Raw genomic sequence first — 144,179 nt, forward strand, 5'->3', positions numbered from 1 at the left:
GACTTTCATGCTACTTTACTGGAATTGTAGTTGGTGTTGGGGTTTAAGATATATTTAGTGGATTTGAATCTCTGGACTGACAATATGATAGCCAGGCCCTTACCCTCAACAAACTTCAGCTCCTACACTCTGATTTATTGGACTTACCCCACTCAGCTAACATCGAGTTGAAGAAGGTCAACCACCACACCATGGAGCCTAGAGTGCCTACAACTGAAAGCAGGAGGAGTGCATCCAGTATCCATGTGGAATCTAAGCCCCCACTTGACAGAGATGTGCAATGGACACAACCAATCCAATGTCCACAGAGAAAATGTGGCATTGGTGTGGGAAGGGTGGCCATGGTTGCTGCTGGGTGTGGGGAATGGGAGGAAGAGATGAGATGGGGAGGCATTTTTGGGACTTGGAGTTGTCCTGGGTGGTGCTTCATGGACAACTACGGGACATTGTAGATCCCCCCAGGGCCCACTGGATGGAACGTGGGAGAGTGTGGGCTATGATGTGGACCATTGACTATGGGGTACAGCGATGCCCAGAGATGTACTTACCAGGTTCAATTGATGTGTCATGATGATGGGAGAGAGTGTAGCTGTGGGGGGAGTGGGCAGTGGGGGCGGTGGGGTTGAATGGGACCTCATATTTTTTGAATGTAATATTTTTTTAAGAAATGAATTTAAAAAAAAAAGAAAGACCTAGTGATCAGTGGTAGTTTCTTGGACCTTACATCCAAAGCACACACAACAAAAGAAATCATAGATAAGTAGGACTTCTTCAACATTAAACACTTTTGCACCTCAAAGAACTTTGTCAAAAGGGTGAAAAGGCAGCTGACTTAACGGGAGCTAATATTTGGAAATCATATGTCTGATAAACATTTAATCTCCAGAATATATAAAGAGAGGTTACAACTCAACAATTAAAAGACAAATGACCCAATTAAAAAATGGGCGAAAGATTTGAATTGACATGTGTCCAAAGAAGAAATACAAATGGCAAAAAAAAAAACCCAGAAAAAACAAAAAAACATGAAATAATGCTCAACATCACTAATAATTAGGAAAATGCAACTCAAAACTACAATAAGGTATCATTTCACACCTATCAGAATGGCCAGTATTAAAAAGACAGAGAACAAATGTCATGGAGAGGATGTGGAGATAGGAACACTTATACATCAGTGGGAATACAGAGTGGTACAGTCACTTTGGAGGACTGCTTGGCAGTTCCTAAAGAAGTTGAATATAGGGAAGCAGACTTGGCCCAATGGATAGGGTGTCCAACTACCACATGGGAGGTCGGCAGTTCAAACCCTGGGCCTCCTTGACCCATGTGGAGGTGGCCCACATGCAGTGCTGATGCGTGCAAGGAGTGCCCTGCCATGCAGGGTGCCCCCCCATGTAGGGGAACCCCATGCACAAGGAGTGTACCCCATGTGCAAGGAGAGTGCCCTGTAAGGAGAGCTGCCCAGTGTGAAAGAAAGTGCAGCCTGCTCAGAAATGGCACCGCACACACATGGAGAACTGACACAGCAAGATGACAACAAAAAGAGACACAGATTCCCATGCCACTGACAACAGAAGCAGACAAAGAAGAACATGCAGCCCAGAGAACAGACAACGGGGGGGTGGGGGGAGAGAGAAACAAATTTAAAAAAAAAAGAAAACATCAAATGGACTATTATTCCATCATAAAAAGAAAAAGAAGTCCTGATTCATGTGACAGCAGAGAGAACTGTGAAGACAGCTTGTTGAGAGAATTAAGCCAGAAACAGGTGGACAAATCTTATATGATCTCACTAATATGAAATAATTAGAATAAGGGAACACAGAATGGGGAATCCTTTATTTTATTCATGATGGTTCTATAAATCCATGACTTGTGAAAATTTCAGGATCAATTACTGAATTCCTAAATAACTTCCACAGTTTTAGGTATCTGTAACAAAGGCACAGCACTTTCTGGTATCAAATATGCCAAGGCTGATACTATAAATACTTCAAAGCTGGTTGTTTTAAGGGTTGGAAACTTATTGCCTCAGGTTTGAAAGGTAGGATTCCAAAATAAAGATCTCAACAGAACACACCTTCTCCCTGACATTGCAATATTCTGCTGCTTGCTGCAGTATGTGGGGTTCCTTATCTGGAATCTATGCCTCTATCACATGGTTCCACCTTTTCTCTATTGTGACTTCTGGCTTCCCTGATTTGGGGCTTCTACTGATTTTCCATGTCTGAGTTTCCTTTACTTGTAAGGACTCCAGTCTTGTGGCTTAAGAGCCAGCCTGATTCCATTTTGCCGCATCTAAAGAGGAATCTTCAAATGAATTGTGATGAATACCTACCTTAACCTTTAAAAAAAAAAGTGCCCCTATGTTCCAACTCACAGGTAGGCCATCAATAGCTTATGTGAGTGCACAAATGAACAATCCTTGGGAATAATGTAATGTGCCAACACCTTTTTAATAAAGATCTCAGGATTTGTAGCTTGCAGAATCAGAGACTGTTTTATCTCTTTCCTGGGTGAAAGGCTTGTTCTGCTGGTGACTGGAGAGTAGCTTTGAAGGACTCTGAGGAAAGACAAAAGGGCAGGTGTAAATTTTTAACTGACCCTTTACAATAAGTTGGAATGCTCTCAACTATGTGTTCGTTTGGTAGTTAGGTGTTGCTGTTAGCAAATAGAATGAGGGTGGCGGGCCCAGGTGGACCACAGGTCCTTCAGTAAACTTGCTTTGTTTAGCCAGTGAGTGGCCTTTTAAAGTAAATTGAACCTGGCACTGGCAAAGTTGAAACAATCTATCATGCAAAATATTGTACAAACAAATGTTATCATCTTATTGCTGGGAGTGTGTCACCTAAGGTCAGGGATGGAAGCCAGTGGTTTTATTCTTGCCTTTTGGTAAGGTACTGTTTTGTTGTAGAGCTTGCCTTTCATCTGGGAGAACTTCTAGGCCCAGCTCCTTAGATACAGCCTGACTCTGCCAGTTGTCTAATCTCTAGAACTTTAAAAGTGAGCTCTTATGCATGGGTGAGAGAAGAGAAGGGACCTGCATGAGGGTATAGCAGCATGTACTTGGCCTTTCAGCTTTGATAAAAATCAGGGGTTTTAGGGGACATCCCACCCCCACCCCCACCCCCAGGAAAACAGCAAGAAATTGGATTCTAAATTTAAACTGGAAAAGAAAACAAGAAGTTGCTATAAAATAGTTCTATGGTGTTATATATTTCAAAATCCCAACAAGAAATATGAATATTTCTAATTCTAATCCTGTGATTTTTGAGAAAACTCATATTTTAAAATTTGAATTTTTAAAAAGATTTTTTGCACATATGACTTGTGGCCTATTACAACCAGTTGATCCTTGTTCAAAATGTGTTCCATAGACCAGAAGCCTCACCAAGTTCTAAGAGATTATAGAAACACCTCACCCCAGACTTTTGAATCATAATAGGAAGTTTCCCCAGGTGATTTGCTGCAACCTGTGCGGGTGAACTGAGAACTTGAGGGGAGGTGACAGGAGCTGAAGAAAGATACATAGAGACAAAAACAAGATTAGAGGGGACCAGGTGCGCCAGGGCTAGCTGATGGCAAAGCCAAGGCCCCGAGCTGGCACCACAAGCTTTATTTAAAGCAGTTAAGGGAAGCGGACTTGACCCAGTGGTTAGGGCATCCTAACCACATGGGAGGTCCGCGGTTCAAACCCTGGGCCTCCTTGACCCATGTGGAGCTGACCCACATGCAGTGGTGATGCATGCAAGGAGTGCCGTGGCACGCAGGGGTGTCCCTGCATAGGGGAGCCCCACATGCAAGGAGTGCACCCTGTAAGGAGAGCTGCCCAGTGTGAAAGAAAGTTCAGCCTGCCCAGGAATTGCACTGCACACACGGAGACCTGACGCAACAAGATGACACAACAAAAAAAAACACAGATTCCCGTGCCGCTGACAACAACAGAAGCAGACAAAGAAGAACAGGCAGCAAATAGACACAGAGAACAGACAACTGGGGTGGGGGAGGAAGGGGAGAGAAATAGAATAAAATAAATAAATCTTTAAAAAATAATAAAGCGGTTAACTAGGTCATTGTTCTCAGAGCAGGGGCTATCAGGCAGGAAGTTCTTTGAGGAGGGTGTTCTTAGTGTTCCTTCTTATCAGAACATCAGTTCCTTTCTGCTTACTTGCAGGTACAGACATGTTTGACCACACCCACCTCTCTGCACACATTGATCCTCCCTCACAAGGTGGCTTGAGCCCCGCACATTACTTCAGGGACCCCTACATGATTCACATGCATATTAAAGTTTGAGAAGTACAGTCCTCTATGTTTTTGTGCTAAAAATCTCACATGGGTGCTATCCATCAGCCCTCAGAAGCATTTAATAACCCACCTCAAGGCTGAGATTTTTGTTTAAAAGTGGTCTGAACCTCTGTTAGAGATTTCTCCCTTACAAGGAGTTTAATAATGAACTGATCACACTGTTTACAATGGTTAACAGTGACTTGAATTCCTGTGACCTAGAATAGCCCCCATCCAGGGCCTTCCAGTTCAGATACAGTTCATTTACCCACCAGAATAGACAAAGGAGCCACATGACACCACAACCCCTGCCACACTCCTAGAATTCACTACCACATGCAGACCACCCCCCTGGCCATCCCCATTGGCCCTCAGCCTTACCCAAGCCCCACCCCTCCCATTGGCTAAGCATGTTCCTGCCTATAGATGTACTGTATAGATTCATGACCCCCTCTGCCAAATGCGGACTGAAGTCTCTCTCCAGTCCCCTCCATTGGGAGAGCTTCCCAATCAACTTCCTGCCTGCAATCTTGTCAGTCTCCATGTCTCAGTGAGTACCATTTTTTCTCTAACGACCTCCATCAAAGGATTAAAAGGATGAGCTAGCATATAAAAATCGCATCTAGCTTCTTAAATACTTAATTGGTGTGTAATAAATATTAGCTATCCCTATTGCTAATTAATATTCTCTCTAAAGAAATTTGGTGAAAATGTCATCCCCAAATCATGAATGTATATTTAAATCAATGATAATTTGCTTCCTAATGATTTAAAAGTTGAATTGATATTTTAAATGGGATGTTTTCTGACAGTAAAACTAATATGAAATATTATGAAACTAATCAGTGGAATTGCATAAATTATATCTTTAAAAAGTGAAACCCATGCCTATCTCATAGTTGGGAGAATGTTTACCATGCTTATGTCAAACAATAAGAATATTTTTTTTGTGGAAATGAGTTCATTTAAACTTCTTATTTAAATTAGCTTCTCCTATTCATGAGTGAATTCTGTGAGAGCTTATTGGTTTTTTTTGCTCCTATCATCATGTTAGGAAATAGTTCATGTAAGTCCCTTGGTTTGAGAAGTCTAGTTTCTTATTTTTATTTTTATGAGCTTGGTTGAAAGCATAGTTTTATAATTGTAGTGAAGGAGAAGAATACTGTCATATACACTGTGATGTAAGGACACTGTGAGAAGGAGAAGTGCCCTAGGTTGGACAAAACTTTCTGAGCAACAGCAACAACAATAGTAGCCATCATTTAGTGTGTGCTTACTCTACTCTTGTCACTTTGTGGTTGAGGAAATTGAGGCACAGGAGCTGTAAGTCATTCAAGGTCAATGGCTAGTGGGTGTAGGAGCTGGGACTTGGATCCATGCAGTCAGGTTTCAGTTTGCTCCTCAGTGCCTCCTGAATGCATCATTTTGAGTTGATCCTCATAGTGGTACAGGAGACCCTGAGCCCAAGGATATCTCTGTGCTCTCTGGACAGGCAGCCAGGTGCACATATGAGTGAGTTTTCACATGCTGAAGTGACAGGATTACAAGGGCTTCCATTTCTTCATGGGTGTGCTGTGCTCCTCAGTGTGCAGCTACTTAGGCCCATGGAGAAGGAGAGGGCAGGCTTCCTCAAAAGTCCTAGAGGAGCCCACACCAAAGCTTGATGTGTTTCCATCCTTCTCTCCCATTTCTCAGCAAGTTCTGTTCTTTCACCCAATTTCCCAATAAATTCTTTTTACTGGCCTAAAAATAAATGCCAGAAGAATCAGCATTTCAGATTGGAAAGGGCCCTTCAGGGAGCCCTGGTGCTTAACATCCTGTCCTTGCATGCCTTCCTGGACCTTCTGACATTGCATTTGTTCAGGAATTTTTACAACATTAAACCAAGTAATAGGAGATAATTTTAGGATTCAGATGTTAGTTCCACTGATTGTGAAAACTCTTCATCCTGTTGTGTCAGCTTCCTCAATGGGAGAATATAGGTGGTACTGACTGAGCATTTTAGGAATTGTCAGCATAAGTTACTTCCCTCACTAAAGTCTATTCCCACGTGTTGGAACAAGAAGGCTGCTGATGTCTGCCAGGATTCAGCTTCCTGGGTTCCTCTCTTCCTGGGGCTCATTTCTCTCTGGGCTCAGCTGCTCTACTCCTCTGTGTGCTTACTTCCCAGGCTCCAGCTCAAAACTCCAACTTTCTCTTCTGCCATGTCATTTTCTCTGTGAGTCCCTACCCACCAAGAGGGTGGGACTCAATGTTGTACTGACATGGCCCAATCAAAGCCTTAATTATTAAGTAACCTTAAGCCTTAAGTATCAAGTAACAGTAAAACCTCTGAATCAAATCCAATCTAATATGCCCAGAGAAACAGACCAGTTCACAAACATAATCCAATATCAATTTTTTAAATTCATAAACAATATCAAACTGCCATACTACCTAAGATTATAGTGGATAAATGGACACTGTAATTGTTACCTAGACATGCCATTTACAAATGACCTACATTTTATATCCTTTGAAACAGAGTTCACCAACCAATAGAATACTTACTGAGATTGCTCACAAAAAGCAACCACTTTCACAGAGCCCAGTGGAGGATGTGTGTGTGTGGGGGTACAAATGAATCTCTTAGTGTCTGGTCCTTATCAGTTTTTAAGTATAGAATTACAATATGACCCAGCAATCCCTCCAATAGGCATATATGCAACAGTATTGAAAACAGGGACTTAAACCGATATCTTCACACTAATGTGTTCACAATTGCCAGAAGATGCTATCAACCAACTATCCATCAACCAATGTATGGATAAACAAAATGTGACATATACATATACACCCAAATGCAAGGTGTTAATAAGAGGGTGATATACTGGAGAAAAATACACCCTAATATAAAATATGGACTATTGTTAATACTACAATTTTAATACTCTTCTATCAACTGTAACAAAGTACCACACTAATGCAATGTGCTAATAATAGAGGGGGTATAAGGGAAGACTGTATTTGTTACATGATTTTTCTGACAACCTACTTATCTAATTAAAATTTTAAATGAACAAAAAGCCAAAAAATGCATATTTCCAATCATTTTTCACCTAGTTATTTCAGATATTTTCTTGCATTTTATGTTTTTGTTTCATGTTTAGCTCAATGATCCTTTGAGTTAAATTTTGTGCAGAATTTAAGTATATATTGTGTTACTCTGTTATGATTAAATTGGGTAATCTGTGGTTCTTTCTCCATTATTTTGGTCACTCAAGAGTTCATAACACATATACATTTTATTATTACTATCAGTTTTCACTCTAAAACTGCTATATTTTTCATCTACCTCTATTTCAAATTGTGCTCTTTCTCACTTCTCTGTTTGGTGCAAATGACCTTTCAGTGTACTTGCACTGATTACATTAAATTTGTCTCCCTTAGTCAATATCTCATTAACAGAAATTGTATAGGCAGTTCTCTGAAATCAGAGACTATTGACCGAATTGATTTCAAGTACTGTAAATAAAAACAGACATTTTCAGGTCAGAGTTAACTCATTCTGCTTGCAGTGACATATATTTCTTTTGATGTAATGTTCTGACCAGTTCTTTTCTTTATTTGGAAACCTGCTTGTACTTGGCCTGTAACTGTAGTTTGACCTCTGCCAGGCTCTTGGCCCAGACTTTTTGATAATGAAGGATTGGCAGCAATCTGTAGGTCAGAACCACATAAGCTTAGTATCCTGATATTCCTTTATTTTCAATTCCTTTGTTCCTCACTTCCTGGGTTTTGCTCTGTCTTTCTCATTCTCCCAATGACTGCCGTCTTAATCTAGTGTTTCCCAACACTTTTCATATCATGGCACAGATTGGAGTCCTCTGGATTTGTGGTGCATCAACAGCAAAATATACTTTATCTTCAACTGCTCCTTTGAAAGTTCCATCACCATAGTGTTCTAAGGTAGTGGTTCTCAACAATTTTGCCCCCACCCCCCCAGGGGCCATTTGGCCATTTGTGGAGGCACTTTTAGTTGACATAATGCTGGGCTGGTGGGAGGAGATACTACTGGCATCTAGTGGGTAGACAGAGGTCACGGGTGCCAGTAAACACCCTAAAGCACTCGGCACATGCCCCACAACCAGGAATTTTCTAGTCCAGGGTATAAAAAGTGCTGAGAGTGAAAAAGCCTGCTGTATGGGAAACCCAACTCTCCCTAAGGTCCAAGCATCCACCACAAGGATGACTGCTGTTTCTGCATACACCCCTTACCTCTGGCCTAGAGTGGGGGCTTATCCACCTTGCTCTTTTCAGATAATTATTCTTTCCTATTTCCTAAACAGAGGCACAGATCAATGTTTGACTCTCATGTCAACAGATGATATCACCCACTGCCCTCACTTGCTGTTGACTGTAGGCCCCTCATTTTTTATTTCTTTCCCCTTTTACCCCTGCCCCCCCATTGTCTGCTCTCTGTGTCCATTCACTCTGTGTTCTTCTTTGTCTGCTTACATTCTTGTCAGTGGCACCACGAATCTATGTCACTTTTTATTGCATCATCTTGCTGCATCAGCCCTTGGTGTGTGTGTCACCACTCCTGGGCAGGCTGCACCTTTTTTGTCTGGGGCAGCTCTCCTTGAGGGGCACACTCTTTGCACATGGGGCTCCCCTATGTGTGGGACACCCCTGCTTGGCACAGTACTCTTTGCATGCATCAGCACTACACAAGGGCCAGCTCATCACACAGGCCAGGAGGCTCTGAGTTTGAACCCTGGACCTCCCAAGTTGTAGGCAGATGCTCTATCAGTTGAGCTAAATCTGCTTTCCCCCTCATTTCTGAGTTTCCAGTACTGACACTCTGTTACTCTCTCCAATACTCCTCACATCTCAACTGGCCAATACACTGTCCTTTCAATTCTTTACTCTTCTCCTTCTGTGATCTTGTCTCCACACTCTGCAGCCATGCATTGCATGATCCTCTCTCAAATCTTCTCATTATTGGTAGCTGCAGTCTCTCCCCAATACCGATTTCATGCATCCTACTGCAGACCACCACCTCACATGACATATCACCTTAAAGTTTGGAACATGAACTTAAAATGGCTTCATCGACATTTACTTTCCTAGAAGTTCTCCTGCATCTCATAGTAACCAAAAGACAGCTGGAGTTGTCAAACTAATTGCCTGTAAAATAAACTTAAAATGAACAACTGTTAAGGGGGACAAAGACAGTCATTATATACTGATAAAGGGGGCAATTAACAAGAAGGCATAATCAACAAAGAGACATAATCATATATATATACATCTAATGGCAGAGCCCCATAATATATAAAGCAAATACTGACAGACTTGAAGGGATAAATAGACATTTGTACCTTAACAGAATTGGATTCAAGGAATAAATTGCAAATTTAAGAGGGAGCTACTGCTTTTTAAACCATTCATTTCCAATGGTCTTAAGACATTATAGATCATTCTCTTTGAGACTTTCTCATGAAAGAATTCTCTTCAGCCTACAGAATTGAATTATTTCCAAGATACAACATCCTATAGAATCAAAGCCAAGCAATTCTAAATTCATAGTCAACAGTGAAAAATAATTGATTTGGAATATGTTAATAAAAAAGACAAAGGGATATACCCAGCAGAACTGAAAACAAGGACACAAACTGATATATGTACACCAATGTTCATAGCAGCATTGTTCACTATCGCCAAAAGTTGGAATCAACCCAAATGCCCATCAACAGATGAGTGGATCAATAAAATGTGGTATATACACACAATGGAATACTACTCGGCTGTAAGAACAAATACACTACAAACACACGTGATAACATGGATGAATCTTGAGAATCTTATGTTGAGTGAAGCAACCCAGGCATTGAAGGACAAACACTACATGACCTCAATGATATGAAATAAGAAAGCTGGCTCAGAGAGCTAGAGACTGAACGATAGGCTTACAGGAAATCGGGGGGTGGAGGAAGGATGTGAGCCGACGTCTGCAGGGGTGGAATTTATGATGAGCTGGCGGTAAGTATGAACACAAAGAAGAGATAAAATGGGGGCAAGGGGTTGCCTTTGGGGAGGGCTTTGCAGGTTTGAGGGGGGCTGGGGATGGGCGGATGGGTAATATTGCCCAAAAAGTGGGGGGAGGGAGGGGTAGTATATGAACATAGGAGAGTGTCAGGTGTTGGTTGAGGGTAAAATGCTGAGAAAATCATATCAAAATATAATTAAGAGGGTTACTTGTTTAGGATGCTCGGAGGGGATGGTCTGATGCGGGACGGGCTCCTGGGAAATATCTGAATGCTCATTTTGCCAGAGTGGGTGGTACCATTGGGTAGAGACCCAAGTAGTGAGAGTGGGGGTGGACCCACATCCTGGGGAGGACTAATGCCATCAAATAGAGGGAACCGTATCTCTCTCGAGAAAGGGTGGCTCCCAGGGCATTGGGGCAGTTGAGTAAGTTGGGCCCTGAACACTTTTGCAAGTGTCTCTGGACGTGGCTCCTCGGGAAATGGAGGTTGGCTGTCACTGTGGGCCCCAAGGGGATGGGAAAATGGATGTTAAATGTGTGGAAGCAAAGTAAATGTGGGGTAAGAGAGGAGTTTCACAAGAGTGCACAGGGATGGATATAAAACATGTAATATTACACCATAAACATATAGGGAATGACAGACTAATAATGTAAACCATAATGTAAAACATAGGATAACTAAAAATTTAGAAAACTGTATATCCTAAAGTATGGACCACAATGTAAGCACGGATGTCGCCTTGTTTGAAAGCTATTGTCTCAGAGTCTGTACATCACTTTAAGTAAATATGATATGAATAAGTTATAAGAATTTCATGGTGGAAGGGAAAAGGTTCTATGGTGGATGTGTGGGAGTACTGTATATTGTATATATGAATTGCTGTGGTCTAGGGCTCTTGTGAAGAGAAGTTCAATAATTAGGGGAAAAAAAAGAAAAAGAAAAAGATAGGATGTAGAATTTTTCCAAGTCAACACATATTCTGTATCTGACCTTTAAACCCATTGCCTTATCCCATTTTGCTAGTAAGGGATCCTGACATTATATTGGGCTTTAATTTTTGGGAGGTTTTGGATCACAGAGTGGTTCAGCAGTGGCGGTGGAGGAATACTGGTATAGGACACTATTGACAGGTGATATAGGGCTGACAGGGAGCTATACAGGGCATATGTCCAGGATGCATGATAATGTTTGGATATACTCATAGTGGAAACAGTTAAAAACTAAAGCTGGGGGGGTACTGGGTTCCTGGCCAGGGATGCTCTGTCGTGGCCCCTTGGGGAGCAGCGGCAGTCCCCCAGGTGCAGCGTTAAGGACCAGGAAGGAATGAGGGTCCAACAGTGAGAGCATGATACTAATGACTATGCTTGTGAGCCTATATGCCTGAAATAAGAACAAGGCCTAGAGCAGCACTGTGCCTGGGAATTTCCTCCTGACAGCCTTCATGTTACTCAAATGTGGCCAGTCTCGAAGCCAAACTCAGTATATAAATGCAATGCCTTCCCCCCAGCGTGGGACATGACACCCGTGGATGAGCCTCTGTGGCACCGAGGGATCACTACCAAGTACCAACTGATGACGCAACTGGAAAATGACCTTGAATTGAAGGTTCAATGCGGATCAGCAGAATATCCCTGTGTACATATAATAACATGACTTTAAAATGCTGTTTGACCAAATGTAAGGGGGAAATGGAAAGGAGAAATGAGTTTATATGGCTACGAGTCTCTAAAAAAGAGTCTGGAGGCTTTCAGAAGGATTGCCTTTAAGCACAACTGAGCAGAGTCTAAGAGACAGATAAAGTAGATACAACCCCAGGTATTCGTTCCTTTGAGGGCTAAAGAGACCCACGGGTTCTATGGTCATGGCAGATGGGGTTCACTGCCATATCAGATGGCCCTTCTTTGGAGCTGGTGTTTCTGCGCGATGGAGCTGGACTCAGATGGGATCTCTTTTCACAAGACTTGCATGCTACTTTACTGGAATTGTAGTTGGTGTTGGGGTTTAAGATATATTTAGGGGATTTGAATCTCTGGACTGACAATATGATAGCCAGGCCCTGAGCCCCAACAGACTTCAGCTCCTACAATCTGATTTATTGGACTCACCTCACTCAGCTAAGATGGAGTTGAAGAAGGACAACAACCACACCATGGAGTCTAGAGCGCCTATAACTGAAAGCAAGAGGATTGCATCCAGTATCCATGTGGAATCTGAGCCTCCTCTTGACATAGAGGTGAAACGGACACAACCAATCCAAGGTCCACAGAGAAAAGGTGGCAATGGAGTGGGAAAAGTGGACATCGTGGCTGATGTGTATGGGGAATGGCAGGAAGAGATGAGAGGTGGAGGCACCTTTGGGACTTAGAGTTGCCCTGGATGGTGCTTCAGGGGCAATCACCGGACATTGTAAATCCTCCCAGGGCCCACTGGATGGAATGTGGGAGAGTATGGGCCATGATGTGGACCTTTGACCATGGGGTGCAGAGATGCCCAGAGATGTACTTACCAGGTGCAATGGATGTGTCATGATGATGGGAGTGAGGGTTGCTGGGGGGGGGGGGGGGAGTGGTGGAGTGGGGGTGTTAGGGTTGAATGGGACCTCATTTTTTTAATGTAATATTTTTACAAAATCAATTAAAAAAAAAAAAGACAAAGGGACAGTGACCTGTCAGAAAAGCAATCCATCTTTGGAATTAAAAACTGCCAAAAGCAAATGATCTGCCATGAAAAGGAGTTCCTTTCCCCAAAGCATTTACAAAGGAACCTTCAAGCATAATATACTTTGCAACCTAAAAATTATAACAATACAATTGTAGTAGGAAAAAAAACATTTAGGTTCCCAAGCTACTTAAAGCTTATACCATGAAATGGTTAGACTTCATCAATAGGAATTTATTAGCTTACAGTTTTGAGCCAGAGACAATATCGAAATCCAAGTATCTCAAAGTGATGCTTTCCTCCGAAGACCTGCTGCCAGAAATCTTTGGATCCTCTGCCACTTGGCAAGGCCCATCATGCATCTACTGGTCTCTCCCTTCTTTTCTAGGTTTCATGATTTCAGTTTCTTGTTTCCATGGCTTTCTCTCTTTGTCTGAATTTCATTCTCTTATAAAGGACTCCAATAATAGGATTAAGCCTAACCCTGAATGAATGTCTTAATTAAAGCAGTCTCCTCAAAAGATCCTACTTACAGTGGGTTTATCTCCATATCAATGGTGCAGATTAAAGAACATGTTTTTCTGGGGTACATAGTGCTTCAAAACACCACACCCCACCCTTAGGACTCCCAAAGATGTTACTTTCCATATGCAAAATACATCCATTCCATCAAAATATCCCCAAAGCCTTAAGTCATTTCAGTGTCAGCAGTAAGTACAAAGTCTCATCAACATTGGTTATAACTGCTTAATAAATAATTAAATGTGCAAGAATAGCCAGAAATAGCAGCTATGTACACAACAGGGGAAGCATAGAGAGATAAAGAGGTGAAGAATTTGTTAGTTTGTCTTTTGTTTACTATCATTATTGAAAGAATGAAAATGCTCTAATGATGATTGAGGTAATGAATGCACACCTGTGATTATACTAAATACCATTAATTGTACACTGGATGAATTGTTGCTTTATTAATATGTATCCACAAAGTTGCCTTGTTTAAAAAAAATCAGTTATAGGTGTGTTCTGTCCTGGGGCATAATTCTCTGTCTGTGGACCTGTGAAACTGAGAACAAGTTATCTGCTTCCAGTACACAATGGAAGGACAGGCATAGGATATGCATTCCTATTCCCACAGGGAGAAACTGGAAGGAAAACACAGGGTTCATGGGTCCCAAACAATTCTGAGACACAGCAGGGACTCCTTCATCAGATGACAAGTTCTGAGGGTCTTCTATGTGGAATGATGTTTGGCCTCTGGGCCTAATGGAGCAGCAGTCCCACCCTTTCCCATGCTCTCCCCAAACACTGGGGAGGAGGCTACACACTTGAAGCATCATGGTCATGGCCAGACACTGCAATCCCAGAGCACAGGATCAGTGCTGTCAGAATTCTGGCTGATGGCCACACTCTCCCCAAAAGCCATACCTATGGAAACATCTTCCTAAAACTTTGAATATATTCTCTTTAAAATGAGGGACAAGGATGAGAATAAAATATTCACTAACACTTCTAGTCAACATTATATTGGCAGTCTTTAGGTAAAGCAAAAAAGATTAGAAAAAGAATTTAAGGGCATAAGATTTAGAAAGGAAGAAATAAAATTGTTTGTATATTATTTGTCAATTTATGTAGAACCATGAAAAAATCTACAGGAAAAGTATGAGAATACAAGGTACTTGAATGAAAGACTAATGACACAAACAGATGAATCTAACCAAAGGCATGCAATATCAAAGGTAAAAAAAATGTAATACTTTATTAAGGGAAATTAAAAGAGGTCCACAATAAAGAGATACATGATTTCATGATTCAGAAGAATTCAGATCTGTTGCTGGAGAAGCTACACCGAGGCCCTGGTGTCTGAAGGGAATTTTGTTCAAGATCTGCAGCCTCAGGCTGGCCAAGAGATCACTTCCAAAGGAGCACCTAGACCTGGGTCTCCCATTGGACCTTAGGCCTGAGGTAACTGTCTGCTGTCCTCTCCCCAGGTCTCTATTGTCATCTGCTTCTCCTACCCTAAACATCACCCTTCCTGGGGTTCCACCTGGGGCCCTTCTCATTTGTCCCTCTGTGGGGCACCTGGTCACACCCCATGCCTTAAAATTCAGCTGCTCACATTCACATACACTGTATTTACTACCCATCTGTTTTCCACACACAGGCATTCCCCCATCATTTCATTATGGAAAATTTCAAACACAGAAAAATTGAAAAGATCATGGAGAAAACAGCCCTAGATCCACCTCTTAGATTCCTATTTCCTTGTCATGTAACCCATCTACCCCTTGATGTGTGATGCCTTCCAAAGCCAGGGCAGTGGCCAGCACACTGTGCTGAAGGGAATCTGTGACCTGTGACTCCATCCATTACACCCACTTCTGTCACTGTTTCTCTCTCACACTCATACATGGCCACAGTGGCAAATCATGTGTCTCCCACTTTATTTTTCCTTTCTTCTCCATAACACATGGTTGAGATTAAGTAATACCCTTGGGCCCCCAAACATGCTTAATCTCAGTAGTCCAGTCATTCAGAGCATTGCTTGAAGCTTGTCCTTGAGGCCATGAGGCTGCATCTGCCCACCCCTGTATTTACGTGGTGGTAGTCCTCTGCTCACCTGCAGTGAGGAGTAGCTCTGGGGGTGCACAGTGTTGGTGGAGCTCAACATTGAGGTCCAAAGAAAGGGTGAAAACTCCTTGGACTTCTCCCTGGTAGGAGGAGAAAGTGTGCACATATATCTGTAAAGACTCTTGCTTTGGGGAAAGCTGAAAGATAGTCTCTGAAGCCTGCAAATCATGCTACAAAGCATCACTATTGTGTTTTGCCTTTTATCTGCAGAACTTCAGAAACCATCAGTCCTCGGAGTCTGTTTGGGCCCTAGTGAGTTTACTGCACCACATAGAAGACCTACACAAAAGCTTCATGGAGCTGCTCATGTCATGGGATGCAGCAAAAAGATGTCCCCCACACCCTTACCACCCCTACCTCCACCACCCTGCCCCATTGTCCCTTAGGTTGGCTTATTTACGAGTGGGTGCAATGACCTGTTCTGGACCCCATGACATCATTAAGGGAGGAAGACAGAGAAGAGCATACAAGGTAGTTACAGCTTGAGTCTGCAAACATTTTGGAGACAGGGGCCAAGGCAGGAAGTGGGAGAGGGTCTATCTTGAAAGAGGAAGCCAGGAACCCATGGGCCATAACCTACTGAAGGTACTGGGGGACAGTATAAACTAAATGTAAACCACTATTCATGTGGTGCAGCAGTGCTCCAAAATGTATTCACCAAATTCAATGAATGTGCCATGATGATGGAAGAGGTTGTTGGTGTGGGAGGAGTGTGTGTGTGGGAGTTATAGGAAGCTCTTACATTTTTTAATGTAACATTTTCTGTGATCTATGTATCTTTAAAAAAAAGACAATTTAATCTAAAAATTATATTTAAAAAGACATGATTATCCTATTGGGGTTACTTTTAAAATTAATTAATATTTTTTCATCACAAATTTTCTTTTATCAGATGTCAATACCATTTTTTTTTCTTTCTGAGAGAAGTTGTGGGTTTACAGAGCAATCATACATGATATTCAAGATTCCCATATACCATCCAAATATTAACACTGAGCATTGGTGTGGAAAATATATTACAATTGATGAGAGCACATTTTTATAATTGTACTATGAACTATAATCTATGGTTTAAGGTCGGGTTTGTTGTTTAAGTAGTGCAGTTCCCTGGAGTTTTGTAAAAGTTTTATTTATTTTTTTATTATATACAGAACTTTACATTTCTTCTTCTAACCACATTCAGATGGCTATTTCAGGGTTCTTAATTACCTTCACAATGTTGTGCCACCATTACCACCATCCACCACCAAAACAGTTATATCATTTCCAAATAAGAGCCGTGCACATTTTAAGCCATAATTTCCCATTCCCTCTCCACATCTCATCCTCCTGTATGCTATATTCTAGATTCTGACTCTGTAAGTTTGCTTATTCTAGTTTCATATCCATGAAATCATATAACATTTGTCCTTTTCTGCCTGGTTTATTTCATTTAACATGTCTTCAAGCTTCATCCACACTGTCTCATGTTTTAGTTCCCTAGACTGCTCAAAACAAATACCAAAATTGAGTTCACTTAAACAATGGGAACTTATTCACTCATGGTAAGAGTTCTGAAAAATGTCTGAATCACGGCGTCATCAAGGTGATGCTTTCTTCCTGAAGAGTAGCTTCTGGCAATCATTGACTCCTCTACCACATGGCACATGGTGGCATCTGCTTGTCTCTCCCTTCTCTTCCAGTTTTTGTTGATTTCAGCTTTTGGCTTCCATGGCTTTCTCTCTCTCTCTCTCTGTAGTCATTCTGTTTATTAATACCCATCCTGATTGATGTTGGTGACACCCTAAATGAACTAACCTTAACAAAATTCCCTACTTACAGTGGGCTCACACCCACAGGAGTGAATTAGATTAAAGAATGTGCTTTACGGCACAGTCCATCCTCTGGATCTTCTAAAGACATGTTCTCCCCATATGCAAAATACATTTATTCCATCCCAATATCCCACAGACTTTAAATCATTTCAGAAACAATGCTTATTACAAAGTCTCATCAGAATTGGTTATGGGTGTGGTCTGTCCTGTGGCACAGTTCCCCTCCTTCAGTTGACCTGGGAATCCTAATAAAAAAGTTATCTGCTTCCAATGTACAATCAAGAGACAGGCATAGGATAAACATTCCCATTCCCACAAGGAGAAGTTGGAAGGAAAATAGGGATTAGAGTTTCCAAGCAATTATGAAACCCTGAAGGGCATACTCTGAGAGTCCTCTATGGAAAGATGTCTTGTTCTATGGGCCTGATGGAGTGGAGGACAACTCTTCCAAGTGTGTGTGCAGTGAAAATGCTCTCCCCAAATACTGGTGGTGAAGGCACCACCCTCTCCAACATTGAGATGACATCTAGGCTGTCAGCAATCTTGGGACATAGGTTCCAACTTCCTAGAACACTGGGGCGATAGCACTTTTCCTGAACAATGGGCTGGAAGGCCTGCCCTCTCCAATGCTCTGGCAGATGCACATTTTCTGCACACATGGTGTGTCCACACTCTTGGCCTGAATTCTGTTTGGTCCAGAACTCAGCTTCCATGGTTCTGCCCTTGACGTGATTTTAGTCTTCAATGTCTCCCTTTTAATCCAGGCTGGCAGTGGCTCCACTTATACAGATCTTGCAAAAAATCTTGTTGGTCTGCATGTAGTAAACAGGGTTGAATCCATCAAACAAGACTTTTCACAGTGTTTTCCTGAGTAACTACACTGCAAGCCCTGACTTGCCCTGGAATGTCTGTCTAATTGGATTCATGTTCAGTTAAACCCTCATATGGACACTGTTCTCTAGGGACTTGCTTTATGGAAGCCCAGAATTTTCCAAGCCATCAATTTCTGGTTTCTTTATGCTCAGGAATTCAGTTATCAGCTTTTCCCTTTCCTCTTATATTTTACTATAAGCTGCAATGAAGGGCAAACTGCCCTTTCTATAGTTACCTTGGAAAACTCTTCAGCTAAGTATCCCAGCTCAGTACTTCCAAGTTCTGCCTTCCACCAACATCAGAACTTAATTTTGCCAAGTTCTTTGCCATTTTGAACAAAGATCACTTTAACTCCAGTTTCTAAAAACATTTTCAAATTTCCATCCAAGGCCTCAATGGAAGTATATTTAGTGTCAATATTTCTAGGAACAGATACTAGAAAGTAATCTTTAAACTTTTTCTAGCAAGTGATGCACAGTTGTATGAGCCTCTAACCATTACTCAATTCCAATGCCATTTCCACATTTTTAGAGCTTCCAATAGCAGCACTCCACTATCCTGGTACAGAAATCTGTTTTATTTTCCTAGACTGCTTAGAGCAAATATCATGAAATGGGTTTGGCTTAAACAATGGGAATTTATTTGTTCATGGTTATAGTACAGGAATATGTTCAACTCATGTAACCCATCAAGGCTATGATTTCTTCTTTAAGACTACTACAGTGATTCTTGGCTCCTCTGCCCATGGAAAGGCATATGGTGGCTTCTCCAGGTCTCTTCTTTTTCTTCTAGGTTTCATGGCTCCAGCTTCTTCCTACCATGGCTTTTTTTCTCTCCATAATGTGTTCTGTTTAGACAGGACTGCAGAAATAGGAGTAAGTTCCACCCTGATTGATATGGGTCACACCGTAACTGAATGAACCTCATCAAAAGGCCCTACTTACTATGGATATGCATCCATAGGAATGGATCACTTTTAAGAGCTTCTTTTTCTGAGGTATATACAGCTTCAAATCTTCACAATGCATGTATCAAATCTGCATTTCTTTTTATGACTATATAATATTCCATTGTATGAATATACCACATTTTTTTCCATTCACCAGTTGATGGACACTTGGGTTACTTCCAACTTTTTGCAATTTTGCATAATGCTGCTATGAATATCATTGTGCAATTCGATTCTTTTGGATTTATATCTAATAGTTGGACTATGGGGCATGGTAGTTTGAGAATTTTTAAACCCTAGAAAATCATGTCCTTAGAGCTAATTAATTCCCTGTGTGGAAACCAATTGTTGGTGGGATCTTTTGATTAAATTACTCCATTAAGGGCCTTTGATTAGATTGTGTGACCCAGGGTGTGTCTTAATCCTCCTATTGGAGTCCTTTATATATGGAGGAATAAAAAGTCACTGATGGAGAAAAAAACTGCAGAGACAGGGAAAAGACTCCAGAAGCTAAAATCAATGCCCAGCAAAGAGAACAGCCACAGATGGAGTAGTCAGAAGCTGAAAGAAACGTGTGCCTGTTTTATTGACCTTTTCAAAGACCCAAGTTTTAGTTTCACTGATTCTATTGTTTTATTTATTCTATTTCATTAATCTCTGCTCTAAACATTGTTATTTACTTCCTTCTACTTGCTTTGGGTTTAGCTTGATCTTCTTTTTCTCTAGTTCTTCCAGGTTTGAGGTAAGTCTCTAATATAAAATCTTTCCTCATTTTTAATATAAGCATTTACAGCTTCATGCCAATTTTAAATGTAAGCATTTAGAGTTTTTTGGTTAGATTTAGTAAATTTTATTTCAGCATTTTTGTTCTTACACCTTTCAGAGCATTACACAATTACTTTTTTTTCATTTTCTGACCTGCAAACAGATACCTTATGTGGAAATATTTTTTTTAATATTACTAATTAGGTATTTCCAAAATGCAACAACTACACATAAGACAATTCACAAAGTGGAATTTACTAGGACATGTACTAAGAATTTAGAGCAGCCAATCAGTAGAAATCTGACCAAATTTGGCAATCAGGAAAAATCTGACCAAATTTAGCAATCAGCTATTTATATATTAAAAAACAAACCTAATTAATCTTCTAAACAAGAAGCTTGAAACTTTTTGTTAAGTCCACGTTGGAAGATAGGAAGTGATCATTTAAACCTATATCCAGCCTTAACAGTGTTAATCCCAAATACTAGGCTATTTCCAATCTACCACTGAATAACAAGCATCTCAGTTTGTCTGATCCCATGTATCAAACTCTTATGCTATTGTGTGCTAGAAAGGTTAAGTGATCATTAATTAAAAAGCAAAACAAAAACTCATTAAATATCTGTATTATTCTTCCAGCTCATCTGCAATTCCAAGTCTGCAACTTGTGTCACTTAGTGACAAGCTACATTTTCTATTACATATATTTATGTTACCTGTGAGTATGTATGTGTACACACACACACACAAAAATACTATGTACAAACTGGCTATTAAAAGTCTCTGCAATTGGAAAGTATCTACAGGACCTTGTAATAGGAAAGGGCTTTATGAACTTCACACCAAAAGCATGAGCAGCAAAAGAACAAATAGATAAATGGGACTTCCTAAAAATTAAAGCCTTCTGCATCTCAAAGGAGTTTTTCAGGAAAGTGAAAAGAGAGCCTACAAAATGGGAGAAAATACTTGGTAACCATATATTTGATAGGAGACTTATATATTCCATATATAAAGAACTCCTATAGCTTGAAAGTGAAAAGACAAACAGCCCATTTAAAAAATGGGGAAAAGGTTTGAACAGACACTTTTCCAAAGATGATATACAAATGGCTAAAAAACACATGAAAAAATGCTCAAAATCTCTAGGTATTAGGGAAATGCAAATCAAAACAACAAGGAGATACCATCTTACTCCCATAAGACTGGCAGCTATCAAAAAATCAGAAGACTACAATTGTTGGAGAGGATGTGAAGGAATGGGAACATTCATCCACTGCTGGTGGGAATGCAGAGGGATTCAGCCATTCTGGAGGACAGTTTGGCAGTTTCCCAAAAAGCTAGGTATGGATTTGCCATTTGACCCAGACATTCCACTTCTGGGTATATACCCAGAAGTTCTGAAAACAAGAACACAAATTGATACATGCACATCAAGGTTCTTAGCAGCATTGTTCACTATTGCCAAAAGTTGGAATCAACCCAAATGCCCATCAACAGATGAATGGATAAATAAAATGTATTATATACATACAATGGAATACTACTCAGCTATAAGAACAAATAAGTACAAACACATGTGATAACATGGATGAATCTTGAGAAACTTATGTTGAGTGAAGCAACCCAGGCATTGAAGGACAAATACTACATGACCTCTCTGATATGAAATAAGTAAACCAAGCTGTCTCAGAGAGCTAGAGACTGGATGATAAACTTTAAGGTAGTTGGAGGGTAGAGGAAGGTTTTGAGCTGACAGCTACTTGGGTGAAATCCATGATAAGCTGGAGGTAAGTATTTGTACAGGGAAGGGATAAAATGGGGGCATAGGGGTAACTTAGGGTGGTGCTGCATGGGCTTTAGGGGCACTAGGGATGGGAGGATGGGTCAGATTGCCCAAGAAATTGGGCAGAGGGTGAGGGGAACATTTGATCATGGGAGATTGTCAGGTATGTGGTTGAAATTGTGGTGCAGAGAAAACTCTTCAGAGAATGTAATATGGAAGGTTGCCTGTTTTGGATGCTTAAGGGCAGGGGGCATCTGACACAGGGCAAGCTTCTGGGGAGTGTGTGAGTGCTCATTTTGTCATAGTGGATTATATCATTGGGTGGAGACCCATACAATGAGTGGAGGTATACCTACATCCTGGGGAGGACTGATATTCTCAAACAGAGGGAATTGTATCTCTTGAGAGAATTGGTGGCTCCCAATAGGTTAGGACAGTCAAGTAGATCAAGCCCTCAACATTTTTGCAAGTATCTCTGAATATGGTCCCTCAAGTAATGAAGATTGATTGTTGTGGTGGACCCTAAGGGGAGGGGGAAAGAGGTGTTAAATACATGGAATCAGGGTAACTGTGGGAAAATGGAAGTGTTCCACAAGATCATGCCATGATGGATATAGGTCATGTTAAGTTACACTAAAAATGTATAGAAGTCTATAGGCTAAAATGTAAACCATAATGTAAAACATAAGATAACCAAAAATTTAGAAAATTGTATAGTCTAAAATATAAACCATGATGTAAACCCAAATGGAACCATGTTTGAAAACTCTCATTTCAATATCTGTACATTAGCTGCAGCAAATATAATATGAACATGTAAAAAGATCACTGTTGAGGAAGGGACAAAGGGTTTGAGGCTGGATATGTGGGAGTACCATATATTGTACATGTGAATTACTGTGACCTAAAACTTATGTCAAGATAAACTTAATAATCAGGAAATAAAAAAGAGGAGGTAGATACTGAGGAAGAAATTGAAGAAATTGAAGAAATTGCCTTGCTGCTGTACATACAAGGCAACACCTGTAGCAGTGATGAAAGGCAAAATGTCAAAAACAAAGCTTTTTCATTTTTTTCATGCCCAAATTTATTTTTCCTTTATTTAATTTTTCTAAATTTCTGTGTATTCTATATCTAACCTTTAAACCCATCATTATATTCCTTTTTCTTATTAATGGAGCCTGGAAATATATAGAGCTTCCCTTTTGAGGAAGTTTTGGACTACAGAGAGGTTCAACTATGATGGGAGAGGAGCACTCATGTGGGGTGTCATTGGTGGGCTGCACACTGTTGGGAGGGAATTCTTCAGGGCATGTATACAGGGTATATAGAAAGGTTTGGATATTTTCATAGTGGTTTCAGTTGGAAACAACAGATGAGAGAGTGTTGAATTCCTGACCAGGGAAGCTCTATCACACTCCCCAGTGGAACAACAACTATCCCCCAAGTGCAATGGCAAAGACCAATAAAGATGGAAGGTCCAACAATGAGCCCTTCATACTGATGGCTCCAATTATGAGCCTGTGTGCCTGAAATATGAACTAGGACTATAGCTGTGGGGTGCCTAAGAGTTACCTCCTGAGAGCCTCCATGTTGCCCCGATGTGGCCACTCTCTAAGCCAAACTCAGCATGTAGATGCATTGACTTCCCCCCAGCATGGGACATGACTCCCGGGGATGAGGCTCCCTGGCACTGAGGGATTCCTACCAAGCTGATGATGTAACTACCAAAAGATCTTGAACAAAGAGGTCAACTCAGACCGTCAGAATATCTCAGCCCACATGTAATATCAGGTGTTAATAACTGCTTTTTGACTTTGGATAAAAAAGGGGGGAATGGAAAGGACAAGTGAGTTTATATGGCTAAGAGTCTCCAAAAAAGAGTCAGGAGGTCATCAGGGGGTGATGCTTATGCATGCCTCAGCAGGGTACCAGAGACAGCCCAGGTAGATGGCAAACCAGGTGCTGGTTCTCCTGAGTACTGCAGCAACTCACAGTTCTATGGTCAAGGCAGATGGCTCTGGAGTTCAGGGCCATGACTTTGGAGTTTGTGTTCCTGAGTGTGATGGAGTTGGACTCAGATATAACCTTTCTACACATGCCTCTTCTGTTACTTTTACCGGACCTGTGGTTGGCTTTTGGGTTGGTGTATACTCAGGAGACCTGAAACTCTGAACTGTCCATGTGATGGCCAGGCCCTGGGCCTCAGCAGACTTGCAGCTCCTACCCTCTGATTTCTTGGACTTACCCTGGCCAGCTGACAGGGAGGTGAAGAGGGTTACCACACCAGGGAGGAAGTAGTGGAGGCAGAAGGTGCATGTATGCTTCCTGGAGGAAAATCAAAGCTAACAGAAGAACTAGAGTCTGCATGGGTTGATTTCAAATCAATGCTACAACTGATGCACTGGAAGAGTAGGTCTCAATTTGTTTATTTTGTGCCTTTTCTTTGACAATTTTCAGTACATCTTGAGCTTTGTATGATTCAGTTCTTACTCTGAAGCACATTTTTTGTACTTAACTGAGTGTTTGATGTACTTGCTTGAGCAACTTGGCACTACTCTGCCTCTGTCATGAGTAAACCTTAACCATAGAATAATCCATGACTGCCCTTGGAGAGATGAGGGTGGACTTGGACTGACTGGGGGACTTGTCCTGGGCAGGAGCATGTGACATTGGAGATGAGCTGGGCAGTCAAACGTCTACAACTGTTGTGCCAGCTTCCAGGGGTGCTGAAGGTCTCTCCTCCTGAGTTCCATGGAAGGCCTGCCAGGGCCATCAGGCAGCACCCAAGCTCATGTCCAGTTTGGGGACAGGCCTGAGCTGTCAGGTGAGTGGTGTGAGGGCCCAGACTCCTCATGGTTTGGGGTGACTGCTGGCCTCCAGCAAGCTTCACACTCACCTGTGTCCTTCTGGTTAGGCAGGGGCAGTGTGCCATTTGCAGGTTCAGAGCTTCTCCTGGTGGCTAGAGCTCACCCTCAGGTGATGTGGGGTCAGTTTGTTATCAGGGAATGAGAATGATGCAGCTGAGGCTGGCAAAAGATTGGGCTTTGAGGCTCCTATGTAGGCAAGTATTGGCCAGGTGGGGCTGTGGCAGCCAATCTGTGTTTAGAGGTTAATGTGCAGCCAGGGCCGGGAGTCAGGTGGAGAAAGGGCCATCATGTGGTCAGAAGGAGGGAGCTGGTGAACCATGTGTCCTAGTTTCAGGGTGTCCAGGATTCATAATTCTGGTTGTTGGTTAAGACTGAAGAGAGACCAAGCAGTAAAGGACAGTGGATTGAAGCAGTGGCAACGCCCTCTTCCAACCAGTGGATGCTCTTCCCTGCTCAGATGACCTAACTCTGCCAGGGGAAAGAGGTAGGGCCATAGAGCTTCTAGTCTCCTCTCCTTCTGACTCTGCCCTGCTTTCAGCAGAAAGTCAAGGAACTGACCCTCTGTGGTCCCCAGAGGCCACTCAAGGACTGTGGGAACCACTGGCCCTGGTCCTGGAATTTCCTGGAGATGAGAACCTTTCAAAGCCACTGGAGCCCAGATCCTGTCATCTCCATGGCTAATGTGACCAATCAGCAGTTTAGCCCTGGCTCTGCTCTCAGGGCAAAAGCGTGGGGCTTGAGGCTGAGAGCAGAGACAGCTGACCCGGGATGGAAGGAACCCCCATGGCCATAGGTGGGGGCAGCTTCCTTCTGGTAGCAGGAGAGGCAGACTTAGAAGTATAATGTGTTGCTGTCACCTTCATCTCTTTGTAGTATTTTGAGTTTTGAAATGTCATTGGGTTGCTTAAACCAACCCCTTCTGAGTCCCTCCTCTGCCCCAGGTGCTGTTCTAAGCACTGCCCCTGCCACTCTGCTCCTCCTCTCAAGAGTTCACAGCTCCTGGAGCTGTAAGGATGCTGCTGGTGCCCATGTGGCTGGCTGGGGCAGGGCTGGGGCCCAAGCCAGGGCCAAGGCCCATCCTGGCCTGCCCTTGACCCTGAGTGCATCTGTCCCTCCTTGTCCAATAAATGATCTGACATTGAATCTCTCATGGCTCCCAGCTGGTTCACTTCCAGGCCTGGCCCCACCTTGCTGTGTGACCCTGGGCAGGTTCTTCTGACCACTCTGTGCCTGTTTTCCCATCTGTGAAGTGGGGCTAGTGATAGGGCTTTCATGTTGAGTTGCTGCAGAGATTATCTGGGGTTAACCAAAGGCTTGGAGCTCAGTCTGAGAGACACTGAAAGTATGATGAATATTAATTTGTAAATTACTAGTTACTGCTGCCTGGTGTTCCTTCAATGCACCACTATTTGATGTGGGAAGCCATGATCCACTCTGAGGCCCTTGCTCAGCCTTTTCAATTTTCAATCTTGTACCCGTGCTCCATTGCAGCCACTGTAAACACAACTGCTAATGAGTTGCAATTAGGTGTCCCTGGGGCCAGCCCCTCAGGCCCAGCCTCTAGCCCCCTCATCTCACATGTGCAGGACAGGGGAGCCCAGTGTGACTCCTGCATGGGTTCCACGGGTGGTCAGGACTGAGCCCAGATGGGAACCCAGATTCCCAAGGTCACTGGAGTCCCTTCCCAGGCCCCTGCCTGCAGGAGCCTCTGCCCACTGAGGGGTGGTGTTTGCTTGTCCTTCAAGTCTCTTCAGGGCACCGAAATGTTGGTGGAGGGTTCTGGCCTCCATGCTGCCTCCTGGACCCCTGGCTGGCTTGGGCCTGGCCTCTGCCCACTGGCAGCTGGCAGCAACCTGGTGGACCCACATTGGCCACATCAGGATCATGGCTTATGTCCTGGTGTCATCCATGGAAGTGGGCAGCTGGCCCCCACCTACGAGCTGGAATTCATGATGCTTCATCTGGATCCATCTCGATGCCAAAGCAGCTGTGTCCATTATTGCCTTGGACAATCCCAGCCCTACAGGTGGGTCTCTTCTCAACAGGATGATTAGTTCTGTACCAGATGCCATGACTCCCTCACCTCTTTGTTGAGGGGGCAGAAGGATGGAAGGACCAGGATGTATACTTTCCCCCACTGTCATGTGATTAGACCCAGAACCTGTGCCACTGAAACAGACACTCTTCCCGCAGTTATTACCAATAAATTTTAGTTTATTTTGGACAGAAAATATGCACATTGCTAAAGAGTAAGGCAGTGCAGAAAGAACTAAAATGAAAGGAAAGAGCTGCTGCCTCTCTACTTCCCCCTCCAGGTCATCTGGTCTCACCTGTTACCACCTGCCAGGAACCAGCAAATGTGAGGAGGGATTTCACTGGTAAACCACTAACTTTCTTGTTCTTCCAATATTATTTTTGCCAGGTTTGTAAAATTCCCTGCCCGGGTGTTCCTGCTGGCTGCCCAAGCACTGGGACAAATAAGGACCCTTGGACAATGGCTGTTTCCTGGTTGCCAAACAGTGGATTGGCTTTAACAGTGGGAATTTATTTACTCATAGTTTTTTCAAGGAGAATACCAAAATCAAGAGAGTCATGAGAGTGACGCTTTCTCCCAGAAACTGAAGCACCCTGGAGCTGGCAGCCAGGGGCCCTTGGTCCTAGCTCTTCTGTCATATCCCAGGGCACATGGCGGCCTCTGCTGGCTTCTTTCTATTATTCCAGGTTCTGTTGACTTTCACTTTTGGCTGCTCCTTCTGGCTTTCTCTTTCCACATGATCTTCCCTATAAGACCTTCAGTAACAGAATTGACACCCATCCTGCTTTAGTTGGGTCAGGCCTCAGCTGGTGTAATGTGGCGGCTTGCTAGGTCGGTAGAGGTGGGGTCTGGCTGCGGATGAGGGGTTGGTCCAGCTTTGGATGAGGGGTCGGTCCCGCTTGGGATGAGGGGTCGGTCCCACTTGGGACGAGGGGTCGGTCCAGCAGCAGACAAGGGGTCGGTCTCACAGGGGTTGCGCGGTTCAGCTGATGGGGTCGCCCGGCAAAGCCGGCGATGAAGGGGTCGCCCGGAGAAGCAGGCGACGAACTGGGGACAAGGGAGGCCAGGCCCTTGTCGGGGGCTCTCAGGACTGGAGGGCGCATGGCAGAAGAACTACCACGGAGACAAGGTAAACACGCAAGTCCACTTTATTGAGGGAGAGGCAACAGTTTTATAGGGGCTGGGGAAGGCTGATTGGTCGAAGCCACGCCCTGTTCTGATTGGTTGCTGGCGAAAGGTCAGTGGGCGGTACTGGATGGGGGAGGGGTGGTGATTAGGGATTGGCTGTCGCTGTTGCTGGGGGAAGGGGCAGGGTTTAGGGATTGGTGGCTGCTGTTGCTGGGGTGGAGGAGGGCAGACTTGAGTTTCCCACCCATGCCTGGCTGTTGCTGCTGTCGGGGGAAGGGAAAAAGGCAGACTGGAATTTTCCGCCCTGCGCCTGCGCAGGGAGAAAGAAGAAGAAGGGTGCCGCCCCACAGGCATTGTGTGGCGCCATCCGGGAGGAGGGGCGGCCGCGGAAGCATGGCTGCCGAGAAGGGGAGACCCGAGGGCACTCTGCGCCCATGCCGAGCTCCCTTCAGGGGTGGCGATGAGTCTGACCAGCCACCCTATTATGGGGGCAGCGGCTTGGCCTGCCGCGGCTGCTCCCCCGCCAGGCCAGCAAACCACACTTCAGCCCGAGGGGTGACCACAGTGTAACCTCGTCAGTAGACCCATATGATGGATTAGGTTTAAGAACATGCTTTTCTGGTGAATGTATCTCCAAACCACAAAAGCCAGTTACCCCGCTCTTGCCCCACCCTGTCCTGAAGCTCTATCTCCGATGCCCATTGGCCATGACCACCTGCTTCCTGAGTCTACAGAACTGTGGACATCTCCCACCTGCTGCTCACCTCACACCTCACTTCTCAGTTGTGGGTTCATGGCAGTGTGCTTCCCTTTCTCTTGGAAGGAATAGATACAATACATTCTCCTATGCTTGAACCAGAACTGGGAACTAAGCTCAAGAGTCTTCTCTTCCCTGCGATCACCCTGAACCCCCGAAGCCTCTATCTGGCATTTTCTTTACACTAGATAAGTTGCTCCCAGGGTTCCTAAGCAGCATGACCTCCTTATTTTACATTCCCATTTGTAGTTTGAAAGGCTCTGGAGGGTCTCGCACATTCCAGGTGATAGTTTGTTGTTGATGGTGTAGGAAATGGAGAGGAGATAACCAAAGATCCCAGGGCTGGGGGTCATGGCAGGAGGCAGGAGAGACAGAGGAGAGGGCACCGAGGGCTGAGAGTGCCAAGGGGCTCTGCTGGGTAACTTGCCCCATCTCCCAAACCAGTGGCCACCACATCCTGTGGTCACATCAGGTGCCAGCAGGACCAGGTCTCCCAGGAGCAGGGTCTCCCTAATGTGGAGCCAAAGACCCCACTGCTGGGCACTGCCCTGGGAGGGCAGGATGATGGGACAGGAGAGGGAGAGGGTGGGCCCCAAATCACAAGCTCTTGATAAGAGCAACCATTTGTGGGACCAGAAGGACCTTGTGGCTTGCACTCCCCTCACCTGTTCCCATCAGCCTCTCTGAGCCCCATGTCCTGTGGACACTTCCTGTGTGTGCTCTGCACCCACCCTCACCTTCTCTTGCTCCTCAGAGCCCCTAGCTTCATCCCCCCACTCTGACCTGATGACCTTGTTTCTTTCTGTTAAAAACTCCTCCTTTGAATACTGGTGTGGGATGTTATTGACAGGGGACACATGGTTGGCAGGGAGTTCTACAGGGCATATATCCAGGGTACATGAAATGTTTGGATATTTTCATAGTGGTTACAATTAAAAACAACAACTGAGGGAGTGCTGAGTTCCTAGCCAGGGGAGCTCTATCACAGTCCCTAAAGGAACAGCAACAATTCCCCAAGTGAAGAGCAAAGACCAAAAATGAAGGAAGGTCCAACAATGAGCCCTTGATACTAATGATTATGCTTGTGAGCCTGTGCACCTGAAATAAGAACAAGGCCTAGAGCTGCAGGGTGCCTAAGAGTTACCTCCTTAGAGCCTCTGTGTTGCTAAAATGTGGCCAGTCTCAAAGCCAAACTCAGTGTGTAAATATGTTGCCTTCCCCCCAGTGTGGGACATGACTCCCGGGGATCAGCTTTCCTGGTGCCAAGGGATTACTACCAAGTACCAGCTGATGATGTAACTAGAAAATGACTTTGAATAAAAGGGTCAACTCGGACCAGAATATCTCAGTCTACATATAATACCAGGAGTTAAAAATGCTTTTTGACCTTGAATAAAAGTGGGAAATGGAAAGGACAAATGAGTTTATATGGCTATGAGTCTCCAAAAAGAGACAGGAGGTTATCAGAGGGGTACCCTTATGCACACCTGAGCAGAGTCCCAGAGACAGATAAAGTAGATACAACCCCAGGTATTGGTTCTTCTGAGGGCTACAGAGACCCACAGATTCTATGGTCATGGCAGATGGAGTTCCATGACATGTCAGTTGGCCCTACTTTGGAGTTTGTGTTTCTGTGTGATGGAGCTGGACTCAGATCTGATCTATGTCCACAAGCCTTTCCTGTTACTTTTACCAGAACTGTAGTTGGTGCTGGGGTTTAATGTTTACCCAGGGGACCTGAATCTCTGGACTGACCATGTGGTAGCCAGGCCCTGAGCCTCAACAGACTTGCAACTCCTACACGCTGGTTTATTGGACTTACCCTGCTCAGCTAACATGGAGGTGAAGAAGGTCAACCACCACACCAGGGAGCCAAAAGTGCCTACAACTGAAAGCAGGAGAATTGCATCCAGCATCCATGTGGAATCTAAGCCCACTCTTGACATAGATGTGGAATGGACACAACCATTCCAAGGTCCACAGGATGGAGGAATAGAGTATGGATTAGAGTGGACTTACTGATATTCTATTCATGAACTCTTGTGATTAGTAATCGAAGAAAATGTGGCATTGGTGTGGAGAAAGTGGCCATGGTGGCTGCTGGAGGTAGGGAATGGGAGGAAAAGATGTGATGTGGGGGCATTTTCAGGGGTTGGAGTTGTACTGGATGGTGCTGCAGGGATAGTTACTGGACATTGTATGTCCTTCCATGGCCCACTGGGTGGACTGTGGGAGAGTGTGGGCTATGATGTGGACCATTGACCATGAGGTGCAGCGGTGCTCAGAGATGTATTCACCAAATGCAATGAATGTCTTATGATGGAAGAGGTTGTTATGGGGGGAGGAGTGGGGTGAGGGGGGTGGGGGGGATATGGGACCTCATTTTTTTAATGTAACATAAAAAAAAAAAGACCAAAAAAACCCCTCCTCCTTTGGGGGCATATTGACCTACTTAAACTGCAAGTCTAGAGGCTACAGCTGTTATGGTTTGTGTTGACACATGTGTCCACCTATGAAGCCAAGGCTAACATAAGGAACATGTCCGCCCCTGGAGTCCCCACCTGCCAGTTCTCCGCCCTCCTTCCCTGCCCCATATCCAGGGATCACTGCTGTGCTTCCTTTCACAATGGAATCCCCTGCACCTTCTAGAATTGCATGGGAGGGATCTGCACAGCACTGCTCTCTCTCTTCTCTCCCTGCCCCCTTGGTCTGCCTTCATTAACCCAGCATAATTATTTGGAGATCCATCATGGGCTGTGTATCCTTATTGCTAAGTAGGATTCCACAGTGTGGACAGGCCACATATGGTTCATGCTATAACCTGTCCGGCCTCTGGGTTGACTCCAACTTTGGGCCTTTGCAGATAAAGCTGCTGTGACCAAGGGACACATTAGTGGTGGCAGCACATTTGATCTCATTTCTCTCAGGTAAAAACCTTGGGGAGGAGTGCAGGGGTTATGTGGCAGCCGCTGAGTCTGGACATGTGGCTGTACCTGGTTCCTCCCTTCCCTCCCAACAAGCCCCCCGAGTCGGCCCTCAGGGCCTCTTCTCTCCTGTTGCACCCCAAACAGGCTGCTACACAGAACCCCCACCTCCTTCCCACTTCTGTATACAGGACCCCTTCCCCATTAGCCTTGACATCCTATTTAAAACTGCTCTGTGCACCCCAATGTGTCAGCTCCCCCGCTCTGTGGTGTGACACCCAGCAGGTCTGACATCCTGGTTGTCATCATCACCCTCCCTTCAGCACCTCAGGGTGCAGAGCTCTGCTCCTGATCCACACCAGCCATCCTGAGGCTCACTGATGGTAGGAAGCACTCCCTGGGGCTGTTGATTTCTAGGGCTCCCTTTGCAGCTCTCCAGACCTGGTACACGCCTCTGCCTCCTTCCCAGCCCCCTGTCTGCTGTGGGTTGAGGCAGCACCTGCCTCTGGTCAGGGAGCCCTTCATACGGGGCTCCATTTGTGTCCCTTCTCCTGCCTGTGTGCCCTGGGGAGGACGGAGGGAGTCTTTTAACTTTCCTGAGCTGGCAGCAGTAGCTTTTGGGTGAGTTAATTCAGAGAGAGGAGAGTGGAGGAGCTTCCTGTCCTGGGTGGGGTCGGCAGCTCCCTCTGCTACTCCTGCTGCTCACTGGGTGCCTGAAAGGCCATCGCTGTTCCCTCCAGGCTTGGGGCCTCCCTCCCGCTTTGCCCCACCTGGTGAGGCCAGGTCAGCTCCTCCTCTGGCTCATCAGGACTTCGTGCCAGTGCTTCCAGCTCCCCTCAGGCAGAAGCATCCCTGGAGGCCCCCCAGACACCCTTCGGGAGCAGAGGGCAGAGGCGCCTCCTGGGGGGCAGGTTGTGGCTCTCCTCCTGCTCCACAGGGTTTCTTTCTCCTCTAGGGAAGCATCTTCAAGAGCAGATGCTCTTTCTATCCTTGTTATTAAAAATCATTCCCTGCTGAGATTGACAATCCAAGACATGTTTCACTAGCAGAATCTCAAGACACAGGTGGGAACCCTAGGCTAATGCCCAGCTAGACCTCCCCTGCCCCATCTGCTGCTCCAGCTGGCAGGCTGGTGGGAATCCAGGGGCACTGGACTTCATGCTGCTCCCTGTCCCACCCCAGCCCTTTAGGCATGGCATTTTCAGATCTACTGGGTTTGGGACTTGGTCAGGCACCTATCCAGGATCCACATTGGCTTTAGCTCAGTTTAAACAGAATGAAGAAAAGTAGAAAGCAACGAATGTTGATTATTTTGACAGATTTTTTAAAAAAGAGACAATCTTGTGACTTTGAGTCCATTATGGGTTTTCAACCAGGTTTTATCAAGGAGAAAATGTGGGCTCCTTCCCCTGCTCTTTTGTTTTTACTGTATATGGAGGGGAGGAGACCTGTGAAATGTCAGTTGAATGCCCCTCTGGCACATCCTGCCAGCTGTGGACCAGAATGTGTCACTTTATTAAAGAGTGTGTGTAGAATTGCTGGTTTATTCACAGTATTGTCTTTAGGGGGTGTTAGTTTATTTCATTGCTTTTTTTGTGATTTCCTTCATTTCAGGCTTTTTCTCTTCCTTCCCATCATGCCTCCCATCTTTGCCCCCCTCTGTTGAATGCCACTGTGCATGCATTCGCCTGCATGTGCATGAATGCAAAGTGCCACTGTGCACACAAGGCCCTAGATTTGTGCAAACTAAGTTTCTCCCTATGTTTCTGAGAAGCCCTAGGTGTCTTCCTCTGTAGCACAAATACTAATGCTGCCTTTCAACTTCCAAAAGATAGCCCACTCACACCTGTTCAGCAGGCAGGTTCACATCTGTCACCAGGTCTGTCCACAGGTCACCATCTTCTCAGCCATAAGCTGGAGGGAGTGGTAGGGGAGGCTGCAGACCTTTCCTTAGTTCAGGACAGCCCATGTGCCCACCCACAGAGCACCAGGGCACCTGGCCTGCTGGGCCCCCCATCCCAGGAACTTGTGGTGGTCTCAGCAGAAGTGCCCCATGCCAGCAGAGCAGTCCCCAGATGGGGCAGGAGGCCAGCTCTTGTGGTGACTCGCTGCAGGAGGATGGTGAGTGAGGAGCAGTGTGTGTTCTTTAACTGATGGCTGAGGAGATTACCCACCTGTGGCTCTTTAAAAGACACCTCTTGGCTCTAGGAGTTGCCACATTCCATGGCTCAGTGCTGCAGCCATGGCTGTGGTTTGATTCTTGGGTGCCTGGGGTGGGGAGATCATGAAAATCACCCTCTACAGACAGGCATTATCAAGCTGATTTGGTTCCCTCTACAGTCAGCCCTTACCTGGCGGGTGTGGCTGAAGCCAGGGAAGGGGCAGGCATGGGCCATGTCTGAACTGAACCCCAGTTCTGGGAAGCAGCTCCCTCTTCAGCTGCCCCACATCCTCCCTGATCTTATTTTGTAATATATATTCACCAACTAATCCATCCAATAGTGGGACCCGCCTGCAGACATTTCAAACATGCAACTTTTACATGAAAGAAAAATGTCATTGCTTTTAATTGCCTCATCCAAGATCCCAGGTCTTTGGTGTTCACTAGTGTAAGCACTAGCCACACTTGGCTATTAAATTTCAATTAATTATTTTTTTTCTTTGCAAAGAAGAAGCTGTAAATGTTTTGTAGCTGCCAACAACTATTCCCTGTGGAAACCTGGGGTGCCGGCTTGCACAGATCCTGTTGTTTGGGGGCTGCATAGCTCCCTTGCTTTGTGTTATTGGGGACTTCCTCTTTGTGCCCTGCATGCACCCCTCTCCAGTTTGGGGCTCTCTAGGTGCAGTGGCCATGATCTCCCCTTGGGGGTCCCTGTGCCCCTAGGTCCTGGGGACTCCGTGATAGGGAATGCTGTTATATCTTTCAAATTTTTGCAGTTTCTCTCCATCTTATTTTAGGAATTATTTGTATGCAGGTCCATGAGCCCCTTATAGATAAATTTTCATTTTTTAGGATGTTGTGCTTTCATTTATACATTTGTTGAAAAATTGTGAAATTCATTCTACTTTTTTTGAGAAAGTATAAGAACTGCCCTTGTCAAAATAACTAGGAGACACAAGCACAACAGATGATAAGTAAGTTTACTAGGCCAGATACTGAGACATCCATGCTAAACCCATATCAGAAACCAAAGACTAATTAAGTTCCTGTCTCTTGTAAGGGGTCCTTCTCCCTGAACCTGAAATTGGGGAGCAACCAATCATAACTCACCAGCTCCCTTTTTCTTCTGTAGTCTAGTTCCTCTAAGTCAAGGCTAAGCCAAGTAAGGCACTCTGTAAGACTGTATTTTCTTTAAGACTACCTTGTTCTGCCTATATGAGCCTTGCTCTTGGGCTGAATGCTGCCTAATTCATGAATCACTTAATAAAGGTGTGAAATCCAAAATGTTAATTACCTGGGTATTTTTTTGCACAGGTTCAGTGATGAGAACAGAATCTGAATGCCACTGTAAAGGGCTCTGGAGATAAGAAGACAGAAGAAGGTTCCTGCTGAAACCTTTGAGTGAGCTCTCCTCTCCACCATCTCTAAGATTCTTGAGTGAGTCCCTCTTGGATCTGAGCTCCACTCATTTGTGTCTGTTATCTCCAGTCTCACTAGCTTTCAGTCCAAAGGTCAGTGGGTCAATCTTTTTAGTGAGAAAATTTAAGTTTTGACCCTGAGTCTCTAGCCTTATGGTTCAGTCCATTTTCATGTTTGCTATGGCTGGTTTCTTTGACCTGTGCACAAGTTAAGAAGCAAAATGATAAAGATGGATCCTCATTCTCTTAAAATTTTAATTCTCTATCCTATGGCACACTGGCATATTATATATTCAAGTATTATGGAGTTGGAAGCTGTACATATCGAACAAATTGGCAATATCTAACAAAGAAAACCTAGAATTTTAATGTTAATTATGAGAAACCTTCCAAGTAGACAAAATTACTCATCTCGGAGATGTGCTCCCAAATGTGATATCCCAGCCAAACAGTCAAATGGGATGCCTATTTCAATGGATGCTCAGAGTATGTTAGCAATATTTTAAAAGTTTCACTAAATGATTCTTCGAAAAAGGCAAATGAGAAATTAAAAGCTCGTGAGATGTCTATGTTTTCTGTATTTCTGTTTTTTATGTTTGATTAGTAGCTTAAATTGAAAGTATAAACTCTGTAAGTGTGTCTGTATATTTGATGCATGATATTTTCCTACCTCTGAATATTTCCAAATTAACTTATAAAACTCCTGGAAAGAGCTCTATTCAAATTGACTTAGAGATAAGTAAGCATTTACATATAAATTAACACTCCTAATGTTACAGAAATCAAGAAAACCAAATGTCTGATATTTCCAATGGGAAAAAGTGTCATAGAACTAAATCAAAATGTTTTGAAGATAAAGTTAACATAATTCAGATAAACCTTTGGCAAACATTGTTAATTTAGTGTTATTAGTCAAATAATCAAGGGTGTGTCTTTGGTATTATCAATTTAAGTACAATATAAGGGAAGCGGACTTGGCCCAGTGGTTAGGGCATCCACCTACCACATGGGAGGTCCATGGTTTAAACCCCAGGCCTCCTTGACCCGTGTGGAGCTGGCCCATGCACAGTGCTGATGTGCACAGGGAGTGCCATGCCACGCAGGGGTGTCCCTCACATCAGGGAGCCCCATGCACAAGAGTGCACCCCATAAGGAGAGCCACCCAGTGCAAAAGAAAGTGCAGCCTGCCTAGGGAATGGCGCCACACACATGGAGAGCTGACACAGCAAGATGACTCAACAGAGACACAGATTCCCGGTGCTGCTGAAAAGGATAGAAGCAGTCACAGAAGAACATACAGCGAATGGACACAGAGAGCAGACAATGGGGAAGGGGGGGTGGGAGAGAAATAAATAAATTTTAAAAAAATAAGTACATTATAAGCATTTAATTTCATTCTACATGGGTGTGTTCTTCCCAATTTTATGTAATTACTGATCAAATAAACTAGAACTATATCTATTAGAGGTTAAGTTGATTTTATTATTTTTATTATTTTTTTATTTTTTGTATTTTTTAATATTACATTCAAAAAATATGAGGTCCCCATATTCTCCCCACCCCCCTCACCCCACTCCTTCCTCCATAACAACAATCTCCTCCATCATCATGAAACATTCATTGCATTTGGCAAATACATCTCTGAGCACCAGTACACCTCATGGTCAATGGTCCACATCATAGCCCACACTCTCCCACAGTCCACCCAGTGGGGCATGGGAGAACATACAATGTCTGGTAACTGTCCCTGCAGCACCATGCAGGACAACTCCAAGTCCCAAAAACGCCCCCACATCTCATCTCTTCCTCCCACTCCCTACTCCCAGTAGCCACCATGGCCACTTTCTCCACACCAATGCCACATTTTCTTCGATTACTAATCATAAGAGTTCATGAATAGAATATCAGTAAGTCCACTCTAATCCATACTCTATTCCTCCATCCTGTGGACCTTGGAATGGTTGTGTCCATTCCACATCTATATCAAGAGGGGGCTTAGATTCCACATGGATGCTGGATGCAATTCTCCTGCTTTCAGTTGTAGGCACTCTTGGCTCCCTGGTGTGGTGGTTGAACTTCTTCACCTCCATGATTATATTGAAAGAAAAATTATGTTTTCAAGATTGTTACCCTGAAGAGAGTTTCCAAGATCTTTTTGATCATTTAAATACGTCTGCAAGAAATGTTTTGTTAAAGGAAAATAAAGTTTTGTCTTAAAGTTTAAAGTAAAATAACTGGTTGTTGTAGAAAGAAATGGGAATATGTAGGACAGTCATGAATTGATACAGAAAGTTGAAGGTATGCAGAAAATGGATTTTATTTGTCATGGCACAGGGTGGCTAAGATGTGATAGGTTTATAAGATTTTTAAGAGTTTCCCATCAGACAATATCTTCATACAGTGCTTCATACAAAATCACTTCATACAGTGGTTTTCTTTCTGTTCAGTTAAAGTTTTCTTGTATTATTTGTCTGTTCTTAATAAGTTATAAAAGGTTTTCCTTAACTGAGTGTCTTGCTTAGAAGGCAAACTTTCTGTATCACTTGTGCTGTATATTTATCTTATCATCCTTCCTTGTTGTAGAGAATAAGTCTCATTTTTGAAATAATTATGTTTATTTTACAATCATGCTACCTCCTATCTTTAGTTTTACAACCTTTTATTTTGTTTTTTAGGTTTTTATTGAAGATTATCATTCATATGTGAATATCCATAAATAATAAGTGTATAGTATAAGTTGTGAACTTACAAAACAAACATGAATATCATCATACAGGGCTCCTATATATTACCCCAACAGCAGTACCTTGCATTGTTATTAAACAATTGTTACAAACCATGAAAAAGCATTGTAAAAATATTACTACTAAATATAGCCAATATCTTACATTTGGTGTACTCTTCCCCCAACTCACCCAGTTAATGACACCCTGAATTAGTATTATGTACTTATTATAGTTTATGAGAGAACATTTTCATATTTGTTCTGTTAGCCACAGTCCATCTTCTACCACAGGATTCAGTCTCCTGTTTTGTACAATCCACTCAAAGTGTATACTCAGTGGCTCCCACGTTCATCACAGAGTTGTGCTGTCATCACCTCAGTCAATTTTAGAACATTTCCATTACTCGAGAAGGAAAAATCCCATATTCCCTTATACCCCCTATTATTGTCCCTTAGAATTGATATAATATCTTTGCCATTGCTGCAAATATTACAATATTATTGTTAACTCTACTCTCTTATGTGCAGATGGTCCCTTCTTGCATATGGTACTTTTTATAGTACTTTTTGCACAGGGAGCCCATTTGCCATCTTTGGCAGGCCTAGGTGGGCTGCTCTTGTGGTTACTGGCAACCTGCCCTTAGTTCCTGAAAATAAGCATACCTCAAACAAAAGGGCAGGTGAAATTTTCCACGTGTAATCATCCAGGGGGCACTCCATCCTTGTAGCAGTTCCCTCTCTGTTTATATCCTCTCCTTACTCTTGAGGAGGTTTAGCTCCTGGAGCTGCTTCCTACTGAGTGTGGATGTTGTAACAGGTTCCAGTGGAGGAGCAGAATCTTGCCCTAGCTATGTTAAGGTATACTTGACTGTTAGGACACTGACAACAGATCATTCATAGCCCTGGGCTATGATCATTTGCAGTTTAATAGCTTCTAACCTTTTACTCATGAAGTACACCAAGCAGTTAAGAAGGCAGGGACTACATTTTAAGAGCATGATAACAATTATTAGGGGACTTATGGGTAAGAACCATGATAATTTAGGCATAGAGTTTTCGATGGATTCTCATATTGATTACGCAGGAGGACTGGTAATGTAATGAAGCGAAATGACTTGGGTGTTTAGCCCTAGCCGCATTGATGTATTTACCCATATGCAGCAGGAGGTATTGGCTACTGCACACACCCCTCTTTGGTCTGCCAGAAGATGATCTAGGGCCATCTCATTATCCATGACATTTGCTGTGTCTATAGAAACTCAAATTGTTTTGAGAATTGCATCAGTGATATTGACAAGTTCTTCTACTGTGGCTGTTAGGTTGCCTCATGATGGGCAAACCTTTCATAGGGAACTGACAGTCTTATGGTTAGCCCTAGCCCAACTACTTCATATCTAGGGCATGTTTATTTCTGGTATGGCTAGTGGGCTGGTAAATAGAGATACCATGACTCAGATATCCTATTGTATATTGGCTCCTTATCCAAATATTGTTTACACATTCAGGCATGGGGATCAAGCAGTCCTTCTTCTAAGCCTTCAAAAGGCAGTTGAAAATGTATCTTTTTGGTGCACACAGGACTCTCTAATTTATCTTTATAAAACTTGGATTTTTTTAAAAGACTCTGCAGCTGCCTATTGTTTTATTTAGGTCACAGCAGACATTAGATAGGGGACCCAGTTTGTAAGGTAACATGATTCACAAGGCAAGAATTTTTCTAAGCAGCCCACATCCTTTAGTTTTTATATATTAGCTCCCAATTTGGATTTAGATAAGTATAGGATAGGTAAAAAAAGGCTCCAACTTTTGAATTCCCCTTTTAGATATTGACTGTAGCAGTTTGATATTATTTTTTTTTTAATTTTTTATTTTTTATTGACTTTGTAATAATATTACATTAAAAATATATATGTGAGGTCCCATTCAACCCCACCCACCCACCCCCCCTCTCCCCCCCCCCAACAACACTCGTTCCCATCATCATGACACATCCATTGGATTTGGTAAGTACATCTTTGGGCACCTCTGCACCTCATATACATTGGTTCACATCATGGCCCATACTCTCCTCTATTCCATCAAGTAGGCCCTGTGAGGATTTACAATGTCCGGTGATTACCTCTGAAGCACCATCCAGGGCAGCTCCATGTCCCGAAGACGCCTCCACCTCTCATCTCTTCCTGCCTTTCCCCATACCCTTTGTCCATTATGTCCACTTTTCCCAATCCAATGCCACCTCTTCTATGTGGACACTGGATTGGTTGTGTCCATTGCACCTTTATGTCAAGAGGAGGCTCAGATTCCACCTGGATGCTGGATGCAATCCTCCCATTTTCAGTTGTAATCACTCTAGGCTCCATGGTGTGGTGGTTGTCCTTCTTCACCTCCATCTTAGCTGAGTGTGGTAAGTCCAATAAATCAGATTGTAGGTGCTGGAGTCTGTTGAGGCTCAGGATCTGGCTATCACATTGTCAGTCCAGAGATTCAAATCCCCTAAATATATCTTAAACCCCAACATTAACTGTACCTCCAGCACTTTAGCATGAAAGTCTTATGAAGGGAGATCCCATCTGAGTCCAGATTCATCACACATAAACACCATTTCCAAAGAGGGGCCATCTGCCCTGGTAGTTAACCCCATCGGCCATGACCATAACTCCCATGGGTCTCTTTAGCCCTCAAAGGAACCAATATCTGGGGGTTGTATCTGCTTTATCTGTCTCTCTGACTCTGCTCAGTTGTGCATGAGGGCAAACCTTCTGCCAGCCTCCAGACTCTTTTTTAGAAACTCGTAGCCATATAAACTCATTTCTCCTTTCCATTTCCCCCTTACTTTAGGTCAAACAGCATTTTAAAGTCATGGTATTTTATGTAGACATGGATATTCTGCTGATCCGCATTGAACCTTCCGTATAAGGTCATTTTCCAGTTGCATCATCAGTTGGTAGTTGATAGTGGTCCCTCGTTGCCAGGGAGGCTCATCCCTGGGTGTCATGTCCCACGCTGGGGGGAAGGCATTGCATTTACATGCTGAGTTTGGCTTCGAGACTGGCCACATTTGAGTAACATGAAGGCTGACAGAAGGAAATTCCCAGGCACAAAGTTGCTCTAGGCCTTGTTCTTGTTTTGGGTTTATCAGCTCACAAGCATAGTCATTAGCATCAGGGGCTCACTGTTGAACCCTCACTCCCTCCCGGTCCCCGCCACTGTACCTGGGAGACTGTCGCTGCTCCCCTAGGGACCACGACAGAGCACCACTGGCCAGGAACCCAGTACCCCCCCTACTGTGGTTTTTAATTGTTGCCACTATGAGTATATCCAAACATTACCATGCACCCTGGACATATGTTCTGTACAGCTCCCTGTCAGTCATATATCACCTGTCATTGGTATCCCATACCAGTATCCCTCCATTGCCATTGTTGAAACACTCTGTGATCCAGACAGTTTGATATTATTGATGAATTCCAATTCTGGGCATATTAGATGATATTGGATTCATAGGTTTACTTAATTAAGGAATTACATAAACCTCTTGTGCCAGTAGGGCATTGAGTCCCCTCCCACCAAAGAATGATATTTAATCAATTACCTAACTTCATATCTTAAGGGAAGAAGAGAAAATTAAACCTAACAGTAGGAGGAGGAAGGAAATAATAAAGATCAGAAAGGAGACAAGTGAGATAAAGCACAGAAAAACAACTGAGAGGATCAATGAAACCAAAATTTGGTTCTTTAAAAAGATTAATAAAATTGATAAACCTTTATCCAGACAAACAAAGAGAAATGAGAGAAGATGCAAATAACTATTTAAGGAATGAAAGTGGGAACATTAACACTCATCTGGCAGAAATTAAAAGGGTTATAAGAGAATACTATGAACATTCATATGTCAATAAACTAGATAATTGAAAAGACATGAACAAATTCCTAAAACATAAAAATAACCTGCTCTGACTCAAGAAGATATAAAAGATCTCAACAGACCTATAAAAGCAAAGAGATTGACTAATAATCAAAAACATCCCATCAAGGAAAGGTCAAAGTCCAGATGGCTTCAGGGAGAAGTGTACCAAACATTCAAACAAGAATTAACATCAATCCTTCCTAAACTCTTCCAAAAAACTGAAGTGGTAGGAATTCTTCCTAACTCATTCCATAAGGCTACAATTGTTCTGATACCCAAACAAGATAGACACAACAAAAGAAAACAAAGAACAACTTCCATATGAATATAGAAGCAAAAACTCCCAACAAAACACTGGCAAATCAAATCAAACTACATGTATTATAAGGATTATACCCCATGGCCAAGGGTGACATCCCCAGAATGCAGTGGTGGGCCAACCTAAGAAAATCACTCACTATAGTAACACCACATTAAAAGAATGGAGGGAACAATCCATGATCACTTCAATAGCACAGAGAAGGCTTCTGATGAAATCTACCATGATTTCATAATAAAATTGCTCAGAAAAATAGGAATGAAAGGTAACAACCATATAAAGTAAATACAAAAAACTCACAGCTAACATCATAGTCAATGTGAGAAACAATGAAAGCTTGCAATGAAAGAATGAAACTGGAGGTCAGGAACAAAACAAGGATGCCCACTGTTACCACTTCTATTCAAAATTAAACTGGAAGTTCTAGCCAGGTTTATTAGGAAATAAAAGAGAAAGGCATTCAAATCAGAAATAAAAAACTACCACTATTCTCAGATGATACGATCGTTCATATTGAAAATTCCAAAAAATCCACAAGAAATCTACTAGAGGAAATAAATTCAGAAAAGTTGCAGGGTATAAGATAAACACTAAAAAAATCAGTTTTGTTTTTCCATATCAGGAAAGAACACTCTGGTATGGGCATTAAACATCCATTGCAGTAGCTGCAACACCTACTCTGCAGTTCATTGGCATCACCCAGGATAACTAACAAGGAGGTGGGGATTGACAACCACCATACCAAGGAATCAAGAGTCTACAACCGATATAGGGGGCAAGATGGTGGCTGAGTGAACTTGCCTGATAGTATCTCCTGCAGGGAAGCAGCTGGGTGGCATTGGAGCCTCTTCAGGACTAGGCTGTTTCAGGATTTTTGCGGGTCAGGAGGTATCTGGACATCGATTTGGTGGAAAGGTAAGAGAGAAAATACGTCTATAAAATATACACGGAGGTCCCGGCTGCGAGCAGAAAGCTCCCTCCTTGGGTGGGCGGAGCCGTGGCATCGGGTGCTGCCATGGCATGGGGCGCTGCCATGGCATTTTTTTTTTGGAGGCTCTGCAGTACTGGGGAATTCATAAGCCCTGAGTGGCCTATTGGGGGGTTAATAGGACAGGAGTCGATTGCAGACCAATTTGGGGAGACAAATGGGAGTTTTATGGCAAAGCAGGGGGAATTTTTGATTGGGGACACAAACAATAATGCTTCCGCCTAGAGCCACGCCCCCCCCAAGCCCAGCTGCCAAAGTACAGTGGACTTAAAGTGATAGCAATAAAGAGACACCACCAGGGTCTGGTAGGATGGGAGACGTTTGGAAGCTGATTAGGGGAATATTGTGCGAAGCGTGGGATTTTTGGGTTTGGACTCTGTTATAAGTGTTTCTGGCTGGAGCCCCTCCCCCGGCCCTGGCTATTGATCTGAGTCATTAAATTGGCTACAACCTAGAGGCACCCCCCAGGTGGCCGTTCTGGGGGATCACAGGGTGGGAGGGGTCCTGAAGTCAATTGGTGATATATCCACACAACAGACCCCAGTGAGTGAGTGAATTGTGGGGTACAGAACACAGGATAGAGCTTGTGGATGTGGCCTCACCCATAGGGCTGGCACCCAGCTGTGGGGATCCCTGAAGGTTGTGATGCACTGTGGTGCTACCAGGTTTCCTGTTAACCAGACTTGAGGTTGCCAGGTCTGAGTCCCCTAAACCCTGGTGGCCCACACCCCAGAGACTCACACCTCTTGAGTCCTCAATATCTCAGACTTTCCATCCCTGAATCCATCATGCCCTGAGGTCCATCTGAGGTCCTTGAATGTCCTAGCCCTCAACATTTGTGTTTTTTCTTTTTTGTTTTGTTTTAATTTTTATTCTATTTTTATTTTTTATTTTTTAATGTTCTGATTGCTAACATTGCATTATCCCCTAGTCTTTTCTCCCAGCGTATCCCCCAAAGTCTTTTTTTCTCTCTCTCTCTCTTATCCCCCATCTTCTTCTTATTCTATTTTATCTTAACTATACAGTAAGTGCTGCAGGAAACACTTCACATTTGCTGGGTTTCCTCATCCTCCACTGCCTCATTTCTGTGTGAATAGATTTTGGCTATCTACATTTATCCCCTTTCCCCTACATCTTGATATCCACCATCATCTACTATCTCTCCTATATTCCACCTCCCTTTCTTTGATCCACAAAGTGTCTAACTCTTAATTTCTAATACCTTTTTTTTGTTTTCTCTTATCCACTCTTGAAACTATTACCTTTCTTTTCTCTTTCCCTCTCATGAAAACAATAACTTTTTAGTTCATACCATATTCCTCCCATATTCAGCCATCTGCCTCATTATAGGTACTCTACCTACTGCTATACCTCTACACAATTTACATGGATCTAACCTCCATCCTCCCAGATCTCATATTGTTGCTTTGTTAACATATATCACCAATACTACTTTACACTTTTTCCTTGCTTACATAATTGCCTTTCCCTGGTACTAATATTTTCCTTTAAAGTGAACTTAACCAGCAATAAGAAATTAGAATAAGAAGAACAAAGTGACAAAGAGAAGATATAACACTCATGCAAAAACAATAGCTAATTAATCTCCAAGACTAGACAAAGAAGCTAAGGAACTGATTAAACCCGTCAAAAGAAAAAATGATGAACAGACAGCAATAAAAATCTACAAACCAAACCAGTAATCAGGAAAACAGGGCTGAATCCAATCAACAAACTAAAAATCAGGAAGGGGAGCAGAACTTTGCACAAGCAATGAAAGATCTCAGAACGTTTATCACTGACAAATTTGATGAAGTAAAGGAAGAGGTTAAAAACATGAAGACAACACCTGGAGGGGATCTAATAGACATATATAGATCATCCTATACATAGAAAACCCAGAGAGGTCTAATAGACATATATAGATCATTACAACAAAGCTTCTAGAACTCATGAGTTTAGTAAAGTTGCAGGTTATAAGATCAATGCAAAAAAATCAGTAGCATTTCTGTACACCAATAATGAGCAAGATCAGGAGGAAATCAAGAAACAAATACCATTCACAATAGTAAATAAAAAATTCAAATACTTAGGAATAAATTTAACTAAAGAGGTAAAAAACTTATACACTGAGAACTATACAAGACTGTTCAAGGAAATCACTCAAGGAAATCAAAGAAGACCTAAATAAATGGAAGAATATTCCTTGTTCATGGATAGGAAGACTGAATATTATTAAGATGTCTATCCTACCAAAACTGATCTACACATTCAATGCAATCCCAATAAAAATCAACACAGCCTTCTTTAAGGAACCAGAAAAACTAACTATGAAATTTATTTGGAAAGGAAAGAGGCCCTGAAAAGCCAAAGGCATATTGAAAAAGAGAAACGAAATTGGAGGAATCACACTTCCTGACTTCAAAACATACTACAAAGCTACAGTAGTGAAAACAGGATGGTATTGCCATAAGGAGAGACAGACAGACCAATGGAATTGAATTGAAAATTCTGATATAGAACCTCATATATATAGCCATATAATATTTGATAAAGCCACCAAACCCTCTCAACTGGGAGAGAATGGCCTATTCAACAAATGGTGCCTGGAGAACTGGATATCCATAGGTAGAAGAATAAAAGAGGATTACCATCTCGCACCTTATACAAAGATCAACTCAAGATGGCTCAAAGACCTAAATATAACAGCCAAGACCATAGAGACCTTGGAAAGCCATGTAGGGAATCATCTACAGACCTTATAATAGGAAATGGCTTCATGAATATCACACCAAAAGCACGAGCAGCAAAAGAACTAATAGATAAATGGGACTTCATCAAAATTAAAGCCTTCTGCACCTCAAAGGAGTCTGTCAAGAAAGTAAAAAGGGAACACACACAATGGGAGAAAATATTTGGCAACCATATATCTGATAAGAGACTTATATCTTGCATATATAAAGAACTCATATATCTTGAAAATAAAAAGATAAACAACCCATTTAAAAAATGGGAAAAAGATTTAAACAGACACTTCTCCAAAGAAGAAATACAAATGGCTAAAAAGCACATGAAAAAATGCTCCAAATCTCTACCTATCAAGGAAATGCAAATCAAAACTACAATGAGATACCATCTTACTCCCATACAATTGGCAGCTATGAAAAAAACAGAAGAATACAAATGCTGGAGAGGATGTGAAGAAAGAGGAACACTCATCCACTGCTGGTGGGAATGCAGAAGGATCCAACCATTCTGGAGGACAGTTTGGCAGTTTCTCAAAAAACTAACCATAGATTTGCCATATGAGCCAGCAATACCACTGCTGGGTATATACCCAGCAGAACTGAAAACAAGGATACAAACCGATATATGCACACCAATGTTCATAGCAGCATTGTTCACTATCGCCAAAGGTTAGAATCAACCCAAATGCCCATCAGCAGATGAGTGGATCAATAAAATGTGGTATATACACACAATGGAATACTACTCGGCTGTAAGAACAAATACACTACAAACACACGTGATAACATGGACGAATCTTGAGAACCTTAAGTTGAGTGAAGCAACCCAGGCATTGAAGGACAAATACTACATGACCTCAATGATATGAAATAAGCAAGCTGCCTCAGAGATCTAGAGACTGGAAAATAGGCTTACAGGAAATCAGGGGGTGGAGGAAGGATGTGAGCCGACGTCTGCAGGGGTGGAATTTATGATGAGCTGGTGGTAAGTATGAGCACAAAGAAGAGATAAAATGGGGGCAAGGGGTTGACTTTGGGTGGGGCTTTGCAGGTTTGAGGGGGGCTGGGGATGGGCGGATGGGTAATATTGCCCACAAAATTGGGGGGAGGGAGGGGCAACATACGAACATAGGAGAGTGTCAGGTGTTGGTTGAGAGTAAAATGCTGAGAAAATTGTATCAAAATATAATTAGTAGGGTTACCTGTTTACAATGCTCAGAGGGGATGGTCTGATGTGGGACAGACTCCTGGGGAATGTCTGAAGGCTCATTTTGCCAGGGTGGGTTGTACCACTGGGTAGAGACCCAAGAAGTGAGAGTTGGGGTGGACCCACATCCTGGGGAGGACTAATGCCATCAAATAGAGAGAACTGTATCTCTTGAGAGAAAGGGTGGCTCCCAGGGCATTAGGGCAGTTGAGCAAGTCAGGCCCTGAACACTGTTGCAAGTATCTCTGGACGTGGCTCCTTGGGAAATGGAGATTGGCTGGCGCTGTGGGCCCCAAGGGGAGGGGAAAATGGATGTTGAATGGATGGAACCAAGGTAAGTGTGGGGGCAAGAGAGGAGTTTCGCGAGAGTACACGAGGATGAATATAAAACATGTAATATTACACCAAAAACATATAGGGGATGACAGTCTAATAATGTAAACCATAATGTAAAACACAGGATAACTAAAAAATTTAGAAAACTGTATATCCTAAAGTATGGACCACATTGTAAGCACAGATGTCACCTTGTTTGAAAGCTATTGTTTCGGAGTCTGTACATCAGTCTCAGTAAATATGATTTGAGTAAGTTAAAAGATTATCGCTGTGAAAGGGAAAAGGTTTTATGGTGGATGTGTGGGAGTACTGTATATTGTATATATGAATTACTGTGATCTAAGACTCTTGTGAAGAGAAGCTCAATAATTAGGAAAAAAGAAAAGAAAAAGATAGAATGTAGAAATTTTTCCAAATCAATATGTACTCTAGATCTAACCTTTCAACTCATCACTATATTTCATTTTACTAGTAAGGGAACCTGATATTATATTGGGATTCACTTTACAGGAAGTTTTGGATCACAGAGTGGTTCAACAATGGCGGCGGAGGAATACTGGTATGGGATGTTATTGACAGGCTATATATGGTTGACAGGGAGTTATACAGGGCATATGTCCAGGGTGCATGATAACGTTTAGATATACTCATAGTGGAAACAATTAAAAACAACAGCTGGGGGGGGGTTCTGGGTTCCTGGCCAGGGGAGCTCTGTTGTGGTCCCTAGGGGAGCAGCAGCAGTCCCCCAGTTGCAACGGTAAGAACCAGGAAGGAAAGAGGGTCCAACAGTGGGCTCCTGATACTAATGACTATGCTTGTGAGCCTAAACGCCTGCAATAAGAACAAGGCCTAGAGCAACATTGTGCCTGGGAGTTTCCTCCTGACAGCCTTCATGTTACTCAAATGTGGCCACTCTCGAAGCCAAACTCAGCATGTAGATGCAGTGCATTCCCCCCAGCGTGGGACATGACACCCGGGGATGAGCTTCCCTGGCACCGAGGGATCACTACCAAATACCAGCTGAAGATGCAACTAGAAAATGACTTTGAATTAATTGTTCAATGCGGATCAGCAGAATATCCCTGTCTACATATAATAACATGACTTTAAAATGCTGTTTGACCTAATGCAAGGGGGAAATGGAAAGAGAAATGAGTATATGGCTACGAGTCTGTAAAAAAGAGTCTGGAGGTTGTCAGAAGGATTGCCCTTATGCATAACTGAGCAGAGTCTAAGAGACAGATAAAGTAGATACAACCCCAGGTATTAGTTCTTTTGAGGGATAAAGAGACCCACGGGTTCTATGATCATGGCAGATGGGGTTCACTGCCATGTCAGATGGCCCTTCTTTGGAGCTGGTGTTTCTGCATGATGGAACTGGACTCAGATGGGATCTCTTTTCTCAAGACTTTCATGCTACTTTACCGGAATTGTAGTTGGTGTTGGGGTTTAAGATATATTTAGGGGATTTGAATCTCTGGACTGACAATATGATAGCCAGGCCCTGAACCTCAACAGACTTCAGCTCCTACACTCTGATTTATTGGACTCACCCCACTCAGCTAACATGGAGTTGAAGAAGGTCAACCACCACACCATGGAGCCTAGAGTGCCTACAACTGAAAGCAGGAGGAGTGCATCCAGTATCCATGTGGAATCTAAGCCCCCACTTGACAGAGATGTGCAATGGACACAACCAATCCAATGTCCACAGAGAAAATGTGGCATTGGTGTGGGAAGGGTGGCCATGGTGGCTGCTGGGTGCAGGGAATGGGAGGAAGAGATGAGATGGGGAGGCGTTTTCAGGACTTGGAGTTATCCTGGGTGGTGCTTCACAGACAACTACAGGACATTGTAGATCCCCCCAGGGCCCACTGGATGGAACGTAGAAGAGTGTGGGCTATGATGTGGACCATTGACTATGGGGTGCAGCGATGCCCAGAGATGTACTTACCAGGTGCAATGGATGTGTCATGATGACGGGAGAGAGTGTTGCTGTGGGGGAGTGAGGGGTGGGGGCAGTGGTGTTGAATGGGACCTCATATTTTTTGAATGTAATATTTTTTAAAAAGTGAATTAAATTTAAAAAAAAGTCTACAACCACAAGCAAGAGAGTCCCATCCATCAGCCATATGGGACTGAAGCCTCTTCTCAATTAGAAGTGGAGTAGGTATCTCCATCCAAGAATCCTCAGGATTGGGGAATAAAACATGAACGAGAGTGGACTTACTAATATTCTGCTATGAACTTACTGGTATTCCAGCAATGGAAGAAATTATATAATTGATGTGGAGACTGTGGCTGCTGGAGGTGCTGAGGGCAGTTCTAGGCCTTGTTCTTATTTCAGGTGCAGAGGCTCACAAGTATAGTCATTAGTATCAAGGGCTCATTGTTGGACCTTCATTCTTTCTTGGTCTTTGCCATGGCACTTGGGGGGATTGTTGCTGTATTGTTCAGAGATGTATTCACCAAGTGCAATGAATGTCTCATGATGATGGAGGAGGTTGTTAAGGGGGGAGAAGTGGGGTGAGGGGGATGGGGGTATATGGGGACCTCATTTTTTAAATATGAATGTAACATTAAAAAAATTTAAAAAGAACCAAAGAATGAAAAAAATGCAATACCTACCAAAATCTCTGCAACCTTTTTTTAGGAATGGAAATACGTGATCCTCAAATTCATATGGAATAGCAAGGCACCAACTAGCCAAAACAATCTTTCAGAAGTCTCTATATAATAAGAACACACAATCAAGATATCATCCCACATTATATAACATAACATAAAAAGAACTAGAAAAATCTTATCTATTCTCCAGGGGAAAAAAACAAGCAACCAATACAGTCCCAAATGAACCAGAGAAGAAATTATGCATCAAAGCAGTCTCTGCTCAATGAGAGAGGTAAATCCTCTTGGAATGAAAGAAAAGATAGTTCTCAACAAAGAAACATAAACAACAACAAAAATGTAAAAGGAAACTTTAGATCTATATATAAAATATCCAAAATTCAAGGACAGCTAACAAGATGGTGGCAGAGTAAGGAGCTCCTAGAGTCAGCTCCTGCTACAGGGCAGTTAGTAATCACATGGCTGTGGGAAACAAAGGCATGCTGTTTCCATAGTAGCAAGTTACTTTCTGACCACTGGGTCATGCTGTCCCTAGAGATATACATGCAGGTGTCTAATCTCTCAGGAAAACACAACATTCCAGCAGAACCCAGACTTGATAGTATGAGTAACCTGGGCAATAAGAATCATGAGTAACATCTTGAGCTTTAGTTACTATCTTATCCACTGTGCACTGTGTTTTCAAGAATGAGGTAATGGGAGTAGTTAGCTAGAATAGTTGCTGGTTCTCATGATTGCTTGGGGTATATAAAGAAGCCCCTGACATTAATAAACTTGTCTGATGAGCTTGGGGCTTCAATGCTCACAGATCTCCTGATCCCAATCTTTGTCTTTCATTCCTGATACCCTTCAGGTCTATGACTCTGACATCTGGCACCTGAAATGGTGCCCAAAGTAGTGACTGCAGCAGAGATTCTTCCATGGCAGTATCGGGAACACAGAAACTGAAAACCTTCCTGAAAGGTTGAGGTGTCCATCAAGAGGTGACTCGAGTCTGACAATACAGTGGTAAGAATCTTAATTAATTTTGTTTTCTGCTAACATCAGGGTATGGGTAATCAACCAGGACATCTGGAAAAATATTCACAGGTACTAAAAAAAAAAAACTCTTTTAAATACTGTCAGAGTCTCAGTAAAAACTGATTTACTTGAACTTTTAGATCAAAAACACTGTTACTGGTTTCAGCTGCAAGGGAAAAATCTTTTGAATCTGAAATAGTGGAAACAGGTAATGAAGGCACTATGAAGAGTATATCAAAGAGGGGAATCCATCCTTTATCTGTGTGGCCTTTGTGCCAGCAAATTGCTGCCACCTTAGATCATTTACAATCAGACACTTCACCCTATATTAATAAGATAATTGTTCCCAACTCCATTCCTCAAACACCTTTAATGCCCTGTTTATTGCACAGATCTCAATGAGGGGATCCAGAGGCCATGCAATTATTATCAGCTTTTCTGGTTATATTACAACCAACTCATCAGATGCTAATAATCCTCAGGGAGGTGTTGAGTTCCATCTTGAACCAATACCTCTTAAACTATTGATAGATTTAAAACAGGTAAAAATACTAAATAAAGTCCTTGTTAGTAAAATCAGGCTTGTAAGAAAACTCTCTATTAAAAGTGTTAACTAAGATAAGGAAACTATTCTGGCAGCAACTCTGCAAACCCCCTGCTGTCTACATGACAATGTAGCTGTGGGCTAGTGGGGGTTAATAAAGTTAAGTCACTGAAAAAAGAAAAGCATGGCAACATTTGTGTTCTGTTTTGTTTCCATGCTAATTCTGATTGGGCCTATTTAACCAAGATAATAAAATTAGTACAAAATTTAAAAAGGAATTTTCAGTTTTAAATCAATAGTTTACTCCTGAACTTCAAGTCTCAGTAGAGTCTTACAGAGTAATAATCCAAAAATGTGTGTTAACAGTCTGTCTAAACTGCTAAATAAGAGCTTAACTACATTTATGCTGCTCAAATTATCTTAACTGATTGCTGATAACTAATAAAAATGTTTCCAAGCACAAGCTTGCATGTTACAGGCAACATGGATTCCAGAAGAAATCTTAAAAAGGGAAATCTAAGATGTGATGTAATGGAGAACTTAAAAACAGCTATACCAAGAAAGTAAGAATTATGGGTTAATTGTAAACTGTATGTTTCTGTTAATGTGTTGTGATTGTTCTGTGTTTGTTCGTTCAATGTCAGTGCATATTTTGATACCTCTGGATGGTAATATAAGTTAAAAAATTTTTAAAAAGTGTTCTATTCAAATGTCCAAAAATTAAATAAGTGCTTATATTACTACTTAAGTTTAAATGTTAACAAGATCTCTATAATGATAAAAATTGTAAGTCTTGATTAACAAAATTACTATGTCTTTTTATAAGAAGTTGTTCTTGCCTAGATTGAAATGAATAGATTATTTTTCCTCACAGGATAAAATGAAGGATGTAAAACTTAAATGAATATTAAAAAAGGTTAAACATTTGTGGAAATGCTGACTGATATTTAATAAGTTTTTCTAAAAAGTGTGTTTTGTCCTAAAGTAGGATGGCTAATTTTCATAAACTCTTGGAAGTTAAATGCATGTGGCAAGTTATAGAAAGTATTGTGCTAACTTTAAGTAAAGAAATGTGTTCTGTGAAGGTAAAATTTGTCTTAAAATAATATAATTATAGTCTACATGATTATAAATAATTATAAGAAATTTAATGAAGCATTGTTTAAAGTGTTTAAATGGCTAATTCCAAAAGGTCATTATTAAACAAACCTGAATTAATAATAATAATAATAAAAGGTAGTTTTTCAACAGGAAAACTTGGCAGTGGCCAGCCTCCCCTGACAACTTGCTTCTAGGAGACTTTCTGATATTGCATGCTACTAAGTATTCAAAGTAAAGAAAAGTTCATTATTTTAACAAGCTTGTTTAGTGTTGATGGTATTATGTTATAAGAAGTTTGCCTGATAACTTCATATGTGGGATATATGGAATGTGTTTTTATTATTAAGGAAACAGGAGATGATATTGTCCTAAGATAAAATGATTGATTATTGGGAAAGAGTAGAGTGTGGAACAAAACCTAGGTGAATACTAAAGTGTAGAAGGTTCATAGAAAAGAAATTTTTATGATTAAAGTTAAATAAAATTTGATGGGTCTATCTATAAAATTTTAAAAGGTTTAGTATCAAGTAGTATACTAATGCAAAGTTAAAATTTTGTTCTTTCTCAAAGTCTCTCAAGTCATTAATCTGTTTTGGTACAAATTTTTATCCTCAATAATCAGTATACAAAGAAAGTCTGTTTTATCAAAATACCTTCTTGTGCTTTAACCTCGTCCTTTCCTTGGTGTTCCAAGAAGGAAAAGTCTTATCTCTTTTAAAAGAACATAACGTTCAAAACTGCTTTCTCAAAATCAAATTCTGAAAAGTAGCCTTTTATTCCAAACTAATTATGAGATTTCTTTTACCTTGAAAGAAAAATTAAAGTAATAGTTAAGTTCATTTAATATGCTATAAGTCGAATAGAAGGTGTTTAATAGTGTTATAAAATTAACAGGTTTTTTCTTTAACCCTCTTAATTAAAGTTGTATGAGTAAAAGGTTCCTATGAATACTTAACAGCATATAAATTTACCAATATTTCAGCATAATATTAAACAGAAGCTATGATTATTCCTTATACAGATGATATACTGTTTGCTCATGCTTCAAATGATAAACTGCAACAATTATTTCAGAATGCTGAACAAATTCTTCCTGAGTATGGTTTGCAAATTGCCCCTGAAAAAAATTCAAAGGAATGCATCATATTGTTATTTGGGTATGAAATTGGCTAATGGACGTATTACATCACAAAAAGGTGCAAATATGCCAGGACAAGTTAAATACTTTAAATGGTTTCCAAAAATTACTAGGAGATATTAATTGGATTCAGCCTACCTTAGGAATTCCTAATTATATGTTAACTCATTTATTTCAAACATTAACAGGAGATTCTGATCTGTCTAGCCCTAGGATCTTGTCTAAAGGGGCTGAAAAAGAATTGGCATTAATAAAAAATCAAATCTCTCAAGGGCAATTAACACAAACCCTAATGAAGCTGTTGATTTAATTATTTTCTCAACCCCTCAATCTCCTACGGCTTTATTTTGGCAAGAAAGTATATTGGAATGTTTTGTTTTTTTTTTTTTTTTACCTAATAATAAACAAAAGAGATTGCAAACATATCTCCAAAAAATTATTTCCATACTAGCAAAAGGCCATGTGAGGTTGTTACAATTAAAGGGGTCTGATCCGGATAGAATTATTTGTGATCCTTCTCAAGAAGAAATTCAACATTTGTATATAACTAATCCTCAATGGCAAATTGCTATTAGTAATTTTCAAAGCATTATTAATAATCATTATCCTACTTCCAAACTGTTAACGTTCTTAAAAAGAAACACTTAGATTTTACAAAAAATTGTGAAAACTGTTCCTATTGTAAATGCACATAAAATATATACTGATGGTAGTAGTAATAGAAAAGCAACATACGTTACCTTTCAAAAAGAACAGGTTTGGCAGACTCCTTATTTGTTTGCTCAACACACAGAGCTTTCAGCTACCATTAAGGTTTTACAAATGTTTCAAGAGCCCTTGAATATTGTCTCTGATTCTGAATATGTGTGTTTAACTGTAGCTCATATTGAAACAGCTCATATTTTTATTACTAATGAATTATCTCAACTTTTTGCTGACCTTCAAGCCCTCACTTGGCAAAGAAGTCAGCCCATATATATTACTCATATCCGGTCTCATTCTTCTCTTCCTAGTCCTCTAGCTACCCAACAATGGACTTGTGCAGTGTTTTTCAAGGCTATGTGCATAGCCCAACCATCTCTCCTGGTATGGTAATAATAATCTGGCTGCATAGAAAAAATCTGTAACTGAAATCCTACTGATGACGTTAACCAGCAATCCTTTTTTTTCAGAAAAGAAAACATCAAAAACAGTATCTTAAAAGCCTAAACTAGGCAAACAATTGGAACAAACTGCAAAGTCCCTGCTGCTCTATCAAATTTTTAAATGTAGTTTGGTTGAGTAAGATAAAACTATACTTTCTGCTGTAATTAATAAAGTACAATGTTTTCTCATGTTAAAAGAATTTGTTATATTGTTAAAATACTAAAAATCTTTCATCCCTCATTTAGCTCAAATATTAAAACCACTGTATGTATTAATTGAGAAAAGTCCTTCACAGAAGTAGGAAAACTTTCAGCAAGCTGCTTTAAATAATAATAAAAGGAAAGTAAATTGTGGACATTAACTCAGCCTATGATTTGGATGTGGCAAGCACCAATATTGGCTTTGGGTGGAGTTTGTGGAAAAGGCAAATCTAAACAAGCACCCCTTGGGTCTTAATCACAATTCTAGAAGGAGGCCAAAAGTACAATATAAAAAAGCAATTGTGTGCAGCATAGGAGGTCCTGCTAAAAGTGAAAGATTTAACCCAATAGTGTCTGGTCACTCTTAAGACTGCCATCCCTATTCAGGGGTGGATTGCAAATACTAAAAGCAAGACAGAAATAATGGACTGTTGTAAATCACCCTCAGTTCTATGAAAAAAATGTCTGGAATATCTGCTAGTGCTAACAGGTGACTGTCTGTCATGTCCCTACCCACACCACTAATATTCCTTTTAAGACTGTTGACACAGATGCCTTTGTGAAGATCCAGGGCCCTACCATTAAAACCTGAGAGAGGGTGGGGTGGCTCCACTGAAAAAACAAACATCAAAGTGTGTTGCAGGATGGAGAGGCAATAGTGATGGGCAGAAGAAGAAAAGGCATCTGGATACCTATGAGAATGATGTGGATTTGGCAGTCGTCTCTTGAAAGTCAATTATTGCTACATATGGTACAAGAATTCTTAAAATGGACTAGATGCTTTATTGGACTGCTTATTATAAGCATTTTGGGACTGATTAAAAGCATTACAGCTGCCGCTACTGCTGTGCTGCCTTTAAATAACAGAGTTGATTTAGATAGAATCACCTGTTTTGCATATTGGAAATCAACTGTAAAATTTAAACTTAGGGGATTGAAATGTGGTTAGAATGAAAACAACTTTTGTATTACTCCTCTTGCCTATAAATCATCTGATTTAGAATGGGGAAAATTGAGACTCATTTATTAGACCATAAAAATAATATCTCTTTGGAAATAATTGATTTACAAAGAAAAATATTAGAAATGTCTCAAAATCAAATTCATGTAGTTAATGATAAGGATATGTTTAATGATTTGATTTCTCATTTCAATAAATTTAATCCAGTAAATTGGTGGAAGTCTCATCATTTTCTATCAGCATTAGGAATAGGACTTTGTGTGTTAATCTTGTTGCTCATTGTTGTTGCTTGCCTGGGATGAGAAGTATGCCGAAGACTGCACCCTGCTGATGCCATGAACAAGCTAATAATTTGGTACTTGCAAAAAATCTGATATAGTTCCCCATGGTCAGAGTGCTTGGCTGGTAGTCAATGATGGGTAAGAATCTCAGAGGAGGGCAACCTAAGACAGGCACGACCATCCTGACTAAAACAAATAGGGGGAAATGTGGGAAACAAAGGCATGCTGTTTCCATAGTAGCAAGTTACTTTCTGACCACTGGGTCATGCTGTCCCTAGAGATATACGTGCAGGTGTCTAATCTTTCAGGGAAACATAACATTCTGGCAGAATCCAGACTTGATAGTATGAGTAACCTGGGCAACAAGATTTATGAGTAACATCTTGAGCTTTAGTTACTATCTTATCCACTGTGCACTGTATTTTCAAGAATGAGGTAATGGGAGTAGTTAGCTAGAATAATTGCAGCTTCTCATGATTGCTTGGGGTATATAAAGAAGCCCCTGATATTAATAAACTTGTCTGATGAGCTTGAGGCTTCAATGCTCTCAGATCCCATGATCCCAATCTCTCTTTGTCTTTCATTCCCGATACCCTTTGGGTCCATGACTCTGACATATGGTACTATCTAAAGCACCTGTTTGGGTGCTCCAGGAAGCCAGAAGAGCATCCTGCAACATCCTCAAAAGAATGGAAGGAAGGAGACTGCCCATCTGCAGAGAAGATTCAGAAGTAGAGCACCCCATGCCCTGGAGGCTGGTGCCCATCTTCCAATGGAGGTACAAGCCACCTCGTGAGCTATTCTGCAGCTGGAATAGGAAGCTCCACTTCCCAAAAATGGGGAAGGAAAAGGTAGTTGGGCGCCAACTTCAGCTACTGATGAGTAAATTGAGAGGGCTACAGTATATAATCCTAGGAATAGCTAAAGTTTGAACCTGACCAAGTCAGAAAGAGGCTGGGACCTGCCATCTGAACTCCATCCTGGGCATAAGGGGAAGCAGGACAGAATAAAAATCCCAGTGCTGGTAGGGACCAGCACTTTTCCATCCAGATCAGATTGCAGCTCTAGCATAGGACCCAGCCTTACCTCCAGCAGGGAGGAAGCTGGGAGACCTGCATTAGACTCTGGGAAATTACCAGCCAAGTTGAGATGCCACAAGTTGAGATGCCACTAAATATCCTACTATGGCAGTACAAGCTGCCCCAAGAGCTATCCTCTGGCTAGAAATGGAAGCTCCATTTTCCAAAACACAGGGGAGGAAGAGAGTTGGCCACTGATTTCAGCTACTGATTAATAAATTCAGCTTGCTAGAGTCTAACCCTAAGAACAGCTAAAGGATGAACCTGTCCAAGTCAAAAAGAGACTGGTGACCACCATTTTAACTCTGCCCCCAGCATGAAGGGAAGCCAGGCTGATGGAAAATCATGACGAACAAAGGGACCAGTTTCTTTAACCCAGATCAGCCTGCAGTCCTATCCTAGGCTTCAGCCCCACCTCTGGCAGGGAGGAACCTGGTGGGCCCTGCACCAGCCTACCCAGGTAACTGCAGGAACTTTTAGCTGACATGGACTGAATAATCAGAAGTCTACCAGGACAACTGCGGTCATCTTGGACCTGCCATGCATAGATTGCTGTCCACGCAGGGATGAAAGGGGTGTAAAGCTTCATCAGTCTCTCTGGGCAGCTACAGTCTAGGCCTGCATGACTTGAATTATTCCACACAGCTGTGATTCTGTCCCTACCCCTAGCAAAGGAAAAAGTTGAGAGAAGCTTCATAGGTCCCTGGGTAATGAGGGCAGCTTAAGCCTCCACAGCTTAGAGCACCAACAACATCCTTGGCTCCTACTGCACAAATAGCAAAGGAGAAAGGGCAGAAAGCCATAAGCTAAAGAGAAAAACTATACCCAGAATAAATACTCTACTACTCCAGATGCCAAGACAACAACAAAAAATTATAATCCACACCAAGGAACAGGAAGATACGGCCTAGTTAAAGGAGCAAGATAACATTCCAAATAACAGAAAGGACTTGACACAACTAATCATAGAAGTTCAAACAAATCTCCTTAATAAATTCAAAGAGATGGCTAAAGAGATTAAGGATAATAAGAAGACATTGGAGGAGCACAAAGAATTTAAAAGCATGTATAGCAAATTAGCAGATCCCAGAATGAAAGTGCAATGAATGAAATTTAAAAACATTGAAATCATATAAAGGAGATTTGAGGAGGCAGCAGAAAGGATTGGCAAGCTGAAAGAAATGGCCTCTGAAAGTGAATACAAAAAACAAAAGAACAAATGAAGAATGGAAAAAAATTGAACAAGGAATCAGGGAACTAAATGACAGCAAAAGATGTACAAACATACATGTCATGGGTGACCCAGAGGAGAAGAGAAGGGAAAAGGGGCAGAAGGAATATTTGAAGAAATAATGGTAGAAAATTTCCCAACCCTATTGAAGAACATAGATATCCATGTCCAAGAAGCACAATGTACTCCCATCCAAAAAAATCCAAATCAACCAAATCTGAGACACATACTAACCAGAATATATGATGCCAAAGAGAATTCTGAAACCAACAAGAGAAAAGCAAAGTATGACATAAGGGATACCCAATAAGATTAAGTGCTGATTTCTCTTCAGAAACCAGGGAGGAAATAAAACAGTGGCCTGATATATTTAAGATACTACAAGAGAAAAACTTCCAGATCTTATATCCAGCAAGACTGTCTTTCAAAACTGAAGGTGAGATTAGAATATTCACAGATAAACAGAAACTGGAGAATTTCTAACCAAGAGACAAGATTTTCAAGACATACTAAAGGTTATGCTAAACGCTGACAAAAAAAGACAGGAGAGAGAGGCCTGGAAGAGAGTCTAGAAATGAAGATTATATCAATAAAAGTAATTAAAAGAGAAAAAGAATAGTGAAAATAAAATATGGCAGATAAAACTTAAAAAGTCAAGAAAAAACTTAACGAATGATGTAAGGCACTTGTATTCATAAAACTGCAATTCAATGTTTAAAAAAAATCAAAAAAGTTCTAAATAACTGGAAGAATATTCCATGCACATGCATTGGAAGACTAAATATCGTTAAGATGTCAAGTCTACTCAAATTGATATACAGATTCAATGCAAGCCTAATGAAAATTCCACCAGAATTTTTTTTAATTGAAAACACAATTATCAAATTTATTTGCAAGGGTAAGGGATCCTGAATAGCCAGAAACATCTTAAAAAGGAAAAGTGAACTCTCACCTCCAGACTTTAAATCATATTTCCTAGCTACAGTGGTTTACAAAAAGCATGGTACTGCCATAAAGACAGACACATAGACCAATGGAATCAATTTGATGGTTCAGAAACAGACCCTAACATGTATGGTCAAGCCATTTTTGACTAGTCTGTCAATCCCACACAGCTCAGGCAGAATAGCCCATTCAACAAATGGTGCTGAAAGAACTTGATATTCATAGCCAAAAGAAAGAAAGAGGACCCCTATCTCACACCTTATCCAAAAATTAACTCAAAATGGGTCAAAAACCTAAAAATAAAAGCAAGAACCATAAAACTTCTAGAAGAAATGGTAGGAAAGCATCTTCAAGACTTGGTGGTACATGGCGGATTCTTAAAGGAGATAAGAGGACTGAGATGGACTACTGATGGTTAATGTACATAAAAGTTTTAATTAGCTTTGTTGTGAAAGTGTGGAAACGTATAGAGTGGATGGTAACACATAGTGAGTAAAAGCTAGTTGACACAACCAATCCAAGGTCCACAGAGAAAAGGTGGCATTGGAGTGGGAAAAGTGGACATGGGTGGCTGATGGGTATGGGGAATGGCAGGAAGAGATGAGAGGTGGAGGCGCCTTTGGGACTTAGAGTTGCCCTGGATGGTGCTTCAGGGGCAATCACCGGACATTGTAAATCCTCCCGGGGCCCACTGGATGGAATGTGGGAGAGTATGGGCCATGATGTGGACCATTGACCATGGGGTGCAGAGATTCCCAGAGATGTACTTACCAGGTGCAATGGATGTGTCATGATGATGGGAGTGAGGGTTGCTGGGGGGGGGGGAGTGGTGGGGTGGGGGTGTTAGGGTTGAATGGGACCTCATATTTTTTTAATGTAATATTTTTACAAAATCAATTAAAAAAATAAAAAAAAATTTATAAAAAAGCTAGTTTATAAATGGGGATGTGGCTGAAAATGGTAGTCTACATATGAAATGCCAACTGACAGAATGCTAAAGAATAATCTAGGAACTGAATAGTATGGTAAACCAAGAAGTAGATGAGAATTGTGTTTGATGGTACAGATACAAGAGTGTCCTTTGTTAGCTAAAGCAAATGTACATCACTACTGTAAGGTGGTGGGAATGTGGAGAAGCATGGGAAAAATACAACTGGAGTGACCTACGGACTCTCGTTAGCAGTAATAATATAATATTGTTGTATCTATGTCAAAGATGTACTGTGTTGATAATGGGGCAGTATGGGAAAATATGTGCCAAATGTACACTATGGTCATGGTATCAGATGATATTATTTTGTCTGTAATAAATGTTCAGATAGAGGGGTGTTGTTTGGGAATTCTGTACATGTGCATGATTATTTTATAAGTTTACAACTTCTGCCATAAAAATATACTTAAAAAATAATAATAGAGTAGGTTGGGGGAAAAATACACCAAATGTAAGATAAGGACAATAAGATTTTGACAACAATCTTTCATAATTTGTAAGAAACATCTCACGAAAATTCAAGGAATTGGTGGAGGGTTGATGTATGGGATGCCTGAATGATGTTACACATGTTTGCTTTCTAACTTCACAATTTTTACCATACTTATTATTTATGAATGATCATATATAAATGACATAAAGAAAATAATAGGGTTGGTTGGGGAAAAATACTTTGGTTAATATTAATATTGTGACAATGCTCTTTAATCATTAGTTAAAAATGTTTAACAATTCAAGGTATTGGTGATAGGGTGAGGTATGAGAGTCCTGTATGATGTTATATATATTTGTTTTGTAAATTCACAACTATTATTATACACTTAATGTTTATATATGCTTATATATGAGTGGTATACTTTAATAAATTTAAAAAAAAATTTAAGCATGGGACACACTGAGTCTATCATGCTCCTTTCTGGGGAACAGGATTGGAAGGAGTCTATATGGGGAGTCAGGCAAGTTGAAATTAGATTTCAATTATAAAACAAGGTCTAAAAATTAGGTATGTTTTTTTAAATCACTATTTTACAGATGAGGAATAGGTACAAAGATCTCAAAGTAATCTTCCTGAAGTGACCCACCAAGTACATGTCAGGATCTAAGTACAGGGAAGTCTGACTTAAGGTAAACCACTGTGGAAATGACTTCACAAGAGTCACAATTCCATCCGAGTTGGGCTTCCCTCAAAGCCCATGGTGAGCCTCAACTACATCCAAGGGCTGCAAATATGATGGTCTGAAACCATCTCCCCAGCCAGGAGTCATCATAGAGATGGTGGTAAGACCCACTGTCTCCCCTCTTTACACTCTATTAAATAAAGTGAGTGCATGGTGACTGTTTAGGTGACCCTGTGCTAGGCACAGGGCAGGGAGAGATGAATGTAAACCTTATGGGAGTGATTTACAATCCAGTGAGCAAGAGATAAAGAATCAGCCAATACGACTTAAAGAAGAGGGGTCAGTGGTAGGATAACAGAGCAGGTAAGAAAGATGCTGCGAGTGGATAAAGTTTAACCTGCTGCCCACATAGAATGTCCCAGGTTTGGTTCCTGGTGCCTCCTAAAAACAAACAAGCAAACAAATGAATAAACCAACTCAAGGGTGCCTAAGTGGCTCAGTGGTGCAGTGCCAGCTTCCCACATACAAGGTCCCAGGTTCAATGCCCAGTCCTGGTAACTCAAAAAAAAAAAAAAAAAAAAGGTTACCTAAGTCAGAGAAGAAGCTGGGGATCAAAGGAGGAGGAGGAAGCAGCCAAGTGGCAAGAGTCTATTTCCACATCAAGGAAATAGCCAGTGACAAGTGGAGAAGGAAGACAGAGCTTGATCACTCAATTACCTCCAAGGGAGTTGGGCATGACAAAAAAAAAACAAACATTAAAAATGTGCAAAGTATTTAAATAGACATTCTATAAAGAAGATACACAAATTGTAAATAAGCATATGAAAAGATGCTCAAGTCCATTAGCCATGAGGGAAAGGCACATCAAAGCATGATGAGCTATCCTTCACACCCATTCAAAAGGTTATTATTTTTAAAATTGCAAAGTAGCAAGTGCTGGTAAGGATGCATATAAATCAGAAACCTTGTACACTGTTGGTGGGAATATAAAATAGTGCATTGGCTGTGGAAAACAGCTTGGCAGTAACTCAAAGTTAAACTAAAATTACCAAATGAACTGGCAATCCCACTCTGCATATATATCCAAAAGAATTGAAAGCAAGGATTCAGACAGGTATTTGTATGTCAATGTTCAGAGCACATAAAGAAAAGGTAGAAGCCAAATAACTACCAGTAGATGATTGGATAAACAAAATGTGGTAAATACATACGATGGAATATTATTCAGCTCTAAGAAAGAATGAAGTCCTGATGAATGCATCAACATGGATGAACTATCAGGACATTATATTTGGTAAAATAAGACAGACACAAAAGGACAAATATTGTATGATCTCACTGATATGAACTAAGGACAAGAACCAAACTCAGAGATTTAGAATCTAGAATATAAATTACCAAGGGATACAATGGGTTAGAGAATGGAAAGCTGAGACTTAAATTGTGCAGAATCTCTATTTAGGTTGATTGTAAATGTTCGGTAATGGATAGTGGTGATGGCAGGAACTTACTGTGAATTATATGTTTGTGCATGTGGTTGAGAGAATTTGTTTAAGGTCATGTACATTACTAGAAGAAAAGCTAGAAGCCTAAAGATGGGATTGTTTAAGTGAACCTGTTATGGATGATGGACTGAGGTTAACAAATATAAGATTGCTCTTTCATGAATTATAACAAATGAATGACACTATTACACATTGTTAATAATAGGAAGGTAGATGGAAAAAATACACCTAATGTAAACTAAGGATTATAGTTGTCAGTAATATCTTATATTCTTTCATCAAGCCTCACAAAGCTGACACACTAATGCAAAGAGTCAACAATAGAGGGATACATGGGAACACTGTATTTTTTACATGAATTTTCTGTAAACATAAAACTTCCCTCATTTTAAAAAAAATGTAGTAATTTAAGAAAGCATTATGGTAAGTGAAAGAAACTAGATGTAAAGCACCACATATTCTATGATTTCATTAATATAAAATGGAAAGATAAATTTATAGAGATGAAATTTATAGGGCTGGGGAATGATAGAGGGATTTGAGAGGTGCCTTCTAAGGAGTATATGGCTTTCCTTCTAGGAGAGATGAAAATGTCCTAAACTTGATTGTGGTGAGGAATGCACAAATCTGTAATTATACTAAAGTACACTTAGGATACATTATATGGTATGTAACTATATCTCAATAAAACTGCTTTTAACACTTGGGGCACACATTGTGGATGTTCTTGTAGTCCAGTATAATACCCTTGCATGTTGCTGTAAGCTGGGAAGGCATGGGGGTTTCAGTAAAGAAAAACAAGGGCCAAGACTTGCCTTAGGTTTTAACAGGATCATTCTGGCTGCTGGTAAGAATGGACCACAATGGCAAGTAGGTCAAAAGGCAGACCAGTTAGGGAGCTACCACAGTAGTCCAGGCAAGTGATATGGTGGGTTAGACAGAGGAGCAGCAGTTAGGGAAACCAGGTGGTCGGGTTCTACACTTATTTGAAGTAGCTGTTGCTGTATTGCTGTGGGGTAAGAAAGTGACACAATCCCAACTCCAAAAGATAGAGGAATGAACAAACAGGAGGAATGCAACTATGGATTAAGTAGACTATTATTATTCTAATAATGGACAACATGTAATATTGATATAAAGACAGTGGACACAAGAGGTTCTGAGGGGAGGGAGAGGGAATAGGTGTTACATGGGGCATTTTTCAAACACTGGAATAATTTTGCATGATACTGCAATAACATACATGACATTATACATTTTCTCAAAACTTATTAAAATGTGCTGTGCAAAGTGAAACAATGCAAACTATATACCATGCTTAACAGCAGTACTTCAATATGTGTTCATCCCATAAAACAAATGGACCACACTAATGAAGGATAATGTTCATGGGGAAAACTGTGTCAGGAGGAGGGAGTAGGGTATATAGGAACCCCTTATATTTTTGGTGGAACATCTATGGCAACTAAAGCTCCTTTAAAAATAATGAAAACAAAATGTTTTTTAAAAATTGTGACATTGAAGCAGAAGTATCAGTGGAGTTGTGATGTTAGGCAAGAGAAAGACTGGGGTATCAGCAAAACTGGTTGATATTTGAAAACATGGAAACAGATTCTGAAGAGAGAATGCATTGAATGAGATCTGTAAAAAATAAAATGATACACCGCTTCATGACCGAATTTTAAAACTACAGATCTGAAAAAAAGAAACTATAAAGCAAACTACAGGCAGGGAATAATATTTGCAAACTTAACTATGACAAAGAAAGAACACATACATAAATTATCTGAAACTGATATCTGGAACAGCTATCTACAATATTGGGAGTGGGTGTGGCTCAAGCAGTTGGGTGCCTGCTTCCCACGAGAGGTTCTGGGTTCAGATCCAAGTACTTGCTAAAATAAACAAAAACAAAAAACAAGCAAACAAAAAAATTTCAGGGGAGCCCATGTGGCTTGGTGGTAGAGCATTGGCTTCCCACTAAGGAGGTCCTGGGTTCAACCCCTGGGCCTAATACCAAAAAAAAAAAAAAAAACCATAAAACACACACACAGATATCTAGAATAAATTAAAAGAATTTTCAAAATTCTCAAAATTCAACCATGAAAAAATGATCCTGGGAAGCAGCTGTGGCTCAATCACTTGGGCTCCTGTTTACTATATGGGAGGCCCTGGGTTCACATCCCAGGGCCTCCTTGTGAAGGCAGGCTCACCCACAGGCTGCAGATTGCCAACCGGCCCCACAGGCACTGCAGAGAGCCGACTCAGCCAGGTGATGCAACAAAGGAGGGAGACAAGCAAAAAAAAAAAAACACAGAAGAGTGTGCAGAGAATGGACACAGCAAGCAAGCTGCAAGGGGGGAGGGGAAATTTAAAAATTAAAAAAAAATCCTTTAGAAAATGGGCATTATATATGAGCAAACATTTCACCATAGTAGATGAATGGATGGGAAATAAGTACAGGAAGAGATGCTGGATATAATTAGCCATTAGAGAAATGCAAACTACGCTATTATGATATGTAACTACACACTATTAAAACAACTAAAACATAAGGTGACAATACCAAATGCTGGTGAGAATGCAGAAAAATGGAATCTCTCATACATTGCATAAGGGAATGTAAAATGGTAAAGTCACTCTGAAAACTAGTTAGCAGTTTCTTATAAAACTAAACATAAACTTATCACACAGCCCAGTAAGTGCACTCCTCCACATTAATGACATATAAATGAAAATATATGCCCAAACTAAAGCCTTAGTTTGTTGTTTGAAAATATCTAATCAAGCTGGTAAATCTCTAACTAGGCTAACCAAACATAAAATAGAGAAGATAAAAATTACCAACACCAGGAATGGAAGAGGGGTCATCACTACTGCTTCCACAGACATTAAAAGGATAATCAAACAAGACTATGAACATCCTTATGTCCAATAATTTGATAACTTAGATGTAATGACTCAAAAGTTCTTAAAAGATGCAAATTATCAAAACTCACACAAGAATATATCAGAATAGCCCTACAGCCATTAAAAATTTGAATCATTAATAACATTCCAAAAAACAAAGGGCCTGGTTCAGATAGTTCAATAGCAAATTCTACCAAACATTTAAGGAAAAATGAAACCAAATCCCACAATCTCTTTCAGAAACAATGCAGAGGGAACACTTCCTAACTCACTAGATGAGGCCAACATCACTCCAATGGCAAAACCAGAAAAAGATATTAAAAGAATGGAAACTACATACCAATATTTCTCATGAACATAAAAACAAAATTTTGTCCCATTGCCTGGAATTGTCCAGCTGACTAGAGGTCTCCTAGAAGGAAAATTCACATAACAGGACAAATGCCTATAATGGTCCCTTCCCAGAATCTTATTATTGTGTATTTTGTAGGAAAAACACTCATTTTAATAAAAATCAAATGTTGAAAAAGCTACACAATGAAAGGTAAGCCTTCCTCTCATCCAGCCCCTGTTCCATCAGTTCTACCGCCGCCCAGACACCCACTTACTAATTTCACACACCTCCTTGCTGGATAAGCCATCCGGACACAAGTATATATGCTTGTGTCTCATTGTACACCCTATGTTTTGCAAGTTTTTTAACTTAAGTTATTCAGTCGTTAAGTCAACCTTTCTTAAAGAAATGCCCAAAAGAAACCTGATAGCCTGACCATGTAACATAAAGTCATATCAGGATACTCTTAGAGGGGGTGACATGATAAGGCAGGACAACGGACATAAACTAGGACTGCCCTAAACAAGAGGGAGCACACAGTCATCCTGGAGCTCATCCATCTGTTTAACAGCTCTGTGAAAACCCAGTTCATGGACTTTCTTTAATTGACAAATCAGTGATCTGGAGTCCCCCAGCTCCACCCAGGCGAATGCACCACCTCCCGCTCCAGCAGCAGGAGGTCCAGTATTAAAAGATGAGACTCAGCACAGGTCTGCACCCTCCCTAGTGCACAGGACTAACACCTCCCACAAATGCCCCCAGGTACAGAGCTCAAGGCAACATAGCACCTGAGGAGCCACAGCCATCACCAAAGGCCAGGCTGAAGGAGCCTGGACACCACCTGCCAAGGCCTGCAGCCTGGAGCTGAGAATCATGGGAGGGAGGGATGGGGCAGCTTCCAGCATTGCCCATGTGCAGGCCCCACCCAGACCTCAGGGCCCACCAAAGGCCTCCAGACTGGGAATGGCCCCGCCCACTTCCTGCTTCAGGCACCCAGGGTTCAGCTAGTGGATCATCTGAACAATTCTTCAACTTTGTACTGTTTTTCTTTAATCTTTAACATTCTCCATTTAATTTTTCAGCCATTTCAGCTTTTCACTTTTTCTATCTACTTAAGCATTATCTTCTCACTCTATTTCTTAGAGATTATACTTCAATTTTGAGCTGTATTTCCATTTTTCTTATTTCTTCTCATTCACTTTGAGTTTTTTTAATTTATGATATCTTATCATGTATTATTTCATTTTCCTATGCCTCTTATCTACTTTTCAGAAAGTATATTTCAGTACATAATATAGATCATGACAAAGAGCTTTCATTCATTTGTTGTGGATTACTCTGCACCTACTCCTTTTCTCCCTATATTACTTTGATACTTGAAAATAACAATGTTTTTTCTCTTGGTTTTCATATGATTAAAAAACTTTATAGACAGAAGTGAGACTGAAAATAGCTTTCTAACAATACAGCTGTTTCTCTTTCTACATGCGTTATAAAATATTTTAAAGTAAAGAAGCTTTCTTCCTGATATTTTCAGATTCTATACTTCCACCACTCTTCCAAAAAGGGTCTTCACTCAGTTCCTTACCTCTACTGCACCTTTTGTTGCCTATTTTCTTTTGCCATCTGACTACTGAATTTTCCTTTTACATGTACTCTTCTCTTGAGAAACATTACCATTTTGCCAAAATTTAGGCATTCTTTATACATCTATAGATTTCCAAAATCAATGATCTATAAAAGTCTATATATATTCAAAAGCAATATGTATATGTTATTTCAATAAGTTATACTATATTTCCTTTCTGAATTATCTTGGTTTTGTATATTTAATGTATTATATTCTCACAATCATTAGATTTTAGTTTCTTATACTTTATGACTGCAGTTATTTTCTATTTAGTTTTAAATCAATCTATTTTTATATATATTTGGTGTTAGCAATCATGATTCATATTCAGCAAATTGTGAACATTTTTTATTGCTTAGATTCATAATCAAATAGGTTCAGCATCACTTATATCTGAACTACAATGTTACCACTATATGGCTTGATACCTATCATCAGTCACACACATGGTCCTCAAGGATTCTGGCTAATACTTGTTCTTACTCCAATTAAAATACTATTTTATAAATAACCTGTAGAAAGAAAAATTCATTTAATAGGGTTTATTGAATTTTTAAAATTTAAGAACACATCAACATATTTCAGGTATAGTTTATCATGATCTTATTATTAAACCTTGAACATATGGACATTAGCGAGAATTAAGTTCTTCAAAACCACAAAAATGTAGGTATCCTATAACTAACTCACATGCCAGGATTTCAGAAATGCACTCACAGGATGCCTATAATCTGGGGACTTTCTGCTGCTCACTACGTGGATGGTCATTTGTGGAAGTCATTCTACTCTGTTCACAGCTGCATTTAAAAAATCCATGGCTAACATTATGCTCAACAGTGAAATACTGAAAATCTTTCCCAACAGTTCATGAACAAGATGAGTTAACTTACTTTCATCACTGATTTTCAACATTGTACTAGAAGTTCTAGCCAGAGCAGTTGGGTAAGAAAAAGAAATAAAGTCATCCATATTGGAATGGAAGAAGGAAAGCTATCCCTATAGATGACATACTCCTTTAAATACATAATTCCAAAGAAGCCACAATACTAATGCAATGATAAAGGCATTAAGCAAACTTGCATAATAAAAGATAAATGCACAAAAGTCAGTATCATTTATATAGCACAGCAAAAAAAAGTACATTCAATTAGCTGCTAACAAATAAAATAGCTAAAATGACTTTAATGAAAGGATAAAACACATGAACACTAGCAAACATAACTGAATGAAACTAAAGAAGATCTAAACATATGGCAAGACATCCATTGTTCAACAATGATAAGACTGTATTGTTCTAATATCAATACTACCCACAGGGAACTACAAATTCAATATAATAGTTATAAAAATCCCAGCAGCCATTTTTCTTTACAGAAATGGAAAAATCGATTCTCCATTTTAAATGGTTTCAATAAGTGTCTTTAATAGAGAAAACAATCACCTTTCTTCCTTCTGAGACTGCGATAAATTAATTTATATAACATGAGGAGGGTTTTCATTGAGATCTGGTTGACTTGGGTAGGAATATGTGGGATTCTCTGAGGGATATTGGGGTTCACAGAAATTTGAGTTGTAATTCTCCCTGTCAATGGAGGGCAATATTTTCCTGTAAATCTCATGGTCACTCAGAGGTAAGGATGCGGAATATCTCTGAGTACAGAGCTGTTTCTCCATTGGTGGATTTTCATTCAGGCTGGGTGCATTTTTGGTTCTTAGAAGGAAGTAGAGGTCTCTGAAAACACAATAATTGACCAAGTCCCCTCCTCTTTATACCCTAAACCAAAGGATCTGCAGTGAGTTAAGCATGAGCAAGTATGAAAATTCATTCAACATCACTAGTGACCAGTAAAATTAATAAGAAAACTAGGTCTCCCTGCTACATCTTCTGGAGTGCACATGATCTGGGAGAGGAAGGACTGAAATAGGAAGGTGCACACTCCAGGCTGCTGAGGAAGTTGTTCAGATCTTTAGTCAGAGAAACACCTGGTGACCACCCCTAGAGAAGTTCTCATATCATTCTACCTTTCAACTCCAGAATTTCTATTTCCACCAAAATTATACTTTCTAGCCCTTTATTGATATTCTCTACTTGGGGAGACATCATTCTCATGTTTTCCTTTCACTCACTGAGCAGATTAAAAATTTGTAGATGCACTAATCTGGAAAATGGTGTCGATGGAAGTGGGTACTGCTCACCTCTTTTGGAAAAAAAATGGCAGAGAGGGAGCAGGGGCCTAACTTGAGTGAGCTGTTTTGGGAATCCAAGGAGCAGGAGGCAGCAGGCATCATTCAGGAGGGAGGTGAACAAAGAGATAAAGAGCTCAAGGGAAAACTGTGAGGTGCTCACCCCTGTGGTTGGAAAAGGTGGTGGGCAAACCCCACCCTCAAGGCAAATAGCCTCCATGGACCCGCTGGCCTTCAAAGGCCAACTGAGGGGGAGGGAACATTCCCTGCAGGAAGGGAGTCTGGTGCAGGGTGGGGAGTGGTTTCCCTTCTGTTGGTTTGGAAACCTCAGCCCCCTTTAAATCTTGGGGAGGACACCAGCCAGCACTGGGGTGGCCATGGGGAGAGGGGAGGGGCAGTCTGCTCAGACAGGCTGTCACATCCAGCCACCCTGGGAGAGAGGAACTTGATCAAGGAGAGGCAGGGACAGGCACCCGACTAGCCCAGGCCCTGAAAGCTGTTAGAAAGTCCAACTCTTAAGGGAAACAGGGCCAGGGAGAGCCAGACAAGCTTCCAAAGGCCTGTTTAGCTCGCAGAGCTGCTGCAGCACAAGAGGGAAGTCCCTGCCTTGCATGTAGGTTCCTGGTTGGAGCCCTGGTACCTCCTGAGTGAAGGGATTCAGAGACAGTAGGCACATTATGAGCACCTCATGATAGGGACATAAGGCTGAGATTCTATTGTTTTTTTAATGGTTTCTTGGATTTTTTTTTCTTTGTCCTTTATTTTACTTGGTAAAACTGGATGCATCACATGCAGAAGGCAGGCTGTAGGTGACTGATGAGCACCAGCAGCCTATGAGGTCTCTGGGGGAAAAGAGGGAAGGCTTCTCTTCCAGGGTGGCTTCTTTGTTACTCTTGTTTTCTTTGTTCTTTTCCCTTTCTTTGTTCCTTTTTTTAAACTTATTTTTCAATGTATTTTATTTCTCTTCCTTTTGTTTTTCTGCCTTCTGAGTTGTTGCTTTTCTTATATTCTATTAGTTTTTGTTTGGTCTTCATTTTCTCTTTTTCTCTTTCCTTTTTAATTCCTTCTACTTTCTTCTGATGTGCCTGCCATTTTAATTCATCCTATTTTTTTTCTATTTTCATTCTTGTTTAATTTTTTCTATTCCAACCCTTTTTATTTTTATTCCTTTGTATTTTTTATGTTTTTTTTCCTTCTGAGAACTTTATTTTTCTCCAACACTTGATTCCACTTCCTTTATTTTTTCTCCAAATTCTACTCAATTTATTCATTTTCTTAAAAAGATATTACATTCAAAAAAGAAATATGAGGTCCCCATTCGTCCCCACCACCCCCACCCCACCACTCCCCCCACAGTAACCCTCTCCCCCATCATCATGTCATATCTATCACGTCTGGTGAGTACATCTCCGAGCATCACTGCACCCCATGTCTCATGTTCCACACCATAGCCCACACTTCCCCACGTTCCATCCAGTGGGCCATGGGAGGACATACAACATCCAGCAATTGTCCCTGGTGCACCACCCAGGACTACTCCAAGTCCCGAGAATGCCTCCACATCTCCTCTCTTCCTCCCATTCCCCACACCCAGCAGCCACCATGGCCACTTTTTCCACATCAATGCCACATTTTCTCAAATATTAACCACAATAGTTCATGAATAGAATATCATTAAGTCCACTCTGATCCCCACTGCACTCCTCCTTCCTGTGGACCCTGGCTTGGCTGAGTCCATTCCTTATCTATGTCAAGAGGGGGCCCAGACTCCACATGGATATTGGATGCAATCCTCCTGCTTTCAGTTGTAGGCACTCTAGGCTCCATGGTGTGGTGGTTGACATTCTTCAACTCCATGATAGCTGAGTGGAGTAAGTCCAATAAATCGAGTGTAGGAGCTGAAGTCTGTTGAGGCTCAGAGCCTGGCTATCATATTGTCAGTCCAGAGATTCAAATTCTCTAGATATATCTTAAGCCCCAGCACCAAATACAATTCCAGTAAAGTAGCATGAAAGGCTTCTGAAAAGAGATCCCATCTGAGTCCAGCTCCATGATGCAGAAACACCAGCACCAAAGAAGGGCCAACTGGCATGGCAGTGAACCCCATCAGTCATGGCTATAGAACCTGTGGGTCTCTTTACCAATAAAAAGGACCAATATCTGGGGTTGTATCTACTTTATCTGTCTCTGAGATTCTGTTCAGGTGTGCATAAGAGCAATCCTTCTGACAACCTCCAGACTCTTTTTTAGAGACTCATAGCCATATGAACTCATTTGTCTTTTCCATTTCCCTCTTACTTTAGGTTAAACAGCATTTTTAACTCCTGTTATTATATGTAGACAGGGATATTCTGCTGGTCCACATTGAACCTTTAGTTTAAGGTCATTTTCTAGTTACATCATCAGCTGGTACTTGGTAGTGATCCCTTGGTGCCAGGGAGGTTCATCCCCAGGTGTCATGTCCCACGCTGGGGGGAAGGCATTGCATTTACTTGCTGAGTTTGGCTTTGAGACTGGCCACATTTGAGTAACTCGGAGGCTGTCAGGATGGAACACTTAGGCACAGTGCTGCTCTAGGCCTTGTTCTTATTTCAGGTGTATAGGCTCACAAGCATAGTCATTAGTATCAGGGGCTCACTGTTGGACACTCATTCCTTCCTGGTCCTTACCATTGCACCTGGGGGGCTGCCGCTGTTCCCCTAGTGACCATGACAGAGCCCCCCAGCCAGTAACCCTGTACTCCCTCCAGCTGTTGTTTTTAATTGTTTCCACTATGAGTATATCCAAACATTTCCATGCACCCTGGACATATGCCCTGTATAACTCCCTGTCAACCATATATCGCCTGTCAATAACATCCCGTACCAGTTTTCCTTCGCTGCCATTGTTGAACCACTCTGTGATCCAAAACTTCCTGAAAAGTGAAGCCCAATATAATGTCAGGTTCCCTTACTAGTAAAATGGAATATAGTGATGAGTTTAAAGGTTAGATATAGAATATAAATTGATTTGGAAAAATTCTACTTCCTATCTTATTCTTTTCTTTTTTCCTAATTATTGAGCTTCTCTTCGCAAGAGCCCTAGATCACAGTAATTCATATATACAATATACAGTACTCCCACACATCCACCATAAACCTTTTCCCTTCCACAGCGATAATCTTTTAACTTATTCATATCATATTTACTGAGACTGATGTACAGACTCCAAAACAATAGCTTTCAAACAAGGTGACATCTGTGCTTACATTGTGGTCCATACTTTAGGATATACAGTTTTTTAAAATTTTTAGTTATCCTATGTTTTACATTATGGTTTACATTATTAGACTGTCATCCCCTATATGTTTTTGGTATAATATTTCAAGTTTTATATACATCCTTATGTACCCTCGTGAAACTCCTCTCTTGCCCCCACATTTACCTTGGTTCCATCCATTCAACATCCATTTTCCCCTCCCCTTGGGACCCACAGTGATACCCAATCTCCATTTCCCAAGGAGCCATGCCAGAGATACTTGCAACAGTGTTCAGGGCCTGACTTGCTCAACTGCCCTAATGCCCTGGAAGCCACCCTTTCTCTCAAGAGATACAGTTCTCTCTATTTGATGGCATTAGTCCTCCCCAGGATGTGGGTCCACCCCCATTCTCACTACTTGGGTCTCTACCTAATGGTACAACCACACTGTCAAAATGAGCCCTCAGACACTCCCCAGGAGCCCGTCCCACATCAGACCGTCCCTTCCGAGCATCCTAAACAGGTAACCCCCCTAATTATATTTTGATACGGTTTTCTCAGCATTTTACTCTCAACCAGTACCTGACATTCTCCTATGTTCGTATGTTGCCCCTCCCTCCCCACAATTTTTTGGAAAATATTACCCATCCGCCCATCCCCAGCCCCCCTCAAACCCACAAAGCCCCACTCAAAGGCAACCCTGTGCCCCCATTTTATCTCTTCTTTGTGGTCATACTTACCACCAGTTCATCATAGATTCCACCCCTGCAGACGTCAGCTCACATCCTTCCTCCATCCCCTGATTTCCTGTAAACCCATCTTCCAGTCTCTAGGTCTCTGAGGCAGCTTGCTTATTTCATATCATTGAGGTCATGCAGTATTTGTCCTTTAAGGCCTGGGTTGCTTCACTCAGCATAAGGTTCTCAAGATTCATCCATGTTATCACATGTGTTTGTAGAGTATCTGTTCTTAAAGCTGAGTAGTATTCCATTATGTGTATATACCACATTTTATTGATCCACTCATCTGTTGATGGGCATTTGGGTTGATTCTAACCTTTGGCGATAGTGAACAATGCTGCTATGAACATTGGTGTGCATATATCGGTTTGTATCCTTGTTTTCAGTTCTGCTGGGTATATACCCAGCAGTGGTATTGCTGGGTCATATGGCAAATCTATGGTTAGTTTTTTGAGAAACCGCCAAACTGTCCTCCAGAATGGTTGGATCCTTCTGCATTCCCACCAGCAGCGGATGAGTATTCCCATTCCTCCACATCCTCTCCAGCATTTGTATTCTTCTGTTTTTTTCATAGCTGCCAATTGTATGGGAGTAAGATGGTATCTCATTGTAGTTTTGATTTGCATTTCCTTGATAGCTAGAGATTTGGAGCATTTTTTCATGTGCTTTTTAGCCATTTGTATTTCTTCTTTGGAGAAGTGTCTGTTTAAATCTTTTTCCCGTTTTTAAAAAGGGTTGTTTACCTTTTTATTTTCAAGGTATAGGAGTTCTTTATATATGCAAGTTATAAGTCTCTTATCGGATATATGGTTGCCAAATATTTTCTCCCATTGTGTAGATTCCCTTTTTACTTTCTTGACAAACTCCTTTGAGGTGCAGAAGGCTTTAATTTTGAGGAAGTCCCATTTATCTGTTTGTTCTTTTGCTGCTCGTGCTTTTGGTGTGAAGCCATTTCCTATTACAAGTTCCTGTAGATGTTTCCCTACACTACTTTCCAAGGTCTTTATGGTCTTGGCTCTTATATTTAGGTCTTTGATCCATCTTGAGTTGATCTTTGTATAAGGTGTGAGATGGTAATCCTCTTTCATTCTTCTACATATGGATATCCAGTTCTCCAGGCACCATTTGTTGAATAGGCCATTCTCTCCCAGTTGAGAGGGTTTGGTGGCTTTATTGAATATTATATGGCTATATATATGAGGTTCTATATCAGAACTTTAAATTCAATTCCATTGGTTTGTGTGTCTCTCCTTATGCCAATACCATGCTGTTTTCACTACTGTAGCTTTGTAGTATGTTTTGAAGTCAGGTAGTGTGATTCCTCCAATTTCGTTTTTCTTTTTCAATATGTCTTTGTCTATTTGGGTCCTCTTTCCTTTCCAAATAAATTCCATAGTTTTTCTAGTTTCTTACAGAAGGCTGTGTTTATTTTTATTGGGATTGCATTGAATGTGTAGATCAGTTTTGGTAGGATACACATCTTAATAATATTTAGTCTTCCTATCCATGAACAGGGAATATTCTTCCATTTATTTAGGTCTTCTTTGATTTCCTTAAACAGTCTTGTATAGTTCTCAGATGTTTTTTACATCTTTAGTTAAATTTATTCTTAAATACTTGATTTTTTAATTTACTATTGTGAATGGTATTTTTTTTCTTGATTTCCTCCTGATCTTGTTCATTATTGGTGTACAGAAATGCTACTGATTTTTGCACATTGATCTTATAACCTGCGACTTTACTGAACTCATTTATGAGTTCTAGAAGCTTTGTTGTAGACCTCTCAGGGTTTTCTATGTATAGGATCATGTCATCTGCAAATAATGAAATTTTGAATTCTTCCTTTCCAATTTGAATGCATTTATATCTGGTTCTTGCCTCAGTGCTCGAGCAAGTACTTCTAAGACAATGTTAAATGCGGTCTCCCCTCGGGCTGAAGTGTGGTTTGCTGGCCTGGTAGGGGAGCGGCCATGGTAGGCCAAGCTGCTGCCCCATAATAGGGTGGCTGGTCGGACTCACCACCACCCCTGAAGGGAGCTTGGCATGGGCGCAGAGTGCCCTCGGGCCTCCCCTTCTCGGCAGCCATGCTTCCGCGGCCGCCCCTCCTCCCGGATAGAACCACACGATGCCTTATGAGGCAACACCCTTCTTCTTCTTTCTCCCTGTGCAGGCGCAGGGTGGAAAATTCCAGTCTGCCCTTTCCCCCCCCCCAACAGCAGCAACAGCCAGGCGTGGGCGGGAAACTCAAGTCTGTCCTCTACCCCAGCAACAGCAGCCACCAATCCCTAAACCCTGCCACTTCCCCCAGCAACAGCAACAGCCAATCCCTAACCACCACCCCTCCCCCATCCAGTACCTCCCACTGACCTTTCTCCGGCAACCAATCAGAACAGGGCATGGCTTCGACCAATCAGCCTTCCCCAGCCCCTATAAAACTGTTGCCTCTCCCTCAATAAAGTTGGACTTGTGTGTTTACCTTGTCTCCGTGGTAGTTCTTCTGCCATGCGCCCTCCAGTCCTGAGAGCCCCCGATAAGGGCCTGGCCTCCCTTGTCCCCAGTTCGTCGCCTGCTTCTCCGGGCGACCGCCTCGTCGCCGGCTTCGCCGGGCGACCCGGTCAGCCGAACCGCGCAACCCCTGTGAGACCGACCCCTCGTCTACTGCTGGACCGACCCCTTGTCCCAAGCGGGACCGACCCCTCGTCCCAAGCGGGACTGACCCCTCATCCCAAGTGGGACCGACCCCTCGTCCACAGCCAGACCCCACCTCTACCAACCGAGCAAGCCGTCGCAGTTAAATAGAAGGGGAGAGAATGGGCATCCTTGTCTTGTTCCTGACTTTAGAGGGAAGGATTTTAGGATTTCTCCACTGTAAACAAGGTTGGCTGTAGGTTTTTCATGTATACTCTTTATCATGTTCAAAATATTTCCTTGTATTCCAATCTTCTGGAGTGTTTTTAACAATAAGTGGTGCTGTATTTTGTCAAATGCTTTTTCTGCATCTATAATCATGTGATTTTTTTCCTTCAATCTGTTTATATGGTGTATTACATTGATTGATTTTCTTATGTTGAACCATCCTTGCATACCTGGAATGAATCCCACTTGGTCATGGTGTATAATGCATTTAATGTGTTGTTGAATATGATTAGTAAGTATTTGTTAAGTATTTTTGCGTCTAGGTTCATTAGAGAAATTGGTCTGTAATTTTCCTTTCTTGTGGTGTCTTTGTTTGGCGTTGCTACTAGGGTAATGTAAGCATCATAGAAGGAGTTAGGCAATGTTCCTTCTGTTTCAATTTTTTGGAATAGTTTCAGCAGGATTGGTGTTAGTTCTTTCCGGAATGTTTTGTAGAATTCACCTGTGAAGCCGCCTGGCCCAGGACTCTTCTTAGTTGGGAGGTTTTTAATGACTGATTCTATCTCTTTACTTGTGATTGGTTTGTTGAGATCATCAATTTCTTCTTTTGTCAATATACGCTGCTTATGTGTTTCTAGGAATTTGTCCATTTCCTCTGAATTGTCATTATTGTTGGAATATAGTTTTTCAAATTATCCTTTTATGATAGTCTTTATTTCTGTGGGGTCAGTGGTGATATCTCCCTTCTCATTTCTTATTTTGTGTATTTGCATCTTCTCTCTTTATTTCTTTGTTAGTCTTGCTAAAGGTTTGTCAATTTTATTGATCGTCTCAAAAAACCAGCACTTGGTCTTGTTTATCTTTTCAAGGGCTTTCTTTTTTTCTATTTCATTTCGTTCTACTCTTATCTTTGTTATTTCCTTCCTTCTTCTTCCTGTTGGATTACTTTGTTGTTTTTTCTAATTCCTCCAAATATGCAGTTAGTTCTTCAATTTTTGCTCTTTCTTCTTTTTTTTAAATTTTTTTATTTTTTATTGACTTTGTAATAATATTACATTAAAAATATATATGTGAGGTCCCATTCAACCCCATCCCCCCCCCCTCCCCCCCCCCAACAACACTCGTTCCCATCATCATGACACATCCATTGGATTTGGTAAGTACATCTTTGGGCACCTCTGCACCTCATATACATTGGTTCACATCATAGCCCATACTCTCCTCCATTCCATCCAGTGGGCCCTGTGAGGATTTACAATGTCCGGTGATTGCCTCTGAAGTACCATCCAGGGCAGCTCCATGTCCCAAAGATGCCTCCACCTCTCATCTCTTCCTGCCTTTCCCCATACCCTTCGTCCACTATGTCCACTTTTCCCATTCCAATGCCACCTCTTCTATGTGGACATTGGATTGGTTGTGTCCATTGCACCTCTATGTCAAGAGGAGGGTCAGATTCCACCTGGATGCTGGATGCAATCCTCCCATTTTCAGTTGTAATCACTCTAGGCTCCATGGTATGGTGGTTGTCCTTCTTCAACTCCATCTTAGCTGAGTGTGGTAAGTCCAATAAATCAGATTGTAGGTGATGGAGTCTGTTGAGGCTCAGGATCTGGCTATCACATTGTCAGTCCAGAGATTCAAATCCCCTAAATATATCTTAAACCCCAACATTAACTGCACCTCCAGCACATTGGCATGAAAGTCTTATGAAGGGAGATCCCATCTGAGTCCAGATTCATCACACATAAACACCATTTCCAAAGAGGGGCCACCTGACCTGGTAGTTAACCCCATCAGCCATGACCATAACTCCCATGGGTCTCTTTAGCCCTCAAAGGAACCAATATCTGGGGGTTGTATCTGCTTTATCTGTCTCTCTGACTCTGCTCAGTTGTGCATGAGGGCAAACCTTCTGTCAGCCTCCAGACTCTTTTATAGAAACTCGTAGCCATATAAACTCATTTCTCCTTTCCATTTCCCCCTTACTTTAGGTCAAACAGCATTTTAAAGTCATGGTATTTTATGTAGACATGGATATTCTGCTGATCCGCATTGAACCTTCCGTATAAGGTCATTTTCCAGTTGCATCATCAGTTGGTAGTTGATAGTGGTCCCTCGTTGCCAGGGAGGCTCATCCCCGGGTGTCATGTCCCATGCTGGGGGGAAGGCATTGCATTTACATGCTGAGTTTGGCTTCGAGACTGGCCACATTTGAGTAACATGAAGGCTGACAGGAGGAAATTCCCAGGCACAAAGTTGCTCTAGGCCTTGTTCTTATTTTGGGTTTATCAGCTCACAAGCATAGTCATTAGCATCAGGGGCTCACTGTTGAACCCTCACTCCCTCCCGGTCCCCGCCACTGTACCTGGGAGACTGTTGCTGCTCCCCTAGGGACCACGACAGAGCACCACTGGCCAGGAACCCAGTACCCCCCCTACTGTGGTTTTTAATTGTTGCCACTATGAGTATATCCAAACATTACCATGCACCCTGGACATATGTTCTGTACAGCTCCCTGTCAGCCATATATCACCTGTCATTGGTACCCCATACCAGTATCCCTCCATTGCCATTGTTGAAACACTCTGTGATCCAGAACTCCCCGAAATTTGAAGCCCAATATAATTTCATGGTCACTTACTAGGGAATGGCATATAGCGATGAGTTTAAAGGATAGATAAAGAGCTTGGATAAAGTTAGATAAAGAACTTAGATAAAGAATGTTGACTTGAAAAAATTCCACATCCTATCTTTTTCTTTCCCCCCCCCCCCCCAATTATTCAGCTTTTCTTCACAGGAGTCCTAGACCACAGCAATGTATATATATAATATACAGCACTCCCACACATCCACCAGAAAACCTTTTCCCTTCCACAGTGATACTCTTACACCCTATTCATATCATATTTACTTAAAGTGGTGTACAGAGTCTGAGAAATTAGCTTTCTAACAAGGTGACATCTGTGCTTACATTGTGGTGCATACTTTAGGATACACAGTTCTTTACATTTTTAGTTATCCTATGTTTTACATTATGGTTTACATTATCAGTCTGTCATCTCCTATATGTTATAGTGTAATATTACATGTTTTATATCCATCCTTGTGTACTCTCAAGAAACTCCTCTCTTACCCCCCATTTACTTTGGTTCCACACATTTAACGTCCATTTTTCCTTCCACCTTGGTGCCCTCAGTGATAGCCAACCACCGTTTCCTGAGGAGCCACTTCCAGAGATAGATGGAATAGTGTTCAGGTCCTAACTTGCTCAACTGCCCCAATGCCCTGGGAGCCACCCTTTCTCTCGAGGGATACAGTTCCCTCTATTTGATGGCATTAGTCCTCCCCAGGATGTGGGTCCACCCCCACTCTCACTACTTGGGTTTCTACCCCATGGTGTCACCCACTCTGGCAGAATGAGCATTTAGACATTCCCCAGGAGCCCGTCCTGCATCAGACCCTCCCCTCCGAGCATTCTAAACAGGTAACCCTCTTTATTATATTTTTAATATGATTTTCTCGGCATTTTACTCTCCACCAACACCTGACCCTCTCCTGGTTCGTATGCTACCCCTCCCTCCCCCCACTTTTGGGCAACGTTACCCATCCGTCCCTCCCCAGCCACCCTCAAACCCGCAAAGCCCCAAGCAAAGGCAACCCCTTGCCCCCCTTTTATCTCTTCTTTGTGTCCATACTTACCACCATCTCGTCTTAAATTCGACCCCTGCAGACATCGGCTCATATCCTTCCTCCACCCTCCGATTTCCTGTAAGCCTATCGTTCAGTCTCTTGCTATCTAGGGCAGCTTGTTTATTTCATATCATTGAGGTCATGTAGTATTTGTCCTTCAATGTCTGGGTTGCTTCACTCAACATAAGGTTCTCAAGATTCATCCATGTTATCACATGTGTTTGTAGTGTGTTTGTTCTTACAGCCGAGTAGTATTCCATTGTGTGTATATACCACATTTTATTGATCCACTCATCTGTTGATGGGCATTTGGGTTGATTCCAACTTTTGGCAATAGTGAACAATGCTGCTATGAACATTGGTGTACATATATCGGTTTGTGTTCTTGTTTTCAGTTCTGCTGGGTATATACCCAGCAGTGGTATTGCTGGGTCATATGGCAAATCTATGGCTAGTTTTTTGAGAAACCACCATACTGTCCTCCAGAATGGTTGGATCCTTCTGTATTCCCACCAGCAGTGGATGAGTGTTCCCCTTCCTTCACATCCTCTCCAGCACTTGTATTCTTCTGTTTTTTTCATAGCTGCCAATCTTATGGGTGTAAGATGGTATCTCATTGTAGTTTTGATTTGCATTTCCCTGATAGCTAGAGATTTGGAACATTTTTTCATGTGCTTTCTTGCCATTTGTATTTCTTCTTCGGAGAAGTGTCTGTTTAAGTCTTTTTCCCATTTTTTAAATGGGTTGTTTATCTTTTTATTTTCAAGATATAGGTGTTCTTTATATATGCAAGTTATATATGCAAGTTTCTTATCAGATATATGGTTGCCAAATATTTTCTCCCACTGTGTGGGCTCCCTTTTTACTTTCTTGACAAACTCCTTTGAGGTGCAGAAGGCTTTAATTTTGAGGAAGTCCCATTTATCTATTAGTTCTTTTGCTGCTCGTGCTTTTGGTGAGATATTCATAAATCCATTTCCTATTACAAGGTCCTGTAGATGTTTCCCTACACTGCTTTCTAAGGTTTTTACGGTCTTGGCTCTTATATTTAGGTCTTTGATCCATCTTGAGTTGATCTTTGTATAAGGTGTGAGATGGTAATCCTCTTTCATTCTTCTACATATGGTTATCCAGTTCTCCAGACACCATTTGTTGAACAGGCCACTCTCTCCCAGTTGAGAGGGTTTGGTGGCTTTATCGAATATTATGTGGTTGTATATGTGAGGTTCTATATCAGAGCTTTCAATTCGATTCCATTGGTCTATGTGTCTCTCCTTATGCCAATACCATGCTGTTTTCACCACCATGGCTTTATAGTATGTTTTGAAGTCAGGTAGTGTGATTCCTCCAATTTCGTTTTTCTTTTTCAGTATGTCTTTGGCTATTCGGGGTCTCTTTCCTTTCCAAATAAATTTCATAGTTAGTTTTTCTAGTTCCTTAAAGAAGGCTGCATTGATTTTTATTGGGATTGCATTGAATGTGTAGATCAGTTTTGGTATGATAGACATCTTAATAATGTTCAGTCATCCTATCCATGAACAAGGAATAGTCTTCCATTTATTTAGGTCTTCTTTGATTTCCTTGAACAATCTTGTATAGTTCTCGGTGTATAAGTTCTTTACCTCTTTAGTTAAATTTATTCCTAAGTATTTGATTTTTTTATTTACTATTGTGAATGGTATTTGTTTCTTGATTTCCTCCTGATCTTGCTCATTATTGGTGTACAGAAATGCTACTGATTTTTGCGCATTGATCTTATAACCTGCGACTTTACTAAACTCATTTATGAGTTCTATAATCTTCGTTGTAGATCTCTCAGGGTTTTCTATGTATAGGATCATGTCATCTGCAAATAATGAAATTTTGACTTCTTCCTTTCCAATTTGAATGCCTTTTATTTCTGGTTCTTGCCTCAGTGCTCGAGCAAGTACTTCTAAGACAATGTTAAATAGGAGCGGAGACAGTGGGCATCCTTGTCTTGTTCCTGAGTTTAGAGGGAAGGAGTCTAGGATTTCTCCATTGTAAACAATATTGTCTTTAGGTTTTTCATATATAATCTTTATCATGTTCAAAAAATTCCCTTGTATTCCAACCTTTTGGAGTGTTTTTATCAAGAAAGGGTGCTGTATTTTGTCAAATGCTTTTTCTGCATCAATAGATATAATCATGTGATTTTTTTCCTTCAATCTGTTTATATGGTGTATTACATTGATTGATTTTCTTATGTTGAACCATCCTTGCATACCTGGGATGAATCCCACTTGGTCGTGGTGTATAATACGTTTAATGTGTTGTTGAATACGATTAGCAAGTATTTTGTTAAGTATTTTTGCGTCTAGGTTCATTAGAGAAATTGGTCTGTAATTTTCCTTTCTTGTGATGTCTTTGTTTGGCTTTGGTACTAGGGTAATGTTGGCATCATAGAAGGAGTTGGGTAACGTTCTTTCTGTTTCGATGTTTTGGAATAGTTTCAGCAGGATTGGTGTCAGTTCTTTCCGGAATGTTTTGTAGAATTCACCTGTGAAGCCATCTGGCCCTGGGCTCTTCTTAGTTGGGAGATTTTTAATAACTGATTCTATCTCTCTGCTTGTGATTGGTTTGTTAAGATCATCAATTTCTTCTTTTGTCAATATGGGCTGTTTATGTGTTTCTAGGAATTTGTCCATTTCCTCTAGATTGTCATTTTTGTTGGAATATAGTTTTTCAAAATATCCTCTTATGATAGTCTTTATTTCTGTGGGGTCAGTGGTGATATCGCCTTTCTCATTTCTTATTTTGTGTATTTGCATCTTCTCTCTTTTTTCTTTGTTAGTGTTGCTAAAGGTTTGTCGATTTTGTTAATCTTCTCAAAAAACCAGCTCTTGGTCTTGTTTATCTGTTCAAGTGCTTTCTTATTTTCTATTTCATTTAGTTCTGCTCTTATCTTTGTTATTTCCTTCCTTCTTCTTCCTGTTGGGTTGCTTTGTTGTTGTTTTTCTAATTCCTTCAAATGTGCAGTTAGTTCTTCAATTTTTGCTCTTTCTTCTTTTTGATATATGAATTTATGGCTATAAACTTCCCTCTCAGTACTGCTTTTGCTGCATCCCATAAATTTTGGTATGTTGTGTTATCATTATCATTTGTTTCAAGGTAGTCATTGATTTCTTTTGAGATTTCCTCTTTGACCCACTGTTTTTCTAAGAGTGTGCTGTTTAATTTCCAAATCGTGGTGTGAAATCTGGGCTTCTGTCCCTTGCAAATCTCCAGCTTGACTCCACTGTGGTCAGAGATAATGTTTTGTATGATTTCAATCTTTCTGAATTCGTTCAGCCTTTCTTTGTGGCCTAGCATATGATCTATCTTGGAGAATGATCCATGTGCGCTTGAGAAAAATGTATATCCTGCTGTGTTTGGGTGTAGCGATCTATATATGTCTATTAGATCGAGCTCCTCTAATATACTATTCAGATGTTTTGTTTCTTTGGTGATTCTCTTTTGAGATGTTCTGTCCAGAGTTGATAGTGGTGTATTAAAATCCCCCACTATAATTGTAGATGTATCTATTCTTTCACTTAGTTTTTCCAGCGTTTGCCTGACGTATTTAAAGGCACCCTTGTTAGGGGCATAGATATTTATGATTGTTCGATCTTCTTGACAGATTTTCCCTTGGACTAAAATGTAGTATCCTTCTTTGTCTCTCACAATTGTTTCACATTTAAAGTCTATTTTGTCTGATATTAATATAGCTACTCCTGCCTTTTTTTGGTTATTGTTAGCTTGTATGATTGTTTTCCAGCCTTTCACTTTCAATCTCCATGCGTCTCTGGGTCTAAGATGTGTCTCTTGTAGACAGCATATGGATGGGTCATATTTCCTTATCCAATGTCCCAGTCTGAATCTTTTGATAGGTGAGTTTAATCCGTTGACATTCAGTGTTATTACTATCAAGGAATTATTTGTGTTAGCCATACTTTGATTGGATTTGTGTTTGTCATATTTTGTTTGTATATTTTTTTTGTCTTTTTTTTTGTTGTTGTTGGTCTTATACTCTCCTCCAACTTTGCCTTTCCTGTTTTTTCCTTTCTTCCTGCAGCACTCCCTTTAGAATTTCTTGAAGGGGAGGTTTCTTGTTGGTATACTCTTTCAGTTTCTGTTGTCTGCGAATATTTTGAACTCTCCATCATATTTGAATGCTAGTTTAGCTGGATAAAGTATTCTTGGTTGGAAATTTCTTTCCTTTAGTACCTTGACTATATCATACCACTGTCTTCTTGCCTCCATGGTTTCAGAAGAGAAATCAGCACTTAATCTAATTGAGCTTCCCTTGTATGTGATGGTTTTCTTTTCTCTTGCTGCTTTTAGGATTTTCTCTTTGTCTTGAGCATTGGATAATTTGACAAGTATATGTCTTGGGGTGGGCCTGTTGGGGTTTATGACTTGTGGAGTGCGCTGTGCTTCTTGGATATGTACATCTGTCTCTTTCAGTATATTTGGGAAGTTTTCAGCCATTATTTCCTGCAACACTCTTTCTGACCCCTTTCCCTTCTCTTCACCTTCTGGAATGCCTATAATAGGTATGTTTGAGCGTTTTGCATTGTCATTCAGGTCCCTAAATCCTAACTGGATTTTTTCTATCTTCTTATTGACCCCTTCTACTATCTGTTTGATTTCTGATGTACTGTCTTCCACATCACGAATTCTCTGCTCTGTCTCTTCTAGTCTGCTGATATTTGCTGCAAGTGTATTTTTGATTTCTTGAACTGTGGTGTTCATTCCCATCATATCTGTTATGTTTTTGCGTATGTCTGCAATTTCCCCTCCAAGTGATGTCTTCATGTTGTTAACCTCTTTCATTACTGCATCAAATTTGTCGGTGATAAATGTTCTGAGATCTTTCATTGCTTGTGCCAAGTTTTGCTCCCCTTCGTGATTATTGGTTTGTTGATTGGATTCAGCCATGTTTTCCTGATTATTGGTTTGGTTTGTAGATTTTTGTTGCTTTCTGGTCATCTCTTTATTTTGACGAATTTAATCAGTTCCTTAGCTTCTTTGTCTGCTCTTGGAGGTTAATTAGTTGTTATTTTTGCATAGGTGTTATATCTTCTCTTTGTCAGATTTTTCTTCTTATTCTAGTTACTTGTTGTTGGTTAAGTTCACTTTAGAGGAAAGTATTAGTGTTGGGGAAAGGCAATTGTGTAAGCAAGGGAAAAGTGTAAAGTTGTATTGGTGATGTATGTTAACAAAGCAAGAATATGAGATCTGGAAGGATGGAGGTTAGATTCATGTAGATTGTATAGAGTTATAGCTGTAGGTAGAGTACCTTTTATGAAGTAGATGACTGAATTTGGGAGGAATATGGTATGAACTACAAAGCTATTGTTTTCATGAGAGAGGGAAAAAGAAAGGAGAGGTAATAGTTTCAAGAGTGGATAATAGACAGAAAACAGAACAAAGGTATTAGAAATTAAGAGTTAGACACTTTGTGGGTCAAAGAACGGGAGGTGGGGGGTGGAATATAGGAGAGACAGTAGATGATAGTGGATATCAAGATGCAGGGGAAGGGGGATAGTGTAGGTAGCCTAAATCAGTTCACACAGAAATGAGGCAGTGGAGGATCGGAAAACCCAGCAAATGTGAGGGGTTCCCTGTAGCACCTATTGTATACCAAGGAGGGAATCCTCTACAGGTAGCTGGGATCTCCGTGTATATTTCACAGACGAATCCTCTCTGTTACCTTCCCTCCAAATTGATGTCCAGACACCTCTGGACCAGCAAAAATCCCGAAACAATCCAGTCCCAAAGAGTCTCCAACGCCGCCCAGCCGATTCCCTGCAGAAGACCCTAACAGGGATGTTCACTCAGCCGCCATCTTGCACCCCTCTGCATGAATTTTTAAGATCACTCCTCTTTCTTCTTTTTTGATGTATGAATTTATGGCTATAAATTTCCCTCTCAGTACTGCTTTTGCTGCATCCCATAAATTTTGGTATGTTGTGTTTTCATTATCATTTGTTTCAAGGTAGTCATTGATTTCTTTTGAGATTTCCTCTTTGACCCACTGTTTTTCTAAGAGTGTGCTGTTTAATTTCCAAATTATGGTGTGAAATCTGGGCCTCTGGCCCTTGCAAATTTCCAGCTTCACTCCACTGTGGTCAGAGATATTATTTTGTATGATTTCCATCTTTTTTAATTCATTGAGCCTTTCTTTGTGGCCTAGCATATGGTCTATCTTGGAGAATGATCCTTGTGCACTTGAGAAAAATGTATATCCTGCTGTGTTTGGGTGTAATGATCTATATATGTCTATTAGATCCAGCTCCTCTAATATACTTTTCAAATATTTTGTTTCATTAGTGATTCTCTTTTGAGATGTTCTGTCCAGTGTTGATAGTGGTGTATTAAAATCCCCCACTATAATTGTAGATGCATCTATTCTTTCACTTAGTTTTTCCAGTGTTTGCCTCATGTATTTAGAGGCGCCCTTGTTAGGAGCATAGATATTTATGATTGTTCAATCTTCTTGACAGATTGTCCCTTTCACTAAAACGTAGTATCCTTCATCTCTCACAATTGTTTCACATTTAAAGTCTATTTTGTCTGATATTAATATAGCTACTCCTGCCTTTTTTTGGTTATTGTTTGCTTGTAAGATTGTTTTCCAACCATTCACTTTCAGCCTCCATGAGTCTCTGGGTCTAAGATGTGTCTCTTGTAGACAGCATATAGATGGGTCATATTTCCTTATCCAATGTCCCAGTCTGAATCTTTTGATAGGTTAGTTTAATCTGTTGACATTAAGTGTTATTACTTTCAAGGAATTATGTTAGCCATATTTTGATTGGACTTGTGTTTGTCATATTTTGTTTGCTTTTTTTCCCCTTCTCTTTTTGTCTTTTTCATTGCTCTTACACTGTCCTCCAACTCTGCCTGTCCTGTTTTTTCCTTTCTTCCTGCAGAACTCCTTCTAGAATTTCTTGAAGAGGTGGTTTCTTGTTGGCATACTCTTTCAGTTTCTGTTTATCTGTGAATATTTTGAACTCTCCATCATTTTTGAATGCCAGTTTAGCTGGATAGAGTATTCTGGGCTGGAAATTTTTTTCTTTTAGTACCTTGACTATATCATACAACTGCCTTCTTGCCTCCACGGTTTCAGATGAGAAATCAGCACTTAATTTTATGGAGCTTCCCTTGTATGTGATGGTTTTCTTTCTCTTGCTGCTTTTAGAATTTTCCCTTTGTCTTGAGTGTTGGATAATTTGACAAGTATATGTCTTGGGGTGGGCCTGTTGCAGTTTATGACAATTGGGGTGCGCTGTGCTTCTTGGATATGTACATCTGTCTCTTTCAGTAGATTTGGGAAGTTTTCAGCCATTATTTCCTGCAACACTCCTTCTGACCCCTTTCCCTTCTCTTCTCCTTCTGGGATGCCTATAATACATATGTTTGAGTGCTTTGTATTGTCATTCAGGTCACTAATTCCTAGCTGGATTTTTAAAATCTTTTTATCAATCAATTCTACTATCTGTTTGATTTCTGATGTACTGTCTTCCACATCACTAATTCTCTGCTCTGCCTCTTCTAGTCTGCTGATATTTGCTGCAAGTGTATTTTTGATTTCTTGAATTATGGTGTTCATTCCCATATCTGTTATCTTTTTGCGTATGTCTGCAATTTCCCCTCCAAATGTTGTCTTCATGTTTTTAACCTCTTCCTTTACTTCTTTAAATTTGTCGGTGATAAATGTTCTGAGATCTTTAATTGCTTGTGCAAAGTTCTGCTCCCCTTCCTCGTTTTTAGTTTGTTCATTGGATTCAGCCATGTTTTCCTGATTACTGGTTTGATCTGTAGATTTTTGTTGCTGTCTGGTCACCATTTTATCTTGACGGGCTTAATCAGTTCCTTAGCGTCTTTGTCTAATCTTAGGGATTAATTAGCTGTTGTCTTTGCATAAGTGTTCTATCTTCTCTTTGTCACTTTGTTCTTCTTGTTCTAATTTCTTATTGCTGGTTGAGTTCACTTTAAAGGAAAGTTTTAGGGCCAGGAAAGGCAATTGTGTAAGAAAGGAAAAAGTGTAAAGTAGTGTTGGTGATAAATGTTAACAGAGCAACAATATGAGATCTGGGAGGATGGATATTAGATTCATTTAAGTTGTGTAGAATTATAGCAGTAGGTAGAGTACCTATAATGAGGTAGTCGACTGAATATGGGAGGAATATGGTATGAATTAAAAGGCTAGTGTTTTCATGAGAGAGGGAAAGAGAAAAGGAAAGAGAAATAGTTTCAAGAGTGGGTAAAAGACAGAAAACAAAACAAAGGTATTAGAAATTAAGAGTTAGACACTTTGGGGAGCAAAGAAAGGGAGGTGTAATATAGGAGAGACAGTAGATGATGGAGGATATCAAGATGTAGGGGAAAGGGGATAGTGCAGGTAGCCAAAATCAATTCACATAGAAATGAGGCAGCGGAGGATGAGGAAACCCAGCAAATGTGAGGTGTTCCCTGCAACACCTATTGTATAATTAAGATAAAATAAAATAAGAAGAAAATGAGGGACAAGGAGAGAGAAAAGAAAAAAAAAGAGAAGAAAGGAAGGAAGAAAAAGGGGGTGGGTAAAGGGAGGGGAACAAGTATGGAGAAGATAAAATGATATAGAACAACAGCAACAACAAAAGAACCCCCCTAAATAACTGAAAAAAAAAGACTTTGGGGATACACTGGGAGAAAAGACTAGGAGATAATGCAATGTTAGCAATCAGGACATTAAAAAAATAAAATAAAAACACAACAAAGCAAAACAAAACAAAAAAGAAAAAATGCAAACGTTGAGGGCTAGGACATTCAAGGACCTCAGATGGACCTCAGGGCGTGATGGATTCAGGGATGGAAAGTCTGAGATATTGAAGACTGAAGAGGTGTGAATCTCTGGGGTGTGGGCCACCAGAGTTTAGGGGACTCAGACCTGGCACCCTCAAATCTGGTTAACAGGGAGCCTGGGAGCACCACAGTGCAACACAGCCTTCAGGGATCCCCACAGCTGTGTGCCAGCCCTATGGGAGAGGTCACTTCTGCAAACTTTAACCTATGTGTCTGAACCCCTCAATTCACTCACTCACTGGGTCTATTCTGTGGCTGTATCACCAATTCAGCTTCAGGACACCTCCCACCCTGTAAGCCCCTGGAATGGCCATGTGGGCGCACCTCTACACTGCAGCCAATTTAATGATGCAGATCAGTAGTGGGGCCCAGGGGTGGGGCTCCAGCTGGAAACGCTGATAACAGAGTCCAAAACTGAAATTCCCACGCTTCAGAAAATATTCCCCTAATCAGCTTCCAGATGTTTCCCACCCTGCAGGCCCTGAAAGTCTCCTGATGATGTCTCTTTATTGTGAAAAATTTTAAGGCTGCTTTAGATCGGCAGCCGGCCTTCGGACGGTGGGGCTCTAGGCAGAAGCGCTATTATTTGTGTCCACAATAAAAAATTCCCTGCTTCACAAAAAAACTCCCGTTTGCCTCCCCAAATCGGTCTGCGAAGGCCTCCTGTCCTATTAACCCCACAACAGCCCGCTCAGGGCTTATGAATTCCCCAGTACTGCAGAGCCTCCAAAAATCGCCACTGCACAGCTGGTGCCATGGCTCCACCCACCCCAGGAGGGAGCATCCCCCACACAGCTCACACCTCTGTGTAATAGAGTCTCAATTATATCTTATTCAAGAGTTTTCTTTGTTACCTTCCCACCAAATCGATGTCCAGACACCTCCTGCCCTGCAAAATCCCAAAACAGCCTAGTCCCAAAGAATTTCCAACACTGCCCAGCCACTTCTTTGCAGGAGAGAATCTCAAGTGTGCTCACTCAGCCACCATCTTGCCCTGCCCCCTTTATGGTTTTTTTTTACTTATATTCCTTAGTTTCCTAGCTCTTATGCAGTTCCTCTTTACCTTTTTTGCATTATTATTACTATTATTCTTCTTATCTCTTTCCTTTCCTATGGGTCTAGCATTTTTTCCCCAAGGGAATAGAGACAACTGGGAGGATATTCTAGAGGACCAAACATCAAAAAAAAAAAAACAAAACCTTTTTTAAAAAGATTTATTTATTTTTATTTCTCTCCCCTCTCCTCTCCCCCATTTGTCTGCTCTCTATGTCCATTCGCTGTGTGTTCTTCTGTGACCTCTTCTATCCTTAGCAGCACCAGGAATCTGTTTCTTTTTTTATTGCATCATCTTGTTGCATCAGCTTTCCATGTGTGCAGCACCATTCTTGGGCAGGCTGCACTTTCTTTCATGCTGGGTGGCTCTCCTTATGGGGTGCACTCCCTCCACGTGATGCTCCTGTACTTAGTGAACATGCCTGCATGGCATGGCACTCCCTGTGTGCATCAGCACTGCACATGGTCCAGATCCACATGGGGCAAGGAGGCCCAGGGTTTGAACAGTGGACCTCCCATGTGGTAGGTGGATACCCTATTCATTGGGCCAAGCCCACTTCCCCCAAAAAACTTTGAGGACTGCCAGGAAAAGGGATGAAGAAGGTAGGTAGAGATGGATACGCCTACAAAAAAAAGCACCCAGAAGGCAGATACCTATCTAAAGGAGGGACTCTGGATATTTATAGAACAGGAAGGTGCCCTGAGTCATCTGGAAGGTACTGGAAAGATAAAGAAGAAAACCAGGAGTTGCTCACCCCTGTGGCTGGAAATCACACATGTACCCCACAATCCCAGCAAGTAGCCACATGGCCCCTGGCTTGCTGCTGCCAAGGGACTGGGAAGGGGTGTTCACTGGGAGGAAGAGGGGTCTGGCAGATGCTGCACAGTGGTTTCTTTGTGGTGAGTTTGGCCAGCTCAGGCCCCTTTGAATCTTGGAAGAGACCCAGACCTGCCTGGGAGAGGGGAGGGGATATCTCCTCAGGCAGGCTGTCACACCCAGATGCCCTCCTGAGGAGATAAAGCCATTAGACTAGAGAGGGGTTGGGCACAACCGCCTCATCAGCAGGACTCTAGCAAGTACAGAAGTCTACAAACACCTGGGGAAGGTGGCACCTAGCTCTCTAAAGACCCATTAACCTAAGGAGACAATTTAGCTCAGTGAGGGAGTCCTGCCTTACATGTATGAGGCCCCTGGTCTAAGGTGTGACCCAACTGGTGATCAGGCATCAGCTTGTAGTTTATGACAAGGAATGTACTGGCACTCTTTTTCATTTAAGTGCTCTTGGACCTGTTATTTCTTTGCTTTAATAAAGTCCCCCTTCTTCATTTTAACTTTTTTAATTTTAATCACTAAAACTGGGTACATCACCTGCCTGCAGAAGGTAGGCTGCAGCGTGAATGATGAACACCAGCAGCCTAAGAAGCTCCTTAGGGGCCTAAAGAGAAGGCTGTCTTTCCTCAGTTGTTTTGTTATTGTTGCTGTTGCTGTTTCACTTCTTTTGTGGTGTTTCCCCTCTCTTTGTCCCCCCAATTTTATATTCTACTGATTTTTTTCTACCTACATAATTCCTTTTCTTTATTTATCTATCTTCTGTTTTCTGTTCTTTTTCATGCACCTTGCCTATTTTGCTTGGTCTTCAATTTTTTTAAAAATTTTATTTCTTTTTCACACTCTGTTTTTTTGTTTTCTTTCCTTATTTTTTTTTACATTTTGCTTTTCTTTTCACCTCTCTACTCATCATTCCAGGCTTTTAATTCATTATTTTTCTCTACTTTTTCTCATTTCATTTTTTTATTCCACTTTTTAAAACTTATTCCACTGTCCTTCTTAAGATTTTTTACTCATGTGGAGTATTTATTTTCCTAGGTCTTGTATGACCCCTATTCTACCTTTTATTATTATTACAGCTATTATTATTTCTTTTCCTCTTCTTATCTCTTTCCTTTCCTCTGGTCATATTTTTTTCAGAACACAGACAAGGAAATACAATAAGGGGAATGAAGTATCAAAGTGAAAACTTACAACATGCAAAAACAATAACAAAATAAAACACTAGAGCAGAAAGAGAAGCTAACCAACTGAATAAACCCATCAAGATAAACAGGTGTTTAGACACCCAAAAAAATTATGACCCATACTAAGAAACAGGAGGACATGGCTCAGTCTAATGAACAAATTGAAAAAAAGGAGGAAATACAGAACATGGAACTAATCAACGATGCTCAAATATCATGAGTCAACTTAACGAAGTGAAGGAAGAGATTGAGGATATTAAAAAGAAATGGGGAAGCAGATTTGGCTCAACAGATACAGCATCTGCCTACCACATGGGATGTCCAAATTTCAAACCCAGGGCCTCCTGACACATGGGATGAGCTGGCCCACATGCAGTGCTGATGTGTACAATGAGTGTCATGCCATGCAGCAGTGTCCCCTGCATAGGGGAGCCCCATGCACAAGGAATGCACCCCATAAGGAGAGTTGCCTAGCACAAAAAAGTGCAGCATGCCCAGGGTGGTGCTCCACACATGGAGAGGTGATGCAGCAAGATGATGCAACAAAAAGACACAGATTGCCAGTGCCACTGACAAGAATACAAGTGGACACAGAAGAACATACAGCAAATGGACACAGAGAGGAGACAGCTCAGGGGAGGGGAGAAAGGGGAGAAAAATAAATAAAAAATAAATCTTAAAAAAAAGACACTGGGAGAACATACTGAAGAAATTGAAAACATACATACATAAAAAGATAATGGATATGATGGTGATTAATGGCACAATGCAGGAAATCAAAAATACACTGTAAGCACAAAACAGCAGATGTGAACAGAGGAAAGAATCAATGATGAGGAAGGCTGTACATCTGAAATCAGATAGCAAAACAGAAGGATGAAAAGACAGTAAAAATCCAGCAGGAACTTAAGGATTTGAATCACAGACACATATGCACTGTAGGAATCTCAGAGAGAAAAGAGAAGGGAAAGGGGACAGAAGGAATGTTGGAGTAAATGATGGCTGAAAACTTCCCAACCCTACTGAGGGAGAGGGATGTATATGTCCAGGAAGTACAGCACAACCCAAAAAGCACAAATCCCAACAGCTCTACCCAAGACATATACTTCTCAAATTGTCCAATGCTCGTGACAAAGAGAGACTACTGAAAGTAATGAGAGAAAAGAGATCCATCACATACAAGGGAAGCTCAAAAAAATTAAGTGCTGATTTCCCATCTGAAACTATACAGGCAAGAAGGCAGTGGTATGACAGAGTTAAGGTGCTAAAAGAAAAAACTTCCTGCCAAAAATTCTCTATCCAGCAAATCTGGCATTCAAAAAATGAAGGAGATTTCAATATATTAACAGATAATGAGATATTAACAGAATTTGTCAATAAGAAACCTGCCATTCAAGAAATACTAAATGGAGGGTAGTGGACTTGGCCCAGTGGATAGGGCATCTGTATACCACATGGGAGGTCCATGGTTCAAACCCCGGGCCTCCTTGACCTGTGTGGAGCTGGCCCATGTGCAGTGCTGATGTGTGCAATGAGTGCTGTGCCACACAGGAGTGCCCCCCACATAAGGGAGCCCCAGGCACAAGGAGTGCACACATAAGGAGAGCCACCCAGCATGAAAGAAAGTGCAGCCTGCACAGGAATGGTGCCGCACACATGGAGAGCAGACACAACAAGATGATGCAACAAAAAGAAACACAGATTCCCATGCCACTGAAACAACAGAAGTGGACAAAGAAGACGATGCAGCAAATAGACACAGAGAACAATGGGGGGTTGGGGGAAAGGGAAGAGAAAGAAAATTAAAAATAAATCTTTAAAAAAATCTTTAAAAAGGGAGTTCTTTTGGATGAAAGGGGATAAAGGAGAGATGTGGAGGAGAGTGTAAGAATAAAAAGATAAGAAGAGAAATAAAAACAATATATGGCATACACAAGTCTAAAATATATGGCTAATATAAGTAATTCCCTGACAGTAATAACATTGAATGTTAAAGGCTTAAACTCTTCAGTCAAGACACACAGATTGGCAGAATGGATAAGAAAATATGAACCATCCATATGCTGCCTACAATAAACTCATCAAGGACCCAGGGGTGCAAGGAGACAGAAAGTGAATGGATGGAAAACAAATTTACATGCAAACAATAATCAGAAGCAGGTGAGAGTAGCTATACTAAAACCACAGAAAATCCACTTTAAATGCAAAAATATTATGAGACAAAAAAAAAGACACTATATATTAAAAAAAGAAGAAATCTACTGAGAAGAAAGAAAAATCATAAATATTTATGCACCAAACAAGGGAATCTCAAAATACATGAGAAAAACAAGGGAAGTAACTAAGTGGGGATATACATGCCTCTACAATTACTCTGGGGAACTTTAATACACCATTATCACCATTAGGCAGAATATCTCAATGAGAATCAATAAAGTAGCAAAGACCTTAAATAATACATTAGATGATCTGGACCTAATTGACATACACATAACATTACACTAAAATACTGTGCAATATACAATCTTTCTAAGAGCACATGGATCATTCTCCAGGATAGACCATAGGCTAGGTCACAGAATAGCTCTCAATGAATTTGGAAAGATTGAAATTACACAAAGTAACTTATCTGACCACAAAGGACTGAAACTGGGAATCAGCAAGGGGCAGAGAAGCAGATTAGGCACAAAGACATAGAAGTTAAACAATATACTCTTAGACAATCAGTGGGTCAAAGTGAAATTTGCAAAGAAATCAGTAACTACCTTGAAATGAATTAAAAAATAACACAACATAGCATAACCTATGGGATGCAGCAAAGCTGTACTGAGAGGAAAATTCACAGCCATAAATGCTGATATTAAAAAGAAGAAAGTGCTAAAATCAAAGAACTGCACACCTGGAGGAACAAGGAAAAGAACAACAAGCTAACCCCAAAGGAAGTACAATGGAGGAAATAACAAAGATTAGTGCAGAACTAAATGAAATTGAAAATTAGAAAGGACTGGAAAAAATAAAACCAAAAGCTGGTTCTTAGAGATCAATAAAATTGACAAACCCTTAGCTACACTAACAAAGAAAAAAAAAGGAAGATGCAAATACATAAAATAAGAAATGAGGGAAGGGAAATCATCACTGACCCCACAGAAATAAAGTGTATCATAAGAGGATACCTTGAAAAATTATATGCCAAAAAGAATAATTTAGATGAAATGGGCAAATTCCTAGAAATACACAAGTAGCCTACACTGGTGAAAGAAGAAAAATGAACTCAATTAGACCAATCACAGGTAAAGAGATAGAATCAGCCATCAAAATCCTCCCAACTAAGAAGAGCCCAGGAGCAGAGAGTTTCACATATGAATTCTACCAAACATTCCAGAAAGAACTAACACCAATCCTGCTTAAACACTTCCAAAAAATTGAAGTAGAAGGAACATCACCTACCTCAGTCTAGGATGCCAACGCTACCCTAATACCAAACCCAAAAATGCTACAAGAAAGGAAAATTACAGATCAGTCTCTAATGAACCAGACACTAAAGTCCTCAACAAAATACTTGCTAATCATATTGAACAACACATCAAGCAAATTACACACCATGACTAAATGGGTTTCATCCTGGGTATGCAAGGAGCATTATACATAAGAAAATCAATCAATAAAATACACCACCTAAAGAGATCAAAGGAAAAAAAAACCACACAATCATCTCTACAGATGCAGGAAAAAGCATTTGACAAAACACAACCTTTCCTGATTAAAACACTCCAAAAGATAGGAATAGAAGGAAACTTCCTCAACATAATATAAGGTATTTATGAAAAACCCACAGCTAAATCATAGACAATCGTGAACTCCTAAAAGGTTTCCATCTAAGATTGGATACAAGAGAAGGATGTCCCCTGTCACTGCTCTTATTTAACATTGTGTTATAAGTACTTGCATGAGCACTGAGGCCAGAAAAAGATTTAAAAGGCATCAAAATTGGAAGGGAAGAAGTAAAAAGGGGCGACGGACTTGGCCCAGTGGTTAGGGCATCCATCTACCACATAGGAGGTCAAACCCCGGTTCTCCTTGACCCATGTGGAGCTGACCCATGCATAGTGCTGATATGCGCAAGGAGTGCCGTGCCATACAGGGTTGTTCCCGCATAACGGAGCCCCATGCGCAAGGAATCCCCCCCCCTAAGGAGAGCCTCCTAGCACGAAAGAAGTGCAGCCTGCCCAGGAATGGTGCCACTCACACGGAGAGCTGACACAACAAGATGACACAACAAAAAGAAACACAGATTCCCATGCCACTGACAACAACAGAAGCGGACAAAGAAGATGATGCAGCAAATAGACACAGAACAGACAACTGGGGTTTGGGGGGAAGGGGAGAGGAATAAATAAATAAATAAATAAATCTTTTTTTAAAAAAAGTAAAAGTTTCACTATGAAAAAAAAAGTTTCACTATATACAGATGACATGATCCTATACATAGAAAGCTCTCAGAAACAAAGCTTTTAGAACTTATAAATGAGTTCAGTAATGTCAAAGGTTATAAAAACAATGCAAAACATAAGTAGCATTCCTCTACACCAATAATGAGCAATCTGATGAGGAAATCAAGAAAAAAAAATACCATTTACAATAGAAACTTTAAAAAATCAAATATCTAGGAATAATTTAACTAAAGAAGTACATTACTTATACACAGACAACTACAAAGAATTGTTAAAGAAAATCAAAGAAGACTTAAATAAATGGAAGAATATTCCCTGCTCACGGATAAGAAGACTAAATATCATTGAGATGTCTGTCCTACCCGAACTAATCTACAGATTTAATGCAATCCCAATAAAAATCAACACAGAATTTTTTAATGAATTGGAAAGACTTACTATGAAATTTATTTAGAAGGGCAAGAGTCCCTGAATATTCAAAGACATATTGACAAAGTAAAATGAAATTGGAGGAATCACACTACCTGACTTTAAAGCATACTACAAAGCTACAGTGGTCAAAACTGCAAGGCACTGGCACAAGAACAGACTTAATAACTAATGGAACTGAACTGAGAGTTCTGATATAGATCATGGCATATACAGTCATTTGCTCCTCAGCAAAGCCACCAAGCCCACTCAACTGGGAGAAAATGGTCTCTTCAACAAATGGTGCTTGGGCATTGGATATGAATATCCAAAAGAATATCCATCTCACACCTTACACAAAAACTAACTAAAGATGGATCAAAGATCTAATTATAAGAGCCAAGACTATAAAGATCTTGGAAAGTAAGTACAGAAGCTTCCATAAGACCTTGTAATATGAAATGTATTCATGAACTTCAAACCCAAAGCATGAGAAGCAAAAGAAAAAATAGATAAATGGGACCTCCTCAAAATTAAAACCATTTGCACTGGAAAGGAGTTTGTGATGAAAGTGAAAAGACAACCTCAACAAAATGGCAGAAGTATTTGGTAAGCAAATATCTGATAGGAGCCTAATATCCAGCATATGTAAAGAAATCCTATATCTCAAAAATAAAAAGACAAACAACCCATTTTAAAAATGGACAAGTGATTTGAACAGACACTTCCCCAAAGAAGCAATACAAAAGGCTAAAAAGCATATGAAAAGATACTCAACATCACTAGCTATTAGGGAAATGCTAATCAAAACTACAAGATACCATCTTACTTCCATCAGACTGGTGGACATTAAAGAAATCAGAGGACTAAGGTGTTGGAGAGGATGCAGAGTAATGGACACCCTTATCTACTGCTGGTGGGAAGGTAGAATGGCCCAGCCATTGTGGATGACAGTTTGGGATTTCCTCAAAAAACTAACTGTAGTTCTGTCATAAGACCCATCAATTACACTGCTGGGTATATATCCAGAAGAACTGAAAATAAAAGACAAGAACTGATTATGCACAACAATGTTCATAGCAGCTTTATTCACTATTGCCAAAACTGGAATCAACCCAAATGCCTATTAAGAGATGAATGGATAATCAAAATGTAGTCTATACATACAATGGAATATTATTCAACTGTAAGAAGGAATACAGTACAACATGTGGGATAACATGAATGAATCTGAAGGGTCTTATGTTGAATGAAACAAGCCAGGCATTGAAGGACAAATACTACATGACCTCTTTGATAAGAATTAAGTTAAGTGAGCCAACTCAGGGAGCTAGAGTCTGGAAGATAGGTTTACAGGAAACAGAAAGGGAGAAAAAGATTGTGACCCAATGCCCATAGGGGTGAAATCTATGATAAGGTATGAGTAGTTGTGCAGTAAAGGGATATGACAGGGGTGTAGGGATACTATTGGGTTGGGTGATGCAAGCTTGACAGGGAGCTAGGGTAGGGAGGATGGGTTGGATGGCCCATGGAAATGGGGGAAGGGTTGGGGAAGGTAGCAGGTGAACACTGGGGATTGGCAGGTATGTGGTTGAAACTACAATGCTGAGAAAATTGTTTTGGCAATATGACAAGGAAGGGCTACTGGTTTAGGGTGCTGGATGGAGGTACATTTGGGACAGGGCACACCTAGGGCAGTCTTCTAGAGAAGGTGCAAGTGATGACTTTGTCATAGTGTGTTGGATCAGTGGAGGGAGACCCACATAATGAGTGGAAAGGAGTTAAACTCCCATACAGGGGAGTCTTGATATGTTCTCAAACACAGGGGAGGGTGTCTCTGGAGAATATGGGTGGTTCCTAATAGGGGAGGACAGACTACTGCATCAAGCCATCAGCATTGTTGCAAGAATTACAAATCCTGTCCTTCAAGGAGTGAAGCGTTATGGGCACAGTGGGTCCTGATGGGAGGGAGAGGGAGGAAAGGGATCAATGGAAGAGCAGGTATTTAGGGGGCAAATGAAGTGTTCTGTATGATCTTGCAATGATGGATACAGGCCATGTTAAATTTCATCAAAAATGCATAAAGGTATATGGTCTCAAATGTAAACCATAATAGAAAGAACTGACATAGTTTGCAGCTATGTTTTAATATTTGTACATCAGTTGCAACAAATGTACCATCCACATATAAAAAAGGTTCTTAAAAAGCAAAGGGGGAAAAGGGGGGGGGATGTTGGGTATATGGGAGTCCCTTATATTCTGTATGACTTTACTGTGACCTAAAACTTCTTTGAAGACAAAATGAAAAAGGTAAAATACTGGGGAAGTAATGGAAGAAAATGCAATTGTACATATAGGATAACATATGTTAGAGTGATGAAAGGCAAAACTTAATTTTTTAACTATTTTTCATTTTTTAAATACCCCTTTTTTAATCTTATTGTAGTTTTAGTTTTCTTAAATTATTGTGTATTTTATTTCTGATGTTTAAATCTTTCGTTATTATTTCATTTTCCTATTAAGCGAATTTGAAAATATTCTTGGCTTCATTTTTGAAGAAGTTTTAGATCACAAAAGGGTTACAACTATGGTAGGGGAGGACCATTGATGTGGGTGTCTGTGATGGGGGATACATGGGAGGAAGTTCACCTGGGGATATATACAAGGTATATAAATACATTCAAATGTTCATGGGACATTGCCACAGTGGATAGAGATTCACACAATAACTGAAAGAATATTGAAGTCCTATCCTTGGGAGCTCTGCCACATTCTCTAATGCTACAGCAACAATCCCCCAAGGAGCAAGGACTAGTGAAAAAGGATGGTCCATTGATATACTCTTGAGATTGATGACTATGCTTATGCACTTTTTGCTCTTAAATTTGTAACTTAGCCTAGTGATGTAGGAAACCTAAGAGTTATTTCCTGAGAGCCTCCATGTTACTCAAATGTGGCCTCTCCCTAAGCCAAACTCAGCATATAAATGCATTACCTTCTCCCCCAATATGGGACATGACTCCCAGGAATGAGACTCCCTGACACTGAGGGATTACTACCAAGCACCAGCTGATGATGCAACTAGAAAAGGACACAGAACTAAAGGGGGAGGGGGAAGGTAAAGATATGTGAGTTTATATGGCTAAGAGGCTTCAAAGTAAGCCAGGAGGCCATCAGAGATTTACACTTAAAATGTCTCCGCAGGAAGTCATAGACTGCCAAAGCAGATGCTACCACACATAGTGGGACACTTGAGGGATCTAGAGATTCCCAGCTCCTATGTTCAGGGCAGATAGCTCCAGAGATTGATGTCTGGCCACTGGGTTTTCCTTTGGAGTTTGTGCTCCTGAGTGTGACAGAGTTGGTCAAATGTGACTTCTCTACACATGCCTCTTCTATCTCTTTTATTTGAACCTATAGTTGATGCTGGAATTGGTAGGTGTACATCCAAAAGACTTGAATCTCTGGATGGTTCATATGTCAGCTGGGCCCTGAGACTCAGTGGAGATGTAACACCTACTCTCCAGTCCATTGGCCTCACCCAGGACAACTAACAAGGAGGTGAGGATGGACAACCACCATACCAAGGAACTGAGAAGGTCAACAACTGCAGGCAAGAAAGTCTCATCTTTTAGCCAAATAAGATCAAAGTCACCTCTCAGGTAGAGTAGGCATCACTATTCCAGAACCCTCAGGATTGGGGAATAAAATATAGATTAGTGTGGACTTACTGGTGTTCTACTATAGACTTACTGTGGTTCTATCAATGGAAAAACTATTTATCAATGTGGAGACAATGGCCACTGGTGGTACTGAAGTCAGGGAGAGGGAAAAAGAGGTATAATATGGGGGCATTTTCAAGACTTGGAATACACCTGAATGACATTGCAATGACAGATACAGGCTGAAGCAGTTTGATATTATGGATGAATTCCAAAAAGAAATATTGGATTATGTATGTAAACTGATCTTTTTTGGGGGGGCATATTAAATTATGTTGGATTCATAGGTTTACTTGATTAGGTAATTATGTTAATCACTTGTGCCAGAAGGGCATTGAGTGATTTGGTGAGCAGGGACACACAGATAAAAGGCAAAGCAAAGGATAGCGTTAAGGGTTCCTAACGTTGTAGTTTTGATGTTGGAGTTTGATGCTGAAGCTGGAGCCCTGGGAAGCAAGGAACCCTGAACCCAGAGAGAAGCAATACCTTGGAAGGGAAGAAACACAGGAAGCCTGAACCCTTGCAGATGTCAGCAGCCATCTTGATCCAACACATGAAAATAGACTTTGGTGAGGGAAGTAACTTATGCTTTATGGTCTGCTATCTGTAAGCTCCTACCCCAAATAAATACCCTTTGTTAAAAAACAACCAATTTCTGGTATTTTACATCAGTACCCCTTTGCCTGATTAATATGCAGGCCATTATATATTCTGCCAAAACCTACAGAATTGAGTGCGAGAGAGTGCAGACTACAATGTAAACTATAATCCATGCTTAGTTGCAATGCTTAAAATCTGTTCATCAATTGTAATGAATGCAGCACAGTAGTGCAAGAAGTTGGTGATGTTGGGAACAGTGGGAGGTGTAGGGAGTAGGGCATATGGGAATCTCTCATATTTTTTAATGTAACATTTTATGTAATCTAAGGATCTTTGAAAAATTAATTTAAAAAGGACACAAAGGCCTCTGAGCTGACTACAAAGGGGTATCCAGGGATCTACCATCCCTGGAAAGGGGAGAGAAAGGGGCACTGCCTAAGGCTAACAGCTTCTGACCCACAGTTCTGGTCTGCTGTGTCCCATCAGCCCTTCCAGGATGAGTGGGACCACACTGTTGTCTACCTTGGGACACTAAACAGGACTGGAGAAATCTAACATTCTCAATCTCCCTCTCTTACAGCTGGCACTGATTGTTGAGGATGTACCTTCCCAGAAAACAGGGAAGAGAGGGACAAGATCTAAGGCTGACTCGGGTTTTGACCCACAAATTTGGTTTGTTGTGTCCCATGGGCCTTCCAGGCCAGGGAGGCCTTGCCATTGTTTGCCTTAGAAGGCTGCAAGGGAGTAAAGAAATCTGACCCTCTCAATCCCCTCAATGAACAGAGACTGATTGTTGAAGATGCAGAAGGGAGTGGAATTATTTCTTACCCAGAAAATGGGAGGGGGCTGCCAGAGAAGGCTACATACTTTTTAAAAGAAAGTTCAAATTACAAGGCTCTTAGGCTCCAGGCAGGACCCTTTCAGATTGATCCAGGCTGCATTACAGCAAAAACACTCTAAACATGCATTGAACTGAGAGTACTGCCAAAGAGTGCCATCTGCTGGCAGAACTAGGTAGTCCATATGAGAAAATAAAAAATAAATGAGGCATTTTCTGACCTTTATAGCTTTCCTCCCAAGGCCCTAGGAAGTAGGTCTGCAACCCATTACTGGGTGCAGAGCACACCTTTGAGCAACTAACAGGGACAAACCTAATGATCCAGGTTGAATCAAGAATAAAGAGCAACAGTAACACACAGCCTCCTGCCACTAAATCCCAACAAAAGACAAAGAAATTGAGCATCTGAGTAAACTACATACTAATCAGATGCCTAGAATCAGCAAAAATTTATGAGCCAGAAGAAGAAAATGGAAGACATAGCCCAAGAAAAGGAATACATCTCAAAGTCCCAGAAGAGATGCAGGATTTGAGAGAACTAATTAACGAGATGCGTACCAATTTCCAAAATTAAATTCATGAGTTGAAAGACAATACAGCTAAAGGGATGAATGACATCAAGAAGATGTAGAGCAAGCAAAAAGCAGAATTTGAAATGTGGAACAGAAAAGCAACAGAGCTCATGGGAATGAAAGACACAATAGGTGACATCAAAAACACATGAAAGGTCTACAACAATTTCAGGCAGACTTGAAAGGACAAAAGAAATTATAAGTGATACTGAAGATAGAACAGCTGAAATTGAAGAGAGAAAAGAACAGAGGGAGGGAAAAAATGGGAAAAAAATTGAGCAGAGGCTCAGGGAGATGAATGACAACAGAAAACACAACAACATACATGTCATGGGAGTTCCAGAAGGAGAAGAGACGGGAAAAGGGTTAGAAAGAGTATTTAAGGGAATAGTTAAAATTTCCCAACACTCAAAAAAGGAATGACCCTGCATGTCTAAGAAGCACACCTTATCCTAATTGGAATAAATCCAAATAGACACACTCCAAAAGATATATTATTCAGAATGTCAAATGTCAAAGATAAAGAGAAAATTCTGAGAGCAGTAAGGGAAGCAAATCATCACATACAAGGGATGCCCAGTAATAGTGCGGATTTCTCATCAGAAACCATGGAGGTGAGAAGACAGTGGTATGATACAATTAGGAGACTGAAAGAGAAAAACTGCCAGCCAAGAATTCTGCACCCAGCAAAACTGTCCTCCAAATATGAAGGTGAGCATGAAATATCCACAAACAGAAAATAAGAGTTTGTAAAAAAGAATCCAAATTGCAGGAAGTAATAAGGAAGCCATAGAGCCTGAAAGAAAATGAGGAGAAAGGCCTGGAGGAGAGTAGAGAAAAAAGAAGAGCAGAATGGATAACCAAGAGAAAAAAGACCAAAATATGACATGACACATGAAAACCAAAGAATAAAATGTAGGAAGTAAACAATGCATTTACAGTCCTATCATTGATTGTTAATGGCTTAAACACACCAAACAAAAGATATAGATTGGCAGGATGGATAATAAACACATGAGCCATCCATATGCTGCTTACAAGAGACCCACCTTTGACTCACGGATACAAACCAGCTATAAGTAAAAAGTTGGAAAAAGATACTCCATGCAAATAGTAACCAAAAAAGAGTAGGAACAACTATACTATTATTGGACAAAACAGACTTGAAGTGAAAAAAAGTTATGAGTCACAGAAGGCAATTATATATTAATTAAAAGAACAACCCTCCAGGAAGATATATTTATGCACCTAACAAGGGTGCCCCAAAATACATAAGACAAACTCTGTCAAATCTGAAGGGAGAAACAGGCATCTGTACAATAATCACTGGAGACTCTAATACACCACTCACATTATGAGACAGAACAACTGGACAGAAGATCAACAAGGAAACAGAGAACTTAAAGAACAATAAATGAGTTAGACCTAACAGACAGAATGCTGCATCTAAACACAGCATGTTATACATTCTTCCCATGTGCCCATGGATCCTTCACCAGGATACACCACATGTAAGGCACACTGCAGGTCTCAATACATATGAAAAGATTGAAATTATACAAAGCACCTTCTTAGATCATAATGGAATGAAATTGGAAATCAAGAATAGACAGGAAAAAGGTAACTTTGCAACTGTGTGGAGTCTAAACAACACACTCTTAAATGATCAGTAGATCAAAGAAGAAATTGCAAGTGAAATCAGTAAATGTATAGACAAATGAAAATGAGAACACAAATTACCAAAACTTAAGGGATACAGCAAAGCCAGTCTTGAGAGGGAAATTTATAGGCCTAAACACCTATATTAAAAAAAGAAGAAAGAGCTAAACTCAAAGACTTAACTGAACACCTAGAGAAACTGGAAAAAGAACAGCAACCCAATCCTCAAAGCAAGCAGAAGGAAAGAAATAACAAAGATTAGAGCAGAAATAAATGAAATTGAGAACAACAACAACAAAAAAAAAAACAGGTAAAATCAAAACCAAAAGCTGGTCCTTTGAGAAGATCAGTAAAATTGACTAATCGCTAGCAAGATTAACAAAGGAGAAAAATAGGCAAATAAATACAATCAGAAATGAAAGGAGGGAAGTAATGACTGACCCCACAGAAATAAAAAGAATCAAAAGACGATATTATGAGAAACTGTATGCCAACAATGACAACCTAGAAATGGGAAAATTCCTAGAAAGGCACAACCAACCTACATTGACACTACAAGAAATACAAGAATTAACAAACCAACCACATTTAAAGAGACTGAATCCATCATCAAACACCCCCAAACAAGGAAAAGCTCAGGACCAGATGACTTCAGAGATCAATTCGACCAAACATTTCAAAAAGAATTAACAATCCTGTTTAAACTCTTCCAACATGATGAAGAGGAGGGAAAATTACCCCACTCTTTTTATGAAGCCAACATCACCCTAACACCAAAGCCAGATAAAGACACTACACAGAAAGAAAAGTACAGACCAATCTCTTCACTGAACACAGAGATGCAAAAATTCTCAACAAAATATTGACAAATTGAATCCAGCAGCATTATTTAATACTTACACATCACAACCAAGGGGGATTTGTTCCTGGTTGCAAGGCTAGCTCAACATAAAAAAAAACCATCAACATAATACACCACATTAAAAAAAAATTGAAGGGAAAAAACACATGATGATCACAATAGACACAGAAAAGGCATTTGACAGAATCCAGCATTCTTTCTTGGTAAAAAACACTTCAAAAGGTATGAATAGAAGGAAGATGCCACAATATGATAAAAGGCATATATGAGAAACCCACAGCCAACATTGTACTCAGTGGGGAAAGGTTGAAAGCTTTCCACCTAAGATCAGGAACAAGACAAGGATGCCCCCGATCACCACTGCTATTCAACATTGTACTACAGGTTCTAGCTAGAGCAATTAGAGAAGAAAAAAATTAAAGGCATCCAAATAGGAAAAGGGGACATAAAACTTGCACTATCAGCAGATGACATGATCCTATATTTAGAAAATTCTGAAATGTCTACAATGAAGCTACTTGAGATAAGAAATGAGTCCAGCAAAGTGGCAGAATACAAGATCCACATGCAGAAATCAGTGTTCTTGTACAGTAGTACTGCACAATCTGAGGAGAAATCAGGGGAAAATTCCATTTACAACAGCAAAAAAAAGATTCAAAATGTAGACATCAACTTAGTCAAAGAATTATAGGACCTAGATGCAGAAAACTACAAAACAGTGGTAAAAGAAATTTAAAATGACCTAAACAAATGGAATGACACTTCATGTTCATGTACTCTAAGACTAAATATCATGAAGATGTCAATCCAACCTAAACTCAATGTAATATCAATCAAAATTCCAACAGCCTACTAGAAAGAAATACAAAAGGCAATTACCAAATTCATTTGGAAGGGAAAATGCACCCAAGTAACCAAAAGCATTCTAAAAAAGAAGAGCAACATGGGAGGAATTTTACTGCTAGACCTTGAAACATATTACAAAGCTACAGTGGTCAAAACAGCATGGCACTGGCATAAAGAAATACTCATCGATCAGTATAATAGAATTTAGAGTCCAGAAATAAACTCTCACCTCCATGGTCAACTAGTTTTTCAGACACCTACCAAGTCCATGTTAATGGGGAAAAAGTCCCTTCAATAAATGGTGCTGGGAGACCTGGATATCTATAACCAAAAGAATGGAATGAAACCCCTATCTTACATCACATACAAGAATCAACTCAAAATGGATCAGAGACCTAGATATAAAAGGACCATAAAACTGCTTGAAGAAAATGTAGGGTAACATCTTAAAGACCTTGTGCTACATGGTGGCTTCTTGGACCTTACACCCAAAGCACACGAAACAAAAGAAAAAATAGATAAATGGGATCTCCTCAAAATTAAACATGTGTACACCTCACAGGACTTTGTCAAAAGGGTGAAAAGGTAGCTGCCTCAGTGGAAGGAGATACCTGGAAATCACATGTCCAATAAGGGATTAATATCCATGATATGTAAAGAGATGTTACAACTCAAAAATAAAAAAAGACTCAATTAAAAAATGGGCAAAAGACATGAATAGACATTTGTCCAAAGAAGAAATACAAATGGCAAGAAAACACGTGAAAAAAATGTTCAATATGAATAATGATTAGGGAAATGCAAATCATAACTAAGAGATATCTTTTCACACCTATCAGAATGGCCACAATTAAAAAGTCAGAGAACTACAAATGTTGGAGAGGATATGGAGAGATAGGAACTCTTACTCACAATTGGTGGGAATGCAGAATAGTACAGCCACTGTGGAGGACTGTTGGGCAGTTCCTAAAGAAGTTGAATATAGGGAAGTGGACTTGGCCCAGTGGTTAGGGCATCCAACTACCACATGGGAGGTCTGTGGTTCAAACCCCGGGCCTCCTCGACCCATATGAAGCTGGCCCACATGCAGTGCTGATGTGCACAAGGAGTGCTGTGCCACGCAGGGGTGTCCCCCCCATAGGGGAGCCCCACGTGCAAGGAGTGTGCCCCGGAAGGAGAGCTGCCCAGTGCAAAAGAAAGTGCAGCCTGCATAAGAATGGTGCTGCACACATGGAGAGCTGACACAACAAGATGATGCAACAAAAAGAAACACAGATTCCCATGCCACTGACAACAACAGAAGCAGACAAAGAAGAAGACACAGCAAATAGACACAGAGAGCAGACAACTGGGGCAGGGTGGGGATGAGGGGAGAGAAATAAATAAATAAATAAATCTTTTAAAAAAAACAAGTTGAATATAGATTTGCCAGTGACTCAGCACTATCACTATTGGGTCTACACTCAGAATTGAAAGCAGTGATACAAATACACATCTGCACACTCATGTTCATAGCAGTGCTAGTCACAATGTCAAAAGCTGGAAAGAACCCAGGTGTCCATCAACTGACAAATGGATAAACAAACAGTGGTATATTCCCACAATGGAATATTATGCAGTACTTAAGAAGAAATGGGCAAGCGGATTTGGCCAGACAGATAGGGCATCTGCCTACCACATGGGAGATCCAAGGTTCAAACCCAGGGCCTCCTGATCCATGTGATGAGCTGGCCCACGCACAGTGCTGATTGTCCCAAGGAGTGCTGTGGCACACAGGGGTGTCCCCCGCATACGGGAGCCCCACATGCAAGGAGTGCGCCCTGTATGGAGAGCCGCCCAGCACGAAAGAAAGTGCAGCCTGCCCAGGAGTGGTGCCACACACAGAGAGCTGACAGAACAAGATGATGCAACAAAATTGAGGCACAGATTCCGAATGTCACTGACAAGAGTACCAGTGGACACAAGAAGAACATACAGCAAATGGACACAGAGAGCAGACAACTGGGAGTGGGGTGGGGAAGGGAAGAGTAATAAATAAAAAATAAATCTTAAAAGAAAAGAAAGTCCTAAAACATTTGACAACATCAATGAACCTGGAGGACATTATGTTGAGTGAGGCAAACCAGACACAAAAGGACATATACAATAAATAGAGGATCGCTATGAACTAAATATATTGTATAACATATTGTAGGATTCCATTTACATAAAATGTAAATGTAAATCAATTTATAGAGGGGAAATAAAAGTATCTGTGCAAGAATAGCCAAAAGGGGAAGCTGTGAACAGTAGGGGATGCACAGATGGAGAAGTGATGGATTTACTTTTTAAATTATTATTCAAATTAAGAAAATGCTCTAGTAATGATGGAGGTGATGAATGCACAACTATGTGATGCTGCCAAATACCACTGATTGTGCGGTGAACGGTATGCTTTGTTGATACGTATCGATAAAAATGATTTGTTAAACAAATGACAAACAGCACTTAAAAATGGGAAACTATGTAAATAACACTTTCATCAGAGAAGAAACATTCAATTCTTTTCATCACTAGGGAAATACAAATTAAAATCTGCTATGACTTATCATATAGACAGTAAAATGGCTAAAATCAAGAAAGATAATACCAACTGTTTAAGAAGATGTGGAAAACCTGGAGCCCTCATACATTTCTAGTGAGAATGCCAAAAGGTGCTACCACTTTGGGAAACATTTCGTCAGTTTCTTAAAAATATAAACTTACATCATTGTTGCTAGTTCCACTCCGAGATATCTATCCAAGACAAATTGCTGTACCATGATTCCCACAGCAAGTTCATGGCCGCCAAAACTGGGGAAAAAATACAAATGCCTATCAACTGGGGCTTGGATAAGAGAAGGTGGTACATCGTAAATAGCTCTGCAGCTCTAACTAGGTAATTTCATTCAACTAACTTTCACAGATAAACAAGTTATCCGCGTCTGGAAAAATGCCAAAGACTGAAGCAGGCCCGGAGCCCCCCGCCGCCCACGGGCTCCCGCAAAGGCGGCCCCCAACCGCACAGAGAGGGCAGGACCCGCGGGGGCGCCGCGCACAACCGTCCAGCGAGCGGTAGCTTCGGCGGCCGCGCGTCCAGGCGCTCCCGCAGCGCAGCGCAGCGCGGGGACGGCCGCTCGCCCGCTTTTTTGCGCTGCCGGCGGCCCCCGCAGCCCCGCGCCCCAGCCCGCCCCGCCGCCGCCAGGTGGGGTCCGCACACGTACCGCGCTCCGAGCCGGGGGCAGGCGGGCGTCTGAGAAGGGGCAGTGCGCTCCGCCCGAGGGTTCCGGGCTGGCGCTCGCTGCCCCGCGCGGAGCCTCTGCCCATCCCGAGCACCAGGACACCGCCGGGACCCAACACCCGAGGTCCGAAAGGTGCAGCGGCCGCGCCGCGTGCTGGGCGGGGCCTCAGGGGCGGGGCTGAGCGGTGGGGAAAGCGGCTGCGCGGCCAGCAGCGGGGCTGAGCGCCCGCCACGCCCTTGCCAGGAGCCCCATGCCCGCCGCGGCCCCAAGCGGGCCCGCGCACTTAAGGCTCCTGCGCGCTCCCGTCCCACTAGACTTCGGGGCCCCTACCTGCGTCCTCCAGGAGGAGGGTCTCCCCACCCCCGAGATCCGGCCAGCGCCCGGCATCCACGTGGATCCCCCTGGCCAGGAATGGGGACGGCTCCCGGGAGGAGCTGCCAGCCCCCTCTGTTGTGAGATAAACATTCTTCTACATCACAGAAGACTGAAGCTCAGGGTGCCGCGCAATAAAGGGCAGCAGGAGGTGCGCTGGGTGGGGGGCAGCGGGGAGTCTCATTGTAAACAGAAGGTTACTGCCTCCTTTTCAGCTAACAGGTCATGATTCTAGGACCCAAGATGATAAAAATAGTTAAAATGGACAGAATTATTGTAGTTTCCTAAGGTACACATGATTTTAAAGTGGAAAATCTTCAAGGGAAATTAAGACCTTTATAAGTGAATTATAAGTGAATCAACACTTGGAATATTTTGGAGCAATACTTGGGACAAACTATCAGTAATTCATCTTTTAGGACTTGTGTAATCACTCCAAACAGATTATTCCTGTAATGTCAAAAAACTATCATATAAATGGAAACTTAAATTTTTTTTAAAAATTTAATTGCCTTTTTTAAAGCTACCTTGAGCACAAAAAAAGTTACATTAAAAAATATGAGGTTCCTACCCCCCACCCCCCACTATACTATGCAAATAAAGAGAGACAGAACAAGGATTAATGGCTGGCAGGGGTTGAGGGGAGTGGGGAAGGTGGAGTAACTCCTTTTGGGTCTATGAGCGTTCCTTCAGAGTGGATAAAAATGTTCTGAAATTAGATAAATTTGATGCACAACATAGTGAATGTACTAAATGCCACAGAATGTACTGTTAAAATTGTTGATTTTATGTTATGTCGCTTTCACCTAACAAAAAAATACAGATAATGTGAAGTGGAGGAAAAAGAAACTCTCATAATTATAATGCTCTTATAGTGCTTGAAAGGAACTCTTTCTTTCTACTATATCTCTCACCTGCACAGTTCTGAGTTGTCACCTGCTGATGGTAGAGTTCCATGCCATCCAAAAGGACCAGGTGTGCCTACATTGCAAAGGAGCCACAAAAATACTGACTGGTTCCTCTTCAAGGAATAGGTTTCTCTAGTTCTAAAAATGGCTAAAAGCTAGGGTATTAAGTTAAACAAGTATTATCAACACAGACATACTCAAGATGAATTAGGAGGAAAAAGGAATTTTGCAATTGAGCAAGTCTCTTGCTAGTCTTCATTACTAGAACTAATTAAAGCATTTTTCTTTTCTTCTCTAGTACAGAACCTGGTCAGAGGGTTTTCTCCTAGCTCACTTAAGCTTCTCCTGTTCTATTAGTGCCTTTGCAGGGTCCTCTCTCATCACAGGAACCTTCCCTGCCATTCTTTATGTCCCATTTCTCCCCTCCTCCCTCCAGTTCCTCCTCCCCCTCCTCCCTCTCCTCCTCCTGCCTCTTCTCTCTCTCCTCTCAGGCTTTTCTAAACCACAAGAGGCAGTGGCCTCATTTCCATTGTCATAGAACCCTCAAATCCCAAAGAAATGCAGAATCATTCATCAAACTTTGCAAGTTTTTTCTTTTACTTGTGTAGAGGACGTGATCTTTTTTGGTTACTGTTAGCATGGAGTATCTTTTTCAAAGATTTCACTTTCAGGCAGTTTTTATCCCTGGATCTAAGGTGAGTCTCTTGTAGGCAGCACATGGATGGCTCATGTTTTTCCATCCATTCTGTCAGCCTGTATCTTTTTTTTTAAGATTTATTTTATTTATTCCTATCCCCTTCCCCCTCCATTGTCTGCTCCCTGTGTCCATTTGCTGTGTTTTCTTCTGTGTCTGCTTGCATTATCTGGCAGCACTGGGAAACTCTCTCTTTTTTTGTTGCATCATCTTGCTGTGTCAGCTCTCCATGTGCAGTGCCACTCCTGGGTGAGCTGCACTTTTTTTTCACATGGGGTGGCTCTCCTTGTGGGGTGCACTCCTTACACATAAGGCACCACTATGCAGGGGCACCCCTGCATGACAGGGCACTCCTTGAGTGCAGCAACACTGCATGTGGGGCAGCTTACCACACAGGTCAGGAGGCCCTGGGGATTGAACCCTGGACCCTCCATGTGGTAGACGGATTCTCTAGCAGGTGAGCCATGTCTGCTTCCCAGCCTATATCTTTTGATAGGGGAGTTTAATCCTTTCACATTCAATGATATTACGGTAAATGCATTATTTACTTCTATCATTTTATTCTTTGGTTTTCATATGTCATGTCTTATTTCTGTCTGTATTTTTGCTCTCTTGATTATCCTAATTACATCATGCTATTGTCTTCTCTTCCCCAAGTTCTGATGAGAAATCCACAAAAAAATCTTTCTGGGCATCCATTGTATGTGATAGTTTGCTTCTTCATTGCTGCTGTCAGAATTTTCTCTTTATCTTTGACATTTGGCAATTGGAGTAGTCCTGTTAGACCTACTATAACTCTGAATAGACCTATTGGAGTTTTATTCCAATTTATTCTGATTGGGGTACACTGTGCTTCCTGGACATGCAAGGTCATTACTTTCATGAGGATTGGGAGATTTTTCAGCTCTTTTTACCTCAGATACTCTTTCTGCCCCTTTTCCCTTCTCTTCCCCTTCTGGAACTGACATGACATGCATGTCGTTGTGTTTTCTGTTATCACTCAACTCCTTAAGTCCTTGCTCAATTTTTCACATTCTTTTCTCTTTCTGTTCTTTTCTCACTTCCATTTCTGCTGTTCTGTCTTCTGCATCACTTATTGTTTCTTCTGTTATTTCAAACTTGCTTTTGTATGCCTCTAATGTTTTGTTGTTATTGTTTTGTTTGTTTCCTCTTTAGGAGGTACTGTCAATTGAACCCAGGACCTTTGTCCCGGCCTGCGGGACAGCAACGGAGACCCGAAACCTGCCGAGAAAGAATGGTGGGACAAGAGACACAGAATGACAGCAAGACAGGGTTCTGATCAAACTGCAACTTTATGAAAGGGGGCAAAGTATATATACCCTCGGGAGGGGGAGGAGTGGGGAGTGAGGTGGTGGAGGCTAAGGATTGGTTGTTGCTGTTGCTGGGGTGGGAGGCAGACTTTAGTTTCACGGCTTGTGCCTGCGCACTCTCTTATCAGTCTGGGCAGTGGCGGGAAGACGGAGGACAAAGGAGCAGGGAGGGAGAAGAACAAGGAAGTGGGCTCTGCTCTGTTGGCCATGTTGCCGGCATTGCTGAACTCAGTGTATACTCGTATTGACAGCTCCCAATAGACCTTGTGCATTGTAAGCAGATGCCCAAGCACTGAGCTACATCTGCTGTGCAGTGAGAGTTCATTTTTTCATTTCTTGTTTTTAGAAGGTGCCAGGGATCAAACCTGGGACCTTGTACATGAAAAGTAGATCCTCAACCAGGTGAGCTACAACTGCTGCCCTCTAATTTGTTTTTTATCCCACTATTGTGTCTTTCATTCCCACGAGTTCTGTTACTTTTCAATTCAGGCTTCCAAATTCTGCTTTGTGATCACTTGTTGTCTTCTTGATATCTTTTATCTTTTTTTTTTCATATCATCTTTCAATTACTAATTTGATTTTGGAAGTTTGTGTGCATCTCCTTGTTAGTTGTCTGAAATCCTGTGTCTCTTCTGGGGACTTTGATAGATTCCTTTTCTTGGGTTATTTCTTCTCTTTTCTCAGAATGACTTGTAACTTTTTCCTGATGTCTAGGCATCTGATTTGAATGGTGAGTTTACTCAGATGCTCACTTTCCTTTCATAGGGATTTAGTGGCAGGAGGCTGTGTGTCAATTGGTGTTCTTGATTTTTGGTTCAACTTGTTCTGGGTCTTTATGATTGTCCCTGTTAGTTGCTCAGATCTGGGCCCTGAGCAGAGTAATATGTTGCAGACCTGCTTCCTAGGCCCTTGGGGAGGGAGACTGTAAAGACCAGAAAACGCCTCTTCTGCTTATTTGTGTTCCTTATGTGCTTTTCCTTGGTCCAGCAGATGGCACTCTTTGTCAGCCTTCTCAATTCAAAGCCTGGTCAGAGTGTGTTTGCATCCTCCAGACCAGATCGCTGCGATAGAGGATCCTGCCTGGAGGCTAAGAGCCTCCTAATTCGAACAGTCATTCCTGGTCAATAGAGAGGGCAATTAGTCTCCTGCTGGCTCCCTGGCAAACAATAGCAGGGCCCCACCCAGACTGCAGGAGCTCAAGGGCAGAGCAGACCCAAGTTGGGGGTCAAAAGCAGCCAGCCTCAGGCTTTGTTGCTCTCTTCTCACTTCTGGGAGGTGGGTCCCCCTTTGTAGCCAGGGGCACTGAGGCCTGAGAATTCAAAGTGTGTGTATGGTGGGGGTGGATACTGGCAGCTGCAGCATATACTCACAGTTTTGCCATCATGGTTCTTTTCCTTGCCCCTCTCTTTGCTGGGTGGTGTCCAGCCTTCCCCTGGGGTCCTGAGCCCTAGAAATTTCTTTCCAGGCCATTTCTGCCTGTCCTCTAGCTATTTTTCTGGAAGAGAAGAGAGTCCTCTGTCTTGCTAGTCTGCCATCTTCCCAGAAGAAACATTGTAAAGTAGTCAAAGCCATTTGAGTTCACATGATTTCAATAAAAATAATATTAATGAATATGCATTCAGACTGTTTGTATCCCATCTTTCCCTAATGGTTTTTTAGTTTAGGAACACAAATACATATTTATAGAAATAATGGTTAAATCTCTTGAAACTAAAGCACTAAGGAAGTTAAAGCCATAAAGAAGGAAAAAGTAAACATGCTCACAAAGAGAGTTAATACAATATTGTATTAAATTTGACTGAATTTCTTAGTGTTCCATACAAACTGAGAATTGTGGACATTTGAAATACTGATTTCCAGAGTGATTTTTCACTTAATGATTTTTAAACTGCTTTCTGGGTCCCATTGCAAAGGTGAGTTGTCAGAGGGTATAACTGGTGTTGGGGATTGCATAATGTCCCCCAGAAAAGGTATGTTCAGGTTCCAACCCCTGTTCTGTGGGTGTGAATGCTTTTGTAAATAGGACGGTTGAATATATGGGCCTTCATCCAGTGTGGCTGAAGTCCTTATAAGCAAAGGAAATTGGACATGGAAAGGAAGCTCTGGGAGCAGCTAAAGCTGGAAGTCAGTGGAACCCAGAAGAGAAAGGAGAAGACACAGCCATATGCATCAGCACATGACAGAAAAGCCAAGGAGCACCAACATGGCTGGTGAGTTCTAAGTACTGACTCTGGGAGGAAGCAAGCCTTCTAGCCTCTGAAACCTTGAGTCTGTAAATCCCTGTTGGTAAGCCAACCCATTGTATGGAATCTGTTACAGCAGGTAGGAAATAAGTGCAGGAGTCATGGAGGAAACTGAGAGTACACAGTTCTGACCCTCAGCCCCTTCCATCAGACCAGCCCTGCTTTTATCATTTTTGTTAAATAATTTCTCAGGCCAAAAATGAATTACTTATTTGTTTTTCACAAAGAAGAAAACATACCATTCTTAAGAAAAAGTTTCCAGCAAAAATGTTGAAAGTGGTAGCTTTTACAGTAGAATTAACTAACAGACAAGTGTTGTTAAAGACAATGAATAAAAAAGAATAATAAGAATAAAGGTTTTGTTTTGTTTTGTTTTTTAGCAAATAAGAACCCTTTCTTGGTAAATAGAAATCAAAAGTATAATTATAAAGTATCACTTGATAAAGACCTTTTGGCAGGAGTTTAAGCTCTGGTCCAGGTATGTAATATTTTAGTAATCAGTGGAAACTTGAAGAAGCCAATATATATGACTTATGTCAGTAATTCTGAACCTTTCGATGAATTCATTACTATCTCCCAACAGAAAGGATCAATCATTATTGTACGTGAAACTCTTGTAGGGAACATACTTTAAATACTATTTTCTGTACCTTTTACCCAGATATTTTTATCATTTATCCTTCACTGCTGGGAGCAATGCAAAGTGGTGTATTCACTGTGGATGATATATTGATCGCTCCTCTGAAAGCAAAGTATAGAATTATCATGTGATCCGGCAACTGCACTACCAAAGAATTGATAGCTGCATCTCAAAAAGATTCTTGGACACAAGTGTTCATAGCAGCATTATTTGCAATTGCCAAATGATGGAAGCAACACAAGCATCCCTCAATAGATGAATTGATAAATAAAATGTATAATAGTATAGACATACAATGGATTATTATTCAGCTGTACAAAGGAATTAATTCATGATGTGACGATATGGATGACATCCTATTGAGTGAAATAAACCAGACACAAAGGACAAATATTGTAGTATCACTTTTTAAAAATATATAGAAAAAAAAACCCTCATAGCATCAGAATGTATTCATTTCTGTGGTGAGTGTACAGAATGAGAAGTAAAGGCTTAAAATCTACAGCATTCCTATTTGGAATGATGGAAACATTTTGGCAAGTTATGGTGCTCCATCAAGGTGACAGACCCTCATTAATAAAAAGGCTCCCTACCAAGTTCTTCTAATTTCTGGTACTATAGATAAAGTACAGGATATTGAACTATGAACCCACATTTCTCAATTAAGAAAGGCCCAGCCAGAGTCCTGAATTGTTCTACCTCTGGAAACTCAAAAGAAATTCAAACTACATGCCAGGCTGTTTTATGTATTTCTTTATCTTGCAATAATGTAAGAGGCAAGAAGGCAAGAAAATTTCTTTTTGTTCAGCTATTTACCTCTCTAGCAGTTGGACTAGTGCCTAACTCATTTTATGGTGCTGAGGTTTGAGAGTAACTACTTAATATCATCTCTTTTCACCACTGCAATTCTGATCTTAAAGGAAGAGGAAATGACAGTTGAACAGATATCTGAATTTTCTTTATTTGACAACTTTTGGAGTACATAATTTCATTGTGTGCAAAGAGGTCCCTAACTTTATACCCTATTAACAAGCAGACATGACCTTATCATGCATTATGTAGCCCTAACTGACCAGCTTCTTTCTCTTAACAATATGAATTTGTGATGCATCCGTGTCTTTCTGTGGCAAGATAGTGCTTTCCTTTTTACTGCCGAGTAATTATGTGGGAATAGTTGTACCACAGTTTGGTTATCCATTCACCTAGTGAAGGACATCTTGGTTTCTCCTAGTTTGTGGCTATTATAACTAAAAGTTGCTATGTATAGATCAGTGCTGTTTTTTGTTTTTTTTTTTTATGTGGACATTAGTTATCAAACAAACTTGGGTACATGCCTAAGAATGTGATTAACAGGTCACATGCTGAGATATGTTTACCTTAGTAAGCCATGCTAAAATGTCTTCCAAAGTGGCTGTGCCATTTGCATTCCTTCCAGCAAGGAAGGAGAGTTCCTGTTCATTGCTAGCAGTTGGATTGTCTGTTCTTTGTTGTTTTAAGTTACTTTTCAATAATGACAAATGATGTTAAGTGTCTTTATATGTGCTTATTTGCTAGTTGTATACTAATTTGGTGAGGGGTCTGTTCAGTCACTTTCCAATTTTCTTGGTTACCAGGTTTGATTTCTTTTTATTGAGCTCTTAGGCCTTTTGTATATTTTGGTACAAAATATGTGTTTTACAAAACTTTCTCCCAGTACAGGATTGAGGTCTTTTCATTCAATTAACAGTGTCTTCCACATAGTAGAATTTTTATTTTTTTCAAATGAAGTTGCATTGCCATTTTTCCCTTTCATGACTCTTTCTTTAGGTGTTGCATTTCAAAACTCATCAGCAAACATAAGGTCATTCTCCTGTTGGAACCTCATTTTTTTTTTTTAAATCATTTTGTTTCTTAGGCATTAACTTATAAACTATTTTAGGTGAGTTTGTATATAAGATGTAAAGTTTACATCTTTTTTTTTCAATATGGCCATCCAGTTGTTCCATTCCATGTGTTGAAAGGATTATGTTCATTTTGAACACATTTTAATGGGTCTACATATGGGCTCTATTTTTTGTCCATTGTTCTGTTCTGTGTATCAAGGTCATACTCTATTATTAATTATTGCAGACATGAATTGGCAGTATGGGCTGCTCAATTTTATTTTTCTTAAGCACTTTGCATGGTATTCTAGGAGTAGAAACAGTTCATAAATATATACAAAATATCTTCTAGGATTTTGTATAAGATCTTAAAAAGATCTTAAAAAGTCTACCCACCATGAATAAGGAATATTTCTCCATTTATTTAACCTTTTACTACTTGAAATTTTTTCATAGATTATGAGAGAAAAATACATATGTATTTTCTTAGATTTGACCAAAGGAATTTATTATGTGTTTTTACAACTATAAATGCATTTGTAGAAGGGGAAATCAATTGACTTTTGTATACTTACCTTGTACTTTGCTTCTTGTTATCTCCATGCAGTCTCATCAAGGCACTGGATAGTTAGCTCCATTTCCTTTGAACTTGCAAATTTATAGCACTGAATAATATAGAGATTCTGTTGGTAGCCTGAAGGGGGTGCATGTGGGCACTGAACAGTGAGCACCAAGCACTTCCTCTCCTGAACCCTGGCTGCCAGGAGAGGTGCCTGGGCCATCTTTTTTTTTAATTATAATTTTTAAAGTTAATCCAGCACACAAAATGTTACATTAAAAAACATAAGTGGTTCTCATATACCCCACTCCCCACCCCCACACCCCATCAATTTTTTAATTGTATTTTTTAAGATATTTAGAGCACACAAAAAAGTTACATTAAAAAATATGAGAGGTCCCCATATACCCCCCACCCCCTCACCCCACTCTTCCCACATCGGCAACTTCCCTCATCATTGTGGCACATTCATTGCATTTGGTGGATACATTTTGGAGCACTGCTGCACTGCATGGATTATAGTTTACATTGTAGTTTACACTCTCCCCCAGTACACTCAGTGGGTTAGGATATATAATGTCCAGCATCTGTCCCTGCAATATCATTTAGGACAACTGAGCCATCATTTTGACCCAACTGAACCTCAAACCCAGTCAAGAAGGCCTCCCTGTGGGCCCCAAGACCTCGTTGCCCTGTCCCATGTGGACAAACACTTCATTCTGCAGGCCCCACTGGCTCCAGTGACCATGGGACAACACTTGTCCTGTCCATAGTGAGTCAAAAGCTTCATTCATAAGTCTTCATAATGTTAATTCCTAAAATGGCTTCCCCAGGTCCCCCTCCTTGAATGTGTCTCATCAATGGTTTGTAGTTTTCAGGTAACAAATCTTGCACCTCCTTGGTTCAATTTCTTCTTAAGTATTTTATTCTTCCTGATGCTGTTGTAAAAGAAATTGCTTTATTAACTTTCTTTTCAGATTGTTTGCTTTTATGTTATAGAAATACAGACTTTTGTGCAACTTTCTGACATTGATTATTAGCTGTAACAGTATTTTATGAGTCCTAGAGGGATTTTTATATATAAATCATGTCATTTCTAAATAGAGACAGTTTTTGCTCTTCTTTTCCAATTTGGATGTCATTACCTTCTTTTTACTGCCTAATTGCTCTGGCTAAGATATCCTAGACTTGAGGAATAGTGGTGGGAAAAAACAGCATCATGGATTTGGCCCTGATATTATTGGCAAAAGCTCACAGTCTTTTACCACTGAGTGTGGTGCTAGTTATGTAGTCCTCATTTTGCTTGCTTGTTTGTTTCTTTGTATTTCATCAGGAAAAGGTATTGGATTGTGTTAAATGATTTATCTGCAGCAAATGACATGACCACTGTATTCTTTTTTTCTTTTCCTTTTCCCTTCTTCCCTGTCCTGCTGTTTTCACTGTCTGTGTCCCTTTGCTGTGTGATCTTCTGTATCTATTTCTCTTTTTGTCTTCTCTTCTAGTTTTTCACCCTAGGATTGACCAGGATTCAATCCTGGGGACCTCTGATGTGGAGAGAGGCTCCCTGTCACTTGTGCCACCTCAGTTCCTGGTTTCTACTGTGTTGGAGATTTGGGCCTGGAGGGTATCGGGAATGAAAGCAAGAGAAAAAGGAGAGTGAAAGAGAGAAAGAAAGAAAAAAAGGAGAGTGAAAGAGAAAGAGAGAGAGAAAGAAAGAGAGTTGGGATCAGGGGTCTGCAAGTAGAGACTCATCAGACAACTTTATTGTTTACAAGGGGCTCTATATATACCCCAGTCTATGTGAGAACAAGCAGCAACATGCAGTTAACTATCAGCATTACTCATAGTCTAAGGAATTCAAAAAATCTTATCTCAAGGTACGAAGTCTAAGTGTTCTATGTGCTCATCTTTTCTTTCAGCCTTTAACAACTTCATCCTGTTTGCAGAAAACTCTTAATTACCACATTCCTTAGGTTGCAAGGGTAGCCATGGAAACAGCATGACTTTCCTTGTGAGACCACTGTGCCTCAGTTTCCAACATTTCCCCCTTTTTGTTTTAGTCAAGGTGATCATGCCTGCCTTAGGTTGCCCTCCTCTCAAGAGTCTTACCCATCATTGACTACCAGCCATCCTCTTCGACTTGGGGAAATTATTGAAGTACCTTGGCTAGCTCCAGATTATTTGCATGTCCTATGGCTGTTATGCTTTGCAATTTTCTTCAAAAACACTGTCTGGCACAGGTGAGAATCATGAGCAACAGAACAAATATGATTAGCTCTCTTCCTAAAGCTGACAGGAAATGCTGTGATTTCCACCAGTTAACTGGGTTAAATTTTGCAATATCTGAAATCATATCTGATAAAATATCCTTATCATTTGCTACATGAATTTATGAGACATCTCTAAAATTTTCCTTTGTAATTCAGTTATTTCCAGAGAGATATTACTTTTATGACCTAATAAATGATTCTTAATTCTTCCCTACTATATCTGATTAATTATATGCAAGTGGATTTATACAGAAATTACTTTCATTCCAATCACACCACAACTCCCTTAACAAATTTAAATTATACAATTGATCTCCAATATATAACACAGCTGATTCCAAATCATTAACTAGATTATTTAACTGCTCATCTATATGCTCCTGACGATGTCACAAATCAGTAGCATTTTTATGCCAATCATACATATTGTTGTGTTTGTACTTCCATGTAAAGCTACTGCAGCAGTAGCAGAAGCCGTAATCATTCCAAATCTGTCCCAAAATGCTTATAATAAGCAGTCCAATAAAGCATCTAATCCATTTCAGGAATTCTTATGTAGCAATAACTGACTTTCCAAAGACAACTGCAAAATCTGTGTCATTCTCACAGGTATGCAGATGCCTTTTCTTCTTCTGGCCATTGCTATTGTTTCTCCATCCTGCAACACACTTTCTGATAGGCATATATACAATGCACCATTTTCATAAAACAATGAGTCATTCTTAACAGTTATCTTGCCAGTTATGAAAACAAATGGTTCTCTAACACAGGCTTTAAGATGATGTTTGATTAAGGGTCAAATACTGTCCTGTCTTATTTATATTTCTCAACCATTCATAAGTAGGGGCAATTCCAAGGAATATTTTCCACAAATTCTTTTGTAGGTTATGACTATGAATTGTCATTAGCCCAAGGGGCTGGTATCCATTTTCCTTTGTAATGTTAACAGTTCCTGCCACAATAGCACAAGGAGAGGGCACACAGTCCCAAACCCCATAGGCAGACATAAGCTGCCAGTTCACAGTTCCAGCATGTGTAAAGTTAATGTGATGAATGGCAGCAATCGCCACAGGTGTCAGTGAAGTATTTTTAACCTCAGGCCATATTTCCACATTTCCCCCTTTTTGTTTTTGTAAAGTAATGAATACAGTTTGGGTGGTTTTTGTTGTATTATTCCCCAGAGGGTTTGAATCATGCATCTGGGAGCTCATTCCTTTCAAGAGCAGGAGGAATCTGATGTCACAGTCATTGGAGTGAGCATGAAGGAAGTTATGGGGGATGTCTATGAGCTGTTGGTGAGTAAAAGGAGCCAGAACTGCTGGGCTAGCACCATAAGGTTTGGTAATCATGATGTTTGCCTTTTCAGTGGAGCCACTTTGCCTTTTCTCAGGTTTCAGTACTAGGGTCCTGGATCTTTATAAAGGCATCTGCATGAACAGTCCTAAAAGGGATGTTAGTGGAGTGGACAGGGACATGACAGTCAATTGTTACTACTAGCAGGTATCCCGGATGTGTTTTTTTTAATCCAATTATTATTCTTTTTTTAAAAATTTTTTATTCATTTTTAAAAAATATTACATTAAAAAAATATGAGGTCCCATTCAACCCCACTGTCCCCACCCCACCATTCCCCCCACAGCAACACTCTCTCCCATCATCACGACACATCCATTGCATTTGGTAAGTATATCTCTGGGCATCGCTGCACCTCATGGTCAGTGGTCCACATCATAGCCCATACTCTCCCATGTTCCAATCAATGGGCCCTGGGAGGATCTACAAGGTCTGGTAATTGTCCCTGAAGCACCACCCAGGACAACTCCAAGATCCCGGATGTTTTTTCATAGATCTGAGGGTGATTTACAACAGTCCATCATTTATGTCTTCCTTTTAATATTTGCAATCCACCCCTGGATAGGGATAGCAGTCTTTAGAGTGACCAGACACTATTGGGTTACATCTTTCACTTTTAGCAGGGCCTCCCAGGCTGCAAACAATTGCTTTTTTATATTTTGCTTTTGGCCTTTTTTCAGAATTGTGATTAAAATCCAAGGGATACTTGTTTAGAATTCTGCTTTTGCTGCAAACTCTACCCAAAGCCAATATTGGTGCTTGCGACATCCAATTCATAGGCTAAGTTAATGTCCACAATTTACCTTCCTTTTATTATTATTTAAAGCAGCTTGCTAGAGGTTTTCCTACTTCCATGAAGGACTCTTCCCAATTAATACATACAATGGCTTTAATAGTTGGGCTAAAGGAGGGATGAAAGATTTTCAGCACTTCAACAATATTACAAACTCTATTAACATGAGAAAACATTGCACTCCATCAACTACAACAGAGGGCATTGTTTTATCCCACCAAGCCAAACAACCTTTAGGAATTTGATTGAGCAGCAGGGATTTTGCAGCCTGTCCCAATTGTTTGCCTAGTTCAGACTCTTAAGATACGATACACTTGTCTCTGATGTTTCTTTTCATTCTGAAAAAAGGATTACTGTTTAACATAATGTCATCAGTAGAGTTTCAGCTACCAATTTTTTCTACACAGCTAGATCATTATCACAATGCCAGGACAGATGACTGGGCTATACACACAGCCTTGGGGAGGCACTGCAAAAGTCTATTGTTGACTTTTCTACAGGTAGGAGAATGCAGGCTGGCTTGACTTGCTGAAGGAAATACTAAAGAAAGTCTTAGCATGTTTTAAAACAAAGTGATAGTGACATAGTTGGATATTAATTTTCTTGCAACAAACTAGCAATATTTGGGACTGCTGCATACTACAGTGTTGTTACTTTAATTTATGATAAGAGGCTGTTTCTGTGATGCATACCTATTTATAATAATTAAAACCATAATTAACCACATTGTACTTCTGTTTAATATTATGCTGAAATATTGGTAAATTTATACACTCTTATGTATTCATTTGAGACTTTTTACTCATACAACTTTAATTAACAGAGGGTTTAAAAAAACCTGTTAATTTTATAACACTTTTAAACACCTTCCATTCAACTCATAACATATTAAATGAACTCAACTGTTAACTTTAATTTTTCTTTCAAGGTAAAAGAACAAATCTCTTGTAATTAGTTTGGAACAAAAAGCTACTTTTCAGGTTTTGATTTTTGAGAAAGCAGGTTTGAACATTATTTTCTTTTAAAAGAGATAAGACCTTTTCTTTTTTGAACACCGAGGAAATGATGAGGTTAAAACACAAGAAGGTATTTTGATAAAACCGACTTTCTTTGTATACTGATTATTTAGGATAAAAACTTTCATAAAATTTTACTAAAACAGACTAATGACTTGAGAGACTTTGATAAAGAACAAAATTTTTACTTTGCTTTAGTATAAGTTGGCAGGGGAGGCTGGCCACCAACAAGTTTTCCTGTTATAAAATTACCTTGTATTATTATTATCAATTCAGGTTTTGTTTAATAATGACTTTTTGGAGTTAGCCATTTAAATACCTTAATTTAAACAATGCTTCATTAAACTTCTTATAATTATTTATAACCATATAGACTATAATTATATTATTTTAAGACAAATTTTACCTTTACAGAACATTCCCTTACCCAAAGTTACTACAATAGCCTTTATAACTTATCACATGCATTCAAATTCTGTTCTGCATATGTTCTTTCTGGTTTTATGAAGACTAGCTGTCTTATTTTAGGACAAAATACACTTTAAACAAACTTATCAACTTTTAGTTAGCACTTCTACAAAACTTTACCTTTCAAAATATTTATTCAAGGTGTACATCCTTTATTTTGTGAATAAAAATAAACTATTCATTTCAATTTAGGCAAGAACCATTTTTTATGAAGAGACAGTAATTTCATTAATTAAGACACAATTTTTATCATTGTAGAGATCCCATTAACATTTAAACTTAAATATTAACATAAGCACTTATTTAATTTTTGACCATTTGAATAGAGCTCTTTTAGAAATTTTATTTATTAATTTATATCACTATCTGGAGGTATCAAAATATACACTACATTGAACGAACAGAGAAACACAAAACAATGACAACACATTAACAGAAACATACAGTTTATAAGTGACTCATAATTCTTACTTTCTTACTTTTTTGGTATAACTGTTTTTAAAGTCTCCATCATATCACATCTTAGATTTTACTGTTTTTAAGATTTTTTTCTGGAATCCATGTTGCCTGTAACATACAAGCTTGTGCTTGGAAACATTTTTATTAGTTAAGATAACTTGAGCAGCATAATGTAGTTAAGCTCTTATTTAGCAGTTTAGACAGACCATTAGCACACAGTTCTTGGATTACTACTCTGTAAGACTACATGGAGACTTGAAGTTCAGGAGTAAACTATTGATTTAAAACTGAAAATTCCTTTTAACTCCTTGATAAAAATTTTGTACTAGTTTTATTATCTTGGTTAAATAGGCCCAATCAGAATTAGCATGGAAACAAAACAGAACACCAATGTTGCCATGTTTTTCTCCTTTTCCAGCAGTTTAATTCTATTAAATGCCACCAGCCCACAACTATGTTATTATGTAGACAGCAGGGAGCTTACAGAGTTGCTGCCAGAATAATTTCCATATCTTAGTTAACACTCTAACAGAGTTTTCTTACAAGACTGATTTTACTAACAAAGACTTTATTTAGTATTTTTGCCTGTTTTAAATCTTTCAATAGGTTAAAAGGTATTGGTTCATGATGGAACTCAGCACCTCTCTGAGGATTATTAGCATCTGATGGGGTGGTCATGACATCACCAGAAAAGCTGATAAGAACTGTGGAGCCTCCAGGTCCCCTTGTCAAGATCCTTGCAATAAACAGCACATCAAGGGTGCTTGAGGAGTGGGGTTGGAAACTACCTTTTTAACATAGGGTAAAGTAACTGTCATATCTGAAAAAATTCCAAGTGCTGAGGTTGGGGCAGCCATAAGTGGTGGCTCATCAGGTGCAGTAGGTTGAACTGGATATAAGCAGGTTGAACTGGATATCATCAGGTGCAGTAGGTTGAACTGGATATAAGGATAAGTGCCTGGATGAGATAGATGGAGATTGGATATTTCATTAGAGCAGACAGCTATTTTCTTATCTACAAAAGGATTAGTACTAGGATTAGGCATAAAGCCAGGAAACTCTCCTCTGCTTTTTGGCTCAGAATTTAGTTCTTTGAAATGGCTCTCCATTTTCTGTTTGTCTATGGGTTTTGAAAATATAGTAATTTCTTCTTTGTCATCTTCCTGATTGTAAAGGATCTAAGGTAGCAGCATTTTGCTGGCACAAAGCTCACACAGATAAAAGGAATGTATTCCCCTCTTTGATATGCTCTCCATAAAGCTTTCATTACACATCTCCACTGTTTCAAATTTAAAACATTACTCCCCTGAGGCTGAAACCAACCACAATGCTTTTCTATTAAAGCAAACAATTATATTCACTCACAACTTTTTACAGGCACCCCACTAGCATTCAACAAAGTTTTTAACACTTGCGAATATTCTTCCACACTTCCCATTTGGATACACATTACCCTGATGACTTTGTGGAAATGTTACTTACCTAAAAGAAGACTTGAGTCACACTGCTTTGGATGTCATTCACAACCCTTGTAGGAGTCCTTTCCATGGTTCCCAATACTGTTTTGGAAGACTCACTTCTTCGGGCCCCACGTTGGGCACCATTTGTTGGAAATTTGGGCCCAAAGGGTATCAGGAATGAAAGAAAGAGAAAAAGGAGAGTGAAAGAGAGAGAGAGAGAGAGAGAGAGAGAGAGAGAGAGAGAGAGAGAGAGAGAGAGAGAGAGAGCTGGGATCAGGGGGTCTGCAAGTAGAGACTCATAAGACAACTTTGTTACTTACAAAGGGCTCTATATATACCCCAGTCTATGTGAGAACAAACAGCAACATGCAGTTAACTATCAGCATTACTCATAGTCCAAGGAATTTAAAAAATCTTATCTCAAGGTACAAAGTCTATTTACTACAAAAGGTATGTGCTCATCTTTTCTTTCAGCCTTTAATAGCTTCATCCTCTTTGCTGGGAACACTTTTTTAAAAATTTATTATTTATTTATTTATCTCCCCTTCCCTCCCCCCCTCAGTTGTCTGTTCTCTGTGTCCATTTTGCTGTGTGTTCACCTTTGTCCGCTTCTGTTGTTGTCAGCGGCACAGGAATCTGTGTCTCTTTTTGTTGCGTCATCTTGCTGTGTCAATTCTCTCCATGTGCGGTGCCATTCCTGGACAGGCTGCACTTTCTTTTGTGCTGGACATCTGTCCTTATGGGGTGCACTCCTTGCACATGGGGCTCCCCTATGTGGGGGACATCCCTGAGTGGCACGGCACTCCTTCCACACATCAGCACTGCACATTGACCAGCTCCACATGGGTCAAGGAGGCCTGGGGTTTGAATCGATGACCTCCCATGTGGTAGGTGGATGCCCTAACCACTGGGCCAAGTCCTCTTCCTGAGATATCTTAATTACTGCATTCCTTAGGTTGCAAGCATAGCCATGGAAACATTGTGTCTCTCCTTGCAAGACCACTGTGCCTCAGTTTCCAACACTACTGTGCCTCACCTTGACTCTCCCCTTGTCTCTCTTTTGTTGCACCTTCATCTTGCTACATGACTCCCTTGCACAGGAATGGGTTCACCACATGGACACTTGATTTGCCAAGTGAGCACTCATCTCACCACATGGGCACTCAGCTTGCCATGTGGACACTGGCTTGCCATGTAGGCACTCTTGCAGGCACTCAGCTCACTGCATAGGCACTGGCTCACCACACAGGCATGCTTTTTTTTTACCTTGAGGCCCCAGAGGTTGAAACTGGGGCCTCCCATATGATAGGCAGATTTCTCATCTGTCTTCTTTTTTTACTTGGCATGATTATTTGAGGTTCATCTATGCAGTTATATGTATTAATGGTTAATTTTTTTATATTGCTGAGGGGCATTCAATAGTATGGATATACAGCAATTTGTTTATCCAGTTATCTGTTGATGTACATTTGCATGGTTTCTAGTTTGGACCTATTGCAAATAAAGTTGTTATGGGAAAAAAAAGGACTCATGTTTAGAAGGTGACAACATCATCTGTTGAAGCAAATCTATACTGGGTCATTTTAAATAAGCTATTATTAATACTGCTCATATAGAATTTGTTTTCCCAACTAAACTTTTGTTATATTTTGCCTTTAAATTTTTTGAAGATATTTGTCATAATAAAAATTCTTCAACTACTTTTGGCCAGAAAGGAGTGAAATAGAAAATAAAATCCCATTTCCAAACTGAAAAAAAAAAAAAACCCAAAAACCCAGAACTATTGATTTAATCTCTTATCTACTTCTCCAATCAGGAAATAGGCAATACATCTTATACTCAGGGAAGAAATTTAGAAAAACAAGTAAAGCTCGGGCTTAGTTTAAAATATCAAGAAACTTTGTTAAAATGTTCTACATGCTAACAATCCTTACATGGAGAATGGATTTGAGCATATCAAAATATTTTCTAAAGTTTTCTTAAGGATATGTCCTGGTCAAACTTATATTCTTGGCAATCTGTCTTGCATCATTATGATTTGACCACTTTATAATATTTGATTCATACAGGATCCATGGCTAACTCAGAATACTGATGCCTTGTAAAAGAGAAGTGGGGGTGGGGGCTCAAAGAAGTTAATACACAGTGTTGACTTCCAGTTGGAAAACTATTCAATGCAAAGTGCTACAATTCTAAATCCATGACAATGTTCCACACTGTCACTCCAACCTAAATGAATGTTAAACAAGACATTATATTTGATTTGCATTTCTTTATTAAAGGAAGACCACTAAGCTCTCAAACCCATAAGAACCAAGAGAATTTCTAGTCTGGTGGTGTTCAAATAGCCCAGTGAGGACCATCAGGGCCTGCCACATGGTAAGGAGAGTTATTTATTGAGCACTGACTGTGTACTACACACAGTGCCCAGAGAGTCAGCTCTTGATGGCACGAAACAGGTTCCTGTCTTCCTAAAGCTTCCATTCTAATGAGGAGAGGCAGATAATAAACATGAAAATAAATAGCCAAGGGTATTACAGACTGTGAAGGAAATAAAGAAGCTTAAAGGGGATGGTCCTTGGAGACCTCTCTGAGGATGTGAGACATGCTAATCCAGGCCTCAAGGAGGAGGAAAAACTATTGCAGGAACAAAGAAGCAGCTTCCCAGGGGAGGGAATGGCAGGTACAAAGACCTAAAGTACAGAAGCTCCTGGATGGCCCAGGAAACAGAGAGGCCAGGGCGCTGCAGTGTGAAGAGTGGGGGGAAGGTGGTGAGATGCAGCTGGAGGAGCAGGGAAGGGCCAGCTCCTGCCAGGCCTGCAGGTTCTGGTGAAAGATTCTGGACTATATTCTAATACTAAAGGAAGGACACCGGAGAGTCTGAGCAGTGCAACACTCCACTTCTTGGATTAGGTTGACAGTTATGTGAAGAATGCGTTATGGGGAAGCAAGGATGGATTTTGAAAGACCATTTAGGGGGCTTTGGAGAAATGCAGAGGCGAGAACACAGGGATGTGGACTAGGATGGCAGCTGAGCAGTGGTGACAGGATACTTTGGGCCAGAACTAGCATTGTAGTGGTGCAGGCAGCAGTCAACACTCCTTTGATTGAAAGACACAAAAATCCACTGCACTTAGCTTAAACACATTATATAATGAAATGGAAATTAAAAATAAAAAACTGTAATGAAATTTTGGCTCACCTACCCATTAAACCAAGCCACTGGTTTCCCACACAGCTAAATTCAGACACTTAGTGAAGTTTGGCCTTCCCTCCCTCTGCAGGTCTCAGTTTTTCCTTCCTCCCTTTATTATCTTAATTCTACAGCCAGCTTCTACATTTCAGAAGACAAGAGGAAAACTCTTTCCACATGGCCCATATAGTGAGTCTTAAGAGATTCTGACTGGCACATTTTGAGTCATGACCCCATCCCTGAACTTTTCAGACCACCAAATTACTGGAGGACTCAATTAGTTGGGTCATGAGCTCACCCTGATCAGTGACAGATAAGGGCAGGGCACAGTGAGACAGCTCTACTAAGCCCTGATGGAGTTAAAAGAAGTTGTGCCTCCACAGAATAAACAGAGTGCCATGTCACAGGGAGTGGGGATGGCTGGTGGATTAAAGTATCTTTAGTTGATATAATACACAAATCATGATATTTCTGTCATAGCATGTTAAAATGCTTTTTTTTTTTTTTTTTGCTCACAGCACAAATACAGTTTCTTGATCAGTCAGACCTTTTTGAAGAAGTGGTTCGAGGACCTAGGTACTTCTCACTTTGTCTGTGCCACCTTCAACAAGTGGCTTCCAAAATAGTGGTACTCACCTCCAATCAGCCAGCAGAAAGTGAAAAGCATGAAAACCTTCTTTATGGATATTGAAGTTTGAATTTCATAAACTTTACACATGCCATGAAATAGTGTTCTTTTTAAAAAGTTTTCCAACAATTTAAAAATGAAATAACCACTATTAATGACAGGCATAGGAGCTGAGTTTGGTCCAGAGTTTGCTGACCCCTGCTTTAATTTATTTGATTTGTACTTGTTTGCAAAAATCTACAATTCTTAGATCCTTTCTTCATACTTACCTCTTATAGCAGTTTGATATTGTTTATAAATTCCAAAAACATATTGGATTACATTTGGTGAACTGGTCTGGGCATATTAGATGTATTGGATTCAAATGGTTTCACTTTTACTTGATTGAGTTGTGATTAGGGCTTTGATGGTGTCACATCAGAGGGACAGCTCTACCAAAAGGGCAGGGACTCACAGAGAAAACCACATGGCAGAGCAGAGAGTGGCATTTTGAGTTTTTGATTTTGGAGTTTTGAGCTGGGGTCTGGGAAGTAGGCACACAGAGGAGCAGAGCAGCTGAGCCCAGAGAGAATCAAGCCCCAGGGAGAGAGACACAGAGCCAGTCTCCTGATAGTCTACAGCTGGCCTTGTAGAGAGAGCAGAGCAGCTGAGCATGGAAAGAAGCAAGCCCTGAGAAGAGAGGAACACAGGAAGCCTGAACCCTCACAAGTGTTGGCAACCATCTTGCGCCAACACACGGTAATAGACTTTGGTGAGGGAAGTAACTTATGCTTTATGGCCTGGTAACTGTAAGCTTCTACCTCCAAATAAATATCCTTTATAAAAACCAACAGATTTCTGGTATTTTGCATCAGCACCCCTTTGACTATAATATCTCTGAACTAATGCAAAATAATGAGACACTGATCATGTATTTTCTATTCCCATCCCTACACGTGTGCAGTTGTGAATCCAAATTCCCTTTCAATACTCCCTAATGGTGTTTGGTGTAGGTCATAAGCTCTGGGAGCTGGGAGCTGTTGTCTAGACTCACTCCTGACTGAAGCAGATGCTAAGCAAACATATTCCCTCTGGAGAGCTGTGCCTGGGAGTGTTCACAGATGCCAACCAAAAATGACCACAGCTGCTTTTCCTCCAACATCACAAAGGCAGAAATTGCCCATTGTAAAGGTGATGATCCACTTTTATGTATTCATCTTAAAAAGTAGTCTGTGCACCTTGATGAGGCTGTCTGCAGTCATGGAATACTGAGTAACAAAAATCTCCCCACAACATGGTGTCAAGTGACCTCTTTAAAGTCTGTGTCCTACCATGTTTTCCTCAACATACAGTGAGTGCTCATTACATTTATAATTAAAAAGTTTCTTTTATAAACATTTTTTCACATTATCAGTGTTTGGTATAGCACCCCTACTCTCTAATCTAAATAACTTTTCATCTAGACCAATTTAATACGATGACTGTACAATCCATTCAAAGTGTATGCTCAATGGCTCTCACTTTCATCACACAGTTATTCTGCCATCACCTTGGTCAATTGTAGAACACTTCATTACTCCAATAGGAAAAACCCCATACCCTATATATTCCCCTATTGCTGTAAAAATATTACAATATTACTGTTAACTATCATCCTTAACTTAATGTTTGCTGTAATTTTCCCATGTATGACCATATTCTTAATCCTTTGTCAAAGAAGAACATTGTTATGTTTATACTATTAATCACCATGTTATTCAACACTGAAATCTCTATATGTTCCATAGATTTTTCTCTAGTTTCCTTTCAATTAGCATTTACACCCATAGTCGACCCATTAGTCACAATCTCATTTATAAACCAGCAGTGTTAGTTATACTCACTATAATGGGGTACCACCAACTCTTCAGTTCCACACTTTTACAATAAACCTTAAAAATTCTGCATACATGGAGCATCATCTCCCATTCTCAACCCACATCTTATCTCCTAGTAAACTAGAGTTTGTGTTTGTGAGTTTACTCATTGTGAGTAGTTCATATTAGTGGGACAATACAATACTTGTCCTTTTGTGTCTGGCTTATTTCACTCAACACAAAGATGCATCATAATAAAAATGAAAAAATGTCTCTCAACCTGCTCTTCCCCATAGGACATCTTAGCATGAAGCACCTGTCCTGTTGAGTGACCTTCATTGGGGATAACTTTCCTCCCACTGGAAAGCATTTCTGGTCTTAATTTAATACACTTGGCAGACCCAGTGCTTCATTCTCTAGAATCTTTCAATGGAGTCTTAGCTTACTGATTTGAGGTCTCCTTTTTTTAAAAGATTTATTTTTTATTTATTTTTCACCCCTTCTCCCTGTCCCCCTAGTTGTCTGTTCTCTGTGTCCACTCACTGTGTGCTCTTCTGTAACTGTTCCCATCCTTATCAGTGGCAACAGGAATCTGCATCTCCCTTTGTCGGGTCATCTTGCTGTGTCAGCAGTGCCATTTTGGGCAGGCTGCACTTTCATTCATGCTGGGTGGCTCTCTGTATGGGGCACACTCCCCATGCATGGGGCTCCCCCCATATGGGGGAAACCCCTGCATGACAGGGCACTCCTTGTGTGCATCAGCACTGCACATGGGCCAGCTCCACACAGGTCAAGGAGACCCAGGGTTTGAACCATGGATGTCCCACGTGGTAGGTAGATGCCCTATCCATTGGGCCAAGTCCACTTCCCAAGATCTCCTTTGAAAACATAAATATTAATGTTAAAAGTTTCTCTTTAGCACTGCTTTATTGGACCTCACCCATTTTTATATATTGTATTTTCATTTTCATTTGGTTAAAATATTTCTTAATTTCCCTTGTGATTTTTTCTTTGACCCATGGGTTATCAATAAGAACATTGGTAAATGTCCAAATATTTGGGGTTTTCCAGATATTTTTCTGTCATTGATTTCCAGTTCAATTCCACTATGATCACAGAAGATACTTTGTATTATTTATATTATTTTATATTTGAAACTGTGTTTTATTGACCAGAATATGATCTAACTTGTTGTATATTCCATGTGCACTTGAGAAGAACATATATTCTGCTCTGGTATGGTTTAGTGCTCTATATGTGTAAATTGGGTCAAGTTAATTGTCTATTTTTTAGGCCATCTGTACCCATACTGATTTTTTACTTATTTTATCAATTATTGAGAGATAAGTGTTGAAGACTTCAAGTGTAATTATAGATGTGTTTATTTCTCCTTTCATCTTTTATTTTGAATTTCTGTTGTTAGGTGTAATCATATTTGGGATTATATCATTTTGCAGAACTGACTGCTTTCTCGTTATGTACTGTCCTTCTCTACCCCTGACAATATTTCCTGTTCTGAAGTCTACTTTGCATGCTATTAATGGAGCTAGTAGTGATATTTTGAATTGTTTTTCCAATATATAAATATGGTTTGTCCATCCATTTAACTTGGCCCTCTTTGTTATTTCTTAGTAATACACAGTAGTTTTAAAAGGAGTTGTTTAACCATATGTTTGGCCTTGATCTCTAGGTTATTTCATGTTTGAAATTTTTGCAAGTATTGAAACATTCCTCTTATTATCTATTTTCTTCATCACAGAAAAGAAACATGAGTAAAATTCTGTTCATTTGTAAATATTATATTTAGGGCCTTAGCTAAATACTTTAGTAATTCTTATTTGTCTATACATTTTAATTTGTTTCTGTGAAAATAATCTTGTCACCTATGAATATGAAGGAAAATATTTTCCTTATATTCGTTCATGTATTTGCTTGCTCTTACCACATTGAAAATATCAAATAGAATTTCTTTTTTTTTAATTGATTTTGTAAAAATATTACATTAAAAAAACAATATGAGGTCTCATTCAACCCCACCACCCCCACCCCACCACTCCCACCCCAGCAACACTCACTCCCATCATCATGATACATCCATTGCATTTGGTAAGTACATCTCTGGGCATCTGTGCATCTCATGGTCAATGGTCCACATCATGGCCCATACTCTCCCACATTCCATCCAGTGGGCCCTGGGAGGATATACAATGTCCGGTGATTGCCCCTGCAGCACCATCCAGGGCAACTCTAAGTCCCAAAGGCGCCTCCACATCTCATCTCTTCCTGCTATTCCCCATACCCATATCAGCCACCATGCCCACTTTTCCCACTCCACTCCAATGCCACCTTTTCTCTGTGGACCTTGGATTGGTTATATCTGTGGCATCTCTATGTCAAGAGGAGGCTCAGATTCCACATGGATACTGGATGCAATCCTCCTGCTTTCAGTTGTAGGCACTCTAGACTCCATGGTGTGGTGGTTGTCCTTCTCCACCTCCATCTTAGCTGAGTGAAGTGAGTCCAATAAATCAGATTGTAGGAGCTGAAGTCTGTTGAGGCTCAGGGCCTGGCTATCATATTGTCAGTCCAGAGATTCAAATCCCCTCAATATATCTTAAACCCCAACACCAACTACAATTCCAGTAAAGTAGCATGAAAATCTAATGAAAAGAGATTCCATCTGAATCCAGTTTCATCACGCAGAAACACCAGCTCCAAAGAAGGGCCAACTAACATGGCAGTGAACCCCATCTGCCATGACCATATAGCCCGTGGTTCTCTTTAGCCCTCAAAGGAACCAGTACCTGGGGTTGTATCTACTTCATCTGTCTCTTAGATTCTGCTCAGTTGTGCATAAGGGCAATCCTTCTGACAGCCTCCAGACTCTTTTTCATAGACTCATAGCCATATAAACTAATTTCTCCTTTCCATTTTCCCCTTACATTAGGTCAAACAGCATTTTAAAGTCATGTTATTATATGTAGACAGGGATATTCTGCTAGATCTGCATTGAACCTTCAATTCAAGGTCATTTTCCAGTTGCATCATCAGTTGGTACTTGAGAGTGATCCCTCGGTGCCAGGGAGGCTCATCCCTGGGTGTCATGTCCCACGCTGGGGGGAAGGCATTGCATTTACATGTTGAGTTTGGCTTCGAGACTGGCCACATTTGAGTAACATAAAGGCTGTCAGGAGGAAATTCCCAGGCACAGTGCTGCTCTAGGCCTTGTTCTTATTTCAGGCATATAGGCTCACAAGCATAGTCATTAGTATCATGCTCTCACTGTTGGACCCTCATTCCTTCCTGGTCCTTACCATTGCACCTGGGGGACTGCCACTGCTCCCCTAGTGACCATGACAGAGCACCCCCGGCCAGGAACCCAGTACCCCCCCAGCTGTAGTTTTTAATTGTTTCCATTATGAGTATATCCAAACATTACCATGCACCCTGGACATATGCCCTGTATAGCTCCCTGTCAGCCATATATCACCTGTCAATAGTATCCTATACCAGTATTCCTCCACTGCCATTGTTGAACCACTCTGTGATCCAAAACTTCCTGAAAATTGAAGCCCAATATAATGTCAGGTTCCCTTACTAGTAAGATGGCATATAGCGATGGGTTTAAAGGTTAGATATAGGATACGTGTTGACTTGGAAAAATTCTACATCCTATCTTTTTCTTTTTTCTTTTTCCCTAATTATTGAACTTCTCTTCACAAGAGCCATAGACCACAGTAATTCACATATACAATATGCAGTACTCTCACACATCCACCATAAAACCTTTTCCCTTCCACAGCGATATTCTTATACCTTATTCATAACATATTTACTTACAGTGATGTAGAGACTCTGTGACAATAGCTTTCAAACAAGATGACATCTGTGCTTACATTGTGGTCTATACTTTAGGATATACAGTTTTCTAAATTTTTAGTTGTCCTATGTTTTACATTATGGTTTACATTATTAGTCTGTCATCCCCTATATGTTTATGGTGTAATAGTACATGTTTTATATCCATCCTTGTGTACTCTCGTGAAAGTCCTCTCTTATCCCACATTTACTTTGGTTCCACACATTTAACATCCATTTTCCCATCCCCTTGGTGCCCACAGTGACATCCAACCTCCGTTTCCTGAGGACCCACGTCCAGAGATACTTGCAACAGTGTTCAGAGCCTAACTTGCTCAGCTGCCCCAATGCCCTGGGAGCCACCCTTTCTCTTGAGAGATACAGTTCCCTCTATTTGATGGCATTAGTCCTCCCCAGGATGTGGGTCCACCCCCACTCTCACTATTTGGGTCTCTATCTCAAATAGAATTTCTATCTGCAAAAAAAATATAGAGCTATTCCATCATTCTTTGATTAGCATTTGTATGATTTTTTAAAAATCCTTTAATTTTTTGTATTGTTCTGCTTTTTATCTTTATCCTTTCAATTTTTAACCTACATTTTTTTTTATTTAAGTGGATTCATTTTAAAGAGCATGTGGTTGTATTTTGCTTTGTACACAGTCTAATAATTTCTGTCATTTATCTGATGTGTTTAGAACACGGATTGTGTGGAAAATGAAGTTTCCCACCTCTTTTTGTAGTCTTTGAGCTAAGAATGTTTTTGCATTTTTAAACGGGTGAAAAAAATTAAAAAAGAACAATATTTCATGAATATCAGAAAATTACACTATATTCAGAATTCTGTGTCCTTAAATATGGTCTCATTAAAACACAGTCACACTCATTTAATACATATTGTCTTTGGTGTTTCTGCAATAAAATGGTAGAGTTGAGTAACTATCACAAGTTTCTGTTTTGTTTCTGTTCAACCTGAAAGCCTAAACTTTCTTTAACATCTCTTTATGATAAGTCTGTTGTATGTGCCTATAAATGTCTGTGACTGCTTATGTTTGCGGAATGTCTGTCTCTATATATCTGTATTTGTATATGTCTGTATTTATATTTGTACATACATATTATTTCATGTATATACACACACATGAATTGAAACCTGTCTCCCACAAAAAGCATGTTCATGTCTGAAACTCAGATCCTATGGGTGTGAACCTATCTGTAAAAAGAGAATTGAAGATGTTGTCAGTTAAGGTATGGCCAAACTGAATGGGGTGGGCCTAATCCAATATAGCTGGGTCTTTATAAGCAGAGGCTATTTGGATGCCCTTAGGGCCAAACCCTGTTCTCTGACTATCCTTACAATCTGATGTTCCCCAAGGTTCAAGCTCCTGCCCTCTTCCCTCCCTGTCTACATGCTCTGAGTGACCACACCAACACCCATGGCGTCAACTCAATCCATGTGCCAGTGAGCCCAGTCCTTCATGTCCAGCCCAGAACACTCTCCTGAGCTCCACATCTGAATTTCCAAGTGGACTCTCATGGGCACTCAAACTAAAGATCTTCTCTGTCTGGATGAATGTCACCAACAACTCTCTAAGCCAGAAGATGGAAGATTTCCTTGACTACTCCCACTCTCTCTCTTTGATGTGGTTAATTATGAAAACATGTCAACCCCAATTCTTAGAGTTTTCTTATTTTCACCCTCCCCCAATTCCTGTTTTCAAGTCTTAGGATCATTGTCAAAATCTTCCCTCTAGTTCTTCTTGCCTGGTCTACCTCCAATTCATCCTCTATGCTGCTGGTAGTATATTTATAAAATGAATATTAGACAGTTACTCCCAGACTTAAAATCTTTCAATGGTTTATCTAGTCTGTACAATAAATTCAAATTCCCCACCATTTTATACCAGAAATCTCAAGGCCTAGCCATGGCCCACCTATCTAGGCTCATCCCTCACCTCCTCAGAGCTATCTTACACTAGAAGCCAGCATATTACAAACAGGGTTCTAAAGGGCAGTTCTTAAGATGTTAATAACATTCAGGTCAAATAAGTTTGCAAAAGTGAAGAAATGCATTTAAAACACAGCAATAGGCATTGAGAATATCCAAGAAAGGAATAGGAATGGTAAAGTATGAGTACACATTCCTGTTTTTCAAGAAAAGCATTAACAAGTCTAGGAATTCAGTTTGGAAAATGCAACAGAAGGAATCCAATAATATATTATATTTCCTATAATACATTATAGTCCCTTGCTTCCCCATCTCAGGCAGAGGATGCATTCATTTACTCACTGCTCATTCATTCATTAATTCATTCTGTAACATTCATTGCACATCAAATGTACATGCTAAAAAGAGCTATAGGCAGAACATTTTTTTAAATTTAATTCATTTTTTTAAAAACATTACATTAAAAAAATATGAGGTCCCATTCAACCCCACTGCTCCCACCCCCCACTCCCCCCACAGCAACACTCTCTCCCGTCATCATTACACATCCATTGCACCTGGTAAGTGCATCTCTGGGCATCGCTGCACCCCATAGTCAATGGTCCACATCATTAGGCTGAACATTTAGAGGAAGATCATGCTCTATATGAGCCAACCCAATAGATGATTAAAACAATCATAGTAAATTCTGTTTGTTGGCAGCATAAAGTAGGAGGAACTGACAGCAACCTTGCTTCCTTCTCTTTACTTCATTATCTCTGAGATAGGTGCCAGTCTTTTCCTTTTATGTATTAATATATGCAGGCTTAATTTTTAAGTATGCATATAATTACAATGGTCATATCTTTCTGATGTATTGACCCTTTTAGTATTAGTCATGTCTCCCTGTATCTGTAGTAATATTTCTTGCTGTAAAGTCTATTTTGTCTGATAATAGTGTACCTACTCCAGATTTCTAATGGATCTTATGTAAGTGGTCTATCTTTTTCTATTATTTATGGTACTTTCAACTGATTTGTGTCTTTGATTGTAAGGTGTGTCTGTAAGGTGTGTCTTCTGTTATATAAAAATTCTTTCTAATGCTTTCCTATATATCTATATATCTATCTCTCTATATATATAGAAAGAGAGATAATAACTCAGTTAAGTCAAGCATAAGAAAGCAATACACAGACATATATACATTTATTTTATTAAACTTTTGTTAATAATTGGGAGAACATAAAATAGGCAAAGGATTGTCTACAAACAGGTGTCCAACTGCTGCCTGATAATCCCTTATGATATATACACTATAGATATAAGCTCACCAAACTGGGGGACACACACTGACATACCTGGCCCACCTCCAGCCAGAGTCCCGGTTGGATGCAATATAAATAAATAAATAAATATATATATATATATATGTGTGTGTGTGTACATGTACACATATATATAGTGTTAGTGAACCTTTGTTAATTGAAATAATACAAAATAAATGAAGGATTTCTATAAACAGGAGTCCAACTGCTATATCCAAATCTCTCATGCTAGGCATACATACATTCACAATCTCACCAAACCAGGGGACACGTGGAGATACCTGACCAGCCAGAGACCCAATTGGATGCAAAATAAATATATATATGCATATCTAATTTAATAAGTCTATCCTGACAATTAGTCTGAATAATAATAATTCCATTATCAATGAAAAGATTAAATCAATATTGATCAAAGGCACAAAATAACAGAAACATATAACAGTCTTACATGAAAAATCACCAGTATCTAGCTCATGGCTGGGAAATCCAGAACCGGCAGGCAATACCAGAGTCTTGATTGAAAACACCACCTGTGTAGAGCACCCTCTCTCAGGGTGGGACTTAAACTGGCTTGATCAGAGACTGTCCCTTTTATTGTGCTCATAATCAATGAACTCCATACTCTAGATGCCAACTTGCTAGTACTGCATCAGTTCCCGAGGAAGTGGCCAGCCTCCTCAGGAAGGAATAGAACACTCTCTGGGCAGTACATTCCAAAGTTCATGTGTCAGTTCCTGAGAAAGTGGCCAGCCTCCCCAGGGAGGGCCACAATACTCCCCGGAATGCACTCTGTCTCTTCTTATTTGTTTAAAAAAAAAAAAGCCCACTGTTCTACTTGTTGTGGGAAACTGGCTTACCTGTTCCTTATTGTAAATGTTACACCTGTTCTATTGTAGATGTTGCAGTTGTTCCCTATTATAGATGATGTTGCAGTTCTAATAGCAAACAGCTGCTTGGTAGTTTCCAATAAATACGATGTGGAAACTAGGGTTGAGGTTCTCAGTTCCATAAGCTGTGAGTCCACTGGTCCCATCTTTATCTCCTCTCTTGTGTCTCTCTCTCTGACCTTTATTTCATAAAGTTCTATGTTACCTTTCCTTCTAGCCAACCTATCACTGAACTCATCTCAGCAGCTTCTCATCACTGCTCCTGAAATATGAAAAGTGCTGACCAGTAAGGCATTGGTGTGCTGATTAACAAAGCCTCCTCGGTAATGTTTCACTTTAGTTTGAACATTACTCACTAAATTTTTCTCAGTACAGCCTCTTATCATTGGGACTTGCAATTTCATCTAGCATGACAACCTCTGACTTTGGAGGGTTTAGGCTATTCATATTTAATGTAGCTATTGTCATGTTCAGATGTATATTTCCCACATTGGGATTTTTCTATTTTTTTTTCTATTCCTTTTGACTGCCTTTGTTGTTAGACATTTTATAGCACCATTTAAATTAATTTTAACTTCTTTATTATTCCTTAAGGATTTTAATTGAAAGATAAGAATATATTATTCAGTTTATCACAGTCTACTTCAGATCAATGCCAACATAATTTCAGGAAAATGTAGAAACTTTTCTCCAGTGTATCTCCATGTCTCCCCCTTTTCTGTATGCCATTCTCAATATATCTATGTATGTTTTGAATGTACCATTTAAAATTATAATTATTGCTTTAGACAATATTATGTCTTTTTATGAAGTTAAGACAAGAAATGAGAAAAAGTATATCCCCATAGCCTTTTCTATTAATCCAAGTGATCATAATCTCTGATGTTCTTCATTTCTCCCTGAGAATTTGAGCACTTGTCTGCAGTAATTTCTTTTCAATATCAAGTATTAGCTTTAAGATGTTTTTGTAAGGCATGTTTTGGGTGGTTGAATTATATATTCAAAGAAGACATGTTCTCATTCTTAATCCATGTTCCTGCGTGAACCTATTTGTAATAGGACCCTTTGAAGTTGTATTACCAATTAAAGTGTATACCCATTTTGTGAATAGGAGCATCTAAGAGTCTGTTTGAGTTTGGTGTGAATGGATCAGGGTGGACTTGAATCTGTGATACGGAGTCCTTTATAAACAGAAGAAATGTGGCCACAGACAGTAGAAAAAGCCACAGGAGGAGATCCAGGACATCACTGTGAAATGAGAGACTGCCATCACCAGAATGCTACAGTTCCAGGGGAAAGCACTGCCTTGCTGACATCTTGATTTTAGACCTAGAGTCTTTAAAACTATCAGGCAATAAATTCCATTTGATTAGACCAAGAATGTGTGATATTTGTCACAGCAACCTGGTAAACCAAGATAGCATATTTGTTAATGAAAAAGTATCTTATTCTTTCTTTATCTTAGATTGTCTTTAATTCACTTTCATTTTGCTGGATATAGAAATTATGGCTGACAGTTTTTTCCTCCAATGCTTTGAATATGTCATTCCACTCACTCAGGACAACTAACAAGGAGATGATGATGGTCAACACCATCCCAAGATGTCATCTATAACTACAAGCAAGAGAGTTCCATCCATCTGCCCCTGGATATAGGCCCCCTCTATATTAGAAGCAGAGAGGGCATCACCAACCCCAAATCCTCAAGAAAGGGGAATGACCAATGGACTGAAGTACCCTTATTATTATTCTACTATAAAATGTGTTATTATTCTAGCAATGGAAGAACACTTATCACTGATGTAAAGGCAGTGGCCACCAGAGGTTCAGAGGGATGGGAGAGGGAGGAATTGGTGTAACATGGGGACATTTTCAGAACATTGGATTTGTCCTCTGTGACATTGCAGTGATGGATACAGGCCATTGTATATTTTGTCATAACTTACAAAATTGTGTGGGATGAAGTATAAACTATAAACTATACTTCATGGTTAGTAGCAATGTCTCAATATGGGTTGATCAGTTGTAACAAATGTACCACACAATTGAGGATGTTGTTAATGTGGGAAAGTGTGGGAGGGGGGAGTAGGACATATGGGAATCCCTTGTGTTTTTATGCAACATTTGAGTAATCTAAAGCTCCTTTAACAACACAATTTTAATAATAAAAATGTAAAAAAATCTGTTTGTCTTTCATAGTTTGTGATGTGTTATTTGCATCATATATGAGAAAACATTAGTATCCACAGCATGCAAAGGGTGCCCACAAATCAAAAATGGGAAAATCTTCAGTATATAAATTGGCAGAAAAAAATGGAAAGGCAAATTCCAGAAGAATAAAGAAATGGTAAATAAACATGTGAAAACCATTCTGGAAAGTTATTGGCAGTATCCTCTAACGCTGAACCTACATGGGCACTCTGACTCAGCAATTCCACAGCCAATAGATATATCCATACACATGTCCACCAGAATGCATATATGAGAATGTTTACACCATCATTATTTGTAAAATCCCTGTTTTAGTGTCCTAGGGCTGCTGGAACAAAGTACAACAAACTAGGTGGCCTAAAACTACAAATTCATCATCTCACAGTTCTGAAGGCTACAAGTCCAAAGTCAAAGTGTCAGCAGGGGCCATATTACCTTCAAAACATAGTGAAGACTCTGTTTATGTCTCTTCCAGCTTCTGGCAATTACATGAAATCCTTGGTGCTCCTTGGCTTGTGGCAGCATTGCTCCATCTCTGCCTCCATAACATGGCATCTTCCATCTCTATCTGTGCCCAATTCTTTCCTTATAAGGACACCAGTCACACAGGATTCGTGCCAGCCCTAATCCAGCTTGGCCCCATCTTTAATAATATCTTCCAATACCCAATTTCCAAATACAGTCATGTCCATGGCACTTGGGATTAAGTCTTGGCCTCATGCTGTTTTGGGAACACAATTTAACCCAGAGCAAGCTGCAAACTGGAAATAACCTAAGTCAGCCAGTAAACTGCATATATTCATTAAATGAAACAGAGCCATGAAAAAGAACATTGACATTCTAAGTTGTCTTAGGTGAGATTTGCCATTTTGTTTGATCAGCACATGTTCTAGCCAAATAATTTTTGATCATGTAATATGCCAGAGTTCCAGAGTGGAGAATCAAATTATTAAGAGTATGAGGACCTATGTTTATCATTTTGTTTCTTAACTTGCATATAGAGCAATGAAAACCAGCTGTAGCAAAAATGAAATTGAACTGCACCTTAATGATAGGCTCAAATTTTGAGTTTTCTCATCAGTAAGATTGACCCACTGACCTCGGACTAAGTGCTAGTGAGATCAGAGAGTCAAACACAAAAAGAGTGGATCTCAGATCCAAGAGATTCACCCATAAATTGTGGAGATAATGGGGAGGACAGAGAACTCAAAGTTCAGCAGGTGCCTTCTTCTGTCTTTCCTATCTCCAGAGTCCTCAGCAGTGGCCTTCAGATTCTGTTCTCATCACCAAAAACTGAAAAAAAACAAACAAACAAAAAAGAAAATATAACAGGAAGTTAATTTTTTGGATCTTACAACATTTTTTTCTCTCCCCTTCCCCGCCCCCCTGAGTTGTCTGCTCTCTGTGTCCATTTGCTGCACGTTCCTCTTTGTCCACCTGCATCCCTGCCAGTGGCACCAGGAATCTGTCTCTTTTTGTTGCATCACCTTGCTGCATCAACTCTCTACATGTGCAGTGCCACTCCTGAGCAGGCTGCACTTCTCTTCACACTGGGCAGCTCTCCTTATGGGGCACATGCCCTGCACATGGGGCTCCCCACATGGGGGACACCCCTGCATGGCACAGCACTCTCTGTGTGCATCAGCACCATGCATGGGCCAGCCTACCACATGGGTCAGGAGGTCCTGGGTCTGAACCCTGGACCTCCCATGTAGTAGGTGGATGCTCCATCCGTTGAGCCAAATCCACTTCCCTGGATCTTACAACTTGTAAGTGATTCATGAATTAGATATCATTCAACCAAAAGCAAGACTTTTAGGCAGAACAAGTTTGTCTTAAAGAAAATAATCTTATTGACTGGTAAAGGGTAGTTTCCCTTACTTAGCTTACACTTGACTTAGAGCATATACATCTTTCTTTTTTTTAGGTATTATTTTTTATTATATTTCTTTATTTAAAA

At 40.6% G+C, this 144,179-nt stretch overlaps 1 long non-coding RNA gene across 1 annotated transcript; it reads right to left on the minus strand.

The window, feature by feature from the left end:
* Positions 1-35,264: 35,264 nt before the first annotated feature.
* LOC131277512 (uncharacterized) lies at positions 35,265-110,329 on the minus strand. The gene is made up of 3 exons (XR_009184670.1): positions 110,256-110,329; positions 109,411-109,497; positions 35,265-35,284 (listed from the first exon to the last, which is right to left on the minus strand). It is a non-coding gene; the product is annotated as an uncharacterized lncRNA (long non-coding RNA).
* Positions 110,330-144,179: the final 33,850 nt, after the last annotated feature.

Source organism: Dasypus novemcinctus, unplaced genomic scaffold (assembly GCF_030445035.2).
Source record: "Dasypus novemcinctus isolate mDasNov1 unplaced genomic scaffold, mDasNov1.1.hap2 scaffold_123, whole genome shotgun sequence".
NCBI lineage: Eukaryota > Metazoa > Chordata > Mammalia > Cingulata > Dasypodidae > Dasypus > Dasypus novemcinctus.